Here is a 137,015-nt window from a genome sequence, read left to right as displayed (position 1 = left end):
GGTTTAAGCTACAGAAGAGTCGAGAATTCCGCACACGTCCCAGGCGTTGCCCGCGGTGATCCAGATGCGCTGTAGGGCCAGAGCGGAAAGCGCGACGAGCACCGCACCCGAAATCAAGGAACCAAAAAACGAAACAAAGAGCCAGAGAAAAGAACGAGGTGGTAGATGCGCGTACACGCCGAACTTGCTCCCCCTCTCTGGATATGCGTTCTCTGTATTGAACCCCTGGTTTCTCCAGAGAATGCACCGTGAAACGAGAAGTAAAGGAAGAGGAAAAGATGCGCTGCCACAACCGAGCAGGGGGGCGTCTGAGAGTGGTGACGTACTTTCGTGTGACCCTTGATTTCCTCAGGGTTCTCGTGGACGAGTGCTTCGTCAGCAAGAACGAACGAAACACGAAATCGAACGTGGTGAGGTTCTCTCTCCCCCGTCTCCGTTTCAGCCGCTCTGTCCGCTATCGGTCGCTGTGTCTTACCTTCTCTCTCCGCGACCTTTTCCCGTTGCGCATTTGAGTCAATCTCACTGACTGTTCGCGTCTGTGCTTTTGCGTCGCACTCCCCGGCTCGCTGCGCCATCGCTTCCTGCCTTTTCGTCTTCGCCTCTCAGCCGTGCGTGCCGCCTGAAAGGCTCCGAGCATCATCCCCCCGATGCACGCCTTCGCCCAGCGTCTCAAATGCGTTCTCATTTTCCGTCTTGCCTGTGTCGCCCTATTCGTTATCTCTCCCATCTCTCTCTCCTCTGTCTCGCCCTGTGTTTTCTCTTTCTTTCGTGCTTTCTCTCTCCTCTTCACCGTGTTCTCTCTTTTGCGTTTGATCCCCCCCCCCGGTTGAGACGATGCGCCATGAGCGTCGCAGCCCACGGCTTTTCTCAGCCTTCTCGCTTTGCCTGCTTGTCGCCTCTCCGCCTCCACCCTTTCTGGTCTCTCCTCGAGGCCGTAAATTGTCAGTCTCGCATCCGGGAAATGCCTGTTTCTTTTCGCTTCCCCGTGCAGAGCGCCGTTGAAATCGCCGAGGCTCTCACGCCACCCCGGCCTGATCTCATCGCGTTTCTCCGGTCACCTTCTCCAGGGCGAGGCACAGACTTGCCTCTCCTGAGCGCCGACGACCAGGTACGGAAGGCTGCAAAAGCCTGGAACAACCGAAACAGACTCATGGACGGGAGTACCCAGTCCGCGGGCTTCAGCCGAGGACTGTCTCTCAATAACTATCTGACGTCTTCCATGATACGCATGTCCAGGCAGTCCCAAAGCATATGAGGTGAATCATGCACTTGGCAGCCAGGCAGCCTCTACGCATGCGTCCCCCGGTCAGTCAACTGTATGCCCGTGTGTCGGTTGGGCGTCTTTTTGTGAGGCAAAAAGAAGGGAGAAAAAGAAGGGAAACGAGAAACGCAGACGCAAGCACAGCGCGGTGAAAGCTGGGGGCGCCGTGCCTGAATCGTTGATGGAGCGGTCGTTCTCGATGCCTCTTTTGCGTCAGGAAGGCAATTCGCGCACGTGCCAGCGCCTGAGGAGAATCACGAACCTCTGCTGCAACTGGAGTGAAGCAGTGCAGTACAAATGGCCGTCAGCCGCCGCCTTCGCCTGTCTCCTTCTCATGATCTACACCGCGAAAACCATCCTCTCGGTACGAACCCACTCTCGCCCGGAAATAAGCAACGCCTGTGCGTGGGTGGCGAGGCTGGAGAAGAGTGTCCGTGTTCCCTTTGGCTCGAAAGACTGCTTTCTCTCTGTTGCGGGAGAAACAGCCTTCATCTCGCGTATTCTTGTATACTGTACAACCGTGAGTATATCTCTGTGCGTTGGCGTGTACGCAGATACAAGCAAATGCGTCTGCATGCTCATATGACATACCTATGTATCTGTCCATCTGTCTATATATGTGTCTATCTATCTATCCATGTATATATATGTATATATGCTTGTGCGTCTCTTCGTGCCTATCTTCCCTTGCCTTTACAATATGTTGTCCGTCCCTTTTTTTGTGTAATTCTAGAGATGCTTACCTTCCACCTTTAGGGGTCGTTCAGGTGTAGCCGCTTCTGGGTTCTGCCACATGGACAGTGTGACGCCCTTTTGTCTTTGTTTTCCAGCAGATGCATCCGTCCACTGGAGCGTCGCTGTTTTCCTTCTCTTCGCCCTCCGCCGCCCCCGGCTTCTCTTCCTCTTCCGCGGGCGCGGTGCGTGAATCGCGTTCCGCTGACCGGCTCCAGGCTCCTGGCCTGCTCACGCTGTACTGCCGTCGTTTCCCTCTCCTTAGTCGCGTTGCATCTTTCTTCTTCTTTCTCGTTCTTGGCGACACTGTCTTTTGGCTAGCATGTGCAGACCTCGCCCTCTTCCTCCTCCTCCTCCTCTCGGATCCAGGAACGCTCCCCAAGCGGCGGCGGGGCACAAGCGCCGTCGAGGAGCTCATGGAGGTACGTGGGGAGGGGCGCCTGCGAACCGCGTATGGGAAGAACCGCGTGCGGTGGGGATACTCTCTGGACGTTTGCAGAGAAGTGTCGGGAAACAAGGGAAACGCTCGACACCAGTGGGGGCGATATATCGGGGCGCCAAACAGCAATGCGAATGTGGGGTTTTAAGGCGGGGCAGACGGCACACGAGCGAAGAACGGAGACACCCTCGCGGATCCCGGAAGAGACAGACTGGGCCGCGATGGAGTCGACAGACGCTTTCCACGCGCAAGGTGAATCGCACAGGAGTTTGTGCAGAGAGGGCCAGAGTGGCCGTGGCGAATCTCCCTGTGCAGACCGGCAAACGGGAAGAAAAACGAATCGCCAGAGAGTCTGGAAGCGCGATGTTGCAAAGCGCGGTTTATCGAAGTTGCGTCTCGCTCCTTCGCTTGTTGCCCTGGGGTGCTGACACGGAAAACGTCAAGGATGGGGATAAACGGAAGCGAAGGGGGAACGAAGGCCGGAGGGACGCCATTATGAGAACCCGCCGGCGGTGGGAGACCCGCACGCCGGTAAAACCGTTTCCTGGGATATGTTTCCGTTGCGTGCAGATTCTCGACAATCCTCAGACGCATGCAGACACCCTCGCAGCACTCGACCTCGACCGTCTTTGTCGCACGTGCTGGATATACCGCGCTTTGAGGACGAAGCACTGCTTGTAGGTTCTCCACCGTGTTGCCGCACTCTTCCGCCTGCGCTTGAGAACGCCGCCCTCGGGGAAGCTGTCGCTGGTTTTCCCGTTGTTCTGCATCTTTTGGTTTCCACGTGACTCTGCCGAACCTGTCGTCTGCTCGGGAGCATCGTTGTTCGACGTAGGGGCGCGTGCCTCGTCTGTATGTTTGTTTCTCTGCTTCGCCGCGCTTGCCTTCCGCACTGGACGCACATGCGTCCGTGATGGGTTTCTTCACGTGTCTGAATGGTGTTTTCGCCTATCCTGTCTCTTATTCGCCTCTGTTTTTCTGTGCCTGCCTCGATTCGCTCTTGGGTTTTCTCCAGCGTCTGCAATCGTTGCGTGGAGGGCTTCGATCACCATTGCGTTTGGGTGTACAACTGCGTCGGCGCTTTGAACGCGCGCCTCTTCACGTCCTGGCTGCTCGTCCACACTCTCGCCCAAGTAAGGCCTTCGGCGAAACTCTGCGGGAGTCTCCTCTGGCCTTGGAAGCGGCTACGTGCGTTTCCCCGGGTTCCACGCAAACGCCTGGAGCTGAGTCGGGTTCAGAGCACATCGATGCATCGCTCAGGCCTCGGTGGAAGTGTCGTCCTGTTATTCCCCTGGTCACGTCGGATGCGTTGTTTGGGGCGAATGCTTCCAATACCCTGTCGTCCTCCCGTTATTTGTCGCCGGCGCTTCCGGCCCTCGCTTCTTCCGCTTGCGCTCGTCTGGATCCTCTCTAGTTGGCCTTTCCTCGTCCTTCCTGCGTCGTCCTCTTCGTCTCGTCCTTCGTCGCGCCTCTCGTTCTTTCCGTCCTTCTCTTCCTTCTCGTTTCTCTGCCTTTGTCCACCGGCTCGTCTCTCCCATCGTGTCTCTGTTTCAATCCGCGCCTCAGATAGTGCACCTGGTCTGTTGCCTCGCGTGCCTCTCTCTCGGCCCCGACGCGACTGACCTCGCTGAGGACTGGCTGCATGCGCGCAGCCCTCGTCGCGCCCTTCTCCTCCTCGTGAGTCTCCTCTTCTCTGTTGTTTCCACTCGACGCACGGTGAGGTCGGTAGCAATAACCTATACATCTAGATATGTATATCTATATATATATATATATAAATATATATATATATATATACATCAATATATATATATATATAGAGAGAGAGAGAGAGGGCGAACGCTGCGTCCGTGGGTATAGACATATATACAAGCGAGGCAGTGGACGCTGCCGCTGCATCGAAGAAGCAGGCGCACCGTGCATCTGTCCTGAAGAGAGACACTCTTCTACGAAACATCCCCGTAGAGGCCAACATATCGCGAACGTAGCATGGTTCAAGCAACGTCATATATATATATATATATATAAGTCTGTGCAGATCGACGTGTCGCTCTCACTGTGGCGAGTTGTACATACATACTGACTCAGAGCCACAGATACCAAGGCAAACATGGCAATCTCGCCGTGACTCACGCACGGAAAGCCATCGATATCCACAACCCGTTTCGATGTCTTCGTGGGCGGTTTCCTTCGCAGGTTGTCTTGCTCCACGTCTTTTCCCTCTGTCGTCTGAGTGTTTTGGTGTTCGGCCACATGCGGAACATTGCTCAAAACATTACTGCGAACGAGGTTCTGAATCGCGGAAGGTCAGTTTTCCGTTTCCCTCCCCGGCCTTTTGTCTTTCTTCTTCACTGTGGTGAATCGTCGCTCCTGGCTCCTCGTCAGTGTGTCTGAACGCAATCCGTAGAACGGCTCGTGCCGCCTGTGCCTGTGCACGATCTGTCATCGGTTCTCTTCAGTCTGTCTCATGTCCATTTCTGTCTTTGTTTTCTCTTCACCGTGTGTCCTCCTCGCCCGTTCTCGAGCCTCTCTCCTCGTCTCTCTCGTTTTCGCCGCTTGGGTTCCGAGCAGTCCCGGTCCCGGCTTGTGTCAATGTCGCCGTTGAAACGCGTCATAAACCGCTTCTTCCGTTTTTTGGTCTGCCTCCGCCGCTCGCCTGAGCGTTGCTCGTCTGTTGTCCCCCACTATCCCACCTTCTGGCCCTGAAAAAGAGCTCCTCGTTTTCTGTGATATCTCCTCTTTTGGTTCTCTTGAAGGTACGCTTATCTCTGGCGACCGATTCGAGGACGCAATGGCCGTTGTCAGGGCGCCGGCTCAGGCAGGAAAACGTTCAATCCGTTCTCAGCGGGGGTAAGCACGAGCGATTTTCAAACTCAAAGGACGAGAAACGACGACATGGACAGCGTCGCGCCGTACTGTTCTCAGGTGTGACTTCGAGCTCGCATTTGAGTTCCTCTTCACTCGACGTGTTTTCGCGTTTACTCTCTCCCTCTCTCTCGATTTCTCGCCTTCACTTTGTGTCGGTTCCTCTTGCTCTTGAGTTCTTGTCGCATTGTTTCCTTCTTCTTCGCTCTTTGACTTTTGCGCAGATGTGGAAAAACTGTCTCACCTTCTGGCTGGGGCAGCGCACGATCTACAGCGCCTCCGTTTCGCATGCGTTGCTGCAAGTCTCTCAACTTTTACCTCCTCTCTCGCCGTCCTCGGCGCAGGCTCGGCATCCTCCTCGCGGCCGCTCTCACGCTCCGGCTTCGCGCTTTGTCTCGGTTTTCGCACTCTCGCCGGCTTCCTTTCTCCGGGGGCTCTGGCCTTTCGGACGATCACCGGCGAATTGCCGTGAAGGCGAGGCGAAGCAGAGAGACTCGGACGGGACACGCGACGGTCGAGGCGAGGCGGGGTTGATGGCCGAAGGCGTGGAATTGCGTTTTTTTTCTCAGGACGAGAATCGGCAAAGCAACGCAGATGGGCCGCAGCCTCTCGCGCGCGCAGCCAGGGAAGGGCGAGCGGCTCGAGGCAGTCTTTCCTCTGGGGGAGTCAAAGGGAAAACGACGTGAGGCGCGGCAAAAAACCGGAACCGGAAACAGACGAAAAGATAGGGAAGCGTCAAGAGGAAAGCCCAGGAGCAAACGGGAAAGGCAGGGAGTATAAACGAGAAGAAACGGCAAGGAACGGGAAGGAAAGACAACGGTGGACGCCCGATACGCAGCAGGAAGGGGGTATGCTGTGGGTGCGACTCCTGTAGGGAACCGCGTCACATGGAGCGTGTGACCTGAAGCTTGTAGCGTTTTCCTTTTTGCCCCCGTCTTTCGCCTCTGTCCTGTCGAAGGCTCGCACGGCGAAGCGATAACGCACCGCTTAAGCAGCCACGTGAAAAGACTTGGGCACTTTCTCAACACAAACGGATTTTTTGCCTGTCCTCTGCGCTGCCTTTCACCCCTTCTGGTGTTATGACGGTCCGGGCGGCGACTGCAGACCGACGCGCCTTGCTTTTTTTTTAACATTCACTTTTTTCTCGCTAATGCTCGTTCCGTTGCCGCTCGCAGCCTCTCCCTCCGTGCGGGGGAGAGGAGGGGGGGTGGGTCGGGGCGTTCAGCTTCGCTTCTCCGGTTGACGGTTGCGTCTCTGGTTGCTCTGTGTTTTTCGCGAGTGAGTGAAATCCAGTCGGTTTTCTCTCGGCCTTCTTTCCAGTCCGAGTCCACAGAAGAATCACGGCCTCGTGGAGACCGCTCTTCCCTCTACGAGAGCAGCCGCTTTCACGCACCTACATCGGTCAGCTCGATCCACATCCTCATTTCTATACGCTAAGTGGGTGGCCTCCTTTGTGTCTCGATGTATACACAAATAGCAGCAGACATCCATGTGAATATACACATGCCCATGAGCTTCGCAGGAATTTCTATAGACGTGGCTATATCAAGATGTATTTATAGAGCGAAATATCAAGATATATATATATATATATATATATCCAGATAATATGTATACATGCACATTTTTATACAAGTGCATGCAGTTGGCGTTGCTTGAGCTTTCGTTTGCGCACGCGAGTAGCTGCAAAGAAGGAGAGAGGAATTCTCCAAAAGCGGTTTTCTGTTAGGCACCCCACAAATCAACAGCTGCCCCATATCGACGGCAAGGCGACTGTTTGGTTTCGCATGCAGAGGCGAAGCCAAACAGTCTGGAACATATACGGAGAGGCGGGTATCGGCTTATAAACGGAGCTCCCGCAGGTTGATCGCAGGCTGACGCACGAGGCTCGCACAGTCTTTCTGGCGCGGAATCTCGAACCCAAAAAAGCGAGAGCCAAGCCACGAAGGAGTCTGCCGTTTACCGCCGCGAAAGCAAAGGCAACTTGTTTGCCTGTGCCACGATGCTGATAGGGTTCTCGCGGCTACGACTCGATACTCGAAAAAAGAATCCCAGGTGCGTAAATACAGACGAGACCCATACACGTGTACAAATATCATGAATCAACGTAAACCCAAATCGAACGCGCCCACACAGAACTTGCCGCTCCACCAGGTAAGCCATTCGGTGTCGCTCTTTTTTGTTTCGAGGGTTTTGGAATCCTCTCAGCCTCGGCTTGAGTCTTTCTTCGGAGCGAGGACGTGTTTTGGCGGAGGTTTGCCGTTGAGTGTCTTCACGAGAAACAGCCGTGCGGCTCTGCAGAAAGAAAAGAGAGACGAGGCGTCATTGAGCCCGAATGGAGTAGAGGGAGGGAAACGCGATAGGGAGAGCGACACAGAACGCGAGACGAGACATCGACTGAGAACGGGACAGCGTCATCGCAGGCGCAGAGCGAAAGAAACGTAAAGGGAGACAGACGAGAGACGGCGCTTTTGACAGCATCCTACACACATGCAGGCGAAGTTAATAATCGGGCACGCGCCAGTGTGTATTTATATATATATATATATATATATATATGCATGTATATATGAGTCGCAGTACTATGCGGAGGGTATTGTGGCGAAGATAACAGGATGCAACATACGTCGGGTGGCGCACAGAGAGAGGAGAGCGGTGACGGGGTGGAACGCAAGGCGCGCGAAGGCATGGGCACGAGACAGAGACGGCACGACCGCGCAGCTAAACAAACGAATGGAGACGCGAGAGCGCGAGAGCAGCAGAGACAAGAAGTCCGTTTACGCTGTCCCGCAAACACGAGAGACCCGCGGTGAGCAAGTGTCGAGCGCACCTCTCCGAGGGCTTCCCGCCGCATTTCCAGCCGAGCATGGCAAGCTTCTTCTTGAGAACTGAGCGACGCAAAAAAGGAAAAAAAGGAGAGACTGCGCGTGGTTGTCGAGACAACGCGGCAAACCACCCACATGCGGTATCTTTATACGCGGAGAGAGAAGCTGCGAAACGGTGCCGCAGACAGAAAGGACAGACGGCCCCGAAGCGCCTCCATCGGCCCAAGTGGGAAGGGGACAGGCGCACGCGGCAACCGCAAGAAAACAAAAGGCAGGAGAGAAGCGAGACAGAGCGGCAGAGAGACAGAGACAGCAAAGGAGGCAGTCCGTGGCCGTGTCGAGGCCTAGTGGCAGGCACGAGGCCGGAAAAACGCTGGGACGGAAGGAAGAAAAGAGAGGACAGAAAGACAGCGGGGAAGCGGAAAGAAATACAGGAAGCGAGAGGTGGCCAAGCAGACAGGAAGAAAGGACAGGGAAGAAAGACGCAAAAAGAACAACAGAAGAGACGAAGCGCAGAAGAGAGAGGAGGAAAAGACCTAAAGAGAAGAAGCGGGAAAAGCGGTCGAGACGAAAGGAAGGAATGAGAGAAGAGGTGATGCATCAAGACAGAGCGGCGGACAGGGGGAACACAAGCCCCGATGAAAGTGCGCGGGGATGAAGGCGAAGCTTTGGACAAATTGGCAAACCGCCTTCTCGTCCGTTTTTGCATACCCTCAGGATGGACGTTTTTCTCGAGCTCGTCTGCAGTTGCAAACGCATGCACGTCGAGACGCTCCGCCGCCAGCGTCCACTTCTGTTCTTCGGCTCTCGCTGCTTCCGCCTCGTTCTGTTTGTCTGTCTCTTCACTCGACGCGGTAACGGCTGCCAAAGACGACGAAGAGGCAGAAGACGACGAAGAAGATGAAGACGAAGACGAAGAAGAAGACGAAGAAGAAGAAGAAGACGAAGAAGAAGAGGATGAAGACGAGGGAGAAGAAGGGGGTTTGCCACATAGGTTTCCGAGTCGCGGGAATCTGGTCTTCGTAGGGTTTCGTCTCTCTGGCGCGGGGGACGACCCTCTTCCTCGGGGATCTGAAAGACGGGGAGGCGCAGCCTGGTGAAGACCCGTGACAGCGGTCGACTCACTGCATGCGTCTTCTTCGTCTTCCTCTTCTTCGTCCTCAAGCAGATCGTGGTGGAGAAACCAGTTGCTTTGTTTCTTTATCTTTGCCAGCGAGACGCTTCTGTGCTTCTCCTTCTGCAAACTCAGGGCTTTCCTAAACGAAAAGAAAAACCACTGCGCCGCTGTGCATAAAAACGCTCCATCGACTCGGGGGCACGATCTCGTATGCTTCAATAGCCATATATATATATATATATATATATATATTTATATGTATATTTATATGTATATATAGATATCGGGGTATAAATGTGGAGATATAGAGATGCATGGCTCTGACCAGTTGTCGCGATAAACCTAGAACGGGATGTGGAGCGAGGAAGAGCGTGACAGGCAAATATAACGGAAGGGAGAACGAAAAGAGATGGCCAGCTGCCTCCTCCCTCGCGGGGTGCACTCCGAACGTCGCACAGCAAAAGACCATTTCGGCAATCAAGCGACGCCTGTGTCGTCTTCGTGCCTGTGTTTTGTGTGCATGCACGGCTGCGAAACGGCGCGAGCCGCGGTGACGGAACCTCACTGCGTCTCTTTCTCTTCTCTCAAGCCCTCGTTGATGAGCATGGGCATCTTCATCGAGTTGTCCTTGAGGGAGCGAATGAACGACTCGTCCAGGCTCGGCGCAGGCTCCTTCCGTTTCGTTTCCTGCAGGCCGAAAGCAAACGCGTCCGCGCGCGCCTTCCCACAGCTTGCCCCGGAAAACAGAGCCTTTTTCGCGGTAAGCTGTCCTCGAACGAGAGCCCGTACAGAACCTGAGATACTGAAACGCGGCTGGCGTTATACATGCGCGTGTGTACACACATGTTGGTTTTCAAATTATACGCGCTCAACGCCACCACGCTTCATGCACGCTTACAACGACGGTCACGGAAAAGACAAGAGAGCTTGGGAAGCTAACGGGAATATACTGCGAAGACGAGGGCGAGATCCCGAGGAAAGCAACACCCGGAGACAGCGGTTCTCCCTCCCGGAGAGCGGCGGGAAGACCGTGTGTCTCGTCTTTCCTTACCGCCTCGAGCGTCAGAGTCTCCGTTTGTTCGGCCAGCAGTTCGACAGCGCGCGTCTCCTGCTGTTTCTTCGAAATCCACGCCTTGATTTTTTCGACAACTTGCGCGTGCCTGAGGCGCCTTCCCGAGAGGTCTCGGCTCATGTCGAAATTGAGCGCCGCACGCGACTGTTTCTTCCTCTGCTTCTTTAAAAGCGCGCCGAAACCGCCTTTCCCTCCCAGCAGAGGAAACAGCAGGTGTAGCGACAGCAGCGGAACAAGACGAGGTAGCGGCGCTGAAGCGGAGAGACAGGCAGAGAGCGACGAGGGAGCGGAACAGGAAGACGGCGTTCTGTGATCGGCTGCAGCCGTCTGCGACGACGCCGGAACTACCAGGCAGGAGAGGGGAAGAAGGGAATTTTCTCTCAGCTCGCGCGTTCCAAGGAGCAAACGAAATGGAAGATGAGGAGGGAGGGCGAGACGTTGGCGCGCAGCAGAAAAGAGAAAGAATCCGGGAAGAAACCAAAGTTCTTCCTCGTCCTCTGTGTCGTTGCAGCCATCGCAGTTCCGTTCTTCTGAACGCTCGGGCGATTTCGAACAAGAAATGCACCACGCAGGAGGCCGAGAAGCGAACGTAGAGGGGAGAGACAAATCGCCACAGAGGGAATCAAGAGCTTTCTGCACCATAGCGAGGGCGGATCGTGGCAGGGCAAGAACTTGCAATTCTGCAACGGTCAAGAGGAGAGTTGAGGAAGTTGCAGGACGAGACGGGGCAAGAGACGACAGGTGCGAAGGGAGGTGAAGAAGAACCTGCGAAGGAGAAATCCGCAGCGACCGCAAGAACGGCGAAAGCTCGGGAATTTCCAGTCCCCTCTGGTTCTGCTCGCAATGCTCCGCCTTTCTTGAAGTATCACGCAAGTCTAGCGGAGCATTTGGAAAGAAAAGAAAAGAAGAGAGAGAAGAAGAAGAGAGAGACGGCCGGGAGCGGGACCAGTGTGAAGAGCCATATCCGTGTCGGGCGCGTTGAGGCAAACCCTCACTGGCCAAGGAACCCAGCGTGCATGCAGCCGCCATGGCGCGTCCTGAGCATCGAAAGAAAAGAACCTTGGCAGAAGGGAAATCGGGGGGCGTCAGAAAGAAACGAACCAGCGGTAACGAGGCCAAAGAGGAGAGTGAGACGCAGGGATGGAGGGAAAAGAAAGGAGAACGGGGGTTTGAGGAGGCGAGAAGGAGAGAAGACGAAAATGGACAAGCGAAACGTCGAAGAAAACCGAGAAATCGCCCCGGAGCGAGGGACTTGTGGAATTCGAGTGAATGGACGGAGACACCGCGTTTTAAATGGCGAAACTGCCGGGAAACGCTGACGACAAAAACCCGAAGAAACAGGCATCCCCAAGAGAGAGGGGCTTTAAACTAAGACGCCCCGCGAAAGAAACCGGGAAGCGAACACGAGGAAGGAGGAGACAAAAGTGATTATTTTATATCCTTGGAAGTCATGGAAAAGGACCAGAAGCGGCTCACAGGATCGTCACGAGGACGCGACGCGGATCACTTACAGACACTAGCAGGTTTCCCGAGGGAGAAAACCAAGAATCGCTCTTGTCTATCAGACGAAAAAACGAAAAGACTTGCGAACAAAACAGTGGATACCGGATTTTCTTCGCGTTTGGAACCCCCAAGTTGTCGCCGAGAATCGGACCGTCGTTTCCGGTGTACATAGACCCGAGACGTCGGCGGTGTCAGGCGAAACGAGACTTGACTTCCGTCAGAACGAAATGCAGCTAATTCGTCCGCTCCTGTGAACAAGAAATGGTTCTTTTGAAATCGCTTTTCGTCTTTTCTGCGATTGGTCCAGGAGGATCAGATCTGAACCGTCGGCTGCGCCAGAAAAAGCGGACGAAAAGTCGGCACTTGAAACGGCTGCATGCACCGGCAGTTCTATTCGATTGCGCATCATGTGTGTTTGTCAGCAAAGGCAACAGAACGCTGCCGATCGTGAACATCCTTTTCAAGGAGACTGCCGCTTTTCCTCCATCTTTACGCTTCCCAGTCTTCTCCTTCAGTACCGCTCACTCTTCCACTTTTCTTCTTTTTTCGGGAACCTCCGGTGGTCACTCCTCCTGAGGCACACAGTCTCCCCGCCACACAAAATCAGGCTGCCGCAGGGAGGGATTTGTCGGGTTCTCCTCAGGCCAATCGCGGTTTCTCTTTTCCTTCCTCTGCTCTTTGTATATTGTGGAGCGTTGCGTCAGATCGGCTTCTTCCCGAGTCTCACCAGCAAGTCGTAGAATCCGTCTCCCGCGTTTCTGTTTTGCGTCGTACCACTGTCAGCCTGTCCCCCTCGTCCTGTCCCTTCGGCCCCTTCTGTCTGACACAGGCTTAAGTCTGCAAGCTTGAGAGACACCTCTTTTTCCCACTCCTCTATTCGACATTATTCCTGTCATTCTGTCTCCGAATTGTACAATCCGCGTCCTGTCGTCTGCGCCCGGTTTTCCCTTCATCGGCTTAAAATCTGCCCACGGCCTTAATCCTATCGCAGTCTGTATCATCTTCTCTCCTCGCTCTCTTTGTTCTCTCTCTTCCTCTCACGTGGTATGTCTTATTTTCTCCTCCCATTTCTCCCATCCTTCTGTTTCTTCTGATCTCTCCGTCTCCATTTCGGCTGTCTTCCGCGCTGGAGACGCCTGCGGCTCAGTGACTCCGAATTTGCGTTGCTATCTCTTTTCGGATTTCCCAAGCTCCCCTCTCAGTCAAGGTGTCTCCTTTCCGTCTCTCGTTTCTGTGATTTCTCCGTCGCCAGTTGCGTCAATCTCCCGTCCGCGCCACACCATTGTTTTCCCTTGTTTTTTATGATTCCCTCAGTCTTCCTGTGTCTCTCCTCTCTGCTCGCCTGGTCTTTCTCACACTGTCTCGTTCGTCTTCGTTGCTCTGCTGTTCTCCCTCGTCTTTTTCTCTTGCTTCCCTTGACCAGAGGCCTGCGGGTATCCCTCCCTCTCTCCCCTGCGAGTTTCTTGTCTCATTAAAAAAGTTTCAAGTTCTCTCCTTTCGTCCGGGCTCTCTCTCTCTGTCTTGGAGTCCCTCGCCTCCGCTCCTTCTCCTGCGACCGTTTTGCCCCTCGACTTTTTCCTTGTACCGTCTCGCAGTCTCTCCGCAAATCTCCGACAAAAACGCAGTCTCTTTGTCAAGCGTTTTGTAAGCGCCAAGAGGGAAACCACACGCAACCCTTTGCCGCTTAATCGTCTCTCACCTCATCCGCCTGGTCCATACTCTCATCGCATTTCCTTCGGATTTTTTTTGTCTCCCGTTTTCCCCTGGTCCTGCTCTCTCTTTCCCCTCCCTCTTTCCCCCTTCATCCTCCTTTCGTCATCTGCTTCTCCGTCACCTTCGCCTCGGTTCTCGTGATTCAGGTGTCTGTACACCGCAGCGTACACCGCAGTTCCCACCATGTCGTTCTACGGCACGCGGACTGCCACGACGCCCACTGGCGGCGCAGTGAGCACTCAGATGAGTTACTACAACAAAGCAAGTGCGACAAATCTGCCCAACGGCCCTCGCGACACCATTTCACAGCTCGGTTGGGTAAGCCTCGACAGCCGTCCATACACCGCGAGGCATCAAGTCCGCCGCGTCCTTTTCCCTTTCTCGCGACTTTCTTTTCTCAGCCTGAGCTTTCTTCCCGGGCACGCCCAACCGCCCGCCTCTCTGCCTCGCCGATGCCTCTCATGCGCGGCCTCAGCCTCAGCAGTCTCATTTCTGTTTTTGCGTACTCCGCATTTGTCGTGTCTGCAGTCGAGTGAGGGGAGTCTCTTGAGCTGTACGAGCTGGGACAAGACCGTTCGCCTGTGGCAAATCTCCGCAGGCTTCGGAAACCAAATCCAGGCGGCCGCAAAAGTTTGCATGGAAGCCCCGGCGCCTCTCCTCTGCTCCACCTTCGGCCCCGTACGTTGTCTCTCACCAGCAGTCGTGAGGAAGCGTGTTTTCTGCGTCATTCCATGTCAGCCCCTCTCTCTTTCGCCCCGGTTCTCTTTGGTTCGTTTCTCGTCTGAGGTTGTGTCGCGCGTGCGTTCGCCTCCGGCGCGGTTCTGCTTCTTTTCTCGCAAACTCTCCTTTCTCGGGTGTCCTTCCCGTGGTCTTTGTCTACACATTGTCCAGTCGCTCTGTTTGGTCTTATACACGCGTCGTTCTCTGGGGATTCGGAAGTCGTTTTGCCAAGAACTAACGCGATCTCCTACAGTCTCGCCCTTCTTGCGTTGCTTTCTGTAGAGTCCAAACCACCTCTTTGTGGGGTGCTGCGACAAGACTGTCAAGCTCTACGATTTGAACGCGAGCTCGTCAAATCCACAAGTCGTTGCGCAGGTGTGAAGACGCGGTCACGTTTTCTCCTCTTTGTCTTCGCTGCTTCGGACTCATACGCGTTTTTCATGGGGGCTGGTTTCTGCGGGCGTTTCGCACCCCGCCTCTCCATTCTCTCCCCTTCCGTCTAGAATTCTTTGCCGCCTCCATCCCTCTCGCCCCTTCTTTCCGTTCACTTCCTCAAACTTCCACATCAGCGCGTTCTGTGCAGAGCGCTCCTGGATGTTCATCCTCTTCTTAGTAAATATATACATACACACATCATCACATATATATATATATATATATATATATATATTTGTAATAGGCAGACAAGCAGGTATTAATTTATATCTTTCTAGTTCAATTTTGTGTCATGGTGCGGCTCATGAGCGCGTTCTTTTTCCTCGTCTCTTCATTCGCGTGCTTGTCACTCTTCTCTTCCGCAGCATGATCAACCGGTGTGCAGCGTCGCGTGGAATCCAATTCACAATGTCGTTGTTACGGGTAAGGACTCCTGGGAAACCACAATGCCTGAACCCTTTTCTCCCGTGTTTCCTTTTCTCTTCTGCCTTTCCCCATTATGTTCGGCTCGTTCCCTTCCTCTCCGCGTCGGTGTTGTCCTCTTCTCAGCGCGTTCTCTCTTTCTTTTCTCCTCTGGGTGTCTTCGCCTCTGACAGCCTTCTGTTTTCGCCACCCGTGCTCTCTTCTGCTCTCCTCTCGCCCTCGTTTTTCAAGTGCGGCCCGTCTCGCTCTTTCTCTCCGCTTGCCTCTGTTTCCACCTGTGTCATTTTCTCTCTCTCGACGTGTAGCATCGCGTGTCCTTCCTTCGGGTCTTCGCTCCTGCTTCTGGATCTCCTGGGTCCCGGCCTCCCCCGTCTCTGTTTCACACGCTCTCTGTTCTCCACCTGCGCACCGGTGTCTTGTCTGCTTCTCGGCGTGCATCTCCACCCGCGGCCGCGGCGTGCGCGCCTCGCCGGTTTCCGTTTTTTTTCTTTCAGCGAGCTGGGACGGATACGTGCGCATGTGGGACGGCAAGCAGCAACAGCCCGTCTGGCAACAGAGCGTCGGCGGCAAGGTGAGGCGAGTTTTCCGAAAACCAAACGGAGCAGAGACAGAGAAGACGCACAGTGCAGGGCTGGCGACCCCGCCCAAGGCGAGCCTAGACGAACGGAGGCGCACGATAGATCATGGTTTTCCACCCAGAGAAAGACGTTTTCTTTTCTATGTTCCCGCCGCACACCACCTCCCCCAAAGGGCGCAGGTGTCTGTACGCCCCATCACGCGCGCGACTGACCCACGTTTGTCTATTTGTTTCACCCCTTTTTTTCGGGCGTTTTTCTTGCTTTCGTTTTCTCGACACTGCGCTCCCGTGGAACGCCCTTTTTTTTGCTGCCTTCCCTCCGCCCCTCCTCTCGTTTCCCTCTCTCATATTTTTATGAATTCGCAACTGGGCGTGTCCCGCGTTCGCCCTGTTTCCCAGATTTTCCGCATGGGAGTACACAGCCCGTTCCTCGTCACCTGCGACAACTTCCGGAACGTGAACGTGTCGAATCTGAACACGCTCTTCACGGGGAATGCCCCGCAGCAGCCTACGAAGATCGTTCCGCCCCTCCAGAAGCTGCAGTCGCGTTCGATCGGTCTTTTCCCTGACAAAGAGCACGAGCTCCCGGGAGTCGCCGTCGGAAGCGTCGAGGGACGCGTCGGCATCTGCCATTTCAAGCAGGAACATCGGTGCGCAGGGCCACAAGTATATCGAGGGGCGGGCATAAGCCAAGATCAACAGGAAACGCTGGGCACCAAAAGAAGAGCGAAAGGCAATTCGCGGGAGGAAGCGACAGGGGCGCAAAGAGGTGCCTGTGGAACAGACCTTTGTGGAGTGTGCTGTCTTTAGTCTCGATAAACTTTGGCTCTGCTTAAACTGAAGTTGAAGATTCACACCACGCGGAGGGAAACCGGAGAAAAGACCGAACGGAGCAGGAGACACGACGACCCGGCGCTTCGGCAGTCTCGGTCGGATAAAGGAGGTGGAGCCCTGTTTGTTTTTTCAGAAACATGAACTTCAGTTTCAAGTGCCACAGACAAGAAACGCGTCAGGGCGTCCAGATCTACGCAGTGAACACGATCGACTTTCATCCGAAGCACGGAACCTTCGCCACTGGGGTAGGCGTTTGAAGCCCTAGCGAAGAGTTGTGAAGCAAAGAGGAGACAAAGGCTCCAGACGCGTTAGTGGCCGTGCAGTGAGAACAAGAGCCCAATCGCGGGAGCTTCGAAGCGCAGCCCTCCCGGAAAGACGGTGGACAAACCCAGCGCAAGGGAGAGCGTCCGGCCTGTCGGGGATTCGCTCTCTGCTTGATCTCTCTTTACCTCCTTCGCTCGCTCGCGCTCACGATCTGGGGCTTCGATTTTCCCCGAACTTTCCGTTTTGCCCTTTTGTCCCCCCAGACAGGTCGAGCTGACCGCGTGTTCGTGCTGTCTCGTGTTCTCGCCTCCTCCCGCTTCTTTGCTCAAGAGCTTTTTTCGTGTTTTTGTGGATCTCTCTGTGCTCAGGGTGCTGACGGATCGATTGTCTGCTGGGACAAAGTGAACCGACAAAAGTGAGACTCGACGCCGTCCTCTGTCTCTCGATTTCCCATTTCTCGGCACCAGAATGTGACCAGTTCCCCACGTCGATCTGTTCTCGCGACCTCACCGCAGCCTTCGTCCTGTCGCTGTCACCCTGTCCCGTTTCTCCCTTCTCTCGTCGTTTTTCTTCTCAGTCGTCCCGGCGGTTCGTCTGCTTTCTCATTCTTTGCGTGCAGCCAAGCAGCCGGCCCACTCCTCTCTTCTCTGTATCAGTATGTATATATATATATATATATATATGTATTTCTAAGGCATCCACTTTGTTGACCAAGTCGTATTGCTTTGTATTGCTGTGTGTGTCCAGGCTGCGAGCATTCGACAACATGGGCAACAGCGTCACGGATGTCAAGTTCAACCCAACAGGCAACAATCTCCTCGCCTATGCGGTCTCCTACGACTGGTCTAAGGTAATCAATGTCCCCTTTCGCCTCTTGTGTCGCGTTTGCCTCGGCCTTCGCAGTTCCCCGTCGTATGTGGGGTCGACATGGCGCTAGGTTCCGCCCTTCCTCCTTCCTGCTGCGCTTCGGGGCGCGTTTGAAAAGGACCTCGTGGAAACGCGGCCTTCGCCAGCCTCGCATTCCTGCGTGTGATTTACCTTGGAAGCCTTGCGTGCATTTCTACCTCTTGGGATACACATGGTGTGGCCTTTGTCGTTTTCCGGCGTCTAGATGAGTGTTCGCTCCTGCTGGGGTCGCGGTTTCATTTCGGGTTCCTTCTCGCCTTCTCGCCCTCAACTCGGATCTTCCGTTCTTGTCTCCAGGATGTCCCTCTGCGGCCGTGACACGTCTAGCCGAGCTCCCTTTGCGACTGCGATGTCTTGTCCATTCTCCCGCGTGGTGCAAAGGTCGCGGTCGCTCTGCGCGTTCATTTGACGTTCGGCCAGAGAAGGTGTTTCGTTCTTTTGCGCTCACGAGTCTTCTGGGTCCGTTTCTTTTCCCTCATGAACAGGGACCGGATCAACAGGAGCTCAACAAAGGCCACCAGGTGTACGTCCACATGGTGAGTCGCCCTGCCTCCAGTTCTCGCGGCCGCCCCGGGCATTTCGGTTTTTCCGTTTGTGAATCCATCTCGCTGCGACAAGGCAGATTGCCTTGTGGAAGGCGTTCCGTCCCTGTTGAGTGGGCTTCTGGAGACGCTCTCTGTCTCTCTATATACAAATAACGGATGTAGGGGCATGAGCTTGCAGATGGCTAGATATATATACGTCTTTGCTGTTCTAGAAACGTCGCAGAGCTGCATACGTGTCACTGGAGAAACGCGTATGTGACTTATTTGTGTGGTGTGATTTCGAGGAAATGTGAATGTACGTGTGGAACAAGTATTAAGGGCGTTGACCCAAAGAAAGGTGCACCATGGGTTGCTCTGTGTGTTTCTCTGTCCTCATCGCAGGTGAAGGACGAAGACATTCGCCCACGGCCGAAGACGACGACGCGCCGATAAACGCGTTTTTCCCTCGTCTCTCGTTCGACTCTCTTGGCTATCATCTCGCTCTCTCCAGCTTCTCTCCCCGCGCGTTTCGTGTGGCAGCTCAATCCTCTCTATGTCTCGAAACCACGTTAAGTCTCCTTGCGTGTGTTGTCTCCCTCGGAGACGATGTAACTGCGTTCATTCGGTTTTTGCTACTGATCTCTCTTTGCTTAGCTGGTTTCCCTCGGTCTCCCCCCTCTCTCATTTCTCGCTTTCCTTCACTCACTCTGCGGAGCGGATCTTGACCTATCTTTACGTGCATTATGTGAATGGTGTTCTCAACAGTGTAATACATATATGTATGGTAGAGATGTCCAAGACAGGGAATCTTTCGAAAGGGATCGTGGTCATCTTGAGAGAGAAAGAAGGCAAGGATTGTGTGCAGGCTTAGACGCCCCACGTGTGGAGCCGAAAATCCTGTGTGGAGTACTCGACTAAACCGGGGAGTACGTTCAAAGACGTCCTTCGATTTGCAAGCTCCTTTTGGGGAGGCAAGTGAAGACCAGAAGCTGAGGCCTTCTCGTCCAGTCCCGTGGACCTGAAATGAGGTGTCTCAGCTTCGCGTGGCCGGCATTGTGGTCGCTTGTCACGCGCGTGTGTTCTGATTTTCATTGTGAAAGGAATTAATCGGTACCAGCGCATGCAGTTTCTGGAGTTCTACGGATAATATATGTACAGATATAGTTATATATAGGCACATATGCGTGTGGGTATGGAATCTTTTCTGGCAAACGTTGGGAGTCCGAATCCACATCAGCGCTGAAGTGGAAGCGAAGAGGGTTTCCCGTTGCTCTTCATAGAGAGGTGTGCATCTCTTTGGTGTTCGGCGGTCACTAATTGGCGTATTTGCATTGAATAAGCATCTTCCAGTGTCGCTCATCGAGTGACCCGAACATAAAAGCGTCTGCGTTGACCCTCCTAGTTTTTTCACACATTTAGTCTGTCGCTGCCTGCATCTCGCTTCGACAAACCCGCTCGTTAGATTTCCACCTCTCCCCCGGTCTCACGCTCTCTCTGTATCCCAGGGGACAAATGTATCATAGGAAATACTAAACAGAGCCGCAAGGCAACATGCCTGCTTGCGAAGAGGAAAAACGTCTAAGCCGAATTCAAGAGTCGGTTCCTGAAAGAGTTTACACGCATCGCCAATACGAACGTTTCGCCGGGACTGTCAGTCAACACTAAGAATCGTAGACCTAAACCTGTCTGGTTCAAGTGTGGAATAGAGTCGTGAGTGGCCACATGAGTGAAGTGTAACGCGTTGGTGACATTTTTGGGGGTCAGTTCGACACTTTTGCAAACTCGTTTTTTTGGGTAGTGGGGTTGAACTTGTGGACCTGTCCACGCGAAGACCCGGTTCCCACCGGCATAGAGAGGCATTTTATAATCGTTACCGCTAGGAATCCAAAACCGTTCAGCGTCGTCTCACAGCTAGGGGCCCATCCAACATTGTGACATGAGTAAGGCGGACAGAAACCGGGGTGTTAATCTTCAGCACAGTCCAAAGCATTTTCCATCGTCAATCAAGTCCGGTGTGTGTCGGCTTCTCCACCTTTGTCACCTTCTCTCTTGCTGTCCTTTCTTCCGTGTACCTCTGTGGCGGTCCCAATCATTTTCTTGTGGAGGCTGTGTCAAGTCCTGCGCATCCCAGGAGAGCACCTCTACGGCAGAAACTTTTTGCAACGGGGACAGGAGAGTTCCCCAGTTGATTTTCAGACTGCTGCCCCTCTCCCCTCCTCCAGCACAGATACAAGGGAGGAAGCCGGGTTCACTCGGATAATCAGTTCTGCGTCAGAAAGTAGCAAAGGATGGTGCGCTTCATCACATGCGTTGTGGGCCGAATACAGGGGTGAACGTGTTGGGAATCCATTCGATGTTGTTGTCGCGCGTCCGGTGAACGCGGCAAGGGAACTCCAAACAGAGAAGATCGCGATGGTGGAGTGGGGCTCTTTCGCTAAAGTTTTTTAATCTGTGCATGCAGCCCTTACCATTTCGTTGGGGCTTCCCTCAACGCCGTTTTGACGGGCTCTGCCGTGCGGGGTTTTAGGCGTGTAAAAGCGACGTTCTGTGCTTCGTTTACAGGAAATATTGCTGACGGACTTTCGTTTGTGCGAGAGCTTTCTCGATATTTCTTACCATAGGGTGCTAGGTTTGCCGAGGAAAAGCAAGATGAAGAACCAGGACATCCTAGACGCCCAGGCGATCATGGCTATGAGCCCGCCGTCCACGTTGAAGAGTATGCGGCAAACAGCCGAGCATTATCGTAGAGATGATTTCTCGCTGAAGCAAACACTGAACTACTGCCTATCAGGACGCGTGGACCTTAAACGGCCTGAGGGCATTGAAATCGATAAGCACGTGAGTCAACCCTCACGAAAGCCGGGACCGTATACTTGGTGTCAACCTGACACAGCTTTGTATCGAAAGCGGTCGTTTGTCTGTCCATAGCGCATTCTATCTTTGATATTTTCGCACTTTCGACCCAGTGTTCACGAACGGACTCTACAAGTTTGCATTCAGGGGGGGCGAGTAGCAATCTTCGAATTACCACGTGGAAAGGCCAGGCAGGCAGATAACGGGAGCGATTCTGTGGACCCGCTTTATCGCAAGGTACCGCACCCTTTCGGTGAGGGCTGTGATGTCCGGTTTATCAAGTTTGCTCTCGGGCGACAGATATCCGTTTGTGTGTGCTTAACGAACGAGGTGGTCTTTCGACAAGTTCCTTCTCTTCGGTATGGTTTCAAAATATATTATTTGTCTCAACACCTACAGAAATGGTCTTGCGGGAAGCGGTCCAAACGCAGCGCGGAACGTTGCTACACTGCACGTTCCAGATACCACTGAGGTCCGGCTCTTGTTGCTAGCCTATAACTTCACATAGCAATAGATTTTCTTCACAAAATGCAATCCCTTCTGGTTTCTTGGTTTGCTTCTGAAGCTGCTGCTGCACATGAACGCTTTCCCTGCGTGGCGCCTGGGAGAGCCTAAGAAGGATGCACTACGCATTACACACGAAATGTGGAGAGAGGCAAAGGAGGAGCGGCGGCTGACATTCAGGTAGCAACGAAAGCGTTTCTTACTCCAACTGCAAGTTTGGACGTCGCGAAAAAAATCAAGCACAGCAATACTTTCACCAGCCCTGCGTTCGCTTCGTTCCACACAGCTGCCAAATTCTGAAACGCCGTCATCAGAGCCGCGTAAACAGTGTACTGCAAAGCAACCATCCGCTCATACGATCCTCGCATTCTCAGTGTTTGCTTCAAATAACTCCTCTCAGTACTCCCTCTAATCTCAGCGAACATGGTTCCAAGTCACATAAAGCGCTCGGGTGAAAGTGTTCGTGTAGGAGTTCGGACTTCAATTGGGGGGCGACGGATAAGCTGAGCCTCAGACTCAGCTTGGTCACAGTCCACCACCGGAACTTCTCCATACGACAAATCGAAATCGCAACACAGTTTCTGGTCTCGCACCTCGTGTCACACACTGTCGTTCCTTCTTTTGTAGGCCGGAGCATCAACCGGCTTGGCTCAAACATGATCGGCAGACACTGCGATTCTACGCCTACTTCCAAGAGCCGGTCCATGACAATCCGACTGAGAACTATCGCGTGCGTTACTGTCTTCTCCTTTTTTACCTTGAAGACGGCACAATGCAGATAATGGAGCCTCGGATTGAAAACAGTGGCCTACTGCAAGGAGCCTTCCTCAAACGGCATAGATTCCCCCGCCCTGACGGCTCTGGATTCTTCACTATGGAAGACCTCAAAGTGAGGAGGACATTGTTGTCGTCTGGATACACATGACAGGCAGAAGGCATTCTGAGGGAGACCGAGGAACCTGTTGCGATATCCAGTCCGACAATTACTTTTCGCTTCGGTTCGTTCCATTTACAATTTTCTACGACTTCGACGGGAATGCTGCTGGGCACTCTGTCTTGTGGAACTCCGCGTTCGCTGCCATCCTGGCAATAGCGTATATGTAGAGAAGGCGGCGTGTTAGTGAATGACGTCAGTACGTTGGTGTTCTGTGGCTCTTCCTAGAGAGCAAAACACAGTCACTAAGCAGCTTGCTTATCCCATGCTCCAAACGAATGTGGGTAAAGAAGCTATGTGGAGTTGGAGAGTTCGGCACCTTAATGAAACCACTGACGCGTGTAGTTCACGCCATTCCCGATGTCCAGCAAATAAAAAGGTGCGTAGGACGGCCAACTTCCCCGAGATATATAAGGACAAAGAATTCGAAGGTTTCCCATTCTAGGGCCTAGACTACTAATTGTTCCGGCGCCGGGATTGTTACATGGTTGCGTTCACTGGAAGGGAAGATTTCGGGCCCGTATTGTTTTTAATTATATTTTTCAGAGACATTTCTTGGGTTCGCGCTAGATCCTTTCCTCGAGGGAGCTTTCTCTAATGCAGCAACAAACAGTACAGAAAGCCCCGTAGGATGGACAATGCGGCCGAGCGATAGCGGCCGTGACGCGCCGTCCTCACAGAGACACGTGCTGGATCATTCGTTTTTTAAATTGCTGTCTCTCAACTTTGCGGTTTGTTGTATTATGCAGCTGAGCACCGACGTTATCATCTACACACGTGTCTTTCGTATCATCGACTGCGACCCCTTCACCAAGTGGTTTTATGAACAGTGCAGTAAGCAGGCAAATCGCGTTGCTCATCACCGCGAGAAATGGCAACAAAGATTTGCCACGCTCAACAACGCTGTTCCTTCATTCAGGGCTGCTCATGGAAAGCAGATCCCATTACTCCTGCAGTATCGAGTTCTCGTGCAAATGCTGTATTTTCGTGTCTGTGTCTGCCACACAGATCTCGATGTAGGACAAGCGTCGGAGCCTCTCAGCGACAACTTCTTCGAGAATGAGGTAATGAACGCGATGGAGCTTCCGGGGGTTGGACTGAGTTCAAAATCGGTGGGTTAGCTCCGTGGAAGATCACCACATACTGTGAAAGAAAGTCTTCAACCTGCTGGCTACGGTTGGGACCCCACTGCAGGTTGTCCGCCGAGCCCACTTCCTTCTTCGGCGCCGCTTGGTGCCAAAAGACGTGAAGGAGTCCCGTGAGTATACGGAAATCATGCTTGGTGGCAGCAGAAAGAACGTGGGCCTCAAACAGCATTTGGACAACGACAGGTAGGCAGACGTGTTCGACAGGTTTGCGTACGCACAGATTAGCTCAGCATCCGCGAACGCAGAAAAAATTCGCGTAGTGGCGGTGGGCCACGTACTCCGTCAGACGAATACCGAGCGGAGTCCGTGCTCCTAAAGTGACGCCCATATTGAGGTCGACCGAATGATACACCTGATTGGGATGTCATGCAACGTAATGGTGCTGCATTCTCGCAGGAAGGTGTTGCGCTTCTTCTGTTACTGGGACGATAAAACGAACTACGGGATGCGCAGCTACTACGTTATTCATTACTTCCTTGCAGGTAATGCCACCGTGTGACCGCAGAGAAAATGTCCAGCAGTTGAGACCCAGCCAAGTGGTTCAGGTTCTAGCCAGGAAAAAGGAATTCCATCGTTTCGGCTCCGAGGGACGTATCGCTATTTGTACCATCTGCACAATCACAACCACACTTGAACGGCTCTGTGAGCGTTCGCAGATTAAATATTAGCTGTGCACCTGTGGTTTCCAACCACAGGAATCTATGTCTACGTAGCTGTCATGCGGAACCGGGGCTAGCTGCATAGCATTGTAAAACGATCGTGTGAATGCGGCTTCCGAAGAACACATTTCGGAGGAGGATTCATTCGTTGCTTCTTTGCTCCTCTCCGACATATCTGGACACGAGAACGACCTGTTACGGGCTGGTGTGTACCGTGTACCTCTGGAATTGTTGCTGGCCGGTACACCAAAAAGAGTAGCCCGCTGGTATAATGCCTCTCTTGCCGGTGGATGCGCACAAGACACAGCACAACCGTACGCTGGTTAACACGGCCGGGACCAAGTCGGGCTCCTGTCCTGCACTTCAGCTGTGGTCATAAGCAATAGGACGTGAAGGAACCTAGCCGCATTCCAGTCCCTCGGTGTAAAGCAAGACTGACATGATGCCATCGCTGTGCCCATTGTCAGTCACACGGCTCGGACAGATTCAGGAACGTCTATAAATCGGTCTTTACAGCACACACACACCAACAGAGAACAAACGAAACAATTCATTGAGCTGTGAATTCCTTTGTGAAAACTTAACTCAGATGACACAGTCGAGATTCTCGAATGCTATCCTAAGAACTCTGGCAAAAGAGAATTCCCGACCTTTCTGAAGTACGCTTCACACTGTTCGTAATCTTGGTCCCGAAACGAAATCTGAGGAAGTCGAGATTTGCACAATTAAGTTATAAGAGCAACAATGTGCTTTGCCATGAGTTTTCGAGGATAATTTCCGTCTTCCGAGGTTGGATGGTTCAGTCCTTGACGAAGAAAGCGTGTCCTCTGCACACTGTGGTTGCCTGTAAAAAGCGACAAAAATGCGGAGGGCAGTTTGTTCAGCTTGGCAGTGAGTAGGAATAATGCTTCACCCTCAGGAACGGTCTAAGCATTATCACTTGACGGTTCGGAATCGATGTACAGAGGAACCCCGCCACGTTACAGCACATGGTCAGAAATCGATCTTCCGTTAAATGAAGAGGCTTAATGGAGTGATGCATTCCCCAGGCGACAACAACTTCCGAAGAATCCTTCAATTACTTCCTGTCCTGGAATGATCCCGAAGAAAACCGACAATTACAGGTAATAGCATTCCATCAAAAGAGACCAGACGGCAGCTCAGACTCTGTTCCGAGAGACGCCCTGGCTGATCACATGTCTTGATTCGTTACGTGTAGAGGCAACTGCCTTCGTTCTATGGTACGTGAGCTTACTGATTCCTGTATGAAAGTTGATTTTTCTCTTCTGTTTGGACTTTTCCAGGATAGTGACCTCAAAGCCCCTACCGACAGTACTTCCGCTAGTGGGAATCTCGTGTGCATCATAGATGATGATGAGCTGTTTCGAGCGTCGCACTTTGGGAATCGCGTTTTTGCAGGCCTGAAGATTTCGAAGTCGGACGAATGATCACAGTCTACAACCGACAATTCCATCTGTACGATTGTGACGACTTCACGCGCGACTTTTACCTTAAATACACCGGACTTCGGCAAGACAAGGAAGAAATCGTTGACGAGCCTTTGGTATGGCAGTAGTACCCCTACTTGTCGCCCCTGAGCTCACCAACGAGGGAAACAGCGAATGCAATAGCCAAAACGGGAAGGGGTTAATGATTCGTTTGAGCCCAGAAGTTGATCAACTTCATCCCTCTCGCTCAGTTGTCGATACCTCAGGTTTCGAATCAACACGCAACAAGCAATATCATGCTTCCCATGAAATCACCAGGTCGCTTACACACGAAGGTAGACTGTTCGCGATATCCAGCATATCCGTTTTCATTCTTCTTCGTTCCCCAGGAACTCCCAAAGATCCAGTGGAAACCTCATGTACTTGGGCTTTCGACTGAAGAAGATACACTCGCGTCGTGTCTCAACATCGTAAGGAAACGACAACAGCAAGCTGAACTTTCGAGAGGGGAAGAAACACTCACTAGGTGGCTGCTATCCAATGTTTCGTCCACCGGTCAGAGGAGCACGGAGCCGTCTTCCTGTCTAGCGATGGGGTGCTTCTGTACGGCAGCATGTAGATGTTCACAGCTCATTCTCGCGGAAAAGCAAGAGTTAGTGGCAGTCCAAAGGATACTCAAATGGATTTTCCTCCCGGTTCACGGAGAGTGCTCGGGGTCTTCAAATGTGGGAAAGGAAAACAGACTCGCTATGGCGTGCCACCTTCTTCACTCTGGTGACGATCAAAGATGTCACAAACCCGCAGAGGCTCCAAGCCAGCTGCATCCAAGGTTCACGTGAGGGGAACGAAATCGTAAAACCCAGTTTGGTTGCTCTCAAACAGGTGCCAAGACGGCCGACAACCAGCGAGAAAGAATTTCTCTTTGGTGATGACATCACCCTTGTATTCTTGGTACGTTTTGCGGCCGTGAGCGTATCTATATGTCTCTCTAGGAAAGCAATGCATCCAAAACACCAATGTTCAGTCCATCGCTTCTGAGTAGAATCTGCGAAAACAGAAAACTCTGGTGTGCTCCTCGTAGGGTGAGTGTCACTGAGAGCTTAATGCCTCTCAGCAGCCATTTAGATCCACAGATTGGTGCTTACAACTTGGTTTACCGGCAAATGGCGAATCAGAGACAAAGCGAGAGGCATTGAGGCTCAGACGTCCAGACAGGGACGAAAGTTCCAAAGCAGCTGCAACTGGATTTTTTGTTATGGGACGAGTCTCATGCCGCCATCAGCTTTACATGAATTACATCACCTATTCGTACACTCTTTCCCCGGAAACCCATCCACGGCGGATTGCGAACCGGCAGAACAGCAGCATGCCGTAATTCCTGAGATGACGATGAAAGAAAATTCGTAAAACCTCCCCCTTCTTTGGAGCCAACTGATAACAGTGTACTTGGTCATCGCATGCAGCTGAGCGTAGCTGCTGCTGGTCCTCTTGGATTTTATGGTTGATTTTGCTCGACTGCCGTGCCATGAAATGTCTATTTGTGTTACCATGTCAGAAATCTTGACACAATCAACACCCCAAACAACTTTTCAGGAGATCTCCATTGGCTGCCCGTCCTGGTGTGGCAGATCCAGAGTACTTTGAATCATCAGAGAAGTTTCGACCTTGCTGACTTACCTGTGTAGGCGAAACTTGTGAAGGAGACGCGGGAGGATGAGGATCGCAGGTTCATTATCTCTGTTAGGGAACGGGACAACACGATTATGGTCTTCGAGATCCGAAAGAACAACTCCGGCCACGTAAGCTCAAAGCAACTCATGAATGAGAATATCTGTGAAGAAATCTGTTTCGGAAGTGCGTTGGCAGAAAACGGAATGTGGTGTGAGTGAGGTTTGTCAAGTCGAACGGGTGGTTTTCGATCATAGGTACAGTGGAACGAAATATATGCTTGTTCGCTTGACGCTGCACGTAATGTTTACCTAATCACCAGTTCGGGATATTAGAACCTGGTACGACCAGATCGGCCAAATACTCCAGAAAAAGCAGATTGATTCCAACATAGCATTTGGTATCCCCTCGTCGTGGCACCGGATGAATACCTGTTTGATACAGAACGGCTTTCAGCTGGTTCAAACGTGTGTCTACAGGCAATACACCGAACCCAGCCTTTGCATTTAATCTGCTGTTAACCACTGCGCTACAGTTGTGCGAATATATCAGACGAGTGCTTTCCGCTCAGCAGCACTGAGCCTGACAGGCGATTCTCAGTTGCCCATTAGCGGGACAGCTTTTGTGTTGGATCAGCACACACGTATTTCAGTAATTCATTCGCCCCATACTGTGTTCGGCACCGGAGTGGCCTTACCAAAGGTGGATGTCACACAAACTGCCACGTGTGTAACCACATTTTGATTCTGTCTCTCGCCTTTTGAAGGTCGGCGGGAAATTCGCGGATGCCGGGAAAAAAATCGACTCGGTTACAGGAAAGACTTACACGGCGGCTGATTTCTATATCGGAGCCATTGTGAACATCAATACCGTCGCGTTTGCCATTATCGATGCAGATGAACGTACACTGAACGTGAGTGTTCCTCAAGAAAACAGAGACGGGATTCTCCGAATCAAGTTATCCCTCTCTTGACAGGAAGCAGCATCGATACTATGCGGGAGAGAGCGTGCAACGTGACATTGCTTTCTCCCTTTCCAGTCAAGACTTGGTTCTCTTCCTGATACCGTTTTGTAGTGAATGTTCTTTATATAGCGAAGCGGATCGTTTCAGGCTACCGGCAATCGTCAATCCATCAGTGGTTGTGCAGTTTTGACATTTTCCGAGAAGGGACGGTGAAAAACACACATCGGGCCGGGCATCCGATCAGCATATGGGATGCCCCGGCTGATCCATTCGAAGGTATATATGCAACGGTGTTGCCCTTTGATGATGAATTAAGAGATTTCCTGTGTGAGCAGATACACCCTTTTTTAGCGTGGCAAACACTTTCGTAGCGAGGTTGATGGAAACGCCAAGACGTAGTATGTTAGCATTATGGAACGGTACTTCTACAGTTTACGCGTGCCTCTTTTCTGCGTGTTTGATTGCGGTATGTGTCAGCATATGCAGGACCACCCCGCAAAGTACCCGGTCAGCGACTTCACTAAAATTAAGAACAAGATATCTGGTGTTCTTCATGCGCTCAAGGTCAGCACCCACCGCAGAATGCCCTTTCAGCCGCTGACAATACAAACTTCGTGTAAAAGAGAAAAAAGCGTTCCATATGCTTGTGCCGTCCCGAAGACTCATTCGAACACGGCTACCATATACAAGTGCCCTTGACTTCTCCATCTAAGCGCTGAGTTCATCTGTCTTCCCAAGGCTGACCTTGCTCAAAGGCGCCACACCAGCTGTTGAATCTTCCTCGTGGGCATGTCGTACTCGGCTTGGCCCCTCGTAGCTGAGACGCCAGCGTCCTTCCAGTATGATTCGATGCCGCTTGCCACAGCGCCAACACCACCCCTTCGCAGCTACCTGTCCAGCCTAGCTCTGAGCTAAGATTGACATGCCTCGATATGTCAGCGTTGCCGCGCGAGCGCAGCGCAAGTCCTTTCCTGTGTACCTACGTGTATAGATGTATCTCCTCTATGTAAGCTTACTCTGTGGCTTACCTCCTCGTACATCATATAAATGCAGTGCCATTAGAGTTTCTCAGCCGTTTATATTACATGCATGTTCTAAGCGGTCTCGTCAGCGTATGTGCGCGTGAGCGTGCATGTGGGCTCTTTGCTTGTTTATGTACATATAGAGGGAGCTATTACACGTGTGTAGTCATCGTTGAGTTTTCAACCCTGACAACTGAGGTTGTATTTGCTTTCCAACACTTAACACTAGCACTGGTGGGCGCAAGGGAAAATACAGTCGATACTGCTGTCGAGGAAAGTGAGAATGAAACAAAAAGCAGACGTCACGATGGGGGTTTGTGGCATTTTCGACAACTGAGCATGCCGCATCTTTTGTTGTGCGCCTGTGTGTGTCTACAGGAAGGAAATGTCCAAACCCTTTCACGGGCGGAACTGCAGTACCATCTCTGCGGTGTCCTCCTGGTGAGTCGTATGGCCCCTGCTTGAGCGATGTTTTCCACAGTCCTCAAAGGGGTTTCATCATTCTCTGGCTACACGGTAGAACAATTAACTTCTGAAGGGCGATGGATAAGAAGACATTCATTTTTTGCTCGCCATCCCGTATAAAGGTATTACCGTTCTCAATCAGTAGTATATCTGGCTAAAGTGCTTCCTGTCGGGACAGGAAACTAGAGTAGCATGAGATCGCGCTCACGTGAGCAGTGCGCGGTAGAGCGCGCCCCCGGTCTTCTCGCGATGAAGCCTGCTTGTCAACAGTTATGTACATATATATATATATATATATATATTGCCGGGTGAGTGCATTTCTCCTTTTTTTACGCTTGCAGCCGCACGAGTTAGTGGCGCTAAGTCGTCGGTACTTCCCTAATACGACTTCGCGTCTGACCCCAACAACGTCACACGTAACCATGCGCGAGCATTCAAAAGATCTCCATACGGTTTCCCCTCCGGCAGGTGCACCCGCAGCGGACGCTCGATTGGGCGTCAATTTAATGCCAGCCGAGGAAGACATCATCCCATTATCTACTCTGTTATAGGCCAATATGCCTCCCTCCACAGGTGTTTCCTTCCAAGCCAATCTCAGATGTTACTCCTTCAGAGGTGACTGGCGAACTGGTATACCAGGACGAGTAGACATTTCCTGGAGATTTCGAAACGGGCGGTGCGCGGCATACTTTTTTCTGTACCGAGATGGTTGCAGTAGAATCCGTTATTTAGCCGACGATTTGCCTTTTTCCCGTGGATAGCATCAACATTGGTTCTGGTATGCACATGAGCACAACTGGAGAGGCTCCCTTGCACTTCGGCTTCGACTGAAGGATGTGCGATGTCCCTCAAGGAACCTTTTTCGTTGCTACCATTTTACCTTTGCGTGGATCGTCGGATAATTGGCAGTATCCACATCTGCTGCAAACAGGAACGGCTACTCCTCTCCTGGCGCACATCTGCGGGGAGGCTGCTGTCGTTTCTTCATGACTACGACGTAGCCAGCCCCCGTTTGCCTCCCATGTTCCTCGGAGGGTCCGGGCAAGCGCTGTTTTGAAACCTGTGCCAGCTCGCGGAAATGTGTACGAGAGTTTGAGAGCAGGCAGATAAAATCAAGTTCTGAACACTGAGATCAGTGAACACCATTCACTTGCCCCACTTTTAAGTACATAGCCGATCGGAAGTCAAACGACGCACTCAGGGTCACAAGGATAAATAAACGAGAGAAACCAGCTTTCGTGTTTCTATTCTGTAAGAACAGAACTGGTGCGTCGCATCTCACGGCACCTGAAACCATGACACGGAGACCGCTTCCGAGAGCGGACAGGACACGGGCTCCAGGGAGCGGTCCCGTCACTGGTTTTGGGTACCCTCGAGATATTGCAGAAAAGAGCGAACTCGCTTGACAGACCCCACGCGTTGTAGCTGAGTTCTTACCGGCTCGCCAACATAGGCGTCGACACACCGCCTTAGACACCCCCAACCCCAATTTTCACCGAGGTTTCAGGAAGCAAAATAGACAATAGACGGAAAGGATACTGTTCGCTATGCACAGTCTGCTCCTCGGTGTGACCACCGTTCTACGTGTAGTACAACACTAACTTCCCTAAATTAGTTCGGTCGCGTTAATCCTTCCGCAGACAGGGTCAGTTATCGGTCGCGCTCCACGCGTTGGGTTGAGAGGCCACCGTTTTGTTGGGGGTCCGTACCTGCTTCAGGATTGCCGTTCCGCGACGATCGCCGATCCGTTGACCATTCGTTGACGCTAGCGAACCAGGCGCGAAACTGCCAGGCGGTCAGCGACAGCCAACGAGCACGTGGGAGGTGCGACGCTGAAAAGCTGTTGACCTGCACAAACCTGTATGTGAATGTCTGCTGACTGCTGGTACGCCAAGCGAATGTTTCGCAAATTGCAATTTTATTTTCGTCTTTCAAAAAACTTGCCGTGTGCCTTCCATGGGTCGCGTTCCGCTCAATTGATCGTGAGGCCTTCTACAATGCTGCTCGTTGCGTTGTTCTCACTGTGAATCCAAGTCCCCTGCGTATACCTGTCAGGTTCTTTTCTGTCCGGCGTGAGGCCTTTCTTTCCCACGTCTGTGCACTAGTGTGTTTCCTCGCCTTGGCTTCTGTTTTCCGGTTCGCCAAAAATATCTTGCCTGATGCCCTGAGATGCTTCTAAGGGTCACCATGCCACACGCGATCTAGGGATGAATTATCTTCGCAGCCAGCTCTAGTCATTTCGTGCATTTGCAACCGTGTCTCCCGGGGACACCGTTGATGCCCTCCCAGTCACTGCGGAATGGGCAACGGTGCCGTTTTTGGACTCAAGCGTCTCTCCTGAGTTCGGAAACACCGGTCCCTGAAGCTGGGACGCGAATGTTTAGTTGGCAACAGTGTACCGCGAACCAGGGGATGGAAGGCAGGATGTGCGTCAGCTTTTTTTGACGCGCGTATTCAAGCTTCACTGGAAGTAACAAATCAATCATGGCTCTCAAGAGGTGATGCCTTTTCTAGGGCTATCCCTTGTTAAGTAATTTTCTCCGCCCTTCGGTGACTGAGGGCGCAACCGATAGACATTTGGGTTTGAAGCGGTGGAGGAATGTGCGGGGGGAAACTGAAATGCGATATATCAGTAGAATTGTTACACACGATTCCAAGGAATGAACACAGGGAATACGGAGCAACAGATGCCCTTTTTGCCTCTTGCTGCACACCTGAATAGAGCATGCCAAGATATATTGATACTCGCATCTCTGTTGTGTGGATCGCAGTCATGTACACGCGGATTTAAGGGTGTGAAAACTTATCAGCCCAGCGTTCGCGGAATCGCTGCTGAGCCTCTGCTGCATGTCTTGTCGTCCGGTTTGCTCGCGAACTGCCGTTGTCCAGCTTTCGGTCAGACATCGAATGAGGAAAGTCCAGTGAGACTCGTGGTTTCGACTAGCAGCTAACTCGATGAGTGAATCCACCGACTCGTTAGACGACGGACGAAATAGTGTGCCTCCAGAGCGTGTTCGTTTTCGTGGACAAAACCAAGTGGCGGAATTGTTGATAGTCCAGTCATCTCTGGGCAATGGCGGCCGCGGAGTGTCCTGCCCATCTGGCCGTGCCTCAGCACTCCCGCAGGGACAGTACAAAATATCTTCACTCCGAGTTTTTAGACGCTATCTGCACAGTGCTGTGATACTCCTTGTCGTCGGATTGTCGCTGTTACCGGTTCAGTCTGTTGTTCAAGTGACGTCAACATCCAAGCCTTCTCTCAACGATGGGGGGTCCGCCGCAGAGCTGGGGCGTATCTCCAACCAGTTACAGGCAATACCGACTAATCAAATGTGGGCGGGCGAAGCGTCTTCCAGAAGTCTGCAGACGACAGAGGAAGGCACTCAGGCAAGAAACGGTGTCATCGATGCATCCCCTGTGCGCCAAGGATTTCCTGTCATAGGTATTGACACACTTCCACATGGGAAACACCGTCAGAAGCCCCGAAAGCTTAAGTGCTCTGCAGGTCCATTTATTCTCAACCTATGGGCGTCCGATAGTCCTGTTGAAGTGGGAGAAGTGAGGACGAAAGCGGCCGAGCACCGGGGGAGGGACGGAGGGTTTCAGAAGCTGTCTGCTCATGAGAACGATGAAGCCGCTGAAGGATGTACTCTTTCCGGAAGCTGGTGGACACATGCCACACCTGAAAGGCACTTTCTGTCCATTGGACCCGAGAACGGCGATGACATGTGGGGTTCAGGCCTGTCAATCGAGTTTCGAGACGCGGGACGGCGAGCCCGTGCGTGTTGTCGTGATTTTGGGGAAACAGCGGCATCTCCCAGGGAGCTACAACAGACAGCGAATGACGAGCAAGAGGTTCCAGGCGGCTACCGTCCGTCGGGGGGCCTCCTTACCATCGCGCAATCTGTATGTGCCGCCGCGAAGGCACAGTCAGTATGGGAGAAGCCTGGCCTTTTGCTGGTGAGTATGTTTTTCCATTGATTGCGGACGTGGACGCGAACTTGTTGCTATGGATCAGCGGTCATTTGTGAACCGTGTAGGCCTTCCAATTGCACCATGTGCAGTTTCAACAGGCACATATATTTGTAGCCTTGTATCACAAGATCCCGATGTCATGTGTGGACTGTACTTATGTCGGGTAACTAGAACCCGAAGGTGTTTGATAGCAGTCAGGGTGCCTATTGCACTCCTGAACGCTTCCTACTTTGTATCGGCGCTGTAACAGGGAGACGGCTCCGGTGATGCTGCAGGAGCCATGCGTCGTGTTAAAGTGTGGTGTGTGTTGCCAGAGGCAGTAGAAGTGCGGTCTTGGTCCGAGTGTTAACAGGCTAGTAGCCTGTCGTTCCGAAAAAAAAGGTACACGGAAGGGTACGCTACATAGCCATGAGAGCTGGGGTCTCACCGTGCACTCATCCCCGTGTCCCGGCTTAGGGGGCTAACAGTGGGAACAGTGGACACGTGAGCGTAGAAGAGTCGTACAATCGCGTGGTGTATCGCCTGCTTGTTCGGTTCGACCTGTTTGCATTCCTGTGCTTTATAGAGTTTATCTAAGTCTGTCTTATCTCACGGCTCATCTCTTCGAGAAGCACTGCCGTCAGCCATCTTCCAGAACCGTGAGAGAGAGATGCCGACCGTTCGGCGGGCAGGTTTCGCACTTCTGGATTGGGTCGTAGCGCCGCCGCGTGGTCTAGCTTCTTTTTCGTGTGCTGCCGAGGACTACCGGCAACGAAGGGGCGTTCGAGATGCCGCTGGAATACGCCTGGTTTCTCGGGTGCCGTTGTCTGCTCCGAGCATCCAAGCTGAGTCTTCTGAAGGTCCCCCTTCTTCACCGTCAGCAGCAGTTCACGCACTCAGAGCTCTCTCAACCCCCGTGACTCTGTCGGGGGAGAGTGAAAAAGGTAGCGCTGCTTCCGACTCCTCCACCGCACCTGATCCTGAGTCTCTTTCTTTTTCCCCATCCCCTGTCTCCGCCCCCCATTCGTCTCCCCCCTCCGATGGGCTGGAGACGGGTATCGCGCCAGCCATGAAGATTTACTCAGGTGCCTTAGCCGCGTACTTGGTGCCGCTTGTTAGCGGGTGTGTCCTGCTTATAGTTGTACCATTCATTCTGTTGGTTTCGTGCGGAGTGTGCTGTTGCTCCGACCAAGATGACGGTGAAGGCCGCGCGTGTGCTCTTGCCTGCCTCTGCAAGCCCTGCGTCCGCATTTGGTGTCACCCTTACCGCTCTGCGTCTTCTGGCGGCCACCTCGCCTCTTTCCACAGACCTGATCAGAGCTTCACCATCAGGATTGCGACTTCTGATGGATCTGGTACATTACACGAAGATGACGCCCGTTCTTCACAGCCACCGCATCCCGTCTACAGAGAAGGGAGAACCAGCATTTGTTCGTTTTCTCAAAGGGAAGATGGGGCAGTGGAGCAAGGTGGTTATCCTGCCTTGTGGGCGCCCAGACCGGCTGTGAGAATCACCGGCTTGATTGTGCTGGTTCTCACATTTTTAGGGGTTGTCCTGTGCATTTTGCTCACTTTCATTTTTTCAGTTCAGCTCCGCCAAGCCGTGGACGATACCGAGTGTGCTGCAACTGAATTTTTTGTTCAACTCGTTCATGGTAGTTCCGTAGACGTCATCCACCTGGTCCCATCTAATGGGCCTTCTTCGTTGCAGCCCGATTCCCCCCCACCTGGTTCCCAAGAGAACCAGCCCTCGTTTATAGACACCGCTGAGTCGTCATCGCAGCCTGCATCAACAGGAGGAGCCCGAGATCTTCTCTCTTGGCTTCCCCCCAAATCACAAGTGCCAGGGCTGTACACAATTCCGAGCGATCCTCGCTTCCGATCTGTCCCCAGCTTGTCACCATTGACTTCAAACGCTGCACCAGAGGGCGAAAGCGCAGAGGGGGGAGCAGTTCGGCCACCCTTTCTCTCTGACCACTTCTTGGAAGACGTCACCTCGCTTGTCGCAGACGACGTCGGCGAGGGTTCCGACGCGCGCATGCTAGTGCGTTACGCAGCTAGTCTGTTTCGGCGCAATGAGCGGGCAGCGACAGGCTGGGGACTGGGACCGACAGGCGAGGCGTTGCTGGGAACGCGGAAGTCTTGGCAAGAAAAGAGTGAAAATGGGAAGGCCCCCTCGAGGGAGGAGCAACTCGATATCGAGAGTCCAGAAGAGTTTGGCAAAGCCGAAGGAATGCAATCGAGGCAGCTGTCGTCTTCCTTTGTTTCTCGATATGTCCCGTCGTGGCTTCTCTCGTCAGGTGTTCCGGTGCCAGCCTTTTCGGAGGGAGAAAGGGAACATGAAATGACAAGGGACATGCATCTGCTTCCGGCCGGCGGCGCCCTTGCCGTCCACGGGAACACAGCGAGTTCTCGATTGTCTTCAGAACCGCCGCTCTCATTTTCAGGGAGCTCTCGCAGGCTGAGCGCGGCTTCAGCGCTGCAGCACCAAGAAAACGGGCATGACAGGGAAAAGGTCAGAAAGGGCCCGCCGCAAGGCCAGCATTGGATGACCGAGCTGCTCAGAAAACTACTGCGCTGGGGAGGCTTGTTTCGCCGCGGTCGCAAGAAGAAACGCACACAGGGGGGGAAGGTGAAGACGGTGGGAGATGCCCCAGCACTGACGATCAACAGCGAACTGATCCAAAGTGCGGGGTATGGTGCACAGCTTCCCGAGGGGACTGCAAACGCAAGGCAGCACACCCCAGGCGCGTCCGATGCTCCCACAGAGTCCCCTGGACACCCAGTCCCGTCGAGGGATGCGGTGGGGAGTTCCCCGTCGACGTCGGACACAACCTCGACGGCTCCGCCGTCTCTGGGAGGGCGAGAGCTGGAAACTCATTCGCAACCTCAACTGGAGAACGGACAGCCAGACCTGCGAACTCAGGACGGCGTGAACGCACGCGACACTGTATCAGCTCCATTCCGGGCGGCGTCCTCTTCTGGATGGGAACCGGCAGGCCTGCATCCATCAGGGACGGCTGACGCCGTCGATGACGGAGTGGGATCCTCTCGTCCCCGCACCTTTGTTTTGTCTGATGAGGGAATGCCTCTCGAGCCGGAGCGGTCCCCGGTCGAGTCCTTGGAAGCTGGCAGAAGTCTTCGTGTTCCGGCAGAGACACCTTCCGCTGATACTCGCGAAGGAAGACTCAAAGCCGGTGCGGATGCTGGGGGATCTCCTCTTGCTCCAGCGTACTCGAATGCGGTGGAAGCAGCGAGCACGGGCGCTGGAGGCGATGCAGCGCCGAGCGCGCCGCTTCCCTCAGAGGCGTCCGATCGTACGCGTCCTGCGACATCTCATTCGAGCGAGAAGGCGCACGCGCCGGCAGAGCCTGGCGGTGCGTCGAGCCCGACCAAATCAGCTGGGGGCCCTTTGAGTTTCGGCGGGAAAGGTGTTGAAGGTTCCGGAATGCGAGAGCCGCCCGCAGGTCCGGTGAATCTGGTGGCTGCTGTCCGTGAGCTGGCAGCCAAACTCCCGGGGGCGGGCCAACAAACCCGCGCATCGGAGAAGCACGAAAAAGGAGTTATTCCGGTGGAACCTTTGCACGGCAGTCGGGACGGCTTCGGGGATCCGCTCAAGGACATGCGAGGAAACTCGAGGAGTGACGGAGGACACCAGGAGGCGCGGGAAGGAAACTGGAGGCAGGATGGAGAGGAGCCAGGACAAGAAGGCGAGTTTGCGGGGTTGAAACCCGCTCTGAGCATGTGAGAAGACTTGTCGAGTCGTTGTCGCGCTCTTACTGATCCGTGCATCCTTTTCTAGGACAGGCAGTGGCTCGTCTGAAGCAGAGACGCGTTGCCTTCGGCTGCATTGTCGCTGACGCGGTGAACTGACGCCGTTCTGGTTGTTTGCTTTTCTTCACACGCATGCCATTGGTGGAAATGCGACTTCTCCAAGTCACTGAAGGATTCACCAAAGGCGCCTGCAGTAGCTCGAAACGAGTGTCGTGATGCGAGGTGGAGCGAATAGTTACTGCAAATTCTGGCGAGCGTGCACCGCGATAGAGATACGCCACGTTCCAGGTAGAAACCGAGATTGGGCTGGACCTTCCCAGGGCCTTTTCCGCTCAGTACTCGCGTCTCATGGCCCCTTTTCTTCGTCATGTTTGCGCTGCGTTCAGACTGATGCGCGTCCGGGATCTCTCCGACGGCCGGTCTCCACACGGTTTGCAACAGGTGTTGCTGGATGCGGCGACAAGCGGCCTGGACGCCGACACGCAGATAGAGATTCTCCATGAACATCTACGCAACGCACATAATGTGAGCGTGCACATGTTCGCACGCACAGAACGCGATATATATATATATATATATATAACTCTATCTAGAGAGAAAGATAAACATAATACGCATACCGGCGGTATTTTTCATGCATGCCTATATGCGTGTTCGTTTTTGTGCGACTGCGGTACGAACCAGATGCTAACGGATGCTGAGAACAGTAATCCGGGTCCTGCGGGTGAAGGCTTTCACCGTAATTTGGCGTCCGTGGTTGCATCGCCGACATTTGAGCTCATCATCTCGAGACTTTCTCTTCTTCGCGAACAAGTCCGAGAGCTTAAGGAGCACAGTCAGGCAGCCATTCTGGCAGTCAAAGATCTCTCAAGTAGAATCCACGATATAATGGGCGGTTACGCGTTCGGCAAATTCGACGATGCCGTCGAGGAAGGCTCGGATAGGGTTCAAGGTGGCATCCTGTCGCTGGATACGATCAAGACGCCTGTGACAGTGGTGAGCAAAGCCGAAGAGCGATGCGGACGAACTTTCATTAGTTGTTGCCGTCAGGAAGTCCATGGCGTTTCGCTAGACTGGGACGAGAAAAAACGATAGAGTCTGGATGGCTGTTCGACGCGTGATCAGAGTGACGGTGTACCGGGGGTGTAGTCAACGTTCACATAGACACAAAAGGCGAGACTCTGAGCCACCGAACTGAACTATAGGAGCAGTGATACCGACGGGATGTGACGGAAGTGATAGACTTCAGGTACGCAACGCTTCGGTGGTTTCGTCAGCCTCTGTCTGAATCACGCAGCGAGGTGCTGGGCCTCTTGTCTCTGTAAGTAGACATCTACACAGACATGCATAGACTTTGTTCCTTCCCTCCTCTTCTCACTGCAGGTCTTGTATGTTTTGGCGGGTTTGACGGGATGTTTGCTCGGGATTATGATCGTCTACCTCGCCTTTCTGTGCTGCTGGTGGAGACCGGGGACATCGAAGTTCTCCACGGTTCCTTCACTCGTCTTCTGGCCCATCGCTCTCTTGCTTGCCGTATTCGGTAAGATCCCTTCCCTTCCTTCCACCTCTGTGTCTACTTTTGGGCACAACGCGTGCGACGATCTCATTCACCTATTGTGACATACCCAAAGCAAAGCGCGGTTGCCCACGCTTGGTATAGGTGTAACACGTGCTTATTTTGCGAGGCGAGAAGGCCTGCGAGTTACCCAGCTGCATACAGGAAGACAGAGGCACACACCGCGAGACTGACGACAGCCTGTACCCCGTCTACATACGCATACTTGAACGCACTCCAAACACAGCCAGTACATTCTTTCTAGACGTCGTCTTAGCTGTAGATGCGGCTGTTCGCTGCCCCTCTGCTCAATGTGCGAAGTGGAGTTGGAGAGCACTCGACGGCGGTGGCGCGCTTCAGCCTAGGAACATGGGCGGCCACGCGAGTCTTGCTTTGAACATTCGATGGTCTTTTTGTTCCCTCCGTGGCCCCCAGGCTTCATCGTCGGAGGCGCACTGCTGGTTGTAGCCGTGGTTCAAGTGGACGCCTGCCTTTTCATTTCACGCGAAGTCCAACACCCAGGTGTGCTTGAAGCCCTTGCCGTTTCTTGTGGTTCACAATCTGGAAACCTGGAAGACGTGGGAAACGCGGCTGCGATTGCCAAGGCCTGTTTTGCAAACACCTCGGACGAAGCGCCTGTCGAGAGGAATCTCACGCAGGCTCTTGGCTTGCAAGGTGAGTAGGCGAAGCTCCAGCAGCGACATGCAGGAACGGCGTGTTTTGAACACGTTATGCACGCGCGTCTGCAGAGCTTCTTGAAGGGACGAGTTGCCAGAGAGACGTCACGAGTGAGGCGCGTTTCCGACGCATTCGTAACGAGTCGTTCGTAGGGGACAATCCCGAACGTGGCTGGCATGCCAGTAACTCGTGCGTTTCGACGACTCCACATCTTGCTTTGCCCTCACTCCTTGTGTGTGCGTTCCTTCCTTGTTCCCGCGTGTTTGTTTCTCTACCGTCGACTCTGTCATTTGTCTTGAGCTCCCCGTTCTCCAACTCCTCTTGCACCGGTTGATGTATCCGACTCTTCTGGGTTTGATTTCAAACTTCCGTGTTTTCTCATTTCCCTCGCGCTCTTTTTCCGATTTCGCACAGACGTCTCAACTTCAGTTGGAGAGTTCGAGCAATATCTGCGACGGTTCGATTCCGTCGACTTGCAGATGTTGGATCGACTTCTCTTCGGTACTTCCCTCGCACATGCAGTTCTTCAAGATACAGCGTGGGTGTTCTTCCTCAATTCCTATGCTCTGTCTTCACAGGTAATGCGCTAAGAATGTGAGGATTCCATAACGCGTCTTCATGTGCTGTACACGCGTTGGCATGCTGTACGGAATTTTAACTGCATACCCGCTAATATACAGATATATACATTGGTGTCCGACTGAGCGAGTGGAACAGCAAACATAGTACTTCAGAAGTCGTAAGGACCTGTGATATCGGTTGCGTGCATACTGACATAGACCTCTAGTACCCGAATCGTGGAATCCGCCGCAGGCAGACCATGCTTATATATATATATATATATATATATATATGGGTATTGATGATTCTCGGAATATATGTCTGTATCCAACCATCTAGATGTAATCTTTTTCTAGCTGTGATCTCAACGGTGTTTTCGCGGAGACGCTGTCGTGCTTCCGGGCACGAGACAGGTACTGACGTCGTTCAGTGTAGCTGTGTGCCGGCGAGAAGAGGGTAGCATCCGGTTGTTTCCTTGGGGTCCATTCGCATCATCTCCGTCGCCATATTGTCTCGGTTTCCTTGCGGTTCCCTTCTTCAGGGGTCTTCAAGTCGAACAAACACCTACCTTCCTGTGCTCTACAGCGGTTTACAAGACAAAGCACGTACCTTCCACAGTCCCTTCGATGTTCCGACAGCCCGCCTCGTGGGCCCTCCTGGACTTACGCGTGAGGACTTGCTTACTTTGCCTCCTTCGGGCGCAGCCGCGAGCGGCTTCCTTCAGTACATAAACAGTGAACTCAAGCGGCTCCAGGCCAAACGTAGTCGCGCAAATGAAGGAGACAGCACTCCCGCGGCGAGCACGGAAGCTGAGCGGGCGCCAGGCGCGTCAGCGAGTGCACCTCAAACGCCGATGTTGCCGGCATCGAGTGATTTCAGCGACAAGAGTGTAGGTGGAGAGTTTCTTCTCTATGGCCTGTTGGATGTCGAGGAGTACATTCAACCGTTCTACTTTGAAGCACTTCATCGCGGTGAAACAGGCCGTGATACGCGTTACCGGATTGATGACTTTTTCTCAGTCGACGCGCCTGAGATTCGGGCCGAGATTGCGCGACTGAAGCCCGATCCGGAAGAGAGAATCAAGTATGAGAACGCCCTTTGGCTAGCTGCCCTTAAGCAGCGTCTGAGAACAGGAGGCGCTCAAAGTGGTGGACATTCCACGCCCCCTGATTCCGGTCCGGAAGCAGAGGCGTCGGAGGTGAGGGACGATGCGCAGACTCACGCAACGTCCCCGAGTTCCCCTACCGCCACTGCAAATGCAGCAAAGCCGCCAAATCCTCTTCCGTTACCCTTCCGGTGCTCGGAAAAGAAACGGTTGAGCGGTCAAGAGCTCGAACGCGCGCGCACCCAGGAAGTCAACCGTACAAAGCGGCTACGTGAAGGCCTCGATGGCTCCGATCCAAGTGTATGGAAGGACGAAGCCCAGGCGGAGGGTGCTCCTCGTATTCTTCTTCCATATGGCCGAAAATGGCGTCGATGTGATTATGACCAGTGGACAGATCTTGTCGAAAGTCAAGAACCAGTTGACCTTCTCTCACAGGTAAACAGCTGTCACCAATTTCTGGAATTCTAGCCTTTTCTCTTTAAGTCGCCTTACTCCCTTCGCTACAGACACGAGTCTCAACAAATGGGTAGGTAGTTCGCTATTCACCATAGTTGCCGTCACACATCCGCTGAAAAGTGAGTCGCCCGTTAACTTCTTCGTTTTGTGTTTCAGCTCGATGTGCGTAGCCTGTCACCTAGAGGATCTCATTGGATCTCCGAGCCGTGTTGGGCAAGGACGGAGACATGGACTCTACATGCTCGCCATTCAGATTTTTTGTCTGGCTGCAAGTCCTTCACCTCACCTGATTCTCCGCTGTTTTTTCGGCCGCTCTCTGCCACTACGTACCGACCACACTGTGTACGCACTTTTCCTCGGTCTCGGCAAGAACGAGTCTCCCTGCCCCGGTGGCTGCGCACACCCGTGATGGAGCATGTGACAGGGATACAAACGTCGAGTCTGCGTTTTATCGGAGAGACCAAAGATTCCTTGGGTGCCTCTACTGGCTTCTATGTTTCATAATGAAGTCGCTTTTCTGAGGTGCCGGTGTTCCGTGCTTTGTGGACAGACTCAGGCGCTCTACGATCGGGTTCATAATGCACGGAAGCTTGTCGAAAGAACAGTTGTAGTTCCCGTTGTGGACACCCTCGAACGCACTCGACGTCTGCTGAGCAAGATGGACTGCACGCCTGTATATCAGAGTTTCCAGATGGTGCAGGAGCGCGCGTGTTATGAGAGTGCGGAGAGTGCAGCTTTAATCGGCGTCTGCTATCAATTCCTCGGCTTCGCCGCTCTGGTGCTTTTCCTTATTCTCTTTTGCGCCTGGCAAACGCTCATGTCAAACCGGCGACGTAGGAAGAGATGGGGAACCCGTGACGGCAGCATGCCGCCGCTTTGCGAAGGGACCATTTCATCACACCGGGATGCTTCAGGCGACGGTTCTCGTCGCTATAAACGGCTGTGGGTGCGTCGCACTCGAGGTGGCGGACCAGCGAACTCTGAGAATGCCAGCGGGACCACTGCGGTAACAGTAGATCCAGAGGGCTCTTCCCAATATTTAAAAGGTACCCCAGCGAGCAGTTCTCTCAAAAGGGGCACTTCTGGTTGGAAGCGAAGCATCCAGGACGGAGGGAAGAAGACCCGAATCGAGGAGGCAGCGACTGAACATGAGACTTGTACGTCGCAACCAGGCCACGCTTCTTCACACTGTGCCAAAAGAATCTCCACGTTGCTACCGATTTCAGGCGAACAGGAAGCACGGGTGGATGGCAGCATGTGGGCATTCTTCGAGAACGAAAAGGATCCTTAGGTGCCGGTCAGGTGACTGTCGTGAAGCTAAAGACAATGGATGCTTTACACCACTTAAGCTTCGCGTACTTGTCTGAAGCGGCGTCTCTGTAATGCTTGACACTTTAGGTACAGCATCATAACTGAACAATCGCAACCTGTGACGGACTGCTGGGGGCGCGAAGTCATCAAAGGTGACGGGGAGTTCCCGTCGAGCAACATTTCATTTTTCTCCACACCAGGCAGCACACATTTTCGTGTCCACAACCAGGACAAGCTGCGTACTGCTGAATGACAGGAAACTCGCAAATGTCAATAGTTTTAAAATCTGCTCGTCAACTCTATTCCTGTGTCATCCGGCCGGCGGATCTTCGCTTGCGCAGAGTCTGTCGTATTTGATCATCCTCCCTGAAAAAAAGAAGGCGTGTGATTATGCCAGTACTACCGTGGGCCCCACTTAGCGTTTCATACTAAGCTTCGTGCTGCCAATGGATCTGTTTTGCGGCGATTGCTTGGTATTCTCGGTAGCCAGAGACTTCTTGCACGCCGGCGCTGTTTGGTGCTTGCTTTGCCCAGCCAGACGATCGTTTTGTGGAACAGCGCAATGAATTAGCAAGGTGGACATAATCTCTGTGTGCATCAGTGAAATGCATTTATGGGGAACATCCACATACAAGTGGTACGTGGTTGGTCGGAATAACTGGGGCGTGTGGGCGGGATTGTCGCCATCAGTGAAGGAGCATCCACTGAGCCATAAGACCTTTGTCTTCGTACCCGTTAGAAAGAAGCAACTTCGTTTCCCCTGGGGTACGACCGGATTCTCAGGTTCTCAGAGATGCTCCGTCTCCTCACCCGCGGTTCCCGTGGAAGGCCTTTGCCAGCGACATGTTGTGTGTTACGTCAACTTGGAGCCACATGAGGGAGAAATGATGTGGAGCGTTTGTGCGCATTCACGAGGTTTAGTCTCCCGTGTTTTATGATCCGGTGGACATAAAAAACATCATAAGGCAAGTGAAGGACAGACTCCGTCCATGTATTTCGTTTTGGGAAAACTGGTTAGTGGTTCGATATATCTGCACTTCCCCCCATTGAGTAAATGCAACAATTCTCGAGCCGTTCGCTTTCACGGAAGCGCTGCCACTTTCCAGCCTTCATGGAGGCGTCGTGGGCATCGAGCATTATGAAGAAAAACTCCTGGCCTCGCGAGACAAAACATGGCAACGAACAGTCTCAAATGTTCATGTAAGCTTACGCAAGGTGATCTTTGTAGAGGTCGATCTCTGTAGAGGGCGGTCCCTGTCGCCGTGTTGCAGTTGACTGTACACCACCTAGAGCAATTGTGCCCACCGGTTCTCGACATATAGTGCCCTGGATCTAGGAACACCTACCCGCATACAGCCAGCATATCCCTTCACCTCATCCGAGAAGAAGACGACATGTTCTGAGTTGTCTGCAGTCGCAGATCGCTCATGGGTTCTACAGGAGGGGGGCGTCGGAAATGGGGTGGCGGGCATAATTCAAGAAGGAAAGCAGAAACACATGTAGTTATCTCACCATAAGAATCGGCAACACAGAACACGCGTAATAGCTAATGATAATGCTAGTTCATCAATAGCGCTGGATTCAGAACAATTTAGCTCGAAAACGCTGTACAACGCCTGCGAATACCCCTGGGGACGGGCAGGCCACAGACTCTGCGGAGATCGTTTCTCTACCACCTTCCCATCAGAAGTTTTACAGCTTGCCTGGAATGTTCACACAGAAATCAACTTTCACGAGAAATGGTAGCCCCGACAAACACATAAACAAAGAAGAAACGCAACCGTAACCAGGTGACTGTCCTTGCCGGTCACGTCAAGATGCTTGTCACGCGTTGGATTCCCAAGACCACGGTGGATCAGCCGCTTTTCTGTTCTTCACTCGAAGCACTGCATTTGCAGTACGCTGCTTTTTTTGCCTCAGCAAAGGATGCCGGGACCGATCGAGTTGTTGCAGCTGCTGCGTGAACGCTAGGACCTGACGAGACCGTAGCTTGGTGAAAAATAAAGACAACATCTTAAAGACACCTGTGGTTCACTGTAGGCTATCGTTGGCAAGGAGTTGTCAATAGTTGTGTCTCGCACTGGTTTTGCTATAGTCGCCACAACCTCGATTCAAGTTCCTGTTCATACTTGAGGCCTCGAAACCCTTGAACAGCTGGGACATTCGCTGTTGTTTTCTCAATTGATCAGCCGACGCAATCTTGTACAGCCGATGCAATCTTGTACAGCCGATGCAATCATGTACAGCCGATGCAATCTTGTACACACGACACGACGCTGCACGATGTGTATTTGAGACGCACAACGGAGACGGCACCATCCACGGTATATGTACTGGAAAGCACGAACGGACATGCAGGCCGATATCGAAATTAATGCTTTACAGTGCTACGGTCACCAAAAATTTTTAACGTTTCCAAAGGAAAAGAAGTCAACCTTTTCTGATGTTGGCAAGCGAGTCAGGAGCTGCGTTACGCTTGCACGAGGCGCGGGCAATCAATCTGTTGACAACTCGAATTTGAGGCTGACAATAAAGATTGTTTTTTTTTAAAACATGAACTTCTGACTACCAGTATATCTTTCCATTCGCGCATGATTCCGGGGTTTTCTATTTCACTCTACGGTGCAATCTCCAATGTTCAAGGCGTTGATGTCAAAAAGGGCAAACCTGTCTCACCTACGCGGCTTCCGCAGTCACGGATTGATGAACTGCTACCTTCATAGACATGCGTTTTCTCTCTGTCGTAGGATACGTGTTCAGTACCTTCTGGTGTCTGGTGCTTGACTCGGCTTCGACTTTTAATCCAGTGCATCACAGTTTCCGCCCGTGATATGACGACAAACCAGGGGCAGAGAAACGCTCTTGTATTTTCCATTTTCGCATAATGTTACGCCAACTCGCCAGTTTTGCGCAACTGGCTGATGGGGATTTTCTGTCCTTTACATGGCTATTGTATACGCCAGGCAAACCCTTAGTACGCCAATGTGCTCGGGCCCTACGCAGGTGCTCGGGTCACGTTGTGTGTTCCGGAAGAGGAGTTGACAGTGGCGTCGGCCGCGGAAAAGCGGTGAACGAGGCATGAATGGCTTTGCTTGTTTGTGGATGGAGATTTTGGCTGTCATAAACATTTGATGGCGGAAGCGGTTTGATACATTCGTAGCGCGCTTTAGTTGCACGTGGTTCTTTGCAGCAGTTATTGGTCGTGGTCGCACTGCATACGCCTGTCACTCCCCGCATGTGTGTCGATGCCGTAAACGTGTCTGTCCCCTTGTCTGTATTAGTCAGCATTCATGAGTATAGATGGTACAACACTGCAGAGCTGCCTTTACAAAATTGTCTGGTTGTGAGGGATGCGCAGTGGCTCCATGACCCCGTCCGGTTAGCTACGTTTCACGGAGCAGCAGTTCGGGTCAGAGGTTCTGTCGTTCAGCCTTAAATGTCTACCTCCCCATGCCCCCATGCACTCCGAAGACCAACGCTCTTTTCCTTGGCAAATCGGAAGCTACCTGTCAGTTTCATTTGCTGTAGATTTTGATTAACTCTTCGCGGTGTGTCCATCGTGCAGGAGGACGTCTGCTGCGACTATCTGCGTTGCCTCCATGCCAGTGACTGCATGCCTGCGCGTGAACCCGGAAGCATTTGCTCGACGACCAGGTGCTGCACCATCTGTCGGCAACTTAGGTGCACAGGGCTGAACTGGAGATAACTGGGACGAATCGCTTTGTCCGACGCCTCCAGGCGTCCGGCAAGAAACGGAGGTTGTCAAGCTCGAGGAGATGGCGTGGCAGCAGTATTCCATCCCAGATATTCGACGGAGGCTTGGGGACGACCGGGGTCCAACCCGGCAGAAGGGATTATCCAGGTCTCTTCCGAATTTTTCCTGGTTCCTGTTGATTTTCTTCGGCCAGGCACGTCAAGAATCTTCCCAGCATGGGCACGACAATAGCACCGTAGTGATGTACCTTTGCGGGCCTCCTGGACGTGGACAGTTGTATAGCCGACCTTTTCGCACGTGGCCATTTCTGCTCTTTCTCTTTTGGGCAGGACTTTGTCCACTGATATCTTCAGTTTTGCCTTTCTGTTCGTTTAGTGGACCGGCGTACACACCTCTTTGGGTTGCGTGTAAAGACGATCGGCTGGGACCCGTGCCACAACCCGAACACGCAACTGAAGCGTTTAGGTTTGAGAACTTGAGAGACAGCAGACCTAATCGACGCCGGGAGGCGATAGTCCGGAAGAGCCGCCTGGTGCGCGCGGGGTTACTTGATCCCATATACCTGTCAATCGGAGAGGAGATCACCATCCCTATAGATATGCCTGCTGTTCTGTCTCTCCTTCTATGCCGCCTAAAGCCTTCTCATGCTCGTGGCAACCGAGTTGGGAACCTGGCGTTCGATGCGGTGTGCAACCACAAGTCAGTTACTCTGCCTGAGGACGCCCCGGTTCCGCCAAAAGAAAACACACCACCTGCGTCCCAGCCTCACTTTCGTTTCTTATGTACTGCGGAGTGGGTGCAAGCAAGGCGTCTTGCATGGGAGGCTGAGGTGGAACGAGCGACGTCAGCGCGGAACAACGCCGAAGCGGGTGCACCTGCAGACGTTGATAGTCCCGGCTTAGAGGAACATCGCATCAGATGGTTTTCGGTCGGGTATTTGGCTGCTCCCGGAAGCCAGACACACCGGTCTCTCTACTGCTCAGATCGAAGCATGCTTTTAGCAGTCATCGGTCCCCATACAACCGGCGACATCTGGCTCTCCGTCGGCTGGCATGTCGCATTGGCAGAGGGTACATCAGGCGAGTTCACCACGTGTCGCCGCGGGATTTGCACGAATGAGGAACTGTGGGGGATGGCTAACTTGACAAATACTTGTGTGGGAAGCAATGCCAATTGCCCGTCTGAGGCCGTTGCCGTTCTAGCGTCATCTGCAGGATCCGCCCATGCATACGGCATGATTTGCAAACAGACAAGCAAGGATCCGGAGAATCAACCACGTCAAGCAGCTGGAAAGTCTGACAACAATGGTGTCCTAGGGGACATAGGCCCTGGCGCAGTGTCCACAAGCAACTGGCTGGAAGGCGTGGGGGAAAGCGGAAGCAAGACAGGAGCATCCGATAACACGAACATGGCAGAGGATGCTGTCGAACAAATCGATTCTTTATCGAATAGAAGTCAGACGCTGTCAAGTCCACGGGCTGGTCCTCAAGATCGTGCGCTAAATGCACAGGCGGGTGCCCAGTGTGCAGGCAGAGGTGCTGTTGAAGTCCGTTGCCGCCAAACCTTCGGCCGCTACGTGGAGCCTCTCCAAATGCCGCGCGTGATGAATGGAGAACCGTATTATCTCCTCGGGGAAACGGCCAATGCCCGGATCTATTGCAAGGATGGAAGATTCTCCAGTGCATCACCTGCGGGATTTCAAGTGGCCGCTTACACCTGGTTCGGTGTAATCGCACTTCTCGGTGTTTCGGCAAGCTAACACACTACGCGGGAGGAAGCTATCTTTGAGCAGCAATATTCGTATTTTATGGTCGTTCGAGTCCACGCCCTCTGTGGCGCATTAAATGCATACGCATCAGCCAGGAGGGGCTGTTGCCGTGTCCTTTCGACGGCCTCGCCTCTTCAGCAGTTTGTCGCTTTTTCCGGTTCTAAACCTTCAATGTATCAACGCGACCAAATTGGTGTCGTCAAAAAACGTTAGTGGCCCATTCCCTGTCTTAGGAGCCGAACGGCGTCTGTTAGGCAGGGCCACCTCTGCAATGAGTCACAGAATTGTTAACGACTCCGTGATCTGAAGCTTTGCTATCCCAGCGCGTACACCACTAGAGGCTTACCCTTGGTACATTCGGTGCTGTGCTAAGAGACGTGACGTCATCCACGGGCGAAGCTCAACTGGATAAAACTACATCCCCTTTATCTCCGTTGCGCTAGACAGGCGGGGGCTGCCAGCGCGCCGTGGACACCTCACCAAAGCGGGGGATAACTCACAAGAGCGGCGACCCCGTATCTCATGCCCTGAGAGTAAGCCACAGCCTCCGTACCGCTGCACGTGACAGGCCGTGCTTTGGTTTTCTTCTCCAGATTGCAAGATAGAGCCCATCGTTCGAGCCAGTTTCCTCACGTATTGGGTTGAACGAGAGTGCTTACGGTGTGTACGTGTCTACTCATGCTCCGGGCTCTTGCAGCTGTATGGAGAAGGTCTGTGAGGGCGTTTGTCAGATGGCAGATGACCGCCTGGCCACTGGTGACCACACTGAGCCCACTAACACCTTTTCGTCGCCAGGGATTGTTCTTGCGTTTTCTCAACTGCCGGAGTGCTCTAGGAGCGGAGATCGGCCCTGCTGGACCGACTCGCCCGACGAACTCCACCGCTCTGAACAAAGCACCCGTCGTTTACCATGTGTTTTTCAAGTATCGTGTACTCTTTATGTGTGCGCATACGGTTGTGCAGGACGTGCTCTCGCTGGTACAGACCAGAATGTGTCCATGTTTTGTGCGAGTGCCGTGGGAAATTTCCATCTGGGAAGCAGAGACGCGGCGGAGATACACCAAATTCGCGTTATCTTTGAGAGAGTTTTTTCACTATCCTGCAAAATCGATTGCAGCACGGCACCATCTGCCTCACTTCGGTTTATGGATGTGCTTCATCCCGACGGCCGACAATGCAGGGTACAGACAATGCAGTCTCCAGGGGCACTTTGACACGCCTTTCTCCTTGCACTGTGGAACTGCATCACAGCCAATGCACACATATTAGAACAGCAGATTTTTCTGTCTCGTTCTATTCTGTTGGGTGCGGAAAACAGACCACCTCTATTGAGATGGGGGTCCGGTTCATAGCTGAGGTGAAAGACCGCCTGGAACTACGACGCATGGCTGTGGAAAATCAAGTTCAGCGGGGTACATCTTCATTCATGGTTCGTCGGGGGACGTGCATCTTTTTCTCCCCCCACGAAAGGGGTACGTTGGCTCCTCGTTCCGCTCCTTCCTACCTGTGCTAGGGACGCGGGTCCAAAAAAACCACCGTGTTCCCGCGTGCAATGATGTCGATGAGACCACCACTCCAACAGCAGGAACAAGGAAAGGTGTTTTTTCTTCCCTTAGATATAGCTTTGATTTCAGGACGAAGCTAGTCACTCGCGAACCCAAGAAAACAGATTGCGCGTGTGTGCACATTTGTCCCAAGTGTCACAGCAGCAATGGCAGTGGAGATGCACGTGCTCGTTCGGATGGCGGGATAAATGAAAGCGGCCCCCCATCTTGATTCTTTCACTGGGTTACCTGATCCCTCAGCGGCGCCAGAGGGTGGCAAATATGTAAAGCTTAGACTGCTTATGAACCGTCGCGCAGGCGCCGCGCTTTACTGTATTTCATCTGAACTCACGATGAAACCCGTTCTAGGCCTACACCGCACGCTCCGATGCTCGGTCTATCCTTCACGTACATCGTTCAGCGAGCAGAGACAGCCCTGCTCAGCTAACCAAGCATGTGGCGGGCTCCAGAGGCGTCCTTCAGCGACACCGCGGACGACGTGGGCTGACAGATCTGGACGCAGCATTGCCAAAACAGGACCACTCTCTGGGTACGCATTCGAAGGCGCAAATACTGACACTTCAGACCTGCAAACACATCTGCTGCATGCCGCCCCTGCCAACAAATCCTGCACATCTCGCCTAGAAACAATTCGTCCAGACAACCCATCAAGCGGGTGAAGATAGTATCATGTGCTGCTAGAATGTAGACGCACGTACGAAGACACTTATACAACTTATGTCCCTATTACCCCCATACGCGTACTTGCGTATGCACGAATGGTGTACAGACACGAGCTTTACAGTTCCTGGATCCAGTATGGATGTATATATCTAGACATGGCGTGTTGGCGGCTTTACCCCTCACGAGGAATAAAAGCGACACATCGGCGTATACTCGAGAAGGCATGTGTGAAGAGATTCCCTGGCTCCTCTGGCGTTAGTAATGCCGTGTGCGAGTGCCGTTTTCAACAGGGACACACGCGTTCGGCCGAAAGAGCCGTCGGCTGTTGCGCAGTTTTGTGTGGAGCGAGACTGAGGCGGGCGCGCAGCGACTCGGTCACTTGCGAAGCACAAGCGACATTCGTGGGCGGTGCCCTCAAGACAGAAGGCGTACGGAGGTTCTTGCCGAGGCGGGAAGTTCCTTCGGAAGATAGGGGCGACGGCAGGAACGACAGGGTTGCTGCCTTGCTCCGCATGCAGTCCACTTCGAATTCGTCCACTGTACGTACGTCGCAGCCGGTGACGATACGCCCCCCCACGGCTAGACACGCCAATCCTGCAGAAAGGAGGCTTCTGTCGAGGCGCTGAGAGGACGGGAAACCTGTGCGTTTGTCCCAGTCCTCTTTCGGACTCGGTCGGTTCGCCGATTCGCATCCAGGAAGCAAGAGAAGTGCGTCGACGCCCAGGTCTGCTGTTGCGGAGAGAATGTCAGGGAAAGCTGTGCCCACTTGGTGCACTTGCACTGCAACCCAGCATTCGCCGAGAGCAAAACAGCAAGGACCAGAACAGTCCGCAATCCAGCCTCCGCATTCCTTTCTTCCCCCGGCCTTTTGTGCGTGAGCGACAGCTTTTATCCCCCCATACAGTTCTCTCGCCGTCTTGGTGTTTGCCGTCATCCACGGCTACGCCCCTCGACAAGTCTTTGTATACGCCTGCCCACCATCGCCTTCCGATTACAGTCCCGCCCTCAGACATACACACACATGCGGCTTGTTCGCTGTCAGTTTTCCCAACTTTGCGGGGTGAACAAACACGCACAGAGATGCTTCGAATCAGATTCCGCAGAGTGGCAACGTACAGTTTTGCCGATGAGGGAGACCAGACGGCAGGCCGGAGAAGCGCGAAGCCGCCAACGAAGAAAGCGACGCCGACGCGCCCGGGTCCAGCGTTCGCACGCCTGCAGAAGCCTGAAAGCAAGACACCTCTTCAACGAGACAGGAAACGTGTCGTTGAAAGAGACGCGCGAGACGAGAGGAAAGCCGCTTCCTCAATTTTGCAAGACTTGCGTTTTCAGAAATGCGGGGAATGCTCTCGCGGGTCTCCAGAGGGCTGTCCGACGGACTCGAGCAAAGGGGCCGCCAGACCCCTGAAAGGACAGCTGCGTTTCTCCGGCTCATTGTTTACGCACACACAAGATCTCTCTATGTGTGTTGGTCTATGACCTGCATAGGAATGCGCTTCTCCACGTGCTTCGAAGATCAGCAACCAGAGACTAGTTTGTATTCCTTGGAGCGCTTCACGCATTCAACGATTTGTTGTCGTCAGAGCGACGCCCGCTTGCGCCTCTCGGCTGGGCTTGACTCTTAAGGGGAATGTGGCTGTGTGCTTGTCTCAACCCGTGGTGTGCGTGCAGTGTATAGACCGCAACAGATCAAGACATCAACTTTCTCGCTTCCTACCTCATCACGCGGTTCTCGCACAAACACGTGCACGCCGACCCCGAGAGGGAGGAGGTGTTCCACCAGAGCTATCGCTTGATTCTGAAGCAAGCACATGATGCCAATGAGAGCAACGGATTCCTCCATGTACAGAAGAATAGGCACAGGATACACCCCGGCACTCGACGCCCGCAACAAAACGCGGAACCGGCCCCTGTGGCCATGGTCATGCTCATAATGCGATACATCGACGCTCGTTTTAATCACGTATATTTGAATGTATACAGGTGTATGCGTATATGGATATGCATCCTCGTGTGTTATGAATCGAGATGCGTGCATGCATATAGACAGACGACGAGGATGCCGATTATTGCAGGACTGCAGAAAACAGAGAGAATGAACAAGGCAGACGAGCCAACAGGATGACGATCGCCGATAGCCAATCACGAGGAAAACCCAGAAATCACGCAGGCAGGCGACGAAGACAGACCGTGACTTCCTTACCAGGGAGGAACAGCATATGGCCACTGTTTCACCTTCCTCGGGGCGGAGATACTGGCAACTGCCTGTGGAGGAAAAGAGACGAGGGTGATTCTCACGTTTTCAAAACGAATTGGGCGCAGCAGTATTGGGCAACGTCACATGCAACGAACTGGCTCGAATCTGTGAAATCCTGATTTGGCAGAAATCTCGTTTCTGTGTTTGTCAACTGGTGTTGCGTCTTCCGACGTCAGCGCTCTTCGGGTCGACTGCTACGGCTTCCCGTGTTCTCTCCAGCATGTTATAGATAGGCAAGTGCTTTCATCTCGGATTTGAGACACCCGACACACACCGCGGAGCCGTAAACTCTGCCACGAGTTGACCGCATGCGCCACAGCCCCATACACACACATACACATCTCGACGGGAGACGCATGTGTGCACATGTACCATACGAAAGGTCTGTCTTGCCGTAGGGACACAGACAATGTAAGAAGTGCGGATCCCTATAAAAGCCTCGTCCTGATATACAACTATCGGGCCGACGTTGTGATGCACTGAAAAAACGATGCACACAGACAGATCTGTCCTGGAGCCTGCCAGATGGCTGGCTGAACCTCATTCAAATTGTGCGCATGCTAATAAATGGCCACACGTAGCCAACCGGCTATCTACGCATGTCCGTGTGCGTGGGTGGTGGGGAGTTTGGTTTGGGGCCCATACGACGAGTCCTGGCCCCGAAGGGACGCACAGCTCAACGCTTCCAGATGCAGAGGGAAGGCGAACGCAAGACGAAGGAGAAGCTCGTGAAATGCGGCGTCTCGAGACGCCGGCGCCGTCCCGTCGCGGTCCGCCTCTAGCAGCGACAGTGGCAGTGGCACTGAAGAGACAGGATAGAGGAAAGATGGAATTTGACAACAGGCGAAAAACACTGGCGATGATAGAAACGAAGCGGAGACACAACACGCGCAGAGCAGAGAATGAGAACCCTGGAAAACGGAGACGGGGAATGCAGAACGGAAAACGAGTTCCTGCACCAAACGCAAGCACACAGTGCCTCCCGCACCGCCACCAATGAAACGATCCTGGCATCGCCACTCTATAGGGTTCCCAGATCCCCTGCGAACGAGAGCCCTCCTGACTGACATGACTACACCCCATCCAATGCGGCGACGCGCTCCGATCCATGTATGCGTCTATTTACACCTGTGCCTCCATGGAAGTGTGTGTGTGTGTGTTTGGAGATGGACATATGTGCACATGCCCGCACAAGGACATGCCTAGTAGGTGCGACTCGTCACTCAGTTTTTGGGAGGCGAACGGAGGCGACATACGACAGTTGGGAAAGCGAGAGATTGCGACGGCCGGCGGTGCCGAAGCTCTGTCTGGGAAGCTGGAGAGGTCGACTTCTCGGCCTTCGGCGGAGAGAAGGACGCGGTCTTCAGAGGGCAAAAGGAGGAGAAAGTCGCCGCGACGCAGTCCAGCGACACCCGCGCCCCACGCCAGTGTCTCGCCTGATGGCAGCAGAGAGCGAGAGAGAATGCAGATGGCGACGAATTTTTTTATCGGGGCACTGGGAGACGGAAATGGGGGCTCCACGCGCGCCGGGGAGTGTGGCGGCAACGGGCGACAAAAGGAAGCAGAGAACTACCAGAGCGGCAAAGATGCCAAACAGCGGAGGAAACGGAGACCGAGAATGGAAACGGGGACCAAGCGGAGGTAAGCGAGACACGGTGGCGGTGAATGGAGATGGGCGACGAGCGAGACGGAACGGAAAGGCGGCAGAAGAGAGACGACTCGAAGGCGAGGGCAATGAAGAGAAGAGCAAGACGCAAGGAGAGACCGAGAAGCCTGCAGATGAAGCCACGGATCAGTCATTGACCCCCCAGTGTTCTGGGGGGAAAGGAATATGATGCACTGACAAAGAAGGAGCTCAGAGCGGGCTAGAGTCAGAAAGCAAATGACCAAGGAGAGAGACAGGGATTGAGGAGGCGGGAGACACAGAGGCGGTAGCGGGCTTCTGGAGAAGCAAACACATGCGAAAGGAGGGGAAGATGGTGGTGGTGAGTTGGAGGCGAAGCAACGGCATAAAAATGGCGATGAAAATTCCTAGACGAAAAGCTGATTCTCCCAGAAAGGAGACACAGCAAAACGGGCGACGGACGCAGATGCGCCACCAGGGCAGTTTGGGGCAGAGGAGTAGGCAGAGACGAAGCAGCAAAGAGCAAAGAAACGAAAGCGAGAGGAAGAGCCAAAAAAGGCTGATCAATTTGGTAAGAGAACGTTTGCGACGATGAAAGCAAGCGCGACAAAAAATTCGTAGGAGAGAGAGGGGAAACGACATGGCGGCAGTGAGAACGCACAAGAGACAAAGAAGACAAAGGACGGAAGAACCGCGAAGAGAAGCATCGGAAACCCAAACACGTTTGCAGAAACACTGATGCGCGGTTTGTCGTCGTCCGCCAACTCTTTCGGTCTTTACCTATGAAGACGAAGTAGATATCTGAATCTGCACTGGACGATCTGCACGTCCTGGACATTCTCTGTCTCTCTTTGCCTTCCTTCTGCTGCAAACCATTTCCTCTCTTTCCCTCATGTGACGAGGCCCCGTTTGCTTCCCATCTCCCATGCTCAGCGTCGCTTTCTTCATCTTCTCTTTCAGCTGAGACTGCGCAAGTCGAAGAGAAGAGCGAGGAGCGACTGAGAGAAACGTGGTGAATCTGCACGGCCACGTGGGTGGACTCCAGAGGAGGAAGGACTGGGGTTGCTCCCATGGCGAAGCGCCGCAACGCCCTCGAGGAGAAAAGGTGTGAAGACGCCGGAGAGAGAACGCTGGAAGCAATCAGCGAGACATGGCGATGGTATTAGGCGGAAAAGACACTGGAAGATGAAGTGGCGAAAAGGAAAGACAGGGAACCAACGAGGGAAATGCAGAGAAGCAAATACGAGACACACAAGACCGGTGCAAACGAGAGACGAGACGCCCAGCAGAAGAAAGGGGCAACAGAACGTGGGAGAGAAATGCTGCACGAATCCCAAAAGAGCAAAGTTTGGAGAGGCGCGCCCGGCTTTTACTTCGCAATGATGAGATAAAAAAACGGGAGAGTTTAAAATATTTAAAAGAAGGAGAAGCAATCCCAAAATGCAAGCTCGTCCACGCTGTGGTTGCAAAGAACACGCATACGAGCTAGGGTCAAGGGCATTTTCCAGGAAATCGCCTGCGTCTGACCGGCGAGAAGGCACTTCCCATTTTTCCCCCTGTGTGCAAACAGAAAGACCACGAATTCCCGTCTGGCTGTTTTTCAAATTCAGAGCTGTGTTTTCAGCTGACGAAAAAGCATGCAGATGTACGTACACTAGATGGCTTGACTTTGTGTCTTTTGCTCGCTCCACCGCCGCCCCCCTTTCCGCGAGCCAGCCCTTTTCCAGCGTTCGTGCTGGAATGTTCTCGAGACCTCTTCGCTTCTGTGTTTCTCTACAATGCCCTCCACTGTCACAACGAGCAGCGTTTGATTTATGAAGCGCGTTCCGGCACGGAAAACTATGATGCACGGTTCTACCGGGATTCGAGTTTCCCTCCTCGCTAGAGCCACCGCAGGCTCAGAGACGGGGGGGTTGAACAGGAGACACGTGGTTCCTTCAGCGCAGGGCTAGGTTGTGTGTGCTTCCGTACATGTCTCGATAGTCTTTTGCGGAGTTTTGTCAGTACAAAGTACACAAAAGACGAATTTCGGTAAGTTTTCCGTGGGGACTCGGTTTGTTTGTGGTGTGTGCGAACCGACGGCACGGAACGGCTGACAGGGGGGGTCAGGGGGGGGGGGTATCGGGAATTCGAGGAGTTCTGTGTAGGTCTCCTGTATGCTCCGTCAAAAAACAATGTTATGCGCGTCACGCAGTCAACCCGGCTTTCTGTGCATCTCCCGATAGCGTCGTCTTGGCGGCTCCAGAATTGCGAGGAAAAGTACGTGGTTTTTCTGCTAGCCGACTGAGGCGACAACCCAAAGCCTTCAGTGCGTGAGGGTCGTATCTCTCGGCTGTGTGGTGCCGCTCTTGGTCTATCGCTCTTCGGAATGCACACAACAAAAACGAGGGCACGGCTGAGTCGCGCATAGGCAAAGTTTCGAGCAACTTCTGAGGCAAAAATATCGAAATTTTTGTTGGCGGAGAAGCCTTCTCGTTTCGCAGGCACAAGGCGCAGCTTCGCAGATGTCGAGAAGCGCCGGACTTTTTAAGCAGTTTCGCGGGGAGCAGCGCCTAGACCGCGTGTGTACTCGGTGACTGGTGCTTGAGAGTTGAGACTCAAGATCCCTCTTACTTTTGTAATCGTCACGTTCAAACCTCAAAGCCGGCGACGATACATGCGCCCGAGTCTCTCTATCAGCAGCTGTCTACGAAGGAAGCGGAAAACACAACAAAAGCAGAGGACGTGTGGACGCGAAACACCTCGGCCGAACTCCAGAATCGAGGACCGATACAGACAAAGTTCCCCATCGCCCCCCCGTCGTTTCAGTTCCAGCGCGATTATTTTGCCAGGGTTTTTTCTCCTGGTTCTCTGGATCCCGGTGTCTCGTGCCGCCCAGTGCTCCATTCCAGAAGGCCTAGCGTTGGAGAAACGCTCAACAGAATCCGCTCAGCGAAACAGAGCTGGGCAAGATGAAGACTGTCTGTCTGTCTGTTGCGGCGACGGTACCCCCGCTTTAGACTGCCGTTCTCTGGCTTTGAATCTCGTCACAGCCTTGTTTCGAGCCGGCAGGGCCCAAACAGGAGACAGCCCAGTGTTGAGAGAGACATTGTCTCGAACGGTTGCTTTCTCCGGGCAGAGGGTTAGCTCTGGGACAGAAGGCATGGCTCCACTCTCTGCGCTGAACCTTTTGAGTGAAGACAAATGTGAGAAAAACCGGAAAATGGAAACCTCCAGTCAGAAGCTGACGTAGGCTACCTCTGTTTTTCTCTGGTGTGTACATCAGCTCAAGGAAAGCAGTTCTTCGGGCAGCGCATGGTGTGAACGCGACGAGGGAAGCAGTCTTTCCCAGAGAACAGGGCGCGTTCCACTCTCTTTTACTAAGCCCCGGACGCATATTTTCTCCGTCTCTTTTACGTCTCTCCTTTCTGTCGTTCCGTGCTCTCTTTCTTTTCCGATTCCGTTTTCCTTCGCTCTCCGCGCCCCCCTCATCTGCCCCGCGCATGTGTGTGGCCGACGGCGTGTCGCGCGTCCCGGACAAGACAACCAATTGCAGGGCTGAGAGAGAGAATCATACGGAGAGAAGAAATGTGAAAAGCGAAGAACAAGAGTTTGCCTTCTCTCAGTCTTGTATTCTGCGGTGAAGGACGCCAAAGCGACTGGAGAGGAGGCAAGTTTCTCGCCTTTTTCGCCGGGAGACGGGAGTCCGTCCAGATCACCGATGCTACACATCGTCCATGCCGGCGCAGATCGGTTCGATTTCGGCTGAACGCTCCACAGAAACGGGAGACGGCGGGGACCAAGAGAGCCTTTCTCTCCGGGCAAATGGGAAAACGGCCTCGCGAAAAGAAAAATCTACACGCAGCGCGAGCGTTTCTGTCGGGCACATGAAACACATTCATGGGGAGAACCGCCGATCGTGCCACGCCTCTCTCCGACGCGGTCGAGTGTATATACATCCCGGCCCTTCTCTTTGAATTTGTTTCAATCCCCCGTCGTTTTCCCCAACGCACGCGGAACTGCTGTCGACGCCCCCGAAGCAGCAGTGGACAAGAGGCCAAGAGTGGCGGAAGAAAGGCCACAAACAAACGCGCCTGAAGAGACGGCGACCGGTGAACGTGACGAGGAACTGGAAGGCGAGACAGACGCCAGCGACAGGGAGGAACCCGTGCCACGGTTTCGAGGAAGGCAAGATGGCCAGTGGACGAGAGAGGAAAGCGTCGTCGCCCAGGCGACAACGGTGTTTCTCTCTGAAATTCTGTCTCTGCCGTCAACTGGTCCTTTTGTCGTGCCTTTCGTTTCCAGCACTGCTTGCCTCCTTTTCCTCCTTGTCTCTCGTTTTCCCTTCCTCTCGCCGCTCCACTGAGTCACCAGTCCACGGCCTCGTCTTTGTAGGTGCTTCGCGTCCTCCAGCCTCTCGAGTTTCCATCATCCCCTCCCCTTTGGCAAGGCCGTCACCAGAAACGTACCGCAGCGATTCTCTGTTCTTCCCTACTGCCCCGCAGCCGCACTCCCCGCTTGCCGCTCAGCTCCTTTCTTCCAAACCTGGAGGCGGAGAAAACCAGAGGCCGTCTACAGCTTCGTCTCCCTCTCTTTCCTCACCCGCGTTGCCTCTGCAATCGTTGCCTTCTTCTGGAGGTTCTGTTGCTTCTGCGCCTCTTGCGTTTGCCGCAGCCAACCATCGCGCGGATCCTCTGTCGCCTCAGAAGGAGGCGGAAGGCGGGAAGGAAGAGACTCTGGACGTGTCTCTCGAGCTCCCTACGCTGCCGGCTCACTACACCATCGCTGGCTTCCGAGTCCACGGCTCACGCGTTCTTCCCTCGCGGCTTATCCGCCACATTGAAAAGGCGCTTCTTTCCAAGCACCAAACGCCTTCTTCCTCTTCTTCCACTCCTTCCTCTTCTTCCGTGCCTCTATCGGCGGAGGAGAATGCGGCGCTCGTCCGTGCTTTTCTTGCGCAGGTGAATTCGTGGTACATCGAGAATGGGTATCTGTTTGCGCGTCTCGTTCCGCGTCCCCATTTCCTGTCCGTGGGGAACGCGGGAGACAGACCGAAGGAATCCAGCCTCTCGGCTAAGGCAGGCGCGGAGGTGGACGAGGCGGAGAAACGTGCGCCTGCCTTTCTTCTCACCTTCGACTGCGCCGAACCTCTCGTCGCAGATCCGCCGCTCCAGATCACCTTCCTCGAGAGACGGCTCTCCGAGAGTGCTCCCCATGGCTCGGAAGTGGAAGACGCGAAGGCTGAAGACGCTCAGCCTGACCGACACGAGGCCCGCAGCCGAGGCGCCTGTCTCGTGGAAACCACTGGCAGACTGAAGCCGGAGGTCGTCGCCAAACACTTGCGTCTTGTTCCCGGCAGGCCGTTCAAATGGGATGCGGAGCGCTGGCAGCGGGCTGCGACGGAATCTGGTAAACACGCGAAGGGGGAAGAGCTGCGCAGAGCCGCAAGTGGAGACCTCGAGCGGACCGCTCTGAGAAGGTGCTAGGAAGGCGAATGGAGATAGCCCGTTCGAACATTTTTATCCATCTCGAAAGAGAGAGACGTCCCTTCGCCGAAACACCAGTTTCGTCTCTCGCGTTGGTGTGGCGGCGTGTGGTTCCGCCTTCGCGAGGCGCCGCCTCGTTTCACTCTGTCGGTGTCTCTTGCTCGGGCGAAAGCTTGGGTCTGCGTTCGTATCTGTCCTCCCGCCTTCTCGGTGTTTCGGTCGCCTCCCTTGTTCTCGCCTCGCTATTGCCCTCTCACACCCTTTCGCGTGCCCCACGCTCTGCTTCCCTACTTCGTTCCGCTCTCGTCTCGCTGTCGGTTTTTCCGCCTGGCGCATCTCTCCTGCTGTTTGTGTCTGCTTTCTTCTTTCCCCGGCTGCGTCGTTTTCTTCTCTCGGTGGTCCCGTTGCTTTTCCAATCCGTTTTCGCCGCTCCCGTCTCTCCCTCGTTCCCTGCGCAGATCTTTTCGAAGACGCACAAGCGTCTGCCGTGGTGCTTCCCGGCAACGAGGGGATTCGCGTCGAAGTCATCGCCTTGGAAAAACCTGTGTATTCCTTTCGGCCAGGTGAGACGCTGGCCAACCCGAGGCTGACCCACACACTCCACACTCTCATATACATATATACATATCTATATTTATAGAGGTGTGCTTTGGTATCTGTTTTTTCACGTGTGTGCGTGAATGGTCTTTCCCGCGTTTTTCCCTACATGCTTCACCGTCGCCGTGCGTTTTCCTCTCTCACCTGTGCGCGGTCTGGCTTCCCTTCCTTCCCTGACCTCGTCCCCTGTTCTGGGCTTTCACCCCCTCTCCGTCTGCCTCGGCTTTCCTTCGTGACTTCAGGCGTCTCCTTCTCGTCGGCTCTGCGCGACGTCGAGGGACAAGTGTCTCTGGAGCACCGGAACGTCGGCGGCTCTTCTGCCCGCGCCCGCCTCGCGCTCCGCCTCGCCCCTTCGTTCGACTTCGTTCCGCGCCGGGGCATCCCGACCCGAGCCGAAGGCGCGCCAGGATCTCCCGGAAGGCCCCAAAGCTCCTCGCTCTCTGCCGACCTGCTCTTCAACTCGCTCTCGCGCGCGACGTAAGTCCCACGGAGAACGCGTAACAGGAAACCCGATGCCACCGCCATAATACGACGCGAGCCACGAACAAGACAGAACGGTCGCATGCCAGTTTCCATATACATATATATATATATATATATATATATATATATATTGCCTACGTGCCGGCAAATAGATGTACGGTAATGTAATGATTCCAACGCTTGTCCCGGGTTCCTTTTATTTATACATATATATATATATATATATATGCATGTTTCTATCTGTGCACGGTGACATGTGTCAGTGGGCGTGGATGTATGGGCAGCGTTCGATGTGTGTTTTTTCAGAGACCAGGAGTTTGTCCGTTTGTCGATGTCTGCCTCGTCGGAATTCCTACCTCCACCTGTCTTGCCGTCTTCGCCTTCTCGGACGACTCCCAGTCTCCCTTCCTCCTCTCTCCTGTCACGCGTTCTCGCCGCTTCGTCCGCGACTCCGGAAACCCCTATTCCCGGTGTCTCTACGCCGCTTCCTGCCGCCTCCCATTGTCACCCGCAGAAGTCGACGCGCCTGCTCCTTCCGGCAGGCCACTTTTGTCTCGGCGTTGCTGCCTCGGGAGAAAAGCGTCTTGGGCACTCCGGCACTCTGTGGGGCGAGGCCACCGTCGAGCGGAGAAAGGGGCTGTATGTACATCTGACTGGAGTAGATCGAAGGACGCCTCGCGAGGGCGACGGCGCCGCGAACAACCGCGACGCTCTCAAGGAAGGTCCACGTGCACTGCATGCGGAGAACGAATCTGAGAAACCCGAAGACCAGAAGAGCGAGGCGGGCCGAAGCTGGCGAGCCACGATAAGAAACACTTTCGGAAAGCTGCGCCCTTCCCTCTCCTCAACGCCCTCAGAGAGAGCCTCGGCAACGATGGTGGCTGCTGATGACGTCGCCTCTCTTCTCCCCTCTCCTCTCTCTGGATCGATCTTCTCCGATCCCTCTGTCGCACACGATGTCGCCAAGGTGGCCGGAGGCCTTCGCTTCAAGTTTTCCTCTGGACCTTCGACGCAGGTAAGGAGGGAGACACAAAGAAGCCAAGACACGCACAAGACTCCCACGTCTCCCTTCTCGCCCCGGTCCGGCTTTGTCCTTCCGGTGACGTCTCTCCGTTTCGCTGTCAATCCTTTCGACCTCACCTGCGTGGACCTCCACAGCCTCCAGCGCCCTCCCTGTGCGGTGCGACACATACAGTTCAGCCGCCACTATGGTTTCTGTTTTTCACCTCGCTGGCCTGCCGACGCAGTGAGCCACCCTATCTCTTTTGGCACGTTTCCGCTGTATGTACACTGCACCCCCAACTCGTTTTCGTTGCCGAAGGATGTGCGCGAAGGCTCTCTCTCCCAGCTCTCCTGGTTCACTGGCGTCCTGTCGCCCCTGGGTTTTTGCGGATCCTGTGTCGCTTCACTCGCGAGCTCTCTCCCGCCCCTTCCCGCACTGTTGCTAGGATGACCCACGTCTGGTGTCGACGTTCTGCCGCTGCCACACATGCTGTTGTGTGCTGCTCCAGTTGGCCCTGCCTACCGCCCGGTTGCCGACCACCTGGGCCTTCGAAGCGTCCTCGTTCGCTGGTGTATATACACCTTACACGGCCTCCGACGCCGAAGCTGCGTTTTCGCCACTTTCCTCGTCTCCTGGCACCTCCGGCGACCGTCGGCCTGCGCCGTCGAAGGCAACCTCCTCGTCTTGTCCACCTCGTCCCGGCGTTTCGGGCCTCACGGCTCGTCGCCGCCAAGCAGGCGACCGTCGCGACTCTTCGTTTTCGTTTGCCGCGCTCGTGCCATCGCCCGTGTCTTCCCTTGCCAAGCTGTTGCCGAAGCGGCTGACGGAGAAGACCCGGTTCTCTAGGAGAGTGCGCGAACTGCGACGGGCTGCCGCTGCGGCGATGGCTTCTGTCTCACCTTTAGTCTGCAGCCGAGCGAGGGAGGCGGCTGTGTGGACGCGGAGTGCCGTCCTCGGGAACCTGCCGTTTGCGCCTCGCCTCTTTCCTTCTTTCTTTGCGTCGGCTTCGCCTTCGTCTCTGTACTCGTCTCCTCCTCTTCCGTACTGCGGCTTTTCTCTGGCCCTCGCGTCCCGCGCGTTTCCGCTTTCATCTCTTTTTCCCGCCTCGTCTCCACCTGCTTCGTGCTCGTCCCCTGGACGTTTTAAACGCGTCTTGACAGGGTGCCTGGCTTCCGTCCTCTCTTCCTTCAACTTTGCTCAACTTGCCGTTAGCACCCGCCTCAACGTCGACCTTCTTCTCCCTCCACGGCTTCTTCTTCCTCTCCTCTCCGGGTGTCTCTCTCCTTCTTCTGCGTCTGCGTCTTCCGCATCCGCTCCTTCTTCTCTTTCTGGTCATACTTGCTCTTTGCGCGGTCTCCTGGGGCGCGGGCGTTGCCTTTTGCGTCTGCTCCACTCACAGGCTTCTTCTTATCTGTCGGCGTGCCGCACTACCCTTTCGTCTGCGGAGGCGCTCCACGAATCTCTCGCAACTTCGCTTCCTTCCTCTGCGTCCTTGTATGTCCTCCCGCGCCTCTCTCTCTGCGCCTTTCCGGTCTTTTGCCCCGCCTCAGCTGCGCCTGCGTCTGAGCCGCCGCTGCCTGCGGCTTCCGCCCCTTCGTTTGCTTTCACCTCTGAGCCTGCATCCACTTCCGCGCGTTGCTCGGCCGCTCCGAGCGAAACTGAGAAACCAGTGTCTCCTGACATCCTCGCTTCGCTTCCTTCGCACGCCGACAGACGGCGCTTCCTCGCGGCCTCGCTGCGCGCAGCTGCAGCGCGTTACCCCTCCTGGGAGATGGTGAAACTGACCGGGAAGAAAGGGAACAGACTGCGAGGCTGGGGCTCCGAACCCGTCGGGATCTTCGAGGCAGTCGCCGAGGGCTCTTTCGAACTCAGCGTCCCTATCGTTGCCAGGTGAGAATCAAACGTATCTCGGACGGGCAAAGACTCCGAGCAGGAAGCAGAAAGAGAAGGAAAGACGGGGGTCCAAAGGGGAAGAAAGGGAAGGGGGAAATAGACGCGGTGATGGAGCAGAGAACGATAGGTTAACGGAGACCGAAGCAAAACTAGGGGGGACGGCAAGCGGGTGACCGACGGCAAGCAGGTGACCGACGGGGGGGTTAGCAGGCGGTCTATCGCTCAGAGTCAGACGTCAGACGGTGCGTCTGTGACACGAAACACAAACGCGGGTGGAGATGGTAAACGAGAAGAGTCCGAAGGAAAGCGTCAAGAGAATGGGTACGGAGTTCGCCTTCTCGTCGCCGGCTTTTCCAGCGCACTCTCTCCTCGACTGTGCGAAGGGACTTGCCGTTCCCGTCCCCGCCTCTGTCACCCTCCTGCCTCTTGTGTGCTGAGGAATCCGTTCCCGAAGCTGCTTGTTTTCTCTTCTGCGCTTTCGTGCGTACTGTCTCTGTCTCGTCAGACTCCCGCTCGGGCGCGGACGGCCTCGCCTGCCTCTCAAATTGATGGAAGTCGCTGTCTTTTTCGATCACAGCGTAGGTTTCTCGCCCTTCCTTCTTCCCGCTGCCTCTCCGTCTCCGCCGAGCGCAGCTGCCGCCGCAACTGCCGCTGCGGCCCGCGCCTTGGGCTCCACGGCAACTCCGACCGCGGTCGGAGACACCGCGTTGGGCTCCAGCGCCTTGACCGGCGCGGCGGAGCGAGCCTCTGGACCCGGCGGCAGTCGCCCCCTGTTGTTCCTCGCCCAAGCGAAGCAGCGACTCCTCAAGAGGGGACGGGAAGTCGGGGCGAGCGTTGCTGCGGCCCTCGAGAGAGGCTTAGAGCGAACCGGGTGGAGCGTCTGCCACTGGCCATCGGTTGGTGTGTGTGTTCGCCTAGCCCTCCTGAGCATCACGTTTGCAAGGCCTGTCCGAATCAGAGACGACGGCGTCTCTCTTCATCCAGGGCGGTTCTTTGTAGGCATGGTTGACGACAGCTTGTAAGCGACGGGAGGCGCGGAAGCAGAGCCGCAAAGGAGAGGCAGAAAACGCACGGCTCGGCACGAATCCAAAACGCGGAGCACCGAACAGGAAGAAGCTGAGCACAGGCCGACGAGAGAAAAGAAAGGAGGGAACCACAAGAGGAAAAGGAGCGGGCGACGGGCGTCCAAAAGCAACTTGGACGCAAACCAAGATCCAAGCCGGTTGCATTCGCTGGAAGGGCGGAGAAAATAATCAGGAGTGTCTGGTGTTGCTCATATGAGAGTTCACATGTTTTTTCCAGCCGTGGGTTCCTCGAGAGGAGAGAGATAGAAGCTGTGGCCTCCTTCCATGGAGACCTGAGACGGCGTTCAAATTTTTTGAACAAGGCTCCGTCACTGTCACAGACGGCTGCTCTTGCATTTTTAGTTAGCAGAGCGTCATTTCTTTTCGATTAACGCAAGGCGGTGCTGAATGTTTGTCTCGTGTGTGCGCCTCGACATTATCCTATCCCTCCGAGAGACTCCCCGTGGTCGCGAGAGACTCTCGCGTTTCCGTTCTCTCTTCAGGAGATCTTTGTGATCTCCTATCAAACTGCACGCCTGCTTCTCTCCCTCTGACGCCGTCTCCTCTCGGCTCTATCGAGTTTCAAAGTACGGAGCGAAGCCGCTTGGAGTGTTTGGTGTACAGACAGCACCCAAGCCATGAGAGAGACTTGCCTGTGTTCTCCGCCCCTTGCGACGGGTGCCTTCTGGCCTTATGCGCCCACCCGCTACGCCGTCGCGTTAGAAGGGATCCGTTAGAAAATGGCAAAAACGCCTGTCTCGTTCGTGGCTTGGATTCGCCTCCAGGGAACGACCGTCTCAGCAGTGACCTGTCGATTCCTAGGATGCACTTTTGTTTCCCACATCGCCGCCGTGCTGTTATATGTGTGGTTCTCCCGTTTTGCTGTGCATGTGGCTGCGATAAAACGCCGCGTTTCTTGTCCACGAAAAGATACCCCTAACTGGGTCTGATGCGATACACGACTGACGAGCCGGTACCCGCCTCACTCCCTCAGCACTGCTGCACAAATCCTGTGTCGAGGTCCGCGTGCATAGCCTACGGGCCGCCGCCCTACAATTTGCTCCTGGAAGTGTCCAAGCCGCATCGCAGTTTGCGTATCGAGACTCGTCAACCATGGTGCCCGTTTGCGCCGTTTCAGATGCACAGAAACACTCGGTTCTCACCGCCACTCTGTCCGCTTTTTCTTCCCTTTCCACTTTTTCTTCCCTTTCCACTTTTTCTTCCCTCGGCGACAAGGCCAACAACCGCCAATCCACTCTGGCCACCGCGGCCACGTACCCTCACTTCGACCCTCTCTCCTCTATCTTCTCACATTCTTCTCTCTTCTCCTTTTCTTCTCTTCACTCTTCCATCTTTTCCTCTCCCTCTCGGCCTCGTTCGCGCTTCGCTTGTCACCGATCCTCCCGAGGCTATATTTCCTAAAGGGCGGGTAGCGACAGAGGCCGATAAGACTCCCGCAGCGCCGGCTTCACTCGCCTCTTTTCCTCGTTCCGCCTTCGTCGCGCAAACACTCCCGTCCTCTCAGCATTCCTCGCCGGCGTGCGCCACCGGCACGGACGTGACTGTGTCAACGACGCCAAGACAAATACACACATCTACGCAAATACACACAAAATCACGCACACGTCTCCAGGTGGAGACGCGTTGTTCGTACAGGCACAGGCGGGTGATGGGACGATGCCGAGATCGCAAAAGGGAGAAGACCAAATGTACCAGATACCGTTTTTACCTCGGAGCGATTTCGGTGAAGGCGAGACGATTCCGTGTCAAGCCGGCCGCCGCCGACCGGTCCCTCGACAACACGCCCCTTGGTCCCCCGCCAACTCTCTGACCAAAACAACACTCATTCCTCTCATCTCCACCGCAACGTCCCTGTCTCCATCTTGGTCGTCTTCTCGTTAGCTTCTTCCTCTTCTTATTCGCTTGAACTACGTTCCCTGGTTCGTCTGTGTTTCTCGTCTTCAGCGCGCCCTCGGATTCACGTCCCGGAGATCTTCCAGTCTCCCGAGGGTCTGCTGAAGGCCTCGCCGACTGTTTTGGAGAACGCAGCGTCGCCTGTCTCCGCCGTCAGCGTCTCTTCCTTCTTCTCAGCCCCCACCTGGGAAGTTGTGTCGCGCTCTGCTCGCGCCTCCTCGCCGGCTCCAGAGGTTGCCGGTCCGGCAGCCGAAGCGGCGAGCGCTGGCCGCGTGCTCCCCGCAGGCACGCAGTCGACTCCGTACTCGCCCTAAAAGCGAATCACAAAAAAGAAAGAAGAGACGTGAAGCAGACCGGTAAGCCACGGCAAGAGCCGCGCACTGACGGGGACGGAGAGCGAGGCAAGTCCTGAGGAAACAAGTCGAGACAACGCCCTAGCGGGGCGAGGAGAGAGCGAATGGCGGACGATGGAGACCCACGCGGCGTCGACGCGAACGCGGGAAGCGAGACAGTGGACATTTACGTGGAAAGGCACGGGCGACGGGGAAGGTGTCGGTCGACAAAAGAGATGCCGACGTTCACACGGAGGACGCCAAACGGGCGTCAAGGTTCGTGTGCTCGACGCGGCCCCACACAGGCGCAACGCGCGCGCGACGAGACGAAGCACGCTGGAGACCGGGAGTGTGGGGTGTGCGACTGTCCCAGAGGCCCTCTGGAAAGGGCTGAAGGGGAGAATGGAGAGGCTCTGCCATGTGCAGCGAGCGGCGACGAAAGGAACGAACGAGGTGGAGAGAGAGGCGAGAGACGACCCCCCACGACGTGAAGGACCGCAGTTTTCTCGGCGAGGAAACTAGCGGTCGAGACGGAAGGCAGACAGAGAGACAGCGAAAGTAGGCACGCGTGGCGGAGTGGCCCAGGCAAAACGCTCACCCTCTCGAGCTTCAGTTGAACGATGGACTTTCTGTTGTGGACGCGGAAGCCGAAGATTTTCGGCTGGTACGGCACCGGGACGTCGAGGGGTACCTGCGGCGCGCATCGACACGAGAGGAATTCGCCGATGAAGGAGGCGTTTGCGGGGGAAAGGCGGGGCGGTTCGGAAGCCTAGAGCCTGGACGGGGAAACCGCGCGCCCCGCGGTGCCACAAAGCGCGTGGACAGCGACAGGAAGCAAAAAGCGGCAAAGTGAAGAGACGGGGAACGCAGAAGACACGGAAGAGAAGGCCAGCTCTCACCAAGTTCGGGAATGTCTGAAGGAAAATGTGGGGAAAGGAAGGACCGAAGAAAGCGCCGTCGATGTCTTTCGCTTCTTCACTGCCTTCGCGCACGTCGTAGGCCTCTTGGCAAAGGGGGCAATACAGCTGAACGAGGAAACGAAAAGAACAAGCGCCTTTGATTCAGAGGCAAATCCAAAGACGGCCACATACGTTTCCGTACATCCGATTCCCCTAGAAAACGGTGGGCAAACAAGGGCGCGCGGTGCGCATGCACCCCTTTGCATGCATCCCTTCCTCTGCGTATATCGACGAACACAACGTCGATACACCCTTCGATGCGGGCACTCGAAATCTCCGGTCTACCAGAGATGGAAAGCAAGCAACCTAGTTGCACAGGAACAGAAAAGTCGCGAGAGACGGAGATGTACACAAGAACACGTATTTTGACAGGCAGGAGTCCTGATAAGACACAGGCCTAAAAGCTGAAGCAGGCGCCGTTGAACATCGATGTGCGGCTCTTTCTGTGCCTCGTTAAAATTTCCTGTTCGTTTAATTTGTGGAATCAATTTTTTTAGTGACACACCCGAAGACGATGCGAGCTGAGATCTGGAGAAATGCCGAGAGGCAAGACAGGATGGCGGTCGCACAGGACGCGAGGGCATTCGCCAAATTGCCCTGAAATGTACTTTTCGCGCTGCAAAACCAAAACAATTTTAGACATACATGGCAGCCACGATCCCACACATTCGCCCTAAAGTATGTAAATGTGTCTGAAGATGCACTTGAGATACGACAGAGAGATAGAGAGAGAGAGACAGAGGCAGATATATATATATATATATACATATATACATATATATATACATATATATATATATATATATATATACATAGAGATAGATCTCGACTTAGATGTCGAGAGATATAGACATGGATGTAGATGCATCGCCACAATCGCGCCGGCACGGGGTAGATTCGTCGCCAGACACCTCCAGGGCCGGAGCCACTAACGGGGGCTGGAAAGCAGCGGAAGTGGAAGAGGCACACAGAGAGGCCCCCACCCCGAGAGAGGTCGGTCCCGATGTGCGTGTTGATGACTCCACGCCACGCACCGGACACAGAGTCAGCTGCAGAGAGGTACAAGTCCGGTGAGTGCAGAAATGCAAACATGAAGAAAGGCGAGACAGAGTCTCGAGGCAACGCCGTGTCTCTGGCGCCGTTCGTGTTCCGCATGCACCTGGAGCGCCCCTGGCCGTTTTCTTCCTCGTTTCGTCTTACCATTTGAGCCAAGCCTCTTGGCGTGATGACATATCTCGAGTGGATCAGGCCGTAGAGGTCCATCGCATCGCGATAGACTTCGAGGAAGTGCTGCTCGTCGATGTCTTCGTCGTCCGGCGCCGCGCCGAGAATCATGTCGAGGGCGGCGTCGTAGTTGCCGATGAGGGGCTTCAAGCCGAAGAGGTTGAAGGTGTCTTTGATGTATTCTTCGTCGACTTCGCTGAAGCACTCGTGGCCCTCGAGGGCACAGAACCAGGAGATCCAGGTTTCGCCTTCTTCCTCGCCGTCTTCCTCGTCGTCCTCCTCCTCCGACCCGCGGGTGAAGACGGCTGTACCTACAGCCGCTGAGCGCACGTTCGACGGCTCTTCACGGAGGCGGCTCTCAGCCTCTTGACGGCTCAGCTGCCTCGGCTCCTCCCGCTCGCCGACTGCCGGCAACAGAGGAGAGGCGATATCCGAGCCGAAGTGGGAAGGACGGGTGCCGCCCGCCCCGCCGCGCGAACCCGAAGACGCGAGAGACATCGTGCATGCACAAAAACCTGCGTCTGGCGCAAGCGGAAAAAGGTGGCCGCACAGGACGCAGGCGCGCCGAGCCGGGAAACTGCGGAGACAGGCGCAGCAATGAGTGCAGAGCCGACGGCAGCGGACACTGGGAGAGAGACCGCGTGTTGATCGGAGGCGAAGGATTCGCGCGGACTGGACAAGAGAGGCACGAGGAGAGGCTGTCCCTGGGGCTGTCAGAAAGCGCAACGGGCGGGGCTTCACTCTCTCTGAGCAGAGAAAGGGTGTAAGAAAAGGAGTCGGAGAAGAGCCGGCTTCGCGAAGAAACAGAGATGCACACCTGAGAGTCCCGAGGCACCGAGTGGAACGGAGAGCGGAAGCCTCCTGGGTGAGAAGGGGGAAGGGAACGCCGCGAGCCGGAGACAATGCGACTAGGGGCTGTGGCGCACCCTTTTTGAGAGAGACGACGGAGGGGGAAAGATTGCACTTTTCGAGCAGCAAACACAGAAGCAGCCGGGAATGACCCTGCTGAGGGACACCCCAGACGAATGCAAGACGCACGAGTCACGGCTTATGAGCAAGGTGCGACTGTAGCCAGAGCGTAACGGCGGCAAAGCCGTTTGTCGACGCATTCGTCGTTCCAAAATCCTGGGAGAAGGTCTCCTTGGAGACGGGCGACCCCGCCGTCTCTCGGCCGCCGTTCCGGGTCTTCGTGAAGTCTTATTGACACGTGGAGAGACTCGCGAAAGAAGAGGTGCCGGCAAGAGACAGCGGAGGAAGGAGGAACGGAGCAGGGAATATGACTTCAAGGCGCCAAGCGAAGCTCTCGCGGTGGAGGGAGACAGCCGGGAAGGTACGGGAAGTTGTGAAGCGTCCTTCCAGGTGCCCCCCGACGGTATGGGCGCGTGCCAAAGAAGAAAAAGAGAGCCTATTTTCTGGGGCGTCGCGAGATTTTCCGAAGGTGTACGGAAAGCAGAAGCCCGCCTGGCAGGACTCGATTACATGCGCCTCTCTGCTGTGAAACTGGAGGTGTGGAAAAACAGTGTATAGACAGACGCCAGGCACAACCACACCCCACCAGAGGCTTCCCAGTTTCTCTGCGCGGAGGCTTGGCGAAACCGAAAAAACGACACTTTTCGGGCGACTACGCACACCAATTACCAGGGACGACGACTCTCAGCGGGCCGGGTGAATCTCTTTTTTTCCCGATATTTCTGCTGCCGCTCGCGCTTTGCAGCAGAACGCTCCGTCCTTGTTGTTCCTCTCAGCGCAGGCAGCGATCAGCCTCCAGCGTGACCTCGCAAACATCTTTTCTCTCTTCTTTTCTACGCCCAGTTCGGCGTATAACCGGAAGCTCGGCTTTCGTTCTTACCTGCCCTTGCGGCCTCCTATCACGTGTCGACGATACCGTTACCCTTTTTTCTCTCCCCGGATCCGCCCGGACAGAACTCACGAAAATGAATCGAGCACGCGAGCCTTTTTCGCTTCGCTTATTCTTCGCCGACGCCACTTTCGCCGCTTTTTCCGCGGAAACGGGAGGACCAAGAACATCGTGCATCTGCACACCAGCATACACACGCGCGCCTCGAGTTCGAGGGGTAACCCGTCCAAAAACTGGTGGGGAGAATCGAAGCGGGGTGGGACATGTGGAAGCTTGTCGTCAGGTGTGTCCACCAGAGGTTTTGTTATGTTCCTGAAATTATGTGGCATCATGTGGGGTTCCGGTAACCGCGGAAGTCGCACATCAAGTTCGATGGCGCAGTTTTTGGATACGGAATGGCGTCGTCCGCGTGCGTTGTGCGCTTCGAGTTCCGCAAAGAGGGCGACCTGTGGGCGCGGCGAGATGAATAACTCTTGGGAACGTTGGCACGGGGAAGAAGACGGGAGGCCACCTCTCTTTTTGGTTCAAGAAACCTGTGACTGGTAGTCTTGTGTATCCAGGCAATCCCCTGCAAACTGTGAACGCCGGGGTGTCTGTACACCAGAGGCCTTGGCCAATGCTACATCCGAGTGGCGGCGAAATTCCAGTGTTTGGACTACTCTGTCTCGTAGTGCGGTTCCACTCTCCGGACGCGGCTTTTTCTCCTGTCTGCAAATGGCGACCGTGTCCCTCTCATTTCTCTTCACGTCAGCAGGTAGATGTGCCCAAACCGTTCCTCCCTTCCGTTTGACTGCCTTTCGGCAGGCTCGATGCGGGGCGGGGTTGGCAGTACGGGGGAGCATGTGCTCTTTTATCGGGCGGTTTCTCCCCGCGACTCATCTGTGTTTGCCCACAGGAAGGGAGAGTCCACGCTCTCTGCCTGACCTTCCTGTCTCGTTCAGAGAGACTTCACTCTCTCTGTTTCCACGTCGTCGAACCCTCGCCTCCTGCGCACGCTCCCCTCTCGGCTGCGCCCCGCATGGGATCCCCTCCCGTCAGGAGCCTCCGCTGCAGGCGCTTGGCGGCTCAGGCCGTGCAGCGAAGAGCGAAGAAAACGCTGAGATGGAAAGAGGACCGCTTGTTGGGTTCTTAGGCTTGGGCAATATGGGGCTGCCCATGGCGACTCTCTTGGCGCGGCGTGGTGTGCGTCTGTGCGTCTATGACCCTCTAAAACCCCGAGCCGTACAGTACGTTACGCAGTTCGGCGCAGTCCCCGCTTGTTCCGTGGAGGACCTCGGCTGCAAACTGCGAGAGTCGATTTTCTCGTCGAATCCAGAGTTGCGAGCTCGCGGAACTGAAGCGCGCAGACAACAGGACGACGCGAAGACTCGAATGCAGGCGTCAGACCCCTTACGCGAGCGCCGCCATCCGTTTCTCGCCATGTCTTCTGAGTTTCCCCATCCCGTCGCTCTTCAGAACGAGGCGCATCCGGGCGAGACGAACGAAGGCGCTACGCCGACCTTGGCGCGACAGAGTGGTGGAGAAAGATCGCCGTTCGGCCTCGTCGTCTGCATGCTGCCGACAGGACGTCACGTCGGAGAGGTTCTGTTTTCCAAGCACGGGTTGCTAGACGCCCTCGATGGACATGCATGCGCGAAGAACGTGGAAGCCCCCGGGACGTGTCGTGCGCTCGTTATCGACTGTAGCACTATCGGACCTTTGCAGGCTGCCGAGGTAAATTACCCTGAAACAAAGGGACACAGGCGCGTTGTCCTGGCCATGAAATCCCTCTGTACCCTTTTAGCGAGACTTGGGGTATCGCGTCTGGGAGAGCGCCCTGCGTTGCGACAGAAGGGGACATCCGTGGGAGAGGCTTTACGAGATAATACACTCACAGCCGAGAAAATGTGGCCACGGTTCAAATGTTGGGCTGCGCAAAGGCGGCCAGCAGGCTGGATCCTGCCTATAGACGTCTGAACCGTGGCCCATCTCGGTTCTCGATGTCTCGTCCCTGTCGTCGCTGCAGGTTGCCGCAGGAGCGGAGCGCCGAGGTCATCACTTCGTCGATGCTCCAGTGTCTGGCGGCGTCCCAGGTAAGAATCGAGGAAAGACATCAAACCTGAGGCGAGACGAAGGCCAGAAGGGATGTGCTGGATCCGTCCCGTCTCGGGCGGGATTCTCTGTATCTCCCACTTCCTCTGCGCATGTGTGGTCTTTTCTCTGCGTCGTTTCCCACCTGTGCCTCTTTTCTACCTTCTCGTTTCCTCTCCGGGCGTGGCAGTCCTGTCTTCCGTGTTTCTTCCAGAGGTGTCCCTGTGCTGTGTTGCATCGCTGCCTCAGCTGCTACTGCCGGTACTCTCACCTTCATGGTGGGAGGATCGAGGAATGATGTCGCGATCGCTTCGCCTCTTCTCCGTCTGATGGGCTCACGAGTCGTGCACTGCGGCGAAGCCGTAGGCACGGGACAGGCCTTTAAGGTGCGCGGTTGAGTGCTCTTTGTCGCCCTCGCTCATTTCCTCCCGACCAATCTCTCTGTTTTGGTCTCGCGCTGCCCCGCATTGTGCCGCATGTACGCCACTAGCCTCTTCCGCACATCGAACTGTCGCGGCTCCATCTCCCGCCGGCTTTTTCACAGAGTCCAGTCGCTTGTGTTTAACGTGGAACTACGACACCAGCACGCGTGGCGCTTTGGACGAACTCTTATTTCTGTGTTCTGTTTCGACGCACGTGAGGTTTCCTGAATCGCAACGCGTACTCCGACGCCGTTTTTGTTTATGTGTGGTGTCGTGGACACAACGGTCATACCCTACGGTGTCCGAAGTCTCGCCATTCCACACGTGTCGCTTCACAGTTTTCTGGATCAGTGAATGCGAAAGTTCCCTTGCCTGCGCGGTTTTTATGACTTTTTTTTCCACTCCTCAGGCACGGGCGGGAGAGGCGACCGCTGTCGCTTCCGTTCTGCTTGTGCAGTGGAGAGTGGAGAGACCGAGAACGGTTGTAGTCGAGATGGGAAGGCCAAACGAAGGCGCAGTCCTTCGTCTCCTTCCTGTCTCTAGAGCGATCGTAACAGCCAACATGTTCCCGCTCGTCTTCGAGGGGGACGCCCCCAAGCACAGGACGAAAGCAGTCATCCAGCGGAGAGAAGTCGATGTTTCAGTTTCCCACCGTTTCACTGCATGCACACTTCGTCCTGACCTTTTTAGTTTGTGGACGAGCAGGTTGTGGGGGACTCCATCCTGTTCACGGGCTGCTCGCTCTGCTGCCGGGTGTCGGTCAGTTTGCCGCTGTCTGTGGTGTGCGCGAAAACGCGACTTTTTATTTATTCTGTGTAGTTGGCATGCTCTAAGTTGCGAGTCCCGGGAATGCACTCTGTGTCGGCAGTTTCGGGACGTGCGTTTCTTCCTTCGGTGCTCATCCTGCCTCTCCGCCGAACTCTAAGAAGTGTCGTCTTCCGCTCCAGATTCGTTGTGGTCGCGTTTTTCCCGTGGCATTGCATGCAGGTGTGCAACAACCTCATCTTGGCTGCCTCCATGCTGGGCGTGGCCGAGGCATTTCGGCTGGGGGAGGCTCTTGGTGTCGATCTCAAGCTTCTTAACGACGTGGTCAATGCCTCTTCTGGCAGGTGCGTCGTTTCCGAATGAGCGACACGTGCACTTTCACAGCATGCGGCCTTTTCTCTGGGGCGCTTGTCGCGGAGCGGGTCGGCCCTTGTACAGAACCGTTGGCAGCCGTGTCTGTCCTCGCCTCGGTGGACCGTTTCTGCTTCTCTGCAAAGGCTTACTGGCACCCAAGTCCCGCTGCATGCAGGACAGCTGTCTCGTGGGCCGTGGCGCCTGCATTTGGGCGTGGAACTGTATGTCGACGGAGCTGCGTTTTCGGTGGGGAGAACGTGTTCTTGCGTCACATTCGCAAAAAGAGACTGGACTGAGAGAAACTTCCGTTTTCCCCGTCTGGGCATGCAGATGCTGGTCGGCGGAGCAGTACAACCCTGCACCAGGGATCGTGGACGGCGCACCAGCGAGTCGCGCGTATGCAGGCGGCTTCTCAGTTGACTTAATTGTGAAGGACTTAGTGCTATGCCGAGACGCTTTCGAGGTAAGGAGGCAGAGAGATGCGAAGCAGAGAAAGCACACGACGCGCGCGAAAACCAGATCTTGACCAAACGCAGCAAACTTGAGACGCTAGAGTGCATGTTTTCCACACACGCACAGTGCTCAGAGGAGGGACTGCTGCTGAACGAGAGACAGAGCGGCAAGACGGCGTGCCGTGCACAAGGGACCGAAAAAGTGGAAGCTAAAACAGACAGAGCGAAAATATGCCTTCCACGCACCTGTCGCGCTTTGCACATGAAACGAAGGGACTGTTAGGCAAAGGACGCGAGATACCTGATTCTGTCACCTCTCGTCTGTTACCTCAGGCTCACCCCCTGACTTGCCCCGTGACGGACGCGGCCCTCACGATGTTCCGTTCGATGTCTGACAAAGGTACGAGGGGGATCAATTTCCTTGATCGCCTTTCCTTCGCTCTGAGCGTTTCCGACGCACCATGCGTCGTCGAGTCTCTCCAGTCCGCGAAACAAATCCGCGGTCAGTCGGCGTCCCAGCAACCCGTTGCGGTGGATACAGTGGCCGTTCTCCTTTCGAACAGAGTGTTGTTTTTGGTTTCGCGATTCTGTTGTCTCAGGCCACGGACACCTCGACATCGGCTGCGCATTCCGTCACAACACTTGAACGCGCGCACGGCGAACGCTGACGCTGATCGCTGGGAGACTGGTCCGAAGTCGCACGTGCAGATTCTCTGCTTCTCCTGGGTATATCTGAATCTCAAGGAAATGTGAACGCGCAGTGAAAGTAAAAGGAGGGGCTGGCTTGCGCCACGGCAAGCATTTAGAGAGATGAAGGCCACGGCAAGCATTTAGAGAGATGAAGGCAGTCCGTGTCGGGCTTCGCTGTTCCGTTCAAGGGTGCTCGGATGTCCCTTGTCGCGAATCCGATAAAGCAGCAACATTCGACTGCCTCCCGAGAGAGCGACCGAGTGTTACATCGAAACTTTGGTAACACTTTCAAGAAATACGCACTTTAGAAGAGGGCGTGAACGCGCTTCCCAGTCTGGGGCGCCCTACTGAACGCAGCGTAGCAGCTTCTGACGGGGCGAAGCTCTTTTCCTGTCAGGTCCATCTGTCGGCGGTTTGGGCATGGTCGCGTCGTCGAGTTGTCTATTTGGGTATGCGATCTTAATGAAAAAGAGCGACCGTCCAAAGTACTCAACATCCGTGTGTACCCCCGAAACGTTCCTCTCTCTCGTACGGCGAGTCGAGGCAGCTGGAAGGCTACAAAGATGTGAAGAGTCACAGCGGTCTACTTTTGCGTGCGCGGGGCGAGGTGCGTATGGTTGAGCGGGCTTCTTCGAGTTTACCCCTTTTAAATGCGTATCTGTAAGGGAAGTTTTTTTTGCTGCCGTGTGACTCGAGGGCGAGACAGCGTAAGCAGGTGGAACCGGATCTTAGCTTCGTTGCTTTCACCGAGGTTCTCCGTGTGTGGTGATATGTGAACCGAGATGGCCAGGAATCTCCCGGTGAATTGGACTACATGCGGTTCTTTCTAATATAGTCTTCTTGGCAAGCGTCAATGTCTTTTTTTTGTTGTCAGCGAATCAAAAGGTATCAGGTTTTTGTCCATCCTTGTCACAGGTCGTTTCCCGAACATCTTGTTAACAGCGTTCGCTTATTTGCGTTCACCATAGGAATACCAATTGTTTTGTAGGGACTCCGTGTCTATGCGCCTTATCGGGAGTGTAGAGGGAGGAGCCTCTTCTTTGCGTTTTACATTGCTGATGTAGGGAGGGAAGAGAGGGCCTGTGTGTGTCGAGGCTTCTTTTTAGTCACAGGTGAATGGACGTACAACATCTGCAATTCCGTCCGCTATCGGTGGTGGTGCCGTTCCGTTATTCGTAGAAGCATGCGAACAAAAGGCTTGTTTCAACGTTGTGTTACGTGTTCAGCGGAGAAAGGGCTATACGCCGCTTCTCCCGATTGTTTGCTGCTCCGCACCAGACGTGTTGCAACCTCCTGAAGACAACGATCTTCTGGGGTTTTTTCACTTTCTGCATGTCACCACCGTCCAACGACTTCACCCGGATTCGATAACTCGCGATACTGTAGCCTGTGGGCGAGCGACAGATGTAACGCCCGTCTGCCAGCATTGTAAGGAAGTTCCACTAGGGCCGCGTAGGTTTCCAACGCGGGGTGAATCACTCACTACTTACGAGGGTCCATCTGGAGGCTCTACACTGTGACCAAAGCGCACCCTGCAAGACAGGACGGCTACCACAGAACGGTAGGTGAACACGATTCCGTGTCATCAGTTTCGCGCAATAATTCGTAGGCCCTATTCGCCATCTCATGACCGCTGCGACTTACAAGATACAGAAACAATCACACATCCTGCTTTTTGTACCCCAGAGCGCCAGCGGCCTCTTCTGCAGGTGGCGGCTGTTCAAGTCCTGGATCGTCTTCATGGATCTTCTGTAAAGGCGTCGTAAAGTGCCATCAGTCTGTTAGCAAACCAGGCACACGCGCTCGAGGAAAGCGAAGTGAGTCAGACAGCCCCTGCCTTGTTCTAGAATGTCTTTTAAGTTTCTTGGTCAGTCTGGACAGTGAAGCCTGACTTGTCAAGCATCGTACGCCCGGCTGTGGAGTAGGGCATGAGGAAAGAAAGTTATGGTACGGAACTGTCGAGTAAGGAAACATATCAAACCCATTCAATCGAACACTTCCGGGTCTTATCTACCAGAATGCCGCGCTAGTGCAGGAACGAGAGGACCATCATACGGCGGGGATTAGCTCTCTTCACACGCGGCTGCCTCGTCGCATGTCGTCTGCGTTGAGAATACGATCAGACGTGGCAATGGATGCACTACGCGGGGCTCGTCTAGGAATCGACGGAGTTGTGGTTTTGTCTCGTGGTTAGCAGTGCCTTGGAATACACAGTTTTCCAGGGCCCGTTGTGGAAAAACTTCAAGAGCGGGCGGGAATCTCACTGATGGACAGCAGATGGCAGCGGAGTGAGGAAGGGATTGACTGTCCGGGACAGTAGGAACGAAGCAACAACCTGGATACGTTTATCGCGTATACACAGGATCTGTACGCAAAGGATGAAGAGGACGGAGTGAAGCTGGCGACGGAGAGAGTACACCGAATCAGCCAGGTGGGCCGGGGACAGGCGCGTCATCCAGGAGCCAGGCGAAGCTCCAGTTTGAAATACAAACAAGGAATAGGGAACATTGGAAGTCAGACCAACCTCCGTATTCATATACCCGAAGAATGGGAAATGTGTGCTGTGATGGTTTGTGTGCGCTCATACCCTAATCCAGTGTCCACCTATCGGAACGAACACATCGAAGCCGTTCTCTGAAGATAGTCGTGGAACTTCGGAAAAGCGTCAGCTGTACCAGGTACTTTTTTACACCTGACATTGTCGTTATATCCGGAGCAGTTAGGGGCATCTCCTCGTAATAATTACAGCGGCAAAGCACAGCATTTACGACAGTTCACCTAACTATTCGAACGCGTGCTCTTCACCCTGCTGAGTCCGAGTGAAAATCATTCACGGTTTTTTCTCTCACCCATTGAGACGGGGCTAGGGCGGTACGGTCCACGTGCCAAGGCGACCTAACGTCGTCGGTGTCATCCGCTTCGTTATTCGCTTGTGTAGCAGCAGAGGATGCGCGGCCTGGGATTTGTCGACAAGGAAGCCTCTGCTGTAAAGAAGAAGTGACGGGCCAGCGGATGCAATGCAGCCGTGCGAACAGTGGAGTGCTGGAGCGGCGATCTCTGCTGGGATGGACCGAATGCATCGTGTTTACTCCCAAGCTCCTCAGAGTGTCCAAGAGAAGCAACGCGGCCTCAGCTTCTGTTGCAATTTCGTTCCGCAAATCGTAATCCTCAGCTGCTGATGAGGCACACCAGATTGACTTTCCCTTACAAACACCGGCGGCCCACAGTCTCCGTGACGAGTCGTGGAACGTGATGCCGGAGAAGCGCGAATGCAGCGAGGCCTCACGCTCAAATCTTGGACATGGCTGCTGCACTCGTGGTCCTGTCCTCAGAACACCACCCGCGGAAGCACGAGGGGAGCATGATGTGGAGCGTAACCGCGTTTCTTCACTCGGTGACTCGGGCCTCTGTGGTCTCGCATCCGGCTTTTCCTGCGAAAGATTAGCATCGCCCCTGCGGCCAGTCGCCTTCGACTTTTCAGCGCCACAGTTCAGCCTGGACTTGAGAATTTGCGGCACTGCTCCTGTTGCAGCAATTGCGAGAGCGCTTTCTCTGGCGCATGCTTTCTCCAACGCACTAACTCGCGGTAAAACAGAAGTGACACTCTGAAGAGGGGTGCGGAGCCCCCCGCGGCGGACTGCAAAGGTCGAACACACCCGCAGGAAGGCCGGTAAACGAATGGAATATCGGCCGCGTTTCGTCTCCTTTTTAGCCTGGAGTCCTCCACTGTTGGCACCGGCCGTGGGTTGTGAAGTGTCGTCAAAAATTTCCTCGTGGTGGATCGTTGAGCCGCGGAATCTGTCGCCTTTGCCGCCGTGAACGGCACAGTCTCGGTCTTCCGTTCTCTGTGCAGCCTTGGTTCCCTTTTGTTTGTCCTCTTCGGGAAAGTAACAGTCGCTCGTCTGATCTTCCGTCCCTGCGCTGGCCTCTCGAGCGCCGTGAGGGCGTCCGCCATCAGGCACAGAGGAGACGTAGTTGGGCAATACCCCCGCATCACCTGCGGCCCGCAACAGTGGTACAGTGATGGAAGTAGCTGAGAGGAGAAGGAAAAAGATGTGAAGGGTTGCGTTGCCTCTGCTCTCGACATACGAGAGTGGCCACAAAGAAGCCTTCTTTGTGAAACAGCTGCTCCGGGGACCGCCTTCTTCAGACGCTTGTCCACGAATTTTGTGCGGCTCCCGCGTCACGTCCCAAGTTCGGAATTCATGTCGCGCTTGAGCTAGTGGAGTCGCAAACACATACACGCCCAAGACCTTCCTTCTTTCCAGCGTAGCCTGAAAAAAGAGATGCGCAGGACAAGTGGGAGGAATGTTTTGCAAGAGCAAGCGCCACGGGAGGGCAGCGGCTAAAGCTCTTGGGTTTTCGTGCACGGCAAAAATACCGTGATTGTATCGCAATTCTGGTATAGCTCCTCGGAGCAAATCATGAGGCTGTGACGATGGGATACCGAATGCTGTAGCTTCTTCCATAGTTACCTCCTTGAATACGCAAACAAATTGCCACCGCCTCCTTCCTCCTTGTCTTGGCGAGCAAGCAGGGGAACAGTGGAGGGGTGTTGGCTTTTTATGTGTCACTGGACTCCACGGTACTTGATTGATTGAGCAGCTTGCCGCCTCCGGTTCTTCCTGTATTTCCATCTTCCCTCCAAACGTTCCCCATGCAGAGGGGAGGGTTCGGTCCAGAGAACAGTTCTGAACGCTCTCCAGCTTCGTCAAGCATTTGAAGTCATCCACTCCTGCTCTCTGGTGCCTCCGAAGGCACAGCTGTCGCCACGGCTCCGTTTCTGAAACCCTTCTCTTCGGACTGTTTCCACTTCGTTCCACTCCGTGCTGGCTTTCCAGGCCTCGGTGACGAGACGGTCGTGCGATGCAGCTATCATATTCGAAGACAGCTGTTCGAAGCGCCTCTCCGCGTGTGCAGCCCAAAGTTAGCGGAGCGGCTCTGTATGCGGCCAACAATGCTTTGCAGCCTGCTTCACTAGTCAGCCGCCTTGTGGGCAGAGAGGTGACGAGAGCTAGCTCAATGTCGTCAGAGTTCCAGACAGTGGAGGATGCGCTCGTGCACTCCTCAGAAGAGCCTGTACTACTGCTCGCTCTCCCTGAAGAAAGGCGACGCAGTCGTCGCTGTTTCCTTGCAGACCTTCCCGCTGTAGCGGCACCACATGCCCACGTGAAAAGAAATAAACCATCAAGGACAACAGCACTGAATGCACGTGGAAAAAATGAGTGTACATTGCAGCTGCCAGTCTGTGTTGTCCTGAAACTGCCTATTGGGTTATTGGGGAGCAGGGAGGTCTATGCATTTGAACCTTGCGTGGGAATCCCGTCGGCGCTTCGCCGGTGCCTGCAAGTCTGCGCTCTCGATTGCCGATTCACAAATCATCTTGCTGACACGCGCTTCCCTGCTCCTGGTCGCAGGCTTCCTGCCTCACCCTCAGGCTCCGTCACCGAGTCTTCGGTAGGACGGGTTTTGAGGTGTCGTCTGAGAACCTAGCTACCTTTTTTACTACATAGCTCCTGACATGGCCGCTGCACGTGTTTGTAGTCAGCGATAGTCTGAAAGCTGCCCGCCACCTGCAGCGTCAAGGGTCGAGCGTGCGAATGTAAAGATAGGCAGTCAGGATGCATTTCTACTATACGCTTACTGGCGTCTCTCCCTCTGCTAACGTGTGGAACCTATCGAGTTCTGTATGATTGCTGTTCACCAACCCACTGGACTGGATAATCTCGCCAAGTGTGCTGGATTTCACTACATCAGCTCTGTACTACGCTCACTTGCGATGTGTGATGCACACGGCCTGCCAAAATACGTAGGGAGTTCTCAATCCACCTGTTCGCCGCAGAGGCCATCATCTAGGCGCGTCGGTGAGAACAAGTAAGACGGACTTCTTTGGAGCGTAGTGCAACGTCCGCGATTCTCCATCGCCGACTTTGTGGGTTATTCGACTCACGATTTGAAGCGAGGCATACTGCATGAGAGACGAAAAGCCGAACGTTGTTGTGGTCTTGATTTGGCGCCTGGTCCTGCGAATGTTCGCCCTTCCCCTGCGCGGTCGTGCCGCTCAATTCGTCAGAGCTATCAAAGTCCAGCAGCAGAAGCTGAGCAAACGAAGAGTCACTGTCGCACAGTTCCATTGCACACGAACCGTATTCTCCGTTCAAAGCCGGAAGGCTTCTTTTCGAGGAACCAGGGTGTCAAGTGTCGGCGTTTTTCTGTAAGCAGGTGCGCCGTGAGTTGATGGACTCAACGGCCGCAACGCCACTGAGATGGAGTAGTGAGGCACAAAGCGTGACACTTTTTGGAGGCTCCCAGACTTCTAGACAGCAGTAAAAATTAAAGGGTTCTGTTAGTTTGTCTCTCAGCGGGAAAGTGACAATGTGAAAAGCAGAGAACCAGTGCCACAGTATGTCTACGCAGAGGTAGCCGTCGCCGAGGTCGCTACGCTGTCGCCTGGCGGGCACTCCGCGAAAGCCGGCAAGGATAACCGCCCAGTGAGCAGCAACATTGAGTTGTCTTCTTCTTAAGACATTCGAGCGGCACACTCGAAAAACGAAAGACGATCCCGTGTGCACACACAGGGAAGGGACGCGTCCTCGGCTGAAAACGGAAGACGCCTACACCGATACGTGCCACCTGGTTCTCTCGAAGTCACCCTTTCGCCTTGTCACCGCGTTTCACTCGCTCAAAAGACAAAAGACCCGTTTTGAAACGGGGTTTCTTTCAACTGTGCGTTGTTACTGCTGTGCGAACGGGGATGACAGACACAGTCTTTGAAACAGGAGGGAACCACCTGCGCACCGCTTGAGTCTCAGAATCGAAGTGAAGGTGCGGTGTCTGCCAGTTTCCACTCGGGGCGGGCCACGGACCAGTCTAGTAAACGAAACTTGCGTGGCGTTGCAACTGTGAGGGAGCGCTTTTCTCGGGGAAAACTTTGAAGTTAAATTTATTTTGAACCTGTTTGACAGCGAAGTGGCAGCGTGTCTTCCCCTGGAGGTCTTTCAGTGTAAGAAAACGTGATTACGTATTCGTTTCTTCTCCATGCTGCTTCATGCAGCAGGGGCACCCTCCTAGTGCTATCCGCATCCGTTATTTCGCTGTTTTTCGGCTGATACCCAGGCATCATCGTCCAGTTTATGAAAGACCCACCTTCGTTTTTGTTCGTTTCTTGTGATGCGCTATAGAGCAATACCGCCGGTGTCTGCAGAATCCTTCCACTCTACATCCGTACCTTTTCCGTGGTCCGTTGATTGGCACAACGAGCACACAGAGCCTTGACCCATTGGCGCTCTTCCAGCAGATGCATTTGCGTATTGTTTAGCTCCTCTCGGTAAACGTTCCTTTCTTTTTTCCCGTGCCACCGTCCCTGGTTAGTTTTTCGATTTTTCTCTCGATCCGTTTCTGCCCGCTTCGTCAACAGTGAGTGCTCCACTCCTTCCAGAATGGAGTTTCTCATTGGAGCCAGGCAGGGAAGAGCCCGGGAGAAGGTCTCCCGGTTCTCGTGTATTCTTTGTTTCGCCAGTACACTTGTTTTCCTCGTTCCACTTGGCTGTTATGCCTTCAAGACGGACGTTGCAGCGTCTTCGCCTTCCTCCCCTTTCCAGGCATCCATCCGTGCCGATTCTTCGTCTTCGTCTTTGGAAGAGTTGCCGGTGTCTGTACAGTCGACGCTGCCCTCTCCTTCCTCGGCTCCCGAGGGAGTGAACCGCGGTGTTGTGGAAAAAACCAGCTCTAGAAAAATCGACTCTTCGCCTGCGGCCCGCGAAAGTGCCGCCTCCTCTTCCCCTCATCCCTCGCTATTTTTTTCTCTTTCCGTCCCGGCATCTTCTCGGTCTGACTCTGGCGACACCACCTTCGCTGTTTCTGGCGAAAGGGGGGCAGCAGATGAGGAGCCCCAAGAAGCGTCTATGTCGTCCACTGCGGGCCCCAACTCGGACGTGGACCACGCACTCTTTGTCGTTCCAGGGATAGCAGGAAGCGGCCTGTTTGCTACAGTAACGAATGCCTCTTTTGAGGCATGCGGCAAGTCGCCTATTAATTACGCTGTCCCTTTTCGTGTCTGGGCGTCGCTGAGTCTCCTTCTTCCCCCCGTTACTCACCAGAGGTGCTGGGTCGAGATGATGAAGATGACGGTTGACGAAAACGGAGAGACATACACCGCTCAAGAAGGTGTTCACGTCGAGGTATAATTTGCGCGGGAGCCTCTGAGTTCTGTTCCTTTTAGTTGACACAACTCACGCGAGGAAACGGGATCGTGGTTTTTTCCGCGGTCGTCAGTCCTCGGAAGGGAGTGAAGTCGACGGGGGCTTCCCGAACGACAGATGTATAACAGCTGTGGGCGAGGGTTTACACGGTCTCTGTCGCCTCGTGAGTCAGCAGCTTCTTTGTCCTCGGAGGAACAGTTTGCACTGCGTTTTCGTTGATGCGTTTGCACATTTGGCCAAGCGGGGACAACGATAAGATCGGCTTTTCTTCCCCTTCCGGTGTTCCTTGCTGTCGCCTAGCTCGCGCTCCGCCGCAACTAGTGGAGTCGTCAGTGTCTCCAGGGCTGTGACTCAGTTCTGGTGCTGGCTCACCTCAGTGTGCCCCCAGACACTCTTGCCCAGGCACACTGTGTGTTGAGCGTTTCAGTATTTCGTGGTTCTCCGCTGTTTTCCTTGCTGACAGGTCGACGGCTATGGCGGAATTCACGCGATTGACTACCTGGACTACTACATGAACAACACCTACGGCGTCCCTGCGAGCGCTTACATGCATGGAATGCTTCGCACTCTTCTGTCACTCCATTACGCCCAGTTCGTCACCCTCCGTGGGGTTCCCTACGACTGGCGCTTACCCCCGTGGCAAGTAAGGAAGGAGGAGGATCAACAGGACACGAGAGGTGAAGCTGAAATGGAGCGACAAGGGACGGGGACAAGGGCCACACGGACACAGGCAGGACAAGAGGACTCTGCTGTCTGGGGGCGGGCCGGACATTCCACCATGTGTTTCTTTCCTAACTGATGTCGGGGCAGCACCTTCCAGGCGTGCTCCTCTCGGTGGTTTGCCATTGTCGTCTCTTGCAGATTTCTTCTGGTGCGCTGGCTTTTCCGTGTTCACAGCGACTGCGTTCGTCTGTCGCGCCCTTTTCTCTGGTTGAATCTTTTTGTAGCCTCGACTCTCCGGGGGGTGACGGTTCTCTCCCTGCGTCGCATGAACGTGTCTTGTGCAGCTGAACTATGCGCAACTGAAGGCAGACATCGAGGACCGCTACACGGAATTGAACAACCGGAAAGTTGACTTGATAGCCCACAGCTTAGGGAGCATCATTCTCTGTTACTTCTTGAACCGCGTCGTGGACCAAGCGTGGAAAGACAAATACATTGGCTCCATGACTCTGGTTGCGGCTGCGACAGGAGGCAGTTTCAAGGCCGTAAAATCTCTGCTCTCGGGGTGAGCATCGTAGAGAGGGAGGAAGAGAAGTCTCCGAGCGGGTCCACTTGAGGCCGTGCCGTATGCATCGTGCGCCTCTTCACAAGGGGCGAGAAGGAATTCTTCACCCTACGGTCTAGCCGCGTGTCACCGCGATACAGGATCCTGTCAACACTTGCGGGCTTTCGCGCATGCGTCTCTTCGAGTGCACGTGCAACTCGGTGCACTCGCGTCTACAACGCACCTCTGCACTTGCAGAACAGTGTCCCGATTTCCGCGGGCTCGGCGCACCTCTCAGCGAAGTCTGTCGGCGACTAGATGGCGTGCCTGCGTCTCTTCACCAGTTGGTTAACCGTGGGTTCACATCTTCGCGCTTCTCGCGTTCTGCTGTGTTCTCTGCCACACGTGCACTTGCTCGCCGCTGGCCGCTGTAGGTACGACGACGGAACGGATATCGACATTTGGAACGTGATCGACTTCAGCCTCTTCCCTGCAGTTCTCTTGAGAGACTTGCTGCAAACGATGGGCTCGATCTACGCGCTTCTTCCGGATCCCGCGGTAAGGAACATCGGTGGGGCGTGTTTCTTCGCAGGCGAAGCGGTCCTGATTTGCCCGGGGATTCCCAGAGTGAGGATAACGCAGCTCGGGCGGCCACGGCCAGCGCGCTGGGCCATCCACGTTGAAAAAGCGGAACGCCTGCTTGCAAACTTTCGTATGCCTTGCGCTCGCTCGGGAGAAGGAGCGTTTCGAGTTTGTTTCAGGACTATGCATGCTCTGCAGCGAGGTGCTGCAAACATGCGTTCGTGGAGAAACTGTGTACGCCAAGACGTGCGGTCTCGGCCTGCAGAAGGCGCTGTGTTGTCGCATCCGCGTATACACCTAAGTAGGCGTGCATCGTCAGAGGCGAAACAGTGTTTCGGTGTCCTGGTGTGTGCACACTTGCAGGTATACGGCCGTGATCACGTTGTGGTCCGTGTCGCTCGTCCGCCGACGCGCGTGCCTGCTCTTTCGTCCGCGGCCGCTAGTCCTTCCCAGTCACCTGCGGGAAGGACTGCAGGCGGGGCTAGCCACGTGGCCGAGAGAGCGAAGGATCCGATTTCCAATCTGAGCGCGTCTTCTGGCGAGATGCGGAGACGCCTAGACGCCGTAGTGACTGATGAGGCAGCGGGGCAAGGTAGCCGAGCCCGAGATCGCGAGAGTGAACAGTCTTTCTCGCGCGTTTCAGATCTCGCGAGAGATAGTCTGGATGTCGAGAAAGAGCTGGCGGAAGGAGAAACAAACACGAGGGTCGACCGGTCGCCTGTGGCGGACTCCGTCGGTGAACACATGGAAGAGGAAGCACTCGCAAAAGCCGAGGAACGCCGAGAAGCACTTTTGCGGGAGTTTCAGCTGCAAAACCGCCTTTCTCACGAAGACCGGGCAGCGCGACAGAGAGAGCGTTACAGCCTGTTTGTAGAGAAGGAAAAACGCCGTCTGGATGAGGCGCTGCGTGTGGCCAAGGAAGAGGGCCTGGAGGAGGATGTCTATACACTCTCCAACTGGACTTCGCTTCTCCCTGCGGATTTGCAAAGACGAGTCAAAACCGCTCAAGACATGATGGCAGGCGTCGTCGCTGATCCCGGGGTACGCACATGCTAAGGAAAGGGAAGGGAAAACGAAATCACGGGAGGTTGGCGGTACAAACGAGACGGTGACAGGGAAACAGAAAGCGAGGGAGGTGCTCAAAGAGCCGGAGGAGCAGAAAATGAGGGGAGGACGTGAGAACGGGAGGGGGGTTGGAAGAGAGAGACAAAGTGACAAGCGAGCAAGAACGCGAGGAGAAGGCAAGGAAAGAGGGAACAAAAGGGGGGGTGCGACGAGGTAGGCGCCGAGGAGACCGAGTCAGGAGAGGAAGGGAAAGAGGACAGGCCTCGGTGCGGTGTCAGAGGAGATAGGCAGAGGAGACCCAGCGGACGATGAGAGGCCAAAGAAGATGCATTGTGACTTCGAAAGGGGAAGAAACATGCAAGGCCAGGGGAAGGAACGCATGCTCAGGTAGACTCGCGAGAAGGGTGCGTCCGAACACCAGGTGGGGTAGCTGAGGAGTATGGACGCGTCGCAACCAAAAGGGGGGTGGGGTAAACAGAGCGCGTTTTTGGAAGGGAACAGTGGTAGGAAAGAAGAGAGATGAAGGGAGTGCGGGCAATGGTGACGTGGAGAGGACGCTGCGGAGCGCCTCAGATGCACAGCCATCGAGGGGTAAACTGGCGAAGAGCCTCAAAGCGTCTCGAACGTTATAGTCGAGCTCTGCCGAACCCTTCTTTTCATCCTCTCTTCTCTGTCTCCGTCTGGTGTGCCACCCTCCGCCTAGGTTCCCGTCCGCTGCATTTGGAGCAAGTTTACTCAGCCCACGACGGATGTCGCGTACTACTACGCCAGTGGCTCTTTCGACAGCCATCCGATACCGTAAGGAGAGCGGTTCTCCGTTTCGGGTTACGCAGCCTCGGTGTCAAAGTACGTAGGGAGCTGGGAGTGAACAAGACGGGTTAAGTTCCGAGTCGTGTGTGTTTGCCGGTTTTTTGCAGGATTTTCGATTACGGAGACAATACGGTCCCGCTTCCTTCTCTCTCTCTCTGCGCTTCGTGGCGCTCCACCGTGCAAGTTAAAGCCTTCGACAATTTGGATCATATGTTCCTCTTTGCAGATCGTGGGTTCAACAGTTATATCTATGATCTTTTCACTCCTAATCCACAGCAGTCCGCGACAGCTCTTTCTACTGACGAGGGTAAAGCGACGAAACACGACGGTTTCCCCGCCGCCCAGGAGTCCCGTCGTGGAACTGTTGCCGCTACGGAGGACAGAGCGTAGAGCACACCCCCTGTCGGGATCAAGTGTTGTGCTCCTGACGAGGGGCAGGGAGCTGGGTTTTCAGGTCGGTTTCTGAACTGCTGGTGGGTATCATCCGTCGGTGCCGTTTACGAAGCAAAGGTCGGGTGAAACACAAGGGAGGGAATGCGTTTTAGACTGTTTTAGGGAAGGTCGGTAACAGAGACAGGTATATCCCTGCGCGGCCGCGTACAGCACGCCGGAAGAAAGGCGCACTGCATGGCTACTTGAATACAATATGTCCTTTTGCGCGGTATCCACGCGAAGAAGCATCGTTGCGAGAGAACACAGTCGTCTAGGTCGAGACTGTGTACACCGGTCGAAAAGCACGACTTTTGTTTTGGGAAGCCTGTATGCCCAATGGCGAGGACGAGGAGACGAAGCGCTGTGCTCTGTGCCGTTTCTTCGGTATCTAGCGGTCCTTTTCCGCATGTTGTTTTCCGTTCATTTGTGAGAAGATCCTTCTCTCCTTTTTCTTGCTAGTTTGCGCGTGGAGTTCAGGGCAAAAACCGTGCTGTGAAACGGATCTGAAAGCTGTGGGAGGTCCGATGACTGGTGAAGGGGTGGCGGAACGAAAGTGTTCGTGGCACACATCGTCTGTAGAGTCGATTGTCTGTGCATGAGTTTTCTGTGGAAGGAACCTGATTGTGTGTTGTAATCCCCATGCCACTGACCAGGACACTAGGGGAGGAGTCGTGCTTAAGTGTAGGCCTGAGAAGATGCACGCGAAACCGGGCGGCCTGCCTGGCCTTCCGGAGATTTTCTCTGAACGCTGTACCGAGACTTCCTTCCAGAGAGGGTGGAGGCGCAACGCTTCCTCGCGGTGGTGCATCGGTAGGAGCGGTTTCTGACTCCAGTTGAGCGCACCAGTTTCATTCGGTGGACTTCGCGCACGATCTCAGGATACGCCAGCGAGCGACTTTCTGACACTTTACAGAAACACTCAGAGCGCACGTTGCGTATCAGCCCTGAATCCGAGCGGGGATCTGTTAGGAGCGCTGCGCAGGAGACCGCAGCCCAGTCCGTGGCGGGAACCCGAGGAGAAAGTCCATTCGCTTTCATACCCAAAACGGTGGTGTTGGGATTCAACGCGGGACGTTCGGCAGAGCGCACCACTCGCAAAAGCGTCGGTGTAAGAAACACACGAATCTGGAACCACGACAGACGAACGCCCAGTGTCCGCTTGGAACCTTTTCACTTTCGGCTTTCGCCGGAGCTGAGAAATCGGGGCACATGTGTTCTACGGGGCTTGGCTGCTTCGGACGCTGGTGTGGCGTCTTCGTTCTCCCACAGATTCAGCCGTGACGATCAATTGCACTAGAGCCGCTTCCGCAAGCAGAGGCAGCGGCTGAGAAATAAACCGCCAACAGGCGACAGAAAAAGCTGAGATGCGTCCCCCCACTTTTTTCTTGGGCACTGGGTTAACGTATCCTGTGGAAGTGCACCACTCAACATGCCGAAGATATCTGCTGCAAATCGAGCTTCTATGTTTCCTGTTCAGTGCCCGGAGACAGATATGTGTATAGAGGACCGCTTTCCACCGTGAGACAAACCAGTCGTCGAGGGCATGAACATTTCCCCCCTCCTATCTGTGGGGATACACCCTGCAGAATGGGAGTTCAACTTGGACTCTTCTGTGGCAGCACTGACCGCACACTTTCCATTTCAGCGGTGGCTCTGTTGTTGTCCGCCCCGGAAGGTCGAATCCGCTGGCGGTTTTCTTTGCCAGAGGCATAGGAAGGCTCGACCGTCATTGCTTCTGTCGCTTTAAGGATGCACATTAGTAGTGGTGGCAACAGCCGTTGTACAGAGTTCCTGTCGGGCAGCCTTTCCAGGTTGGACCGAGGATATGTTATCTTTTCGGAACCACGCCTGGTAACGCGCGCTAGAAAAAGCCGACACGTGCTATTTTTAACACAGTGTTCTAGGCACTAGAGCCTGACGATCCACTACGGAGCTGGATCCACGTGTCGCGGCATCCGCTACGGGTATCAGGGGGAACCGCGAATCATTGGCAGTTCGTGTGGCGCACTGGAGCCTGACGCGCTCGACGATTGGTTTATTAGACGGCGGAATACACTTTAAAAAGGTGACCGTGTGTCGGCTGTAGCCGACGTCTCTGAAGGCGACAGGAACTGGCCGGTGCTTCAGAAATTCAGCGAAGGGGGCATTTGAGGAAGCGCAAAATGACAACTCGTTATTTCGGGCAAGGGCGGGGCTCTCAAAGAGGACACGGCACGACGGTGCTGGCTCTCGATGGTCCCCGGTGTGGACGTTGGGCAGGGGGAAGGTGAACGACACACACACACACACACACACAGCTCCCGTGACGCGTGCACTCTCTCTGGGCAGAGTGTGCGCCGGGGCGATTGGGGGTTTTTCCAGGGGGACGGGGGCGGGCGACAGCATCGACCGTCGCATACGTGCGAACTGCTCACGTCGATGTTCCTCACCCAGAGTGACGGAATCGAACTTTGACGCTTTTCTAAGGGTTGAAGCTTTCCTGTTTCTGTATGGGCTCGCCGTGCTTCCGTGCTGTCCAGAGGAAACGGTACAAGCCTCGCTGCAGCCCCGCTCTTTCGGAGCCTTCCGCGGACAGGTGCGAGTCTGTTGTTGGAGCAGCCGTCTACAGGCTGGTGGCGGGACAGGTATCTGCAGGAATTCCCGTCTATTGTTGCTCTTTTACCCGACTCCAGAAAGTGGGAGGGGCAGTCTAAGCGTTCCTTTCTGCAAGAGCCTGCGCCTGCAGCCTGCGTGGCGATTAGCCCGCCAGCGTTGTCCACTTCGATTGTGTCAGTGTCTGTGCAAAGCGTCTCTTCCGGCCACAACCGCTCGCCGACGAGAGCTGAGCGTTGTCCGGGGCGGTTAGACGCGCGCGGGGTTGCCGCCGGGGGAGAGTTAGCCGGCGGGTCACATCGAGAGTGAGAAGGAGCCGTCGATGCACACTCGGCTGAGTTGGACGGCGAGGCGCCTTTGAAGCCAAATTTACGTGCACCCGTTTTCTTCTTCCTTTATGCAAGGACCTAGAGTGAGCACTGTGTGTCGGCTTTACGTCCGGGTCGGCTACTCCGCATCGATTTATCGCTTGTCTTGTTGCCCTCTAACGCACAGAAAAGGGACTTATATCCACGTGGCAGTCCAACTGCACTTTTGCAGGCTGCTGGTCCCTTGGCTTCGTGCCTCACCATTTTTGTTGTCTGTCGATTTGTGTGCCATCCTAGCACTCGGCGCTGAACTCCGCTAGCGCCAGGTCGCAATCTGTTCCCTTCTTATGTGAGCAGCGCCACTCTCACGGTAGAACTCTGACTTCGGGCAAGTCGCGCTCGCTGTGAGACAGAGATTAGGCCTCTCTCTCTGTGTCTGTGTGCAACACGCCGCAACTCGAGGGGTGTCTAGATTTTCGCTCCCGCTTTGGTTCATCCACAGTAAGCCTTCTACAGCCGGCGAGCACGTGCACCACATCGTCGATTCACCATGGAACTTTTTAGCCCTGCGCCCTCGTCGACGCGCATCGGTCGCACACGTTCGATCCCCGTTGCGCCTGCTTCCCGGGAGGCCTCCGCTTGCCTGCCGCTCCCATTCGTCGTCGTTTCTAAAGGAAAATGCAGAACGGCTTTTCTTCTGGCGTGGGTCGCCCTTTCTGCGGTGCTCTTCTCTCTCGTGGACGCCGTCGAGCCCACGTCAAAAAATCTGCCACAGCTCGACAAAAGCTCCGGGTTGACACGCCAGCACTTTAGGAGATCCATCCGCCCCCATCACGTGCCGTCTGGAGTCGCCAGCAGCTTGGCTCAAGTGGTAAGTGTTGAACCACGCCGCTTGGCGACGACGTGAAATCCTCGCCTCTTGTCTTCACACGGAGTTCTCCACATTCCACCGGTCAGCGCTTCCTGAGCGTGGAGCCGCAACCTGTCCACTACTACTCCAGCGCAACGGTAGAGATGCACACGCTGCGTAATATCCCCAGCGAGACACCTGGAAGCCAGACTGAATCTGTAGAGTAGAACGATTCTGCAGAAAATGTACAGGCAATGACAGTGAAGGTCGGATCTGAATCAGTGATGAGATCCAATTTTTTTCCTGGACATGCGACAGTCTTGCCGGCAGGCGAGTGTGTATCCCCCTGTGCATTCAGGGGACGTGCCAGTAGAGTTTTTTATCGCATCTGCAGTCACGGCTCTATCACTTGCAGCCCGATATGCTCCGGAGGATCGAACAACTTGTTCATACTCACGTATACACTGAACTTGTCAGCACTCCCCTACAAGAGCTAGAGCTGCCCTCACCTGCTGGAAACGCCTCGGCTTGTCTACCGGATGTGGCAGAAGGACGATGATTTGGACCTGGACCTCGACTGGGACGACGATGACGCCGAGGGTTTTGAGTCCGATGGTGATGATCTGGGCGACGGCGAGGTCGATGAGGATGCGTCAACAGATGCCGAGAGCGATGGCGAGTCTGACTCGGGCTTGGAGAAACCATTCTTCAGCAAGTCTTTCAATGCAGATGAGAAGAGCTCCTCTAGCACCATGCAAACGGAGAGACAATCCGCAAGGGATTTTTTGGGTACATCGCCCCTAGATTTTCCCGGCTTTGGCACCCCATCATGTGAGAACCGACGACCGTTACTTCCAGGAGACAGCGCTACAGTCCTTGGGCTTAGCGCTGGGAGAGCAGCGACTACCGAGAGGCCGACGCTTGTCGATTTTCGTTTGCTCCTCTGCCACACAGCGCTTGCGACATCGTTACCGTCTGAAGTGCAAAATCTCGTGTGTCTCTTCCGATCGCCCTGTCCATCATTACTTAAACAGGCAGAGCCTTATCGAGATGTCCACCAAGCGAGTTTTCCGACAGGAGTTAAGTTGTTATGCCAGTGCGGCCGAGTGCCTTTCCTCGTCTCCTCGGGAAGGGAATCGTGCATTGATTCGCGTGGACGCCCTTCCTGGTCTCTCTGTTCGGCAGCTTTCACGCATCGAGCGGAGAGACTCTCAGGTCTCAGGCGTACGCTGGCCACCTTTTTTAGGCCAACAGGCGTGTGGTAGAGCGCAGCGTCTCGATCGAGAACGCGTGAGTCCGTGACGATTATCTCTTGCACTCGGAAAGAAGGAACGATTCTGTCGACTTCTCCCTCTGTCCTGTTTGTTTCGCCGACGATTCAGGGGCACAACCTTCCTCTCCCTCCCAAGGCCAGGCCGGCGACGCCGAGCGAGGGACAGCCAGAGGAGACAGTCTGGGTGAAGCGCTTCAGGGATCCAAGTCTGCGCTGTTTCCGTCTTCGGGTGCCCCAGGCGCATCCGGGAGTATGTACACCCGAGCCGTTGAAACCGCTCCTGCGACGAGTAAGTCTCTCGGCGTGCACCGGACTCACTTTCTCCATGACTCGGTACCGGATGGTTCTCAGGCGTCGTGAGAGGCACGTGTCGCCTCTGAGTGGCTACATGGCACATCGATGAGGGATCCACGGGGTCTCTGCGGGAGGTGCGTCGCTCGCTTCATGCATGGGCTTGGTTGAAGCCCTCGTCAAAGGGGGTGTCTCTGGCGAATATGACTGTCAGTTGTGGCCAGCAAAGACTCTTGAGGGGTTCTGGTTCGATGTAGCGGACAACTGAGACTTGTCGGGCCAAGTCCTGTTTGCAGTCAGGGTCTGAAGCTGCCCGAAGTTCCGCGCAGATCGTGCAGGTGTGCGCGAAAGTCCTGCGATGTGTGGCATTGGTTTTTTGTAGATTTCCTGGGTGTCGGGTACGATAGCATTAAAGGAAATCCCATTGGCGATCCGGATATGATGGTTGACCCTGGCCTGCGGTCTCCAATCATCGTCTTCTCGTTCGAGCAAGACCAAGACGGCGTGACCAACGACTTGAACTTTCTACAGCCTCTGGGCGCGTATACGCGTCCCTTCGCAGCCTGTCGCCAGTCCGAGAACGTCAGCGAACTGGACACGTTGTCAGATTACCAGAAAGAGCTGAGTGTAGATGCGTCCCTTCAGGGAGGCGATCCGCTGGGAATTAACAGCTTTTCGGGATCAACCGGATACAAAGAATTCGCGCGGGATGTCAGCTCGAAATCAAACAAGTCATTTATGCTCAAGACGTACTGCATTCGTTACGAAGCAGGAATCGCCCAGACGGATTCGTTCAAATGGTGAGATACAAGTGAAGTGACCATGCACTCGCTGCATCGCACGACTTCTCGAACTGCCGGTAGTCGTACTATGACCGAGCAGCAGCCAAACACCCTCCCCCGCCGCGCGCCGCTCGTAGAGAGCCTGTTGTTGCAGACTTGCGTCGTAGTGTACGCGGCCCGCTCGCTTGGACCCATGTGACATAGTGAAATGAATCTCCCTCCATCGTTGCCTTCCAGCGTCTGTTTTTCCGACTCGGCCCATCTCGAATCGGGTCATCGATCTGCAGTCCAGTTCTCTCGTACCCGCAGGAACTACACACTTGCCTTCGACGACGCACTGGAGCAGTTGCCCACGACGTTCGATGGAGCGGAACAGGACAGCCTTTGTTCCGTACAGCAGTGGCGTACCGACCATATGACAGACGCTTGCCAGCAATCGAACATCCCCAAATGGATTGGATTTATCGAACAATTCGGCACGCACTACACTTCCCGCCTCTATGCAGGTTTGTCGCATTCTCCAGAAGGGATTCGTCTTTTCTGGTCCTCTGTGTGTCGGTGGGATGGCGCTCTTCATGGTTTCCGGTGTTGTGCCTAAACGCCCGCTACGCACAAGAGACCGGCTGGAACCTGTGCGGATCTTTGGGTGTGTTGTACGATGGCGGCCTTTCTGTGACGCGCAGGAGGAAAGATGACGTACCAGGTAACCATGAAGTCTTCAGACGTTAAGGCCATGAAGAAGAAGGGTGTCGACGTCAAAGCCGAATTGAAAATCATGCTGGCCGGCTTCGGGATGGGAGCGTCGTCGCAGACCAAGACCAACAACGAATCCGCTTCGCAAATGCGCAACCTGAACATTGAAAAAGAGGCGCTTGTGATTGGCGGCAAGCCCCCGGCGGACGTTTCTGATCCAAAGGCCATTGCTTCGTGGGCCAACTCGGTCGAAGCGCTTCCAATGCCAGTAAGCCTTTCCCCTCGCGCGATTCTGGCGGCTGAATGGAATCCGCCCCGAGGCCACGTTCGCGGCCAAAGGGGAAGTTTTCGCGGCGGGCGCGCCGCGATTCCGAGCTGGAAGGCGACATGCGTGTGGTGCATTGGAGCAGAACATAGTCAGCACTCAGGAGGTCTAGACAGGAGCGCAGCCCCGCCATTTGAACTGCAGTGGTCTTTGGGTCCATACAGTGCAGTTTAGCAATATATGCACACAAAATGGGGACTGTGGAAAGGTGGCCAGGATGCGGAGACACCATGGAAGAACGGGTATCCAGCGGTTCCTAAAGCATATACATATATTTCGGTCCATCTGTGAGCCTACCGTGTGAGATTGATACTCGTCTGTCGACCCACGCGGAGTTCGATCGTGGCGCCTCCTTGTCTATTTGCGTTACGTCTATCAGGTAAAGCTCGAGTTGCTCCCGTTGCAGAACCTGCTTCCCGAAGACAAAAGAGAGGCATTCAAACAAGCCGTCAGCTACTATGGAAAGGCCTTTGGCATGTCCACAATGGATCTTCAGTCACTGGAGGGCACAGCGCGGTCCATTCAGGAAGTGGTAAGGAGCGAGAGATGTCCTTTCCTCCTGTCCCTCTGATCAGCGCTACGTATTGTGAGGTAGTAGACTATTGGGGTGGACACTCCCCAGCTGCACTGTCACGACGCAACCACTGTGCTTTAGATTTTCAAGAACTGTGAAAACACCGGAGGGGCATCCTTTGCCGGTCAGGCTTTGACAGCTGTAGACAGTGCAAGAGATGCGTGGGAAAAGGACTCTTTTATTTTTGTGATCACACGGTCCCTGGCGCTCTGGTCGACCTGCTCGGAAATCTTCCTTATTTCCGTTGTTTCTCAGCTACGATTCAGGTAATTAGTGGCCCTCCCCAAACTTCTCGTAAACATTCGTGTCAGGTGGTCGCCTGTTCTCGTCTTGATCTTTTGGTGTGCAGCTGAAAGGCGGGACTCAAGTCGCCTGGGCCGGCGCCCCGCCTGGGTTTGCAAGGTGTCCCCGCGACCAGGTTGTTATGTTCGGCTTCGCCATCAGAATGAACTTCAAAGTGACCATTGGGGACCACCTTGCGAAGTACCACATCGCTCCCTGCACAGCCGGAAGGTCAGCTTTTGAGATTTTTAGAGATGCGCTCGTCTTATATCCTCTCTGTTGTTTTTGCACGGACCGGTGGTTCGTCTTCAGTGAGAACGCAGGGCGGGGAGAAACCCCCGAAACACCAGTGTTTTGAGTAATGCGTCTAAAATAGATAACCGAGTAGCAACGTTGATGTACGGGGCGACATAGTTAATCCTTGCACGGTTTGTACCTGTTTCAGTTTCGATGAAGAGAGGCTGTTTCAGACGGGGGGAAAGCTGCTGCCAGTGTGGTACGCCGCACCAGCAAGGCTCTTGTCTATCGTCTTGAAAGGCTGTGTCCTGCCGAACGTGCGGACTGGACAGTGGTAGTGAAGCTGTGTTTTCTCAGAGAGAAGTGCGATGGGGTTGGCGCCGAGGAAGCAGCTGGCGACGATGAACGAATCTACATGGTGTGTGGTCAAGAAGTGGTGAACGAGATTTACCAGGTTGTCGCGGAGACCTCACCAGGAGAAAAGGTGGGTCTTGCCCCTCGGCTAAAGAAATTTCAAGTGTCGTTCTGTCGTCCGGAGATTTTGAGTAATCTAAAGGCCTACAGATGCTTGGGAACGGCGCAAACGCTAGATAGGGAAAATGTGTCACAACCATTTCAAGGGTAAATGTGGACTATAACGCTCTTGCTCTCTACGCGTCACCACGCGACAGCACATGCTTGCGAGGCAAGGAGACCGGCCCAGGAGCTGCTCGGCTCTGCATGAGAACGGTGTTTCTTTGATATTTTTCTCAATGCAGATGGCGGTGGCCACTTGCCCGGAAGACACTGAGATTGCTTTCGGTTTTGGTCTCAGCGTTGGGACGGGATTCTACAGCTCCGAAAATACCGAAATCGAACCTTGCACGGCCGGTGAGTATATTTCATACTGAGTTGCGCCTTCCCCTATTATGGCATCCGTACGAGTGAGAAAATCATCCCTCCAATTGCAGCCGTAGTTTCACTGTTAAACAACTAAGATTTCAGTACACCCAGGTGCTTGTTCCCACAGAAGTGGCGACGCTCCTTGGTTTAACATGCAGTGGCAACGCAGCGGCTGTGTTGATGGCAGCAAACGTCGGCTGGGGGAGGCGTGCATGTTGCCGCGTCGCACTAGGGCCCCATGGTGGATATAGGCGACCAAACAGGTGGAGCTGGTAGAGCGAACAGCGTGAATGTAGCATGTGGTCTTTTATCTTCCTCCTGTAGGCCAAACGCGCTGCACGAAGAGTGTGAGCTCGAATACGGTCAAGGCTTTCGTGTGGGCCGTCTGTGTGGAGAAGTCTTTCCCAGGAATCTCGGTAAGTATTGTCTTCCCGTGGTATGGTTCGTTTGGGTCCACGCTCACTGAAGTAACAAAGGAGCAGCTTCGGTTTGAAGTCTGTATGGATCGAAGGGGATAGATAGCTTGCAGAAGCATAATGGTGTTGCAGCGCTTGAAGCCAAGAGTTAGTCTGATGTTGGAACTTCCCGGCTAATCGCCCAGATGCTTGAAGGGCTGTATACTTTCTTTTCTTTCCCCACTACTTGCCAAGAAGTGGGCTGCAATACAGACTACTGGGTGTTCAATAAGTGAGGGGAACAGTGCTGCCTGGCTTCTATTGTTGACGTGTGTGAACCGACAAACGATGCACGCATGTCTTCAGAGGGACACATAAATAGTGCATGGGCGTGTCAACGACAGGGGATGCTGAGAGTGGCACGGTCTGAATTTGTTTTCTGCCATCTCTCTTCAGCAATTGAATAACGTTGTTGAAGTCGGTTCGAGAGGGAAGTCGAACGCCTACAGGAAGAACTCGGATGGCGTTGTTACCGTTACCTGCCCTGAAGAAGAAGACGTCATTCTCGGTAAGGTCTAAATGGCGTGTGTGTTTTCTTTCAAGTCGTATTCCTCTTTGTCAGCAAACGACATATATATTGACTGACCTGCAAATGCCCGAAGGCAAAACTTGTCTTCCCACAATACAGTCGACATACATGGAAACTCACAAATGAAAAAATGCCGACAAGCCGTTTGAAAATTGTCTTATCTGCTGTGCAGGCTACGCCCTGGAAGTACACACACACATGCCGAATGTTAGATCGGCCTTCAAAGTGTGCAACCACGGATCCAATTCTTGTTCCATGAACGGAGCAGGTGAACAACGAACTGTTTTGTATGTTGACCGGCATGCGCTCGTGGGGTGGAGTGTATGCGCGCGCCGCAACGAAGAAAAGGCGCACGTGGCCTCCGATATGACCAAAAATGCCAGCAAACAGCCGCAATGAGGTCTTGTTTGAGAACAGCAGTTAGTGCTCCTCGGGACTCGCCAAGTGGCAGGTCGTCTCGAGGTGCGTTTTCGGCAAGAACGTCTCTTGTAATGGCGTGGCATGGTAGGGGGAACGGCGTCAGGGCTGAGAGGAAGTTTCACGCCGCTTCGGGAAAACCTGTCGCTGCCCATCACAGTTCCTGAAGTTGACAGTTCCTTCTTGAAACGAAGCAACCAACCACTTAAAGACTCAAGAAACATCTGAACAAACCAAGTACAGCGGCTGAAAGTTGCGCAAATGGTCTGTCTTGGGGGTCGGTGTTTTGTAGTCCGTAGTGCCTTTCGAACATGACAGCCCCCAATGGTGTGCTCTGTTCCGTGTCAGCGAACATTATGTAGTTGTGTTGGTAAACCCCGACGTAGCCCATTTTTGTGATTCCTGTGGCAGCATGCGATTGCCAATGTGTACAATGGAAAAGGTGTGTCAGTGGCCAGAGATGCCTTTTAGCAGATTATCCTCGCATAGTATAATACGTGAACGCAGCATTTTTTGACAGACCTTATGGATTTTTAGCCCCGGCAAAAAAGCGGTGACTCCTCAGCTAATGCTTCGTTGGTAGCCGTGTTCGTCTCACTGCAGGGGCGCAATGCTGACTTCCATTCTTCGTCATTGAAGATCTTTCTTGTGAGGCTGTCGATGACCATGTGCCAGTGGCTGATCTGTTGAGGCAACAAAGAAAACTCTTGGAATTTTGTATACGTCCATGGGAGTGGACAGACGTCATAGAACACGGTAAAGCGTTCTTTAGCTCTGAGCAAATGCAGTCCCGGCAAGTCTAGCGGCGTGTTCGATGGAAACATAGATGTCCTCCAGATACGCGTTCAAAGGTGAGAAGTCTGCTGTTTGTACCCACAGTATCCGATGCTCTCTGCACTCCACAATGGCGGGGACTGCTCGTGTTCCTGCTTATTTTGATGCTATTACACCGCTTCAGAAGGTGGAGTTGCATCATCCATTTGAATTACATAGCCTACCTCCTCAGTACAAAGAATCATAAAATTATGTATTTACATGTAAATCTAATAGAATCATAACTAATCCACCGGTAAGAATAGGTAGAGTAAATACCAACGTAAGAGCAGATGATATACCAAATGTATAGGAAATAGTTTCTAGCTCCTGCACAAGAGCACCTGTACATCCGTTAAATCATAAACAGGGTCAACTCTTCCTTGAGCGACTCGACAGGGACTATAGATAGCGTGGAAGCTCTTTGGATTTCTCGAGGACACAACCTACAACATTCGACCCTCTTGTCACAGACGTCACCTGTTACAGAGCTTCTAACGCACAACGACTAATCTTTTAGAGTGCCTGTTTACCACCGCGTAGCTGTAATCAGCCACAGCAAAATAGGTGTACCTTCTACGCAATATTGATGCATGTAGCAACGAGAAGACCCTATATCAATGAAAGCTGTTCCGCAGTGTAGTTGTGAAGTCACATGACTTGATGTTTTGATTCCCTTGTCTCCATATGATACTCTCCAGGCTTTCCTGAGGGAAGTATGATGGTGCGATTACACCCGTCCACTCGGTGTCAGCGACGTCAAGAAGCCTAGCACTTTCACTGACGCCACAGTTGCATGTTAAGTTACTCCAAGCGGTATCCTCGTGCGGCATCTCGATTCGTTACAAAAAACACACTATGGGCAGTGCATACCACGAAAAAAGACTGGAGACGCTCGTAAATCCCTGTCTCCTCCCTCGCCCAAACTTGCCTTCCAAAGGTTTAGAAGCACATGTTCTTCTGCTGTCAACCACGAATATGGAAGCTCAGAAACCGATACCCATGATGACGAGAGCGAAGTTGAAGAAAACTTCACACTACACACATAGGTGTGCCCTTTTGTCTTTACGCGATTCCCTCATTGTGAGGGCATCCCATCTTCACTTTGGTTTTTTTCCGGCGCTAGCAGAGCCTTGAACATATATTCAAACGGTGACGTCGGGCTACATGCAGGCGACCATGAAAAGAGTTCACTCAACTGCGTTGGCCACGGTCTCTTATGATGGCGGCTGTCACGCGGAACTGAATCCTGACCTCTTGAGATGTCTAGCATTGCAATTTTTTTAGGGTATCAGTGTGACACGTGAAGCCGGGAGATGTAGTAGTGGCCTTTAAAAAAACGACGATGCCCTCGCTCATACCAGTAGGCAAGGCACGGAGGCAATACCATTTGAGTCCATGGTATCAAACTATGTTCGACCCTCAGGCCTTTTTCATCCGCCAACCAAAATGAGTACGATGCGCTTAGCCCATCAAACGGGGACGAGCGCGTTGGGCATTTGCCGGCGTCAGTCTTTGTTGCAAAACAGTGTACCCAGTTTCTGGGTGTTATGGGACCTCTTTCGGTTTGAGGCCAGATGCCTCTAGAAAAGTGCACCAAATTGTCTGGCAGTGAGCGCTAAACGTGCGGTTCACACAGCGGTTAGCAAAGGAGGCGAATCTGGCTTTGAAAAGTGGCGTGAGTTTGTCCAGCAGGCCACACGGCGCCCAGCGCTGGAATTGAGGCCTCGCGCCGCCAGGCCCTTCCACGGGAGCAGCTACTAACTGTCCACTACAGTTGGACAAATTTGCGCCCCTGTCGGCGATACTGCAACATGTGTGGCCATTAAGGAGTTTTTGTACCAACGAAGCACAAAGGAGGAAGGCAATGCCTTTGTCTAAGGTGATCTGTCAAGGGATACACCTGGCTGCTTTCGTACCGTGAATGTCGTAGCTCGAGCACGAAAGCATGTACACCTGTGGGGGGTGCGACCTGTACGGGAGGAAGCGGTGGACAAAGGTAGCATTATACGAGGGAGTTTTGTACCACAACAGATGCTCAGCAATCCGCAGAGCTCTGTGGCAGTACCTGTGGCATTTGTCTTGCTGCCAGCTTCGAGAGATGCCCCGAGTCTTGGGCGATTGTGGTCGAGTACCTAGTTGGCTTTGGCGTGGCTCGGCTCTCGTTCTAGTGACTGTTAGACAACACTTCGCGTACGTTTTGGAGAGAAAAGAAAGAAATGATTTTGCGTCTCGATATTTAACAGTTGTCTCTTGGTAACCACGTCACCTTCTAGCTGTCATGTGCCCTTAGCAACCCAGGCAGTCGCCCTTTTGTACTCTGGAGCAAATCTTGTAAACAAATGGGACCTGCCGATTACGGCTGTGTTGCACCAGCCAGGGAAAGGCTCCAGAAGCGTATCACGCGACAACCGTAGTGACGAAGTAGACAGCAGCAAGAATATCAAGGTCCAAAGACTGGGCAGTTACGATGTGAATGTGGCTGTCTGTGCAACGCTGAGGCTCCAGCCACGCAATGAACAACTGACACTGAACACGAATAGTACTGGAGCAACTCATTTCTCCTGAGTGTACTCTGCTCAGTGCTCGCGGACAGTGGCAAGTGCACCAAACATGTCCGGTGTACGGCAAGCACCAGCAACCAACGGATCATGAAAACACTACATGAGAGGCGAGATGACCTGCAATTCGAAAATTGGTTTTCGTCTTATAGCGAAGGGACAGCGTACGTGCCGAGAGGATGCATGTCTCCGATGAGCAAAGGGATACGGTCTTTTAAAACGTACAACCACCCTCTCTTCAATCAAGGCAGACACGACAGTCGCGCTTGCGCCGGAGAAGGCACTCTTTTTCGCTGTCGCTTGAACGCCGGCTAAGACTATTTAGCGGGTGGCAAACACCACTGGACGCAAATCGATAAGTGCAGCCTCGTAATGCGACATGTACTGAGCAAAGCAACCAGGATCAAAACAGTGCGGCTGTCATCTCACCAGTTCCATGGCTTCCTGACATGCAACCTTCAGTTGATGTGTGTTCGTTGATATCTTGGTTCATTCACAGAAGGTTGAAACGATGCACTCTGTTCGACGAGAAACATTTCTACGGCTGCTACGCGGTGCACTGCCATATCCATTCTATTCACAGAGTCACTGGTTTTCTCGATTGAAATAACACACGTGGACCGGGGAACCCAGTTCCACAACAGCTGGACCGCCGAGTCATTCAGCTGGTAACGCTTTTTGCGCGGGTGACTGGGGATGTTTGTAACAGATTAGGTATATTCTCATGCTACGTAGTGTACGTTGACAACTCGTTGCTTATGGGCTTCCTGGGGCACGACGGCCCCGCTGTTTAGATCACACATAGAATGATACATTCTTCGCGACGTTCTGTCCCATCTGTGGTGAGTCTAGTGGCAAACGGCCCTTCTATCGCTGCTTTCTGTAAAGAGTGAACTCGGCGCCGTGCGAGACGCGGATGTATCTTGCGGAGTGCGGACAGAGTTCTTGTGATGGCTCAAGTCGAAAACGAGGAGCGGCGGCGGCAACCACCGAAATGGCTCCTTTCTACGGATGTTTTTGTTTCAGATGGTGACGCACTGAGACTTCCTCTGCAACGGGGGCTCGGTTGTCTCGAGCCCGAACCGTCATCGGTTTGCGATCTTTCATCTGGCCCCGGATTTGCAGCTTTTCGCGTTGATATTCCATCATGGGCCGATGCTTTGCTGCTGCCTGTTCCTATTTGGGCCACGGCGCGTTTGCAGTCCCTCGCTTCACAATCTTCAGGGCTTCGGCGGCTTCGTCTTCGACTCAGTGACCTGCTTTCACTCCGGCCCTGCCTGCGAGTTTTATCTGGTGCCTCTTCTCCAGTTACCGTGCTCCCGGCGAAGCAATCATGTGTGCCGAGAGAGGGTTTCCGTTCACCAGCTCTTGCATTGGTCCCCCTATCTTCTCCAGTAGGACACCGATGGCTGGGGGCGTAGTTGCTGTCTCGCCTTGCACTCCGCTTGTGGCTCATGCTCCTTTCTTCGCGCTCGCTGTCGCTCGATGCTCGACTTCTCGTGTTTTCCATGCTGACTTTCCTGCTCTCTCGACTCAGCGTCCTACGCCGATCGCCGCCAAGGATTTCATCGGACGGGCCTCCGGCGCCCGAGAAAAAGCCTTGCTTCTCGACTCGATTCCTGCTTGTTATGCACCTGTGGCGAAGGGAATCGGGCACAGGCGCCACAGCGCTGACACGAAGACCACTCGCAGCCAAAAGGTGAACAACCCTTCACGCTCTCTGATCGTTAGTGACTGACAGAAGAGCAACTCCGGATGCTTGGGAGCCCAGAGTCAAGTGTTCTGCAGGAGCGTCGAAGGCCCCTCGCCATGCAATACTCATTCCTCAAATGACACTGGAACTCACGTAGAAGGCCGAAACAGATTGAGAGATGTGGTGAAAGAGAGCACGGATTTCGTACCTTGTTCCACTGTGCTCGCACGACCTGCTTCGGCTACGGGAAGTGGAGCGCTGGCTCGGACGGTACGGCGGCGTGCCGCGACCCCTGCGACTGCACAACGGAGAAACGGAGAACCGACACAGTGCACCATCGCCTCTTCCTTGGCCTTAAGGATTCAAATGAGGCAAACGCACCCTTACGCCTGCTTCCTCAGGGTACCGTAGAGTTGAGGCGTTACCTATGCAGGCCGGTCCCTCATCCTCCATCCCGTAGTGTGCGGTGCCGTAACGAAAGACGAGACGCCGCTCGAATGCATGTGACAGAACGACATGGTCTGTGCTGGATCCTTGAGAAACAACGACCGAGGCTCAGAAAGACAGAAGCCTCACCTGGAACACGATCGACTGGTGTCTCGGCGGCCCCGCTGCCTGCTCCTCGATCTGCGTGCTCGACGGGATACGGTAGGCCAGTCTCCCTTCTGACGATGGCCCCCGCTCGAAGGGCGCCGGGTGTTGTATGGCGGAGATCGGGACGAGTCCCACTGCCTGCGTTGGTCTCCTCTTCTTCGTCCCTCTCTATCAACGTCCCCTCGAAGCTCTCTCCGTCGCTGCACACAAAAAGCGTACACATTCAACAACGAACCGGAGGGATGCCGGGCCATGCACCCCCTCTGCTACCCCTCAAAACAAGGTCGCGTCGCTGCCACAAATATAGGCCGCCCTGGGCATCTTGCGCTGCGTACGCCTCAAACCGCGAAACGACACCACCCGATACAGAGCGAAGTCAGATGAGGCGGCCTTGCACTATCAAAGCGAGACAACGTCTGCAACTGTGTCAACAGAGTCAAAAAGACCCCGACGGACAACAGTCCTTCGCCCATCGTGTTTTCCCACACAGTCGCGAGTGGTGAGACGGGGCCCCGCCCCGTGTGCTAAGCCCAGAACGTACCATCTGCATGGGGTCTGAGCGTCCTTTTTTAGCTACGGTGACGTGAATCATCGAGCCATTGAGCATCGTATTATGAAGCTGGTACATGGCGTCATAAGCATCCTTGCTGGATTCGAACTCGACAAAGCCAAAACCGCGCGGTTCCCCTGTGTGGTAGTCCAGCGGAAGATAGACATCTCGGATTGGACCGAACTCTTCAAAGGCAGCTCGCACCTCCTGTGCCCGGAGACACACCAACGTGGAAAAACCACAGCCGAGAACATCAAGAAACGAGAATCTCTCTTCGTGGAAACCTCCGTCCAAGAGAAGCTGCGACTCGGGGTCAGTCTGCACCTTTCTGCTCAAAAGGTGGAAGGGGTGAAGCAACAAAGACCGGTCATTTTCGACAGACTGTTCCTGCTCCGGACACACTGGACACTCCCTATAAAAGGTGGATTGTCAGGGAAGAGACAGTCGAGGCACGAGGCATTTCATCCTGGAGCCGAGCCAGGAACGGGCGATACGAGGGACGCACCGACACGCCCACTCATGGTGTAGGCCTTGCTTCAATGAACTATGGCGACTTTTTGGAAGCAGATACAGCCGTGCGTTGTGGCTACGCGGGAGGCAGTACAAGCTATAAAGACTGCCGCATGCAGATTCGCCTCGTAGTGTGTGTAGAAACAGTCACTCGAGATCGCCGGCAAGTCTCGTTGGTGCGTATAAACTGCCGTGGAAACTCGGGGTGACGAAAGTGGCTACATATCGTTTCATCCTAGAAGGCAACGCTACTGTAATTTTTTTAGCGAACTCACATCCGGGCTTGAATGAAAACTCAGGTTACGCACGAGAAGGGACACCCTCGGCCGCCCTCTGTCGTTTTCTGCGTCCATGATCCCGAAGTAGCCTTTGTCGAATGATGCTGCAAACGAGAGAAAAACGCTTTGTCTCTAGTGACGCTGAGGATTTACGTTTACTTGGTCCTGCCGTGGAACAGACTCGGTAGGAGAGAGCATGCCGGGCAGAAGATGGTGCACCGATGCTTCAGGCAGTTACGAGATGACCCGGGACGAGATCGCCAAACACCACGCTCCTTTCAGTTAGTGAATCCCACTGACACATCTGTGTCGTTAGAATACGAGAAACGCCCTTGGCATCGAGAGAAAACGTGTGCTTCGTTGAACATCGAAAACGTTAGGCTTTGCGGTGTGCGGAAGTCGCTCGGAACACGAGAGAGACCAGGATCTGGAATGGTCCATCGACAGCAACAGCGGGATGGTAATAATACGGGCACTGCCCTAAAACGCGAGATGCAGAGAAAAGGATCTAAACATAAAGAGCGTTAGCAGATCTCGTTTAAGGAAAAAGCGGCGGCGTTTGAGGCACTCATAGCCACTCCATGCGAATCGTTCGGGGGACAAGCAACCGCAACAACACTTCTCAAAAACATGGGCAGCGGCGACCGCAGCCTTTCGTGCCCAAGAGTGCTGTTCGTTTCGTCGTAAACCATCACCGAACAGCCGCCGAACCACTGTTTGAAAATAAATCACGCGAAGCCGATCGTTCCTTTAACATAAAACAGAAGAAAGACAGCTGGCCGATAGAGTTAGAGAAGGTGGGAGGGAAAAGGGCGATCTGGACAGTTATGCTCTCCGCTGCGTTCCAGTCCAGTGCAACAGAGTGCCTACTCTAAGCCCAAAAATCGTGTTGGTCCGTTCACTGTAGTTCTTTGAAAAATAACAACCATAACGTGGCGTAGCTGTTAGTATGACCGCGGTGGAGTTGTGAAGACGTTTACTCTATCAGAAGCAGGTTGCTGCTAGTGTAAAGTCGAAAAACTTGGAGACCAGAAATTGTTGCACCCTGGCTGTGGGTGTGCTGTTTGCACCTACGTGAGTATCAATCGTCGAGCAGTTGGCGGCCAGCTAAGAGGACACACGGAATTTTTAGATCTACATTTTCCTTCTCCAGACATTAAACTTCATTTGGAACTGGTCAACAATCTGAGTGCGATGCCAACATCAATGCACTTCAGAATACAAACTAAATACGTACTGCTACTGAACATAAGGCGCCTTCGTGCTTCGGATCCTCCTTGGCCCCCTTGGCTCGCCGTACAAACCAGCAGTTACCACAGCAAGCGTGTTGGAGAGTTGCCTTTTTTTAGCGTGCGAAATTGCCAGTGATAAGCAACACTTCTGAAGCATTCCAGCTGCAAGAACACCTGAAGCCAGCGTTTCCTAGAATATATCAAGACGCCCCAGCCGGGCAGATCACCAGAACGCCATTCGGTGTACCTAACAAAAAAAAAAACAACCGCCCGAAGGAAGCAAAAGTACCGCTGAAATGAAATGCAAGCGAATCGACTGACGCTCTGTTATCCGTAACAAGGGCGGCCTTTCATCACACATCACATCAGAGGTGTGCCCAGCAGAACTGCGGTGAATGAACCCCCGTCACTTTTCCACCACACAGATGTCGGTTCGCTACCCGCCTTGAAATTTTATCAGCGTTGCTCGTTGACGAATTCAGTCGGGTCAGTATCGACTTCTCCAGGCTTGTGTAGGGGCTGGTTGCATCCGAATCGCCAGGCTGGGGCGTATCGTGAGAATATCCTGACTTTTGGTCTCAGTCACCTGCAGCCGAGACTTGACCGACTGGCGACTGAACGATGTAGTGAAAAAAGACTTCTGCAGCACCACGCAGCACACTCGGCTGGTGTAATTTGCTATGGCAGGAGACACCCTGCCACAACTCCTGAGTTAAATTGTGTCATGGAGGAGAGAGACCTGAGTTTGTCTAGCAGTGGTAGCGAGGCGAAACTTATTGCGACACTTTAGGTGATGAGCCTTGGGTGCGCCGTCGGCGAAGTTGACGTGGTAGACCGACTTCGCCACCACTCCGAGATAATTGAGCCCCGGTACGTTGTGAAATGCCTGCTGTCTGCTGGTTTTCCAGCGCTGTTTTTTCTGTGTGCGGGAGGTAGTAACGGATATGCTAAAGGGTTTCGGGTGTTTTTTTGTGCGTATGCACCGGAAGTGCATAAGACGGCACAGTGAAATCCTTTCTCCGCGCAAAACCGCGGGTTCCAAACCAAAGTTCATTTTCCAGAGGCGAGAGAATCCTATCCAGCTGCGGATATTTCATGGAATATGCACAGCTAAATACGCACGATACTCCTCCACGTCGACTCTCGAGGCGCTGACGCAGGACAAACCCCCATGCGAGGCCTGTTTCGCCTAGGCTGTCTTACTTGCTTTTGCGAGACTGTCGTGGAGGAGACTGCGTTTCTGCACCGACTAACAGAACACGGTTTCCGGACTCGACGCTTACTTTTGGAGTGGAGTTGCGCCATTTCTTCGGCTAGAGCCGGCAGCACGAAGTGGACACATCAGCGGAAGTCACTGGCAGCCGTGTGTTCGGCTCACTAGTACAGCACGGCACAGGATTATTCACTCAGCAGCATGCTCCCAGATACTTGATCTCTGCAGCGCGCCGAAGGTTCGAGTTGGGGCAGATGACAGCATAGGCGTCACTCAAGAAGAGAGACGGTAATCTGATTTGAAACCCGTGCGGTTGGTAGCCCAGTGTGTGCTTGACACTCCTCGTGTCGCCAAAGACTCAAATACTTCTCTGCATGGCCCGATTTCATGTGCTCCTGATCCCACTAAAACGCGGGGGATGCAACCGCAAAGAATGACGACGGGTTTTCAGTTGGCCGATCAGCGACTAAAGACGGGGCCGTTCCGCGGCCACTCAGGAACTTTGCGAAGTGTTTCGGAATTGAAGCCCAGTCGCAGGAACCGCGTGCCGTTATTCTGTCTCGACGAACGCTTTGCTTGTTGTACGGAACGGTAAGATGAAAATCATTTTTGTGTGCATAAAACCCTCTCAGACGTGAATTTTTAGTGTGCACCCGTGGCAGACTTACCATCCGCATGCGACAGGCAACACCCCCCCCTGCCAGCAGGCATGTTTTTGCGCGGTGTACGATCAGGCGCCTCTGTGAGGGGTCCGGGCTAGTCAAACAAGATCCAAGGTCCGTGTAAGCGTTGCAACAGGACATCTGTCCAAAACTCTTCAGGTGATTTCGCCTTCCGTGCTCCAGATGCATCGCGCAATAGAGTGGTTGGCTCTCTTTTGCACTTTTTTCCTGTCTGACAACACGCATGTGTTCTCCAACACGCGGAATACGTGAATGTCGAGAAGAGCTGCTCTGCCGTCCCCCTTTTGAAAGAGTATCCGCTGGCTTTTCCAGTCCCCCGGGGCGCTGACGGCATAAGTGTAATTGTCGACGTTTTTTTCACTGAGTCCCTCCCGATAAACTTCTTTCTTCTGGTACCGGTGTGGCATTGCTTTCGTGCGACGGTTTCCTACTGTTCGTGGCTGGACGCTTGATACCGCTTCGTCTGACGTGGCCCCCAGGTACGGCAGCCAGTTTTGCGTTTTTTTTGTGCAAAGTTCGTACTGCCACCAACGATATCTATCTTTTCATGTCTACGTCGGCGCGTTCACCACAGGCTTTCCGTAGGAGCACGTTCTAATAATCCGTCTATGACCTCCGCCGTTGCATCGACGGGGCTGCGGTCCAGCAGCTCTGTAGCCGTAATCGGCAGAAGTGACAGACAGACATCATGACCGAGAGTGACACTTGCCGTGTCGGTTTTGGCGCCTCTCTATGTTCGGCGGATTGGGCAACCGTCTTCAACCGTGTTTCGGGACTGTCGTGCCAATGATCTCGATTTTTTTAGCTTTGCTGGACTCACTCAAAACATGACGCGAACATGGCAGCGCTCGCTCCATGGCGATGGCTGCAGTTCGGAGATGAGGCGTCTCGGGCAGCCGTCACCACAGACGCTGGCTACCGCGAACGCAGGTCGGACAGCATGTGTTTTGCGAATCGGTAGAACGCGGTCGCGGGGGGGACCGCTCAAGTTCTTGTGTGTGATTTTCCTGGTGTGCTGGATCGTGCCGGAAGCGGGGGTCAGTACCCGCGCTGCGCGGCACACGAGGCGTGCCTTGCAACGTGAGATGAGTCAGTCTCAGGCTGCAGGAAATTCGCATGCGCCTTCCGCTTCAGGAGAATCCAGCTTCCTGCAGCAGTGGAATGCGCTGCCTCCCGACCAGCGCGTTGTGCACCTTTATGCAGTGTCGCGTGATGGCACAACTGCCGCTCTACCTTTCGTCCCTTCGGGGGACTGGGGCGCCGATTCCGCGACTCCCGCTTCTGCCGAGGCCGACCGTACTTCGTCTCCTTTAGAGGACAAACTTACCCTGTCTCAGCGTTGTGCTGTTTTGTTCATTAATCTGGTCGTAATCTACGTACTGCGGGATTTGTTTCGACTCTACAGGCGCCGCAAGAGAGAACAACAGTCAAGCGTGATCGAGATGCGAAATCAGAGGGTACGCAAATCTCTCATGGGCCGTGCCTCCGATGTTAAACGACAGCTGAAACGTATCGCGGCTGAGCTCTCCGAGCTTGAAGCCACGGAAAGCGAAATGGAAGCACGACTCTCGCAGCCCTCTGGTACCGATACCCGCGAAGGAGGGAACGACCCGTTCGCGAATGGTGAAGACAAGTCAGAGCACGAGGTGGTGGCCAAAAGTGATGATTCGAGCTCTGCCTCCCAGAAAGCTGAGCCGCTGGCTGAGGAAGACGAGGCGACGGACCTCGGTCGAAAACGTCTGATCCGTGAAACTGAGGATGCATTGAAGACGCTTCGACACATACGAGGAGAGCTTTATGGAGCCCATGGCGACGCACTTGTGTTGTACATCGAGGCCTTGTTCCGCAAAGCACAGAAGCTGTTGAGGCGGGCTCGGGGCGAGTCACGGAGATTCCGCGTACCGGGAAGGCGGGACCCAGACAGCGATGCGGGAGACGATCGAGAAAGCAGCGGCGATGGCAGCATGGATTCTGTCTCTCTTGATCCGCTGCCGAACGTAAGACCGGATGACTGGGCCTACCGGCAAGAACACGATGAGTGGGACGGAGGATACACCGGAGTGGGTGTCATGCGCGCGGGGGGTGGCCTTCACGCGTTTCATAACGAGGATCCAGGAGAGTATCACGATGCAGGTACTCCGTACGCTGCGCGTGAATATGGACAGCAACGGACTGCAACAAAACAACTGGAGCTCACAAAACTTCGCTCAATGAAACGGGTGTTGGAACAAAAGGGAAATGCCCAACTGGATGTGGAGCCGCTCGTCCGTCCCAAGCGACGCAGGACCAGCGAGAAAGCTAGGCGTTTATTTGACCTCATGAAGGAGAATCCTGGTCTGATGCCTGGAAAGCTCTTGAAACTCGCCAATAAATCAGACTCGGAAGACGAGTCAACGTCAAGGACATCCTGATCCGAAGGTACGCGTCAGTGTGGGATATACCAACCGGACTCGGATCTTCGGAGTGTTCTGCCTCCCGCAATCGTCTGTGCGCCTGCGTTGTAGTCTTATGCTGTTCGTCCGACAGCCGGCGGCGTGCCGTCGAGCATGTTGCCTCTGCCGGGTTAGCGTGGAAGGAGGCAGCGTAGGCATTCAACACATACGCGCGTGGAATATGTCTCTTTTAAACTGGATCCAAGTCGTCTGTTTTCCTCATAGTTTTATAGGGGGTCATATCTGATGAGATGGGGATCGAGCCTCGTTGAGTACCGCGAGGTGCGTCTACACGGTGTGAATCACCTTACACTTGAGGGCCAAGGCCGCTCGCTGTTTGATGACATTTTTAATGTCTCGTGGTCCAGAAGCGCGACCCGACCGGCAACAGTGCGCGCGGGTTGCACGTGGAATGGTCTTGCATGGAGGCAGCCTAGTGTTGGGCTCGCAGCAACACGCGGGGTTGGTGAAAATCCGCAGTTTCTCGTCCGGATCCAAGAGTCGCAGGACTCTCCCACTTTCGGTGACTCGGGAGGAGCAGAGCGCCTCATCCACAGGTGAAAACTTCCGAGGCGCGATCACCAGAGGCGACCTCAGCAGCTAGTGGGCTCCGCGGGGGCCGCCTCCATTCGTCATACGAGACAAACGTGAAAGTGGAACCGGATGGCGGTTTCCGGACTAGCTGCCTACGAGACACATCTACTGTGGACTCAGCTGTGCTCTAGAGTGTGCTTGGGAGTCGTAAATACACATGCTGCTACTTCTTCGTAATCCCTATCGAAGACCCAATCGGATATAGACATCCTCTCATGTGAGTGATGTACCTACACTTGTAGAAGTGTGTGTGCATCAAGAGAAAGGTAACTGCTTCTCGTGCATCGTTCGCCAGTAGGTGTATCCCCCGAAACATGCAGGCAAACCAAAAGTATTCCTACATTTTTTACTTGGGCAAACAGATCTACGTTTGCCGCGTGTCGCGCCCGGCCCGGCCCGGTATCTCCGAAGTCCCACTGTGTACGAAGACCGATACGAAAACCAGCGAGTATCAGGATGAAGGAATTCCCGCAATGCAGCTGCACGGGGGCATACGTGTAGAGAATGCCGCCTGCGTTTCACCTCAGCGTGTGGGCTTCTCGCGTACTAACTGCGCTTCCGTTTTCCACGGGAAGGAAGCCTTTGGAGTCTTCCTTCCTCTTTCGGGGCATGACGTTGCTCAAGTAGATTCGTTTCCCTACACGTCGTCTGCCCAACGGGAGTCAAGGAAGAATCGAGAATCGAGACGCGACGGTTTACTCTGGACACGATCGCGCAAGGCAAAATACACAGTATCCATGTAGCGCCGCACTAGCTATTTGTACACGTGCTTGCATGTCCATGGTCCGCTCGCGGGCTTCCTGGCCAGAAGACGAGCGTTGTAGGGCTCGCCAGTCACACGACCGGTCCTCAAAAACTCTTCCCGGAAACGCCGGAAGGGTGCTACCTTTCTTCTCAATACGTTTACCGTGGTAAAACGGCTTTCCTCAGCCTCGGGGGACAGCGCCGTGTTTCTGCAAGAAGGAGCGCAGGATCTGCGTGATCGCCTCGAAAGAAGGCCGCCGAGCCGCGTTCTGTTGCCAGCACGCTTGCATTAGTTCTCTGAAGGAATCGCGACACGGAGAACAGGCGCTAAAACGTTACGCACACAATCCGGTCTGGAAATACCAAACGCACAGCCGAGAAAAAAGCACACCCCTGCGGGAGCGTTGCGGCCACACCAGGGAGTGAGACAAACGTCGGCGACGGAAGGAAACAAGAGGCGGCGGTATGCACACGCGCGAAGGGAATTGCGCCAAGCGCCCTGCGCTGACCGCCCCCGACTTTGTTTTCCACGAATCCCTTCAAAGCGCCCAGAGGATCGCGCCCCTTTTTTAGGGACAGTCTGGCCCCGCAAATGCGCTCCAGTAGATCGCCGGGCCGAGAGAGCCGCTCTGAGCGATGTGGACGGCCAGCGCAAGCAAGACAGGACTTGGGGATCCACCGTTTGCCCGATCCCTGGTTCGCGAGGCACTTACAGGAGCGGGGGGGGACAATCTGCCGGAATACGCAGGAGATCCGGGCGTTCCCCGCGCACGACTTTTCTGCAGACTTCCGGCGGCGAGAGCGGCGCAGCGGCTGCGCGTTGCCTTGGCTTCATCTGCTGCGGCTCCAGCTCGAGCTGGCCAAACGGCGCGCGGGGTTGCTTCCCTTTGTCGGTTTTCCGCCTGCTACACCTGCGAGGGGAGTCCGACGCCTCGGAACTGGACGTGTGCAGCGAGCGCGAAGAGCGACGCGCGTCGCTTGAGTTGTCTTCTGAGCTGTCTCGGCTGCTCCTGTCGCCTGGGGTGGACGCGTAGCAGGAAGAAGCGGAGGACGAGGAGTCGCGACGAGGTGATGCGTCCCTGCCTCGCGTTCCGCCTCCGCGCCCGTCCTGGCAACCCCCCCACGCAGGTGAGCGCGTGAATCGCTGCCGGCGCTCCGCTTGCTCCGGTCCGTTCGCCTCTTCCTCAGCGGGGCACGCGTACGGGAGAGATTCAGACAGCAACTCATACAAAACGATCCCGTACGAGTACACGTCGATCTTCTCGCTGTACGTGCCCGCGGCTATAACTTCCGGCGCCATCCAGTAGTAGGTCCCCACGATGCCGGTGCGGCTCGTCGCCGCCACGTGGCCATGCGGCGAGGCGTGCGCAGGCAGAAACGCGGGATTGGCGACGAGCGGCCTCGAATAAGCATCCGCGGAGGCGTGCTGTTCCCCGGCGTGGGTACTCTCCGCGACGGTTGTGATGCGACTCAGTCCAAAGTCAGCCACCTGAGAAGTTGAGAGGAGACAGAAAGGCAGATCGCACGGGGCATGGACCCCGCGCCTCAGGGGTTGCGCAGGGGACGTGCGACACGGCGTCGGAAGAAGGATCGGAACAGTGCTAGGTGACGAGAAACCCGAGGCAACGGAGAAGATGCAGGCGGGAACAGCGGGAAAAGCAAAGAAAGAGAGCGGTCGGCGAAGGAACGGACAAGACATTCAGAGAGTCGAACAGGCGCGAAAACCGCTGGACACGCACGGAAACGAGCACGCGAAACAGTCGAACCACCACCAAGGAAAGAAGGAGAACTCGGCGACGAAGCTAACTCATCCTGCCACTCTGGGTACGCGAGGGGGGAGCGTTCTCAGATCGAACCTGGAGAAACCCTTTTCAAAAATACGGTCACAGATACGCTGCTTGTGAACCAAAGACACTCTAGTAAAACGACTTTGTGCGTCCAAGTTCCTCTGTGCGGACGCAAGGCACCAACGTCGCCAGGACACAGGTGGAGACGACGGGCGACGCGCGGGCAGCCGTTTTCCTTTTCCATCTCGCAGCGTGTACCTTTGCGTGGGGAACCTGCTGGCGATGCACGATTTTCTCCGTTAAAAGAATATTGAGGGATTTCAAATCGCGGTGGATGATCGGCGGGCGAGACCCGTGGAGGTAGGCACAGCCTTTTGCGACGTCGAAGGCGATTTTCGCCTTCTGCCACCAAGTCAAGACCGGCCGATCTTCGTTATCGCTCGAGCCGTCGTCAGACGACCAGGAGGGAGACCTGTCTCTCGGTCCTTTCCTCGACGCTCTCCCGGCGGCGCCCTGGCGGCGCCGCTCGCCTTGGCGCGGACCGTCGATTCGTTCCCGAGCTCGGCAGTCCGACCCTGCGAGAAGGCGCGAGCTCCCGCTCGCTGCTTCGGCTGCGCCTCGCGCTTGTGGCCGGGCGCTCTCGCGTCGAGCGTTCTTGTCTTCTGCGCCCCTCGGGTGTCTCTGCCTCGCGGGCCTCGCTCTGGCGAGTCTCTGGAAGACGCGGGCGTGAAGAAGATCGAACAAGCTGCCGCCTGCACACAATTCCGTGACGACAAAGAGCGGTCGCGTGTGCAGATTCGCGCCCATGAGGAGCACGAGGTTCGGGTGCCGCAGGCGCAGCATGATCGTCAGTTCCCGCTCAAAGTCCTGGACGGCGCGCGAGGCCATTTCATTCTCCGGCAGCACCACGCGCTTGATGGCGACTTCCGACCCCCGCCACGTCCCCGCAAACACCTCGCTGGACGCCCCGCTGCCGATCTTTTCCTCGACACGCAGCTCGCCTAGAGGAATGCTCCAGTCGGCGGATCCGCCTTCGGGCGGCCCGAAAGGGTCCAGGGGAAAGCGTGGGGACCCAACGGCCACCGGCCGGGGGTGGGGATGGCGGGGAGGTTCGCTGGCCTCGCGCCGTCGACCAGGCGCCTCGCCGGCGCCGCAGAAACCTGGAGAAAACGCTGGAGAAAACGGCGACGGATGGCCAGGCTCTTCGACGTGCGCCAGCGCAGGCTCACTGCTCCCGCCCGCGAATCCAAAGGGCGGGAGACACGCGGGAGACGCGCCAAAGCCTGATGGGTCCGCGAACGGCAGAGCTGGTGACCAAGGTGGCTGAAGGGGACTTCGCGCGGGAGTCGGCGGGAAAAAAAGAGCGCCGCACGGCGCCCCAGCGCCAGAAGGCACGAACGGGATCCACGCGGGGTTTCCAAAACCCGCGAGATCTGATGGCTGGTGGCATTCGGGCCCCGGTCCACGCGGCGGAGGAAAGTACAAACAGTCCTCGGATCCTTCCCTTCCGCTTGCATGCGGATAACCCGCACTGAGTCCCGCACCATACGGCTGCGACGGGACCGGACACGGCCGGGGACAGGGGACTGCCGCCGGCGACTGGAAAGGCCCAAGAGGAAAGGCCTGTGCGCGCGTCTGGCCCGGCTGCCGCAGAGTGAAGCATGGCGACGGGCTCTGCAGCCGCGAGACGCCTGCGGCGGTCGGAGGCGGAGAAGACGGCGAGTACCCACTGGGCGCAACCGGTCCAGACCCTCCCTCGTCGCTGCCGCAAGGCCAGTCACGGGCTGTCGCCCGTCGGTCGTGCGTGCCTTCGGAGTCGCCCCTGGCCGACGCGAACGGGGAAGCAGCTTGCGGAGACAGAAATGGCGAGGGGAAACGGGGGTCGGCATGTGGGGGGGCCTGCGGGGGCGAATCCTCGCCCTGACTGTTTCGTCTCGGCGAGTCTCGCGCCGCGGTTTCCCGGGGCGGCGTGCGCGACAACCGGACGTCCGGGTCCTCCCAGATGTCAACGGAGTAGGTGTGCGGGAGACTTGGAGGCGTTCTGCCTCCTGCTTGTCGCCAGACACCTTCCCAGCAACCCGGGAGATCCCCTCTTGGCCGAGTCCCCCTGTCGTCTCCTGGGGACAGTTCAGGGAAGACGGGCGGCGAACCGCCTCGGGCAAACGCAACGTGCCGCGAAGGCGCGCCGTTCACCTGCGCCCTTGCCGCCGTAGTGGCCTCGTCGGGGCCTGGTCCCAGCTCGCCGGCGCCAAGCCAACGGGAGTCAGAGGCTTCCGCTGTCTCTTGCTGGGGAGCGCCGCGACTCCCCGATCTCGAAGCTCGACAGGACCCGCCGCGCCTTGGTCTCGCGTGCGACCGGGGCTTCCCCTCGCCCTGCCGAGTCTGGTTCCTCGCCACATCTGCGCTGTCTCTCCGGAGGGGACGCCTCGAGGGCGGGGGCGAGCAGTCGGAGCAGCCGAGGGCCCTTGGGGTGGCGTCGCAACTTGAGTCCCTGCGTCCGCCTTTCTTTGTGAAAGATAGGAGGACTTCTTCAAAGGACGCGACAGCTGCCGACGGCGGGCCTTCGGGTTCGTCCGACGACCCTCCGGCTGAGCAGCTGCGCTTTTCCGTTGCGGAAAAGGTGCACGTTTCCCGGATGTCTCGGCACCTCGCTCTCGCATGCAGCGTCTCGTCGTCGGGAAAGTTCGATCCCACCTTGCCGCGCGTCTCGCCGCTTCTTCGGGCTGGCGCCGCGGCCTCGCGACGGCCGGTGGCCCTCGCAGGCCGCGGCGACGCGCTCTCCCCGCCCCGCTTCATCTCTCGACCTTCTCGTCCTTCTTCCGAGAAGCGCGACTGGACGGCGTCAGCGAAGGGAGACGAATACGGAAACGTCTGCCCAGAGGAAGAGGGAAAGAGCGGTTCGTCGCCCGGCGGAAAGAGCGGCCCTGACGGTCGAGGCGAGAACGGATTCTCTGCGAAAACGTCCTCGGCCGTGAAACCCGCGGGGAAGACCGCCGCCGTGGTCTCGAACCCGCTCGTCTCTACACACGCGACTGCGTGTTCCTCATTCTTGTGCCGATTGCCGGGCAAAGCAGCCTGCGCGCATCCGCTCAGCTGCTGCATGCTTGAAAGCCCGCGTGCTCCGTCTCGTCTGCGGTTCTCTTTTCTTCGATGCGAAGCGAGGGACGCACCCGCCCGCGGGGACCGCGCAGCCAAAACGCCGGACGCACGCCTACTCCGGGACGACGAAGACCTCTGCATCCTCCACGGTTCGTCGTCCTCCGGCGGCGGGAGACGATAGAGATTGACTTGCGCGTCGTTCGCCGCTTCGTCGTCGCGAGACACCCACGGGGAAGGACAGCCTGCCTCTCTTCTTGGCTCCGACAGAGGCGAACCGTTCCCTGCTCTCTCGCGTCCACAGGCCGAAGACGCGCGAGACCGCGAAGACAGCGAACGCGAGCGCTCTCGTGTCCCTACCGTCCGAGCGCCGCTCTCGCCTCGGGTGCGTCGGTTCCCGTCCGCGGCGCGGCCTGTCGAAGAGTCGCACCTGGCAACGTCTTCCCGCGCTCCGGCGCACGCCTCTGAAACCCCCATGTGGGACGGAGAAGCTCGGGAAGAAGCCACCCCGCCTTGGGCTCCAGGCTCACACGGCCCAGGCGTCATGGCGGGCGTAGGCGCGGTCCCGGCGCGAGCCTCGCCAGGGCTGGGAACCGACCAGAGAACGTAGAAGGCGAACGCCCGGTCGCCCCCGAGAAACGCCGTCCAGGAGGCAAAGCAGGAAACGGAAGAGCACGCGGAGCACGCGAAGGCCGCGCGCGAGGACGGCGAAGGGAGTCCCCGCGAAGGCGCGCCTGCAGCCAGGTCTTCGAGGGACGGCGCAGGAAGAGGAAGGTGCGCGAGGAGCCGCGCGTGATCGTTGCGGAGAACGAGAAACGAATTCGGCCCGATTGGACTGATTCCCAGCGGAAGACACGACGAAAAAGAGAAAGACGACGGGGGCACATGAAGCAGGTCGCCGAGCAGGGACAGCAGACACGGCGGTGGCTGTCGGAGACGCGCGAGCAGCCGGATGTTACTCGACAGCGCAACGCACCAGTCTGAGAGACACACACAAAGAGAAGGACGCCATACAAGTGAGGCGAGTTCCCCCAGCGTTTCAACTCGCAAGAACCAGAAACGCCCCGGCCTGACGCGCGTTCACGCGTGCATGTCAGGCCGACAGCCATCACCTTGTGTGTGGGCGTGACACGCGCAAGGTGCGTACACACGTAAGTCCTTCGTGGCAATGCACCACTGACCGGACGCGAAAAGACACACTAAAACGGTAGAGAAAGAAAGCGCGAGACATGAGCACGCAGGCGTGGCACATGATATGATATATATATATACATATATGTATATATGTGTATATATGGAGACAAGACAGTCTGGCGAGATAGGGGAGGCGACACATCCGTGGTCCCTTTCTAGGTTCCTTTCCGTTGCGGTTCGCCGTTTCCGCTCCCTGACCTTCTCACGTCTTGTTCCGCGTCTGCGAGCGCGAATGCCGTGCCCGGCGTCTGTCTCCGTTTTTTTGTGCCCCACCTCTTTCCTTAGTTTTTCGTCGTTCTCCCTCTCTTGTCTCCGTTCTCTCGCCCGTTCCCCGCTGTCTCCCTGTGTCGTTCTTCCGCTTCGTCGCCCTTCGGGTTGCGTCACCACGTCCGAGAACCCGAACCGCGTCGACCCCCCGTCGCTTACCCGCTGCTTCCTTCAGCCTGCGGACTGCCTCGATGAGGCCTGGCCGCAGGCTGGAGAGGCGCCGTCCGAGCTGCGCGTTCGCGGCGGCTTCCCGCGGGGTTTCGCCTGCATGCGCGGCGAGCCTCCGGGGCTCGGCCTGCTTGTCGCCGGTCGCGGGGTTTTGCTCGGACTGTCCACGGCCACACGGCGCTGGGCGGGGCTGAGACGCTGGGGCCGCCGCGCGTCGGCGGCGCCGGCGCTCTTCTGCGCGCGCGAGAAGCAGAGAAAAAAAGTGCATGCACACCGCGAACAGCCCCCAGACGTCGTCCGCTAGGTGGTACAGGAGCGCGGCGCAGAGGGGAAACAGAGGCGTCTCTGCCTGTCCAACGAAGGCGCGGCAGAGCGTCAGGGCGGGGAGGAGAACGGACTGGAGCAGCCTGAGAAAGAGCGAGAAAGGAGACAGACCCAGAGGGGACGCGAAGGGAAGCAGGTGAAACGGGCACAGCGAAGCGCGTGAAGGCAACTGGGAGGGAAGTAGGCGAGGACGAGTGGGAGAACGTAGAGAAGGAAGAGAAGGCGAACGAGACGAACGAAAGGACAGGGATGGAAACAGAGAAAATGCACAGGCACAAAGAGCGAGAACCAAGGTGACAAGGTAGGGGAGAATACGACACAGTAGGAACAAAATGACAGGCGAGAGCGGAAGCCCAGATACAGAAGGATGAGATACCCGAGATACCGGACAAGAGAGAGGAAAAAACGATAGAGGAATAGGGCAGCGACACGACGGGTAGGAACCGGAGACGCGGTAACGAGGCAAGCACTGCAAATGCATTCGCACGGTCGCTTTTCTACGTCGTTGTGCGTCGCTCATCGTTTCCTTTCCGTGTCCTGCGGACCTCTCCAAGATGTCAACAGACACCGGCGAAATGTGCACGTCGCTCTCTGCGTCTTCGTCTCGCGCTGCTGCAGCCAGCGCCGGAAGACTCTCGAGGCGATTTGCCCTCAAAAAGCTCTCCAGTGACCAATTGCCTGGTGAATCGGAAGAAGTAAAGGACGCACGAATCGGCATAAAAAAGCTGCAAAAGACATGTCGCTGTCGGACTTCCAAGTCGTCAACCGATCCCACACACCGGGGTGTTCAGCGAGTTCCCGACTTGGGCCGCCGGTCTCAAAAGCCGACCGGGTTGTCTCTGTTTCGCCTATCGCCCAACTCTATCTCTAGCCCCCGTTCCTCGCTCTCGCTGTTTCTCTACATGATCGCAGTGAATCTGGAGTTTCTTGATGTACGCATTGGATGTACAGAAGAAAAGACGAGACGCGCACGAGTTTCATGTGACCAGTCCACACACCAGCCTGAGCAGCGGACAACAGACCGCCGTGCAAAGATAGGTGACTGGTGACGAAGACAGTGCCCCGCGAGCGAGGCATTCTCACGAACTCGCGAAACGTGAGTTCCATGCGCAGGTGACCGGGGGTGAACGAGTGAAACTGCAGAGAGTATTTCACCCGAAGTCGCGAGATGCGAGTGTCGGTTGGGAGTTCCCCACTGAACGCGAGATTGCTCTGGCGAAAACGCTCGGAAGGAAGTCAGGTTCTCTCGTACCGGAGAAGAAAAGGTCCAAGTCTCTTAGAACTAGCAGCTTCTGCTCCAACCATCCTGCGTAGGCTGCGACGAGGCGCAGATTCCCCGCTTCGACGGAGTCTCCGCCGTCGTTCCCGCGAAGGCTTCGCTGTGCTGGTCCTTTAAGACCGTCTCGCGGCGCGCTCTCGCGAGGCGCGTGGAGACGCTGGAGGAGGAGCAGCGGCAGGCGCTCGAGAGGCGAATCCGGCGCATTCAGAATTTCGGTTGGAAGCTGTGCGAGAGAGGAGAGACAAAAAAAAGAAGAACAGGCACTGGCGAGACGTGGAAGTGACAAGAAACAGAGAGAGGGACAGAACGCGACAGGGGCGATGAAGGACACATCACGGGGTACGGGAGAGAGGTTGCCGGGCGAGACACGGGAAAAAAGCTGGACGACAGCGAAAAAACGACGCCGTCGTAGGAGCTGTCGGCGACAGGCGGAGAAGACGAAAACCCAGCCAGGTGGGGGGAGGGGAGGACGGGGCGACGGGGCTTCGAAAAGCAAACACAGAAGCTACATAAGATAGGGCACCCCGAGGCGACGCTTGGCACGTACTGAGCAACGAGGAGAAAACAGAAGAACACCAAAAGAGAGACAGCGCGAGAGGACGCGCGCCCGCGCTCTTGCGCGACGGCGACCCGGACTTATCGCGGCGCGACCTGTCGGGCGAGGACGCGACTAGCAAGACCGAGGGCTGCTAAGACGCGCCGCAGCTGCATCTGAAGAGGCTGAGCCAGACGGACGAGGCGACACCGACGAAGAGAGGACGGGGAAAAAGAGGAAGAGCGAGAGAGAGAGAACGACAGCCAAGGAAAAAGAGTAGACAGACACAGATGGAGAAGCGAAGGCAAGAGAGAGAAGAAAAGACGCACCTGGAGAGAGAGGCGGTGGACGACAAGAAGAAGACGCAGCGCCGTGCGAGCGTCCGTTTGGGCTCGCTGCAAGGCGCGGAGCTAAACAGGAGAGAGCATCGGCAATCCCAGGGAAACCGATTCGATGAGCTCAACAAAAAGACCGCATTCGAACCCCGCTGGAGCTGCGTGCGGAGACAGAATCGAAGACGGCGAAGGACCGGGAGAAGGCGAGGAGAATGTGCAATCACAAATGCCTCGTCACACAAACATACGGAATGGGCTGGAGAGGAACCTGTTCCCGCAGAGCAAGCCACCCACACGTCGTTCGGAACGGTTCCCACCCTGTCCGTTCCCTTTCCCACCGGATTTCGTCTGCGTCCTTCTTCTACGTCTTGGCCTCTGCTTGCTCCCTCGTTTCCTCTCTCTACCTAGCTGGTTCTCGCTTCTTTCCTCTCGCTCCGGTTCTCTATCTCTTCCCCTCTCTCGTCCGCTAGCTGTCTGTGTGCCTGCGTGTTTTCCCCTTTCTTCGGTCCTCCTCAGAGCGGCGGCGCGTCCTACCTGAAGCAACTTGGCCACGTGGCAGAGCGCCGCACGGATGCCGGCAGGCGTCCGGGGGCCCCTGGGGACGAGTCGGGCTTTGTCTGTCGCGAGAGACGGTGACTTTGCGACCGAATGCTGAAAGACGTGGAGACGGAGGAGACGCCGCAACTCCTCCAGAAAGCCACAGGCCTCCGCCTGCTCGCGCGAGTCGTCTCGAGGTCTCGCGCCGTCTCCCGTGGATTCGCCTTCTGCCATCGCCTCGCCCCGCGCCCAGCAGCAATGCAACGCGGCCTTCTCCAGCGCTCGCCGCTCCTCTCTGAGCAAGACGGGAGATGCAGGCGAGGCCTCCGTAGGCGACGCTGGCGGAGACGACGAACGCTCAGGCTGGTGCGCGAGGCGTCGCTGCCGCGAGAGAGCCGCAGAGGCAAGCCGGGGGCTTCTCATTGAATTCTGGGACAAGCCTGGCGCCGGCTGCTCCCCAGCCGGCAAGAGTGCAGAAGAGGAAGAAGAAGAGGGAGAAGAACGGTGAGAAGAAGGGTGAGAAGAAGGGTGAGAAGAAGAGGGCGAAGAAGAGGGAGAAGGAGAGGGAGAAGAAGAGGGGGGAGAGGGAGAGGAACCGGACCGCCGGTGAACCGGGATGGGAGATCTTTTGGAGCTTCCTGGGGAGGAAGGCACTGGTTTGTTGCGCTGGTCGACGGGCGAAAAGCTTCGCTCCCCTGCTGGACGGTGGTGGGCAGAGGCTGTCGTCGGCGGAGAAGAGGGAAACGCCGCGCAAGGTGAAGAGTTCGAGGGGTTTCGTACCCCTGAGAGGGGAGGCTGAGAGCGAGGCGACAACGGAGACAAAGGCGATGCCTTCGACAAGTCAGCCGACATCTGAAGGGGAGCCCTGCCGCCTGGCGAGAGACCGCGAGACGTGGGGCGTTTGAGGAACGAGAAACGGGAGGGAGGGTGACGTGGAGGCTGCGACGACGTCTTGAAGGGAGGCGCGGCAGCCGACAGGTGTTTGGGGGCCGCGGAGGGACGGCGAGGGGCTGAGGTGTCTGGACACCCCGTCGGAAGCGAAGTCCGCGAGGCAGCAGTTGATCTCCCACCGGCTGCCTCTTCGTCGCGTCCCTCATTAGGCGCTGCGCCTAAACAGGCCACGCGCGAGAAGGACGGCGCGAACGAGAGAGGACACTCGCAGTCTCTCTCAGCAGGGGAAAGAGACAGCAGCTGCGAGCAGTCACGAAACGCAGCGGTAGACGAACAAACGGACCTCCCTAGAAAGATGCCAGGGCAAGAACGTGACTGGGAGGAGCGCGCGAGAGGTGCGGAATGCGAAGCGAGTTGGCCGACGCAGTTCCTTGAGAAAAGAGACAGCGAGAAGTCAACCCCACCAGGGAGAGAGACGCGAGGGGCCTTTTGCACACTCAGTGGCTCTTCAGAGTTGCATCTGCCAACCGGTCGAGACGTAGCGGCCGCGAGGCGGGAAGGTGCGCCGAGAGGCTGCGCGACGGCTCCGGATGTCCAGTCCACGGGGCGCGAAGCCTCGCGCGAGAGACGCCGAGGCCCCGCTGGCTCACGGTCGTCCACTCTGCCTTCCCCTTTGTGTTGCTGGGAGTAGAACGCGTTTTCCTCGAAAGGGGGGAGGCACGGCAAAGAGAGCAGACTCGGTCCGCGCGCAGGAGACCCGAGTGCTGTGTTTCTGCGGTTTTCAGGCTGCCGCGCTTCGCGGTGTGCTGTCCCGCGTGTCCCCCGCCTGCTCAGTCTGCTTGCCGGGCGTGAAATCTCCGCGCTCACGCGATCGCGAAGACTTCCAAAAGAGTCGCAGCAGAGACGAAGAAAAAGGCCCTCTTCTTCCCGATCTGTCGCAGCCCCTGTTCCTTCTTCCTGCCGCGCTGCTTTATGCCCTCGAGAGAGATCTGTCGTGCTCGGCGAAGGCTTCGACCAAGCGAAAGCGGTGCCTCCCTCGCGCATCTGATGCCCCGCCTGTCTTTCACTTTTTGCTTCCGTTCCTTTCCGTTCACTTTGTTCTCGCCTCCACGCCTCTCTATATTGGACCAAATAATCTCTCCCGACGGACCGCCGAGCCGCACGCAGCCATGTCGAATCAACTTTGTCCTTCATCATGTTTCTGCCCGCGTTCCGGAGAACAAAGGAGCGAGAGGGACGAGAAAAACACATTCCTTTACGGCTGAGCGTCTTCCACTCCTCCACGACAGCCTTCGTACGACACACAGCAAAGGGGTAGCTACAAATAGAGAGAGTGACAGAGGGAAGCGAGAGCGGTAGCAGTCCTAGAGAAAGAGGAGCGAGGTAACGGGAGAAAAGGCGAGAAGCCTTTTCGTTACGCAGCTGCGGAAGTCGAGACAGGTGCTGGCCCGGCGGAAACGACCGTGGCACCGACACTGCTGTCTTGCTGTCGGAGACTTGCGCGTGCCTGCTCGCGGATAGTCAACAGAGACATCCCCATGGCGACTTCTGATTCTCCTGACTGCCGATCACGCCTCTTTTGCTGCTGCCATCCCCCGCTCGGGGCCTCCTCGAACTGAAGCTCTTCGCCGCGCCCTGTTTCTACCCAGCCGAACGCATTCCCCGCGCCGCCGTGTCTCCTGGAGTTCACTAAAAAGAGCCTCTCTCGCCCTCTTCATTCCGTCCCCTCTTTCTCTCCGTCATCTGCTTCTTTCTGTGCGTGACGTTCAGCCTTTCACGCTGGCAGTGGTCCGCTCGGCCTCTGGACGTCTCGCGATCGTGCCACACATTTTGGCGAGCTCGATGCGGTGTATCTACAGCCCGCGACGTCTATATCGGCAGACGTGCATCCTGGCTTTTGGGCGGCTCTTTCCTTCTGATTTTGCGTCGCCGTCTTCTCTGGCTTGGAGACACGCGTAGGCTTTCTCTGTCTGCGCCGACGCCGCGCAGAGGCCGCGCCAAAGCGGCGACGCGTGAAAACAAGTGAAGACTCTTGGAGAGCTCAAGGGTGGGCGCTGAACGAGAACGGAAGGAAGTCCGAGCGTCGGCGAAGACCCGGAACCGCGGCAAGGAGCAGGAAAAGCACCAGAGGCTCGACGCACTCAGCGAACGCCCAACTTGCCTAGCTGGACGACAGCGCACGCGTAGTTCGCTTCTCTCCCAGAGAAAAGAGGGCCGCAATGCTCCAGTGTGTCTCGCTTTTGAGTGAACCCGACGGGAGGCACTGAGCATGAGATAGGCAGTGTGAGAACGGGGTCGCTTGACAGGAAAGTGCTCGGTGAGAACAAACGTTTCCGGAGGGCTTTCCGTCGCTTCTTTGGAAGCAAAAAGGACGGGTCAGCGAAGCGACGAGAGCCGAATACGACGGGTGCGCTACCCCAGAGAAGCGCCGGTGGACACGCATGCGTGCGCTTCCTCTCATGCAGCGGAAGCGTGTATCTTGCATGCTGTATCGCTTCCCTCCCGTCTCTCGCTCATCTCTCTAGCTCTTCTCTTGTCTCTTCCTCTCTCTACCTGTCTGTTTTTGCCTCGCAGCGTTGAGCCTACGCTGTACCCATGTTTTCTGTTCTTGGCGCCTGTGTATCTCTGGTTCTCCGTCTCCCCTCTGTCGAGTCTCGCGCAGCTGTCACCTGGCCATTCGCCGCTTGTCAATTCAAGGTTGTGCGACTTTCCTTCTCGCTAAGGATTTTCCGTCTTCTGCTCTTGCTGTCTTGAGTGTTGATCAAACCAGAAAGGGACACACACTTGTGTCTTTCCTCGCTATCCTTTGTGTCCTTATCTTTCTAGGAGAGCCCGCCCGCTTCTCTTTTTGTCTCCATCCAGCCCTCTCCTCCCTCCCGAGCTCCTGCTATGCAGCCCGTGTGTCGGTCTCCTTTCTTTCTCTCGGGGTGCTCGCCTGGAGAAACGGAAGAGAAATTAAATACGGAGGCTTCTGTGTTTTTTTTTGTTCCTCGGCGTCCGGCCGGTGGGCGGACTTGCACACCGAAGACTGCCTCACCTTTTCAGTGACTCCTCAGCGTCCCATCTGTTCTCTGACTTGGCAGATAGACACTCCGAGCCTCACGGTTACACCCTTTCTCGTCTCTGAAGAGACGTCTGCCGACTTGCCTGGTTTTCTGTCGCTTCTCCGGGCTGCATGCTTTCCGCCCGTTTCCTTCAATTCCCAGTTCTTCCACGATGAAAGGCGTCTGCAACAGACCGTTCTCCCTCCATCGGGCGGGCTCAGCTCCCGTGGCGCGTCTCCTCCAGTTCAAGAGGTGCCTTTGCCGCCTCTCCTCGTGTTCCTCCTTTTCTCGTTTGCCCTCCTCTTTGTCTTCCTCCTCGTGTTCCTCCTTTTCTCATCTGCCCTCCTCTTTGTCTTCCTCCTCGTGTTCCTCTTTGTCTTCCTCCTCGTGTTCCTCCTTTTCTCGTTTGCCCTCCTCTTTGTCTTCCTCCTCGTGTTCCTTTCGCCCCTTCCCTGAGTCCTTGCAACTTTCTTGTCCAGTGTCTCCATGCGCCCCGCATGCGTCTCGCAAAAAGGAGCCGCCCGCTCATGCCACTCCTCTCCCTTCTTCACGTCGCTGTTTGTCTTCGACTTCTAGCTCGCCGCCGACTCATGCTAGCGTTCCCGTGTGTCAAACAGAGGTGCTCATCGTGGGGGCGGGTCTGACGGGGCTCACAGCTGCGCATACCTTTTTCTCTCGTCTTCCAGTCTCTGCGCGGAGGCTCCTTCAGCAACGGCTCCTTGGCAGAGCGGACGACCTGCGAAACAGAGAGTTGACCCCCGCCTCACAGGCCTCCTTTCCGTCCCTGTCTGTCTCGCCGTCCTCTCCTTCGTCTCCTTCGACTCCGTCCTGTCCTCCTTCGTCTCCTTCCTCCTCGTCGGCTCTGATGATCATCGCGGAGGCTGCGCCGCGTGCGGGAGGCTGTCTGTACACCCGAAAGTCTCCGTGTGGGCATTTCCTGTATGACGTCGGCGCAAACAGTTTTCGACTTACGCGTGGAACGTTGAAGCTTGTGCAAGACTTGGGGCTTCTCTCTCAGCTTCAAAGAGTGGACCCGAGGCTCGAGCGTTTCATCGGCTTCCGTGGCGGCCTTCGTCCGCTCCCGTTTTCGTCCTTGCCGGCCCTCTTCACCTCAGACCTGCTCTCGCGCTCCGGCAAACTCCGTCTCCTCGCGGGTCTGTGTGGGATCTTCCCGCCGAGGTTCCTCTGGAATCTCATGCATCCTTCATCTTCGCCTTCGGCGCCTATGTCCTGTGCGTCCCCCTCCTCCCATCCATTTGTGTCTCCAGCCGCCGCGCCCTTCTCTCCTCCGTCCCCCTCGTCAGGCTTCGGCGACGAGGAAGGGCGACGGTCTCTTTCCAGCGTCGTCTCTCGCTTGTCCTGGGGACAACCCCGCGACGAGACCGTCGAGGAGTTCATTTCTCGGCGCCTCGGCCCGGAGATGCACTCGCGGATTCTCGATGCACTGGTCACTGGCATCTGTGCAGGCGACGCTTCTCAGTTGTCGATGAAGGCAACCCTTCCTGCCGCGCACCGCGCCCTCGATCGCGGGGTGATCGTCTACGCGCTCCAGTCTCTCGCCGCAAAGATCGCGTCTGTGTGGAGCCCGAAAAGCGCGGAAATGCACGCGAGCGGCGAAGGAGCCGCGCGAGCAACAATGCTCCCCAGCCGAGACCCAGAGGGACGCAACGAGCACGGCCAGGCCGAACAGCCAGGCCGGACGCCAAGCGCTGAGGAGGGCGGAAAACACGCCCACAGCATGAGAGTCGATCCACACGTGGCGACGCGTGACATGCAAGGAATCGTCAACTTTGACGACGGAATGGAAACGCTGACTAACGCACTCGTTGCGAATCTCCCTGTCGCCGCGCCTCAGGATCCCCTCCCGGCGTGCAGGCTGCGGCTCCAGTGGAAGTTGAAAGCGTTGCGTTGCTTCCCTGCTGACACCCCGGAGGCGTCGTTCACTTCGGGCGCTTCTCGCGCGTCTGGAGCGTCAGCAAACAATGCGACTTCTTCGGCTTCGGGGTCCGCAGCCGGGGCGTCGCTCGCGCCGTCTTCCCCGCCTTGGTTCGAGGCTCTCTTTGAGACTCCAGAGGGTCTGAGACGCGTTCATGCCCGCCAAGTGCTTTTGACGATTCCGGCGGAAGCCGTGGCGAGCGCCATGCGTTCCTCGCTGTCGCCGTCGCTTCTCGGCCGGCTGGCCGCTCTGCCGCAGGCCTCGATGGCGCTTGTCACCCTCGCGTACTCAAAACCGCGCCTCCAGCACATCGTCCGTGAAGACGGGAGTCTGGGGATCCTGAAAGCAAACGCGCGTCATCCAGGCGAAGAGCAGTACGTGTTTGAGGATGACGAGCTACCGAGAAAGAAGGCCCGCTGCGACACTCCGTCGCCGTCCTCTGTTTCTTCCTCGGCCTCGGGTGGGGACGCGGAGGACACCGCGGAGGCGTCGAACGAGCGGACCAGGCGACAGGAAGACGTCGCGCGGTCCCGCCTGTCTCTCGGTTCCTTCCTACGCGAGCGCGAGAAGCCAAGCAGTCTCGGATTCGGGTTTCTCCTCCCCGGAGAGGAGCGGATTCGCCACCAGTGGAAAACGCTGGGAGGAATCTTCGTCTCGGACGTCTTCCACGGGAGAGTCCCCGCGTCGAGCGATTCCCTCTTTGAAGGCGCGAAAGACGGCCCCAACTCAGACGTGGTTCAGGAAGAAGTAAGTTTGGTGACGATGTTTGTGGGGGGTATTCGCGATGGAGATGTGGTTTTGACAGCGAGCGACGTGGAGCTGGGTGAAGCGGCGCGCGACGACTTCCTGCGGGCGTTTGCGAGCCTGTCTGCTGCTGGGGATGCCGCGCGCAGTCTCTCGCCAGACGCGAAGGAGAAAATGAAGCTGTGGGTTTCGGTGCTCAATGTGCAGCGATGGGCTTCCACGATTCCCCAATATGTGACCGGGCACGACCGACTGAAGGGCGACCTACAGGCAGAAATTGCTGACCGTTTCCAAGTTCGCGAAGGCGAGCGACACGAGGAGAGACTAATTGTGGAAGGAAACTGGCTGTCGGGTGCGGCTGTCGGGGACCGAATCGATGCTGGCGAGAGGGCGGGCCAGGGCCTGCTCAGCAACGCGATGATCCGAGGGGGGTCGGACGGGTGACAAACTCGCCAGAAAAGGTGAGGCGACCGGCGACGTCGAGAGAAGACGCAAAGCCGAAAAGCAGAAGGATCCGAGAACGGTGAACACGGGACAGCGGGCGCGCGGGTGGACACTGAGAGGAAACAGAGGGAGCGTGCATTCGTTTGCGCCGACCGTCGGGTGTTTCCCGCCAACCGGTCCAGACTGTGAGACGTGTGGCGAGACCAAAAAGATCACGCGCTTGAGCGAATCCGCCCGATACAAAATGCAAACCAGAGACGCTTGTAGGGCGAGCGAACGGCCACCATTTGCGAGGCGTGTGACGACACGAGGGCGGCGCGGTGGAGTCTCTTTCGTCCTTTCCTGCTTGGTTTCTCTCGCACGAAAGGCAGCGGTCGCCGAGGTCTGTCGTCAGTGCCCCGCTCGAATTTCGCCTCTCGCTTCTCGGCCCTATGCGACCTTGTGTAGCTTCGAGACGGCTTCTTTTTCCAGGGACGGGGATGAGCCTGCCCGGGGCTGTTCGCGTGATGGCGTCACTGAACAGGGGTAGATGTCTATTGCGCGGCAAAAGCAATCGTGGAGCAAACGAATGTGTGCGTATCTGAGTCGGGTGGGCGTGCAAGGCGTAGCTGTGTGTATGCGTGCACGCTGCGGATGTGTCAGGATCCGCGTATCCTTTTTCGAGAGTGCTCCCATTTGTCTGCGTTCTGTAAAGATTTCGCGAAGCCCCAGCGTGGTTGGGTTTTTCTGGTCAAGAAGTCAAGTGGTGTCCCGCGTTGTACCTCGCAACACGACCCAGACAGGCGTGCAGCTTGCGGCTTTGTGTTCGGAGAAAAAGTTTGCAGCTGCAGAAGGGGTATGCGCTCGAAGCTACTGACGGCACCCGCTTCGCGAGTTTGCCTCCGCTGTGTCGCTTTGTTAACACCTTCAGGGGGTTTGGAGGCGCCTCTTTTAAGGCGCTCGCCCGGGCGGCAAATCGGGGACACACTCCGTTGCCGATTCCCTCATTCGTGGCCGACGCGCGCCTACTGCGAGGACCGTCACGCGCATGTTGCCACATGATCGCAGGCCACGCGGAAAACCCGAAACCGAAACGCGGATGGGGAACCGATGCGTGGAAATCGCGGAAGGTCTGCGCAGCTCGCCCAAATGGAGTCTTGTGGTCTCTGCTTTTTTGCGTGTGCGTTTGTTCGCCTCACGTGCGTGCCTCCTGCCCCCGTAGGGGAGGTTGGATCGGGCGTCCTCAGGGCGACCCTGGAAGAGAAGCGAAAAAGGGGGAGACCGCGTAAACAGGCAGTTCCCCTGGTTGGCGAGAGAGAGCGAGTGGAGGTGACAAAACGGTGGTTGGATTGCATACACGTATGCGGCGTGCGAAAATAAAAGTGGGGGGCGAGCGTCACGTCGGTGTTGAGGGCCTCCGACCCAAAGAACAGGCAAAAAAAGCGAACGACTTGAGAGACAACAGAGCAGCACTCGGTTTTCCTTGCGCCACCCCCCCCCCCCCCCCGCCGCTCGTTGTCTCGCCGTCTTTCCTATGCCGTCTGCGGCTCCGATTGCTTCGCTCTGCATTTGTGCGATTCGCGCATGCACAAGAAACGAAGCAGCCACGAGCGCGGAACGCGGAAGTGTGAGAGGAAGAAAGACTCCGAAGGCAGCCAGTGAAGCAAGCCTGTGAGAGCTGAGAGGAAGGCAGCCCGTGTGCATAACCTGAGGAGTGATTTGCTTCGTGTTCCCCAAAGAAAACCGAAACATCGAAGACCGAGTCAAATGCGGGCTCCTCCGCGAGGCCACAGACGCAGACGACGTAGCGTTGACCGAAAGGCAAGCGGCCAGGCCAGAAAGCCTCCTGGCAGAAAAGAAACGAGAAAGATCGATTAACGCGGCAAAATGGGGAACCCCAACACACAGCGTCAGCAACGCGCACGCCCTGCGCCGTCGGGATGAAACGTACATCTGCAGACCCCAAAGAGGGCGACACCACCAATCCTACGCCGAAAGATCCCCAACCACACACCGTGCATCCCATAAACTCACACATGCGAATGTACACACGATGCATGCAGGTCGAGAGGGATGCAGCCACGAACCGCATGCAGACACGTCTTGATGTGTTGATGCTCGCCTATATATGCGCATCTTTACGTCGATATGCATATACAGGTCGGTCACGGATACAAAGCGGATCGATGCAAACCTACACAAATTCAGTCAGTACCACAGAACGTAGGTGCACGGAAAAACCGAGAGAGCCGTGGTACGACTTGCAAAAACGCCTACGGGCGGAAGGCGCGGTTCTTTGAAAAACGATGTTTGTTTCGTGGGCTTTTGGCAAGCTCACCTCAGCACACGACCAGACACCCACCCAGGTCGACTCGAAAAAAAGCGAGACATATCGCGGCCAAAAAGGGGTTGTGTTGCCACACCATCCCGCGACTTAGCCCGTGCCCGTGCAAAGACCGTGAGAAGCGAGGCCCGCGAGTAAGCAGAGACCAGAAAAACCGGAAACACCCTTCACTGGGAAGGCAAGGGGAGAAGCGCCGATCAGACGCAAAAGAGAGCGAAGTCGATGGAGCGCCACTGGCGACAGCGCCGCCCCTGCCACGTTTTGAATTAGACCACCGTCGTCTCGAAGGGACGGCGAAGTGAGCAGCGTCTCTACCTCTCTCCTCACGACCTTCCAACCCCCCCGAGTGGGGCGCAGAAACGCGCCATCCGACGGCACGGACGGACAGCTTCCGTGTTCTCTTCCCTTCCCGCCGTGTCTTTCGAAACCCGTTAAACTTCTGCTTTTGTTTCTATCGGCAAGGCTCTCTCCCTCCCCATACGCTCCGTCTCGGATCCGCAAAATCAGCGAGACCGACTTCCTCTACATTCCCTCGCTCGTCTCCCCTTCCTCTGGTCGAGTGCTTTGAGCCTGAACCCGTTTAGGAACTTGGTTGGGCATAGGCATCCGTTGAAAAAACGCGGCGGGCACAAGAACTGCAGTGTGCCATGCATGCCCAGAAACGCACTCAAACAGATTCATCCACAGCGCTGTGTCTTTCATGTCGCGTGGAAAACACACACGCTCGCCTTCTATGGTGACTTGTGACTCCCATACAGCTATCTGCATACCAATGTAAATGTACATTGTCGCGGACTCGGCGAGGAGATGTACACCGCTTCATCATGCTCCTGCGTTGCATGTACGTACGCTATCCAGAGCAAAGTGAAAAAGTGCATGAATCGATGCAAACCCTTGCAAGAGAGTCCAATCCGACACGTCAGTACAGATCATGTGTCTGCTTATGTTTCGGCGGGAATGCCAAACAGTGTACGCCTATCCTTGCCGATGAAGTGGTGTATGGCTCAGCGCACGGCGGAGGTTTGCCTCGCCTCACTTCTCGGGTTTTGTCGGCGCTTCCCCGAAATCGAGAAGGCTCGCGGTTGCGTGCGTCTGTCTGTTCGGTGAACTTTCCTCGTCGCCTTCCCCCTTCCTTTCGCTTTTGCCTTCCTCCCCGAGGATGCGCAACTCGCACTCAGGCGGCGAAGAGCGCTGCCGTCCAGCGTCCATCGCTTTCTCTGGCGATCTGCAGGGGCTGCGCGACGGACCGAGAGACGGGGACTTGCGCGCCCCGCTCGCCCTTTGCACCTCTTCGAGCGATCGTCCCTTGCCCTCGGGGACAACGAAGACGACGAACAGGAGCGCGAAGAAGTTCAAAAACGCAAATAAACCAAACGTGCCTGGCAAACACAAAACCCGCAAACGTTCAAGGCAGCGACAGTCCACTTGCATGTCCAACCACGTGCAGGCACTACCCATATATACATATATACATATATACATATATATATATATATATATATATATATATATATATATAAGTATATATATAAGTATATATGCATATGCTTGTGTATATATATGTATATATATAAAAGTATATATATATATATATATAAGTATATATATATATATAAGTATATATATATATATAAGTATATATATATAAGTATATATGCATATGCATGTGTATATATATGTATATATATGATTATATATGTATATATGCGTGTATATCCTGGGTGACTTGCAAAATAAGGGAGACCACGCCAATGGCCTACGAGCGGCTCGAAGAGGGAAGCGGAAAGAGAGAGCGAGGATATGCCACAAACAGGAGGGAAAGAATAGGGCATGGAGTGGGAGTTACCTGGAATCGTAACGGCCGAGAACAGAGGTTCTAGCGAGGACTGGACAACGAAGGAGAAGAGCCAGAACGTGGTGATGGTCATCCCCATGCCGAGCCCTCGCAACCGTGTCGGCAAGACCTGAAAACGGCGAACAGCGGAAAAAGGCACGCAAGTCAACCTGGAAAAAGTGCGGAGCAGCAACGGCCACAGTCTCTATGTGTTCGTCTGCTCTTGTGAAAGGACAGAACGCGCAACCCTCGGTTCGACAAGCCGTCTCGCGAAACCAGCACATTGGCGCTCCACGCGTTGACTTGGCATGCATGCTGCGGTGCATGCACGCTGCAGGATGAGGGACCTGGCGCAATGGGCTGTAACACATAGAACCCAGATCTGTCAGACCTACACCAGAATCTCGCGGTATACTTGTGCACACAAAAATACAAATATGCGCGTAAACGGCGACGCACTTATGTGTCGAAATCTACGCATGTACCACCATCCTACATGTCTGTGCAGGGGAAGAGGGTTTCGTATGTTGGTTTACGAGTTCCGTCATTGAGACAGAGGTAGATCAAACGCTTACCTCGCTGGCGACAACAAACATTAGGGCAGCCCAGCTCATGTTCCAGAAGTAGATATAGAAGAGAAGAGTGGAAATGAGGAGTTTCGCGGAACCTGAGATCCCGTCGTTCGTTCCTCCTGCGGCCGCACAGGCTTCTTGTGCAGCCTCTGCTGCGCCTTCACCCTGTAGCGCAAAACCCGTCTGTGAACGGTTTAGCACACAAACACACACCGACAGACATAATCGTGTGCAAACGTCATCGTGTGCAAACGCAGGGGGACGGGAACATCCCGAGCGCAGTTACAAAAAGCCCCATTCATGCATTTGACTGTATATGGCCGCGCCCCTATAAAAAGGCGGACAAATGCGTGTGCCCGCCGTCCCATTTACGCAAACGAGAACGGCTCTAGATAAGCACTGGATGGGCAGTCAGTCACCCAGACACTCCCGTGTCGTTATCCCTCGAGAGAGGCAGGCCGAGAGGCATACGACACCGGAGCGTCGAAAAGCGTAAACAGATGGAGAAGATCAAAATCGGGAAAGAAGAGGAAGTGGGGAGACTCGGACAGAAACGCAGTTAGACAGGCTTCAGCAACACAGTGCGAACGCGAACCACGGAGACAGAGAGCGACACGCAGAAGGTCAGCTTCGGAACCCAGCAGAGCGAGGGTACAGCACCGGAAGACACGAAAAGAGAGATGCAACGGAGGTAGTCGAGGGAAACTTACAGCCATCAGAAGGAGACAAAGGAACGTCCCAACAGTCCCCGTGAGCAGAAGCGACCGCCGGCCCCACCGATCGACGAGGAGAATGCAGACCACGACGCCAAGAAACTGCATGCAGCAGAGACAGCAGAGAGAGCAGCGACAGAGGATCCGAAGCTGGCGAGACGAACGATGGAGACGAGAACGACCAAAGATGAACTGGACGCACCGCACAGTCAGCATAGGCGAGGCAAAACGGAGAACCAAAACGACGCGCGATAGGAATGGCTCTACCTGAATATCAAGATATGAATCGTCTCGAGAAATCTGCACGCCTGTGAAAGTCTACGGAAACCAACATGAGCAGGGTGTGTAAAAGTATAAAATATATACACGTTGTGACGCCGACAGAGGCGGAGAGCCTCACAGGCACATGTGCATTGGTTTGGAAATGCGCAGAGAGGAACATGGAGAGATCGCACTCAGCGTGCGGAACGAACCTTGACAACGCCAACCCCAACGCCAGGAATCAGGGGATTACAGACTCCAGCAAGGCGGAAGATGTCGACGGTGAAGTAGATCACGCTGTTCGCAGCAGTCATGTTTTGGGCAACTGCGCAACCGACAGCGATGAACAGGCTCCTGCGGTGCCGGTGCAATCGACTGAGAGCCTGAAGACATTCGGAGCGCCAATGCCACACGACGCGACGGCGCAGCCTTTACGCAAGTGCGAGGTCACGCAGAATGAAGCGCTAGAAAAAAGAGGCAAGACTCGAGCGTGCCAACCTCTGTCTCTAGCTATATATATATATATATATATCTATATATATATATATAAGGTACCTCACATTCTTGCACTGCCTTCGCATTTTCGCGAGAGAAGACGTCCTGCCGGAGGCGTCAGTCAAGGCCACATCGGGCTCCCCAATCTCGTCCTCGAAGCTGTCGCGGTCAGCCTTGAGCTCTTCAATGATGCAAGCGACTTCTGCTTCATCTGTCACGCCCAGTCTTCGTAACGACGCTGCCGCCCGATCCTCCTGGCCTTTCTGGACGAAGAATCGGGGCGTCTCCGGCAAGATGAAAATCTCGCCCACAATCTACGGGAGCGACGGCGACACACCGCAAGCAAGAAACACGCGGATTCTTCAAAACGGAGGAACGCGCGAACCGGCGACAGAGAGCGTGGCGCCACGTTGACTGGAGTAGATACTGTATTTCCCCGGACGCATGCGCTGTTTCGATGGAGCTGGGACGCTGGGAGAGGAGACGGGAGATTCGCACATGTGAAGCGCGTGGAGAAAAGAATGCGGCGGCACACTCAGACGGACATCCGGCTTTGCGACTTGAAACATTTCTCCAGCTGCATCGAAAGTCTAAGGAGCAGAAGAATGAAAACCTGATAGGGCAAGGAGACCGCAGGTGTCGACTGTCAACGTATGGTGCAGTACGTTTCGTGTGAGTCAACTGGCTACCACAAAAGCAGGGGATATCCGGCATTACGCCCGAGTGTGAAGGCCTACCTGAACTCCCGCGAGAATGCCGCCCATTCCGAGCAGATACCGCCAGGCATCTTCGCCGAAGCACGCCGCCGCAGCATACGCGACTAGACAGCCTGATACGAGAGAGCGGACAACGTGGAACGCATGCAAGAAGGGACATACGATTTTGCGGCAGACTCGCAAGACGAGAGGCTCGCGATAAAGGAGTCACAGGAAGTCACAGAACCGAAAAAGGAGTCCGCCCACAGGCACACAAAATGAGAGCCTACCAAAGACAACACGAACAAGGTTGTGCCCGTTCCACGTCCCGAACTGAAAAACTTGGGAAGCGTCGACGCTGCTGGCAGAACCGTTATACACCGAGAGACAGGCTGGCGCCTCATCGTTGAAAAACCAAAACAACTCCTTCCTGTTTTTGCATGCCTCGTCT

The 137,015-nt window shown here is 55.1% G+C and overlaps 16 protein-coding genes across 16 annotated transcripts in view; 10 read left to right on the top strand and 6 right to left on the bottom strand.

Moving 5' to 3' along the window:
* Positions 1-5,983, top strand: part of NCLIV_034970 (hypothetical protein) — a gene marked incomplete at both ends in the record, with an annotated part of 8,675 nt that extends 2,692 nt beyond the window's left edge. The window contains 10 exons of the mRNA XM_003883699.1: positions 353-410; positions 992-1,108; positions 1,479-1,625; positions 2,092-2,415; positions 3,003-3,109; positions 3,448-3,565; positions 3,999-4,148; positions 4,629-4,738; positions 5,189-5,282; positions 5,522-5,983. Coding sequence (XP_003883748.1) covers positions 353-410; positions 992-1,108; positions 1,479-1,625; positions 2,092-2,415; positions 3,003-3,109; positions 3,448-3,565; positions 3,999-4,148; positions 4,629-4,738; positions 5,189-5,282; positions 5,522-5,983 — 1,687 coding nt within the window. The remainder of the gene's footprint in view (positions 1-352; positions 411-991; positions 1,109-1,478; positions 1,626-2,091; positions 2,416-3,002; positions 3,110-3,447; positions 3,566-3,998; positions 4,149-4,628; positions 4,739-5,188; positions 5,283-5,521) is intronic.
* Positions 5,984-7,501: 1,518 nt separating this feature from the next.
* NCLIV_034960 (conserved hypothetical protein) lies at positions 7,502-10,431 on the bottom strand (the record flags this gene model as incomplete). Its single annotated transcript, XM_003883698.1, has 5 exons — positions 7,502-7,592; positions 8,128-8,185; positions 8,834-9,378; positions 9,805-9,926; positions 10,291-10,431. The coding sequence occupies 5 exons, from the start codon at positions 10,429-10,431 to the stop codon at positions 7,502-7,504; spliced, it is 957 nt and encodes a 318-aa protein (XP_003883747.1).
* A 3,279-nt stretch (positions 10,432-13,710) lies between these two features.
* Positions 13,711-18,663, top strand: NCLIV_034950 (putative poly(A)+ RNA export protein; the record flags this gene model as incomplete). Its single annotated transcript, XM_003883697.1, has 11 exons — positions 13,711-13,845; positions 14,056-14,205; positions 14,530-14,622; positions 15,048-15,105; positions 15,600-15,676; positions 16,187-16,332; positions 16,650-16,761; positions 17,149-17,195; positions 17,528-17,630; positions 18,172-18,222; positions 18,613-18,663. The coding sequence occupies 11 exons, from the start codon at positions 13,711-13,713 to the stop codon at positions 18,661-18,663; spliced, it is 1,023 nt and encodes a 340-aa protein (XP_003883746.1).
* Positions 18,664-20,859: 2,196 nt separating this feature from the next.
* On the top strand, positions 20,860-43,249 carry NCLIV_034940 (cDNA FLJ51667, highly similar to EF-hand domain-containing protein 1, related; the record flags this gene model as incomplete). Its single annotated transcript, XM_003883696.1, has 24 exons — positions 20,860-21,048; positions 21,629-21,747; positions 22,195-22,456; positions 23,251-23,335; positions 23,510-23,565; positions 23,696-23,832; positions 24,046-24,131; positions 24,898-24,967; positions 25,728-25,872; positions 26,146-26,226; positions 27,442-27,555; positions 28,191-28,337; positions 28,866-28,952; positions 29,789-29,851; positions 33,098-33,317; positions 35,416-37,573; positions 37,990-38,128; positions 38,288-38,599; positions 38,987-39,143; positions 39,594-39,833; positions 40,251-40,414; positions 40,939-41,937; positions 42,509-42,791; positions 43,185-43,249. The coding sequence occupies 24 exons, from the start codon at positions 20,860-20,862 to the stop codon at positions 43,247-43,249; spliced, it is 6,378 nt and encodes a 2,125-aa protein (XP_003883745.1).
* A 3,796-nt stretch (positions 43,250-47,045) lies between these two features.
* Positions 47,046-48,743, top strand: NCLIV_034930 (conserved hypothetical protein; the record flags this gene model as incomplete). The annotated part of the gene is made up of 1 exon (XM_003883695.1): positions 47,046-48,743. The coding sequence occupies one exon, from the start codon at positions 47,046-47,048 to the stop codon at positions 48,741-48,743; it is 1,698 nt and encodes a 565-aa protein (XP_003883744.1).
* Positions 48,744-50,740: 1,997 nt separating this feature from the next.
* NCLIV_034920 (hypothetical protein) lies at positions 50,741-52,823 on the bottom strand (the record flags this gene model as incomplete). The annotated part of the gene is made up of 4 exons (XM_003883694.1): positions 50,741-50,809; positions 51,528-51,760; positions 52,097-52,205; positions 52,698-52,823. 4 exons carry the CDS (start codon positions 52,821-52,823, stop codon positions 50,741-50,743), a joined length of 537 nt encoding a protein of 178 aa, XP_003883743.1.
* Positions 52,824-58,003: 5,180 nt separating this feature from the next.
* Positions 58,004-65,324, top strand: NCLIV_034910 (conserved hypothetical protein; the record flags this gene model as incomplete). Its single annotated transcript, XM_003883693.1, has 7 exons — positions 58,004-58,046; positions 59,515-60,249; positions 60,785-60,889; positions 61,166-61,400; positions 61,713-62,421; positions 62,918-64,299; positions 64,808-65,324. The coding sequence occupies 7 exons, from the start codon at positions 58,004-58,006 to the stop codon at positions 65,322-65,324; spliced, it is 3,726 nt and encodes a 1,241-aa protein (XP_003883742.1).
* A 2,020-nt stretch (positions 65,325-67,344) lies between these two features.
* On the bottom strand, positions 67,345-70,293 carry NCLIV_034900 (putative casein kinase II beta chain; the record flags this gene model as incomplete). The annotated part of the gene is made up of 5 exons (XM_003883692.1): positions 67,345-67,590; positions 68,211-68,303; positions 68,512-68,637; positions 69,077-69,187; positions 69,772-70,293. 5 exons carry the CDS (start codon positions 70,291-70,293, stop codon positions 67,345-67,347), a joined length of 1,098 nt encoding a protein of 365 aa, XP_003883741.1.
* Positions 70,294-72,796: 2,503 nt separating this feature from the next.
* On the top strand, positions 72,797-76,362 carry NCLIV_034890 (putative 3-hydroxyisobutyrate dehydrogenase; the record flags this gene model as incomplete). The annotated part of the gene is made up of 7 exons (XM_003883691.1): positions 72,797-73,366; positions 73,659-73,725; positions 73,973-74,109; positions 75,133-75,254; positions 75,595-75,727; positions 76,050-76,116; positions 76,316-76,362. 7 exons carry the CDS (start codon positions 72,797-72,799, stop codon positions 76,360-76,362), a joined length of 1,143 nt encoding a protein of 380 aa, XP_003883740.1.
* Positions 76,363-83,845: 7,483 nt separating this feature from the next.
* NCLIV_034880 (putative 1-O-acylceramide synthase) lies at positions 83,846-88,661 on the top strand (the record flags this gene model as incomplete). The annotated part of the gene is made up of 7 exons (XM_003883690.1): positions 83,846-84,586; positions 85,071-85,250; positions 85,615-85,835; positions 86,249-86,372; positions 86,760-87,437; positions 88,165-88,259; positions 88,379-88,661. 7 exons carry the CDS (start codon positions 83,846-83,848, stop codon positions 88,659-88,661), a joined length of 2,322 nt encoding a protein of 773 aa, XP_003883739.1.
* A 3,492-nt stretch (positions 88,662-92,153) lies between these two features.
* Positions 92,154-99,175, top strand: NCLIV_034870 (MAC/Perforin domain containing protein, related; the record flags this gene model as incomplete). The annotated part of the gene is made up of 13 exons (XM_003883689.1): positions 92,154-92,474; positions 93,002-93,284; positions 93,836-94,015; positions 94,400-94,817; positions 95,109-95,305; positions 95,483-95,760; positions 96,197-96,349; positions 96,741-96,904; positions 97,268-97,394; positions 97,669-97,780; positions 98,117-98,208; positions 98,644-98,755; positions 98,949-99,175. The coding sequence occupies 13 exons, from the start codon at positions 92,154-92,156 to the stop codon at positions 99,173-99,175; spliced, it is 2,664 nt and encodes an 887-aa protein (XP_003883738.1).
* A 5,657-nt stretch (positions 99,176-104,832) lies between these two features.
* Positions 104,833-105,482, bottom strand: NCLIV_034860 (hypothetical protein; the record flags this gene model as incomplete). The annotated part of the gene is made up of 2 exons (XM_003883688.1): positions 104,833-105,120; positions 105,396-105,482. The coding sequence occupies 2 exons, from the start codon at positions 105,480-105,482 to the stop codon at positions 104,833-104,835; spliced, it is 375 nt and encodes a 124-aa protein (XP_003883737.1).
* A 4,923-nt stretch (positions 105,483-110,405) lies between these two features.
* On the top strand, positions 110,406-111,731 carry NCLIV_034850 (conserved hypothetical protein; the record flags this gene model as incomplete). Its single annotated transcript, XM_003883687.1, has 1 exon — positions 110,406-111,731. The coding sequence occupies one exon, from the start codon at positions 110,406-110,408 to the stop codon at positions 111,729-111,731; it is 1,326 nt and encodes a 441-aa protein (XP_003883736.1).
* A 1,541-nt stretch (positions 111,732-113,272) lies between these two features.
* NCLIV_034840 (putative Tyrosine kinase-like (TKL) protein) lies at positions 113,273-123,464 on the bottom strand (the record flags this gene model as incomplete). Its single annotated transcript, XM_003883686.1, has 9 exons — positions 113,273-113,387; positions 113,804-114,579; positions 115,136-118,953; positions 119,594-120,009; positions 120,472-120,604; positions 121,179-121,428; positions 122,070-122,150; positions 122,610-122,993; positions 123,393-123,464. 9 exons carry the CDS (start codon positions 123,462-123,464, stop codon positions 113,273-113,275), a joined length of 6,045 nt encoding a protein of 2,014 aa, XP_003883735.1.
* A 3,948-nt stretch (positions 123,465-127,412) lies between these two features.
* NCLIV_034830 (Protoporphyrinogen oxidase, related) lies at positions 127,413-129,671 on the top strand (the record flags this gene model as incomplete). Its single annotated transcript, XM_003883685.1, has 1 exon — positions 127,413-129,671. One exon carries the CDS (start codon positions 127,413-127,415, stop codon positions 129,669-129,671), a length of 2,259 nt encoding a protein of 752 aa, XP_003883734.1.
* Positions 129,672-133,026: 3,355 nt separating this feature from the next.
* NCLIV_034820 (Sugar transporter, MFS superfamily, related) overlaps positions 133,027-137,015 on the bottom strand; it is a gene marked incomplete at both ends in the record, with an annotated part of 5,421 nt that continues 1,432 nt past the window's right edge. Inside the window, 7 exons of the mRNA XM_003883684.1 lie at positions 133,027-133,373; positions 133,841-133,958; positions 134,404-134,583; positions 135,111-135,215; positions 135,587-135,757; positions 135,935-136,183; positions 136,607-136,698. Of these exons, the coding sequence (XP_003883733.1) occupies positions 133,027-133,373; positions 133,841-133,958; positions 134,404-134,583; positions 135,111-135,215; positions 135,587-135,757; positions 135,935-136,183; positions 136,607-136,698 (1,262 nt within the window). The remainder of the gene's footprint in view (positions 133,374-133,840; positions 133,959-134,403; positions 134,584-135,110; positions 135,216-135,586; positions 135,758-135,934; positions 136,184-136,606; positions 136,699-137,015) is intronic.

Source organism: Neospora caninum, chromosome VIII, assembly GCF_000208865.1.
Source record: "Neospora caninum Liverpool complete genome, chromosome VIII".
In the NCBI taxonomy this organism is placed as follows: Eukaryota; Apicomplexa; class Conoidasida; order Eucoccidiorida; family Sarcocystidae; genus Neospora; species Neospora caninum.
This window is presented reverse-complemented; position numbering and strand designations above follow the sequence as displayed.